Source organism: Lissotriton vulgaris, chromosome 5, assembly GCF_964263255.1.
Source record: "Lissotriton vulgaris chromosome 5, aLisVul1.2, whole genome shotgun sequence".
Lineage (NCBI taxonomy): Eukaryota > Metazoa > Chordata > Amphibia > Caudata > Salamandridae > Lissotriton > Lissotriton vulgaris.
In genome coordinates, this window is record NC_141693.1 from 1,514,805,226 (window position 1) to 1,514,949,404 (window position 144,179).

The window sequence follows — 144,179 nt, forward strand, 5'->3', positions numbered from 1 at the left end:
AGAAAATGGTACCTGGACTTTTGCTTGCTGGTTCTGGGGTTTGATTTCTACTTGGGTCTGGAAACTACTGACTAACTTGTGTATAATGACTGCTATATTCTTCACATGCTGCATGTGTATTCAGTGCGGTCCAAAGCTTTGTTCCACATGCATTACTGCCTGTATACCAACTAAGAAAGATGTGGCAGAAATGAAAGTACATTATATGTTAGACAAAAAAGTAGCTGAAATGATGAACATTAACATGTAGGATGAATATTTGGACTATCACAGAAAACCGGATGTCTTCAGCTAATGCTGAAAGGGTCGTCTGTTGTCATTTAGCAGCGATCAGGTTAAGCATTAGCAGAAGACATGCTGTATTTAGCAACTATTGTAATATTGCACAGCTTCCATTTTGCATTTGCGGCAGCCATTTTGTCTGCCACATATTGCCATGTGCTCACCATGCTTTTTGTCCTACCTCCTTGTTAACTGCGTATGATATTTGCCCAGCAACAGGCTATATTTAGCATCCCCCACTTTCAGATATGCTCAGTAGGGTCTGCAGCTGTTACTGATTATTCTCAGATAGGAATGTGTTTACCACTTTCTGAAAACTGGTAACTCCACCCACTCATCGATTGTGCCTTCCAAAATGTCCTTATATGTCTCTAATGTGTGCCCTTGTGTTTTGTACCACCTTCTTTTGAGCCCCTGTGAGGGTATAAAAGAAGCATACTTCCTTTTTCCGGTGTGCTACTTCATACAATACTGAAGGGTGTTGTGTGGACTGTAGTACCACTCATGATGTGTAATAAATGTTGTTTGTCTATTTTCAGTTTCTGTGCCAACTTCTTCCTATGGTCTGAGGACTCTTTGCAGAGAAGGGGGAACCCCTTGCATTGCTAGGCCTTGCTGAGGCTCATCTCTACAGACCACTTTATATAGGTTGCACCTGGTTACCACCTGGCCAGAGTTGGTGGTAATTGAGAAGTGCAAATTTGAGAATTTCGTAAATTCGCTATTTGCGAATTTTACCTACATTGGAAATTGCGAATTCATTTTTTGCGTGACAGTATTTGCGATTTTCGCTAATACTGTTACGCAGATTGCGGATTCGCATATTTATTCGCAGAACCCATTACTCGCAAAATTGCTAATCGCAAATTTTGCGATTAGCAATTTTGCATGGAACATTTCTTACCTACATAGCATCACACACTGTTGCGTTCACAAACACCAGTAATTCTGTGAATTGCGGCGTTTGCGAATCGCAAAATCCTACCTACATATGCCCTTTAATCATTTCCCTAACAGGGGCTTATATGCTTGTCTTCCTGGAAGAGTGCACTGGGTTTTCAGTTTGCTCTAGTCACTCATGTCCTCAGTTCTGTGCGTTTTCATTTCCTAATCTCCTTTTGACCCTTTCAGTAAGAAAGCCCACTGTGGTCACAATGGCTGAGTGGTCTAAGGTGCTGCGTTAAGACTGCAATCTCTCCTGGAGGCGTGGGTTTGAACCCTCTTCCCACCCTGGATTTTGTTTTGAATGCTTGCATGTAGGTTCAGCTGCCATTAACTATCAGTCTCCGCATCACTGCTTTGAGGGGCAGTAGTCACCGATAGCTTGATAAAGAGTTCACTTGAGTTGCCAGCTGGCAGCAAAGACCAGAGCTCTGTGGAGAAACGTTAACCAAATATGGCTCGCCCACAGTGGACTCGCAGATTGTGAAATTCACTAAGTGCAAAACAATATATCAGGTAAAGAAAAAAAAAGCAAGATGGCACAGCTGTCCTCTCAGTAAATAGATTTTCCTATAAGAGCTGTATTGGGCAGAGAGGGTGTACAGTTTTTAGATGCGCTTGTCACTTTCAGAGACAAAATCCATGAAAGCAGGCTTCCTGTGGAATACCGCCTTTCCTGCAGCCTCCTACCTGTTTGGCTTCTGAAGTAGGGTGCCTTTCACCAGCTCTATATCCCGCTCCGACGGCTCTAGCCGAGGAGTGTCAGGCCACTGCTTCACAGCAGTGCCAACTTAAGGAACATAAAATGATAACTCAGTTATTATCATTTTATGGTTGGTGTCCATCTGCGTGGTGGGAGGGCGGGTGGATGGGGCTGCTCTCCTCTGGGAGCAGGGGAGGAGTGGCTTGCCAACTCTTAAGTGCGCAATGACTGTTTTGTCGGTCCTCTCGGGCCGCCCAAAACAGTTAAGCTCACTTCCCTGTTCTCCATACAGGTTGCAATACAGCCTGCATGGGGAACATGCCCAGCCCCTGGCGGAGGGCAATGTCACAGTGCTCAGACCAATTACAACGCTGCTTTGCAGTGTTGTGGTTGGCTTAGGGGAGGGAGCCTGGATGCCTGCTTCCTGTTCCTGTCGGAGGCAGGAGAGCGGGAGCAGAGAAGACGCTGGACCCGGCCTCAAGGTAAGTTTTTTTTTTTAATTCCCCCCTTCTCCTCCCCGCGTGACCCGCCACCCCCAACATGAGCCATGCCAGCCGCCCCTAATTACCACTGTCCTATCAGAGAGTGATCTATGGGCAACCGTGAGCCTAGGTGATACTAATAGGCTGAGTTGAATAGTAAGTGTTCTGCAGTGAAAGAGAAGTGCTTAGTTAATAATCCTGGCAGCATTCATGTCACCGAGTTGTAGGAAATTGCCACTGGCAGTCTTTGAGAGAGAAGGCATAGTCTTGATCTGAGCTCTGGCAGAACTTCATCACTGCCCAAAGTGGAATGTTCAGAGGTAAACATGTTTCAAAATGGCACCTGTTTTCAGCAGTGCCAGAGTGACACAACAATCTCCAGAGAAAAGAAAAGGTGTGTGACGGGTTTGTTTAAGAACACAGTTAAACAACCATCAATGTTTAGACAAAGTTAATAGGATAAACATTTAATAAGGAAGTATCATAAAAGAAAGAAACTCTATAACTTATTGAAGGTTATATTAAGTGCAGAAAATGAGCTTAATCCCGCTAGATCCGGATCTGGCAGCTATTATGGAGACGGATATGGGATCCAGGACCCCAGTCAAAATTTCCAGAATTTGTGCTGATATAATTTGCTGACGGAGCACCACCATCTTCTGCAGCGCAAGCGTAGTGTCTGCTTTCCATTTGGAGGAGCAACCTGTAGGCAGTGAGAGGGCTTTCTAACTTTCACTTCTAAGTGGGCCCAAAACAAAGGCCTGATTTATAGGGCCATCAGCACTCTTTTGCTCAAGTATCATCCTGGCAAGGAACATCTGGGGTCTAACACCTAGTTGCCAATTCAATAGATGGAAACAAAGGCATGTTATCACTTTACAAATACTTATGAGAAGTTATGATTTTGAGGCACGTTTTTAACTTTGTTCACCCTCTGTATGTAAGAGATATGCATTCCCTATATGTCAAATGTTGCTTGCTGCATGAGTAGTTACACCAATTGCTTAAATAGCATTTACTAATTTCGTTTTTTATTTGTTTATGTTGCTACTCATCCCAACATATGGTGTCAGAGTGCTTTACATCACACACACACACACATGCAGAGACAATAAATCATGTAAATGTGTAAATCAATGTACAGAAAATGTTATATAAGACAGTGTGACTTACAAGATGTAGGAGAAGCATATTGTCCATAATGGCAGGCATTACATCTTAAGAGTGCATGTTCTGAAGAAACACAAAGTCAGGATTTAAAAAGTTACCCAGAGGTTGGGGTTTATACACTAATATGATTATTACTACCCAAAGGAACCCTTTGCAGCAACCTTAGAATAACAACTTATTGAGAAAACACAATAAGGGCCTCATTTATGAGTTTTTTGCCGTAGGGCAGAACCGCAGGCCTTCCTGCTGCATTGCCCTACGGCAAAAGAAAAGGTCAGGAAAGTGCTGTTTCTATTAGATACGGCGCATTCCAGTCCTTTTCCCCTGCACTTGTGCACAACGGGCTGCCGTGTATCAACATAGGTACCTTTGCACCATGGTGCAAGGGTGCCTGCGTTGCAGGGATGATTATTTTTGTACAGGGAGGAAAGCCTTCCTGCACAAAAACAATCACAATAGGCTTTTGTCTCTTTCTATGTGTGCACACATAGAAAAAGGAAAAACATGGAGAAATAAAGATATTTTTCCTCGTTGTGCCTCCCTTACTGGGGAGACGTACGTTTTTGGCGCTGACTCAGAGTTAAGATTTCTAGTAAATCTGGGGCAGTGTCAAAAACCCATGGCTATTGCTGGAAACACCCCCAACAACAACCATTGCATGCCCCATTAATGCAGAAAACTGCGTTAAAGGAAACAATACTTACAAGGCATCATAACGCCCAAAAAAGTGACATAGTGTTGCGTGGTAAATATGGAGAAGGCTCCTGTGCCACCAGAGAGTCAAAAAAGGGATTCACCGGCGGCGTAAGGGCTTATAAATAAGGGGCAAATGTATGAAAATCCCTGTTTGCGATTCTCAAATAGAGATTTTTTGAGAATCGCAATTTGAGAATTGCAAAATGGTATTCCTTAATTGCGATTTAGGAATACTTTCCCATTCATTTCCAGGAGGCCAATAGCAATGAATGAGAAGTCATTCTCAATTTGTGATACGCAATTTGAAAATCGCAAATTGAGATTAATTTCAAGGGTGCAAGGGTGTCATAAGGACACCCTGATGTACCCCCTGAAATGAACATGTGTGCGCATATGGCGCACACACATGCCCTAAGGGCATGTATGTGCACCAAATGGCACCTTCACGAATGCCAAAAAGTGCATTTGTGAAAGAAATTGCAAATTACCACCAACTTGAAGTTGGTAGTAATTTGTGATTTCTTAAGGAGAAATCGCAAAACTTGAGTGCTTATTGCATAGCATTTAAGGAATCGCAATTTGCGATTCCTTAAATGCTTACGCAAAATTAGGGAATCGCAAATTTTGCGATTCCTTAATTTTGCGATGCGATTTTCCTAATACATCCCGTTTTCCGAATTTTTAGTCGCAAACGCTGTCTTTTTGCGATTCGCAGAGTTTGCGACTAAAAATGTTGTTCATACACATGCCCTCAAGTCCCTAAATGTATAAGTTCACTGTTAAACCAGCTGTTCTAGACCAATCGTTTTCCATTGCCAGCACTGGTTATAATTAAATCAAATGTAACATCACATGAGGTAAGTGGGGTTTAAAATATCCGTCAGACAGCATCAGTCCACAACAGGCCAGTAAAACAAAAAACCACCAGAGGGCAGCAGGGGACTTCGCTAGAGATGCTCCGAGACCGCAGCTATTCAGTCGCCGATAAGTGGCCAGAATGTTCATTCTTGTTTTCTGTGTGAAGAAGTTTATTTCCTACAAAAGCAGTTTCCCACGCTGGCAGCTCACTGGTACGAAGCCTCCAATTCTGCTATTTCTTTGAAACGAACCCGCTGGATGCTTTCAGCCATTTTAGGATCCGGTTCCGCGCCGGGGTAGCAATCCACTGTGTCAAGTCGCTGCTGAGTTTCATTTCAGCATGCGTGTGTGTGTGTGTGTGTGTGGGGGGGGGGGGGGGGGGGGGGACCGGGGGTCTGAAGCGCTTTCATGAATGGGCAGCATAGGCTACCCTGTACAGGGTATAAGGTTGAGTGCTTTGGCTTTGATGTAGATCCTATATGGAAAGTATACTACATACTACAAAGTGTTCCCCCATGTCGTGCGTGATGACCACCGAGGCGCGTTGTGTTATATACAACTGGCAGTGGTGTGTCCTGTAGTCAACTCTGAATCACTCCACAGGCCAGCAGCTCCCCTGATGTAAGATCTTCTCAGACCCCAGCCCTTCCTTCCAGTTTTTCACAATTTCAAGTCTCCCTCTCCCCCCTCAGAAGTTGGTGGGTGTCCTCTGGTTTAAAGGCTCTGAAGGTCCGGTCAGGTCTATCCGGTACCTGGTGTGTCCAGCCTACTCAGATGGTTGGCGCAGAGAGTCAACAGATGCATGAAATGTTTCCCCTCTGTCTCAGGAAGATAGAGGCGCCCTACTTCTCTGTGTACAAATCTCTAACTACTTTCAAAGTTCTCTGGCCAAGAGGGGTCACTGAAGCAAGCCGCCCCTTCGATCAGCTCTTTTTGCGTCCTACCCCGCCCTCTTAAAAACAGTCCTGACTCTTCAGCCCACTATAGTCAGCCCTTGATAGTGTGGCCTGGTCAAGGAGGCAGTATCCTTCCACGATAAAAGTAGTACCACTTTGAGTCGGACTAAATCACAAAACAAAGTCTAGTGCTCAGTTGCTGAACACTAGACTTGTTATTGGGTGGAAACATAAACCCTGTACCAGGTAGGATCAACATTGTCTTTAATATAGAAAACGTTTTCTGAGGTCTGCAATTTTCTAAATAGCCAACTACCTAAAACACTATTTTGCTAACTCATGTACAAACTAAACACCATTGGGAACCTCAATGTTTTCGTTATTATTTTCTATTTCTTCTGAAATAAGACCATGTCTTATTGTCATTGTTTTGTCCCATACTACCCTCCAAATGCAAGTCTTGCCTCTTTCATTTCATTACCCCGGAAGGAGTTTACCTGAGCACTGCTGTGAGCTCGCAGTAGTATCTGTTTCCTGTGTCTCCAAGGACATTGGTAATACTTATTACAAGGATTGCGTAGCTGCCTTTGAGTTACACAAAGTACTGGCCTTTGAATCATTAAGTGATTTTTCATAAAGATATGTTTGATGACAATTATTTAGTTCGATTGTGCACTTGTGAAATGAATTGATATTGATTTGTGTGTTGTCACCATTATCAGAGATCAAGCAATGCCACTTTCTGTGATTTTTTTGATGTATCGACTAATGTGCGCAAGGCCTGGGTTTTAACAGGGCAATAATTTGTCATGTACCCTATTTAGATTTCAGAGTATCTCTCTTGTAAAAGAGTCCACTCTGGGCACTGAGGATAAGCTAAATGCTGATGCTTCAGGTTTCGCTATGGCACTAAGGTGGCTCTTTTATGATTTTGGGATGATGCTCTGAGCTACATCGGGGGGGGGTGCTATAAGTTTTCTGGTGCTGCTGGGTCTCTCAACAGCCTTTGACATGGTGCTTTCCACTGTGACCCATGTGCAATTTGATGCTGCAAACAAAATAGTATCCCCTCAGGAACTGAGATGGTTCCTGCAGCAGAGAAAGGGACTATGGTTGGTACGCCGGATGGCAATACACCCACTATTGGGGGTGGGAAGGAAAAGGGATCCTTTTCTTTACATAACCCTCACTCACTCTAATAGTGACATGCTTCATCATCGGGTTCACCCCAACTCCTAAAGAGTGGGGTGCGCTCAACCATATTTCAGGGAGCACTTATAACGACTGGGTGTATGGGGGCGTAACCTTAAAGATAAATTCCTCTCCTATTCCAAAAGTATCCTTTATTTGTAGGGCGTGAGGGAAGATTCAAAAATATATATGTAGGGCTATAAGGATGTGATGGACCCATGACCCTAAAACACCAACATGTTTCAGCTCTTATGTAACGGCCTATCTAAGGTCCTGGGCTTTCGTCAGGGTGGGTAGCGAAGAGGTCACTTCCCCCAAAGACATGATTGAAGTGTGCATGCAATTTGCATGTGAAAAGTTATTTTTAAAGAAGGGCATATACTTACCGCAGCATTTTCAGGGAATTACCTGTAAAATAAAAGGTAAAAAAATACATGCTATAATTATTGCTGTAAAGCCGAAGATTGGCGCACCGTTGTGACATTTCACAGTACAGTCCCCTGATAGTGCCTGTCCAGGTATTCTCACTAGGAGAGCACAGCCTGTGGTGATTCCAGTGAAAAAAACAGATAAATGCACTAAAAATGCGTTATTTCCATTTTCTAGAACAACCTGCGGATTTCACATAGATGTTTTTAAATGTGATCTCATTCACACACACAGGCCCTTGGTGTAAAGCTCCTCAAATTCATGCCAATACCCACATACCTTTTCCCGTGCATGAAATGTATGTTAAATAAATTACAGTATATCGTATTTAAGAGTGATAATCTCTCACCAAATATTAAAAGGGGCATCTGCTCCTACGGAGGCCTCTACACTGGATAAAAAGATGACGTCTTCCCGTCCGCGCAGCGGGCGGGTGCAGCGGGCGCGCCGGCGGCGCGCCGAAGGCAAGCCCGTCTGCGCCCGTCCGCGGCCGACCGGGGTGCGGGGCCCGAACCCCTGCCCCTTCTATCCCCATTGCCAGTAATAAAAGAAGTCCAATCAGGTATACCACGAGTGACCTACTTGCCCTCCGCCCCAAGGTTGAAGATAGTTGTCGCCATACCCTGTCAGTGGACTTACCATCGCCTCACTGCGCGACCTGCCGCTTCACCACCCATGGGTGGAGGAACGACGAGATGATGCTGAAAAATATGAAACTGATATTATTAAATTGTAGATCTATGAAAAATCACAAACTGGAGATACATGACCTGGTGTTAGAGGGGGATATGAAGCCTCAACACCCGAAATTCTAGAAGCTGTCCCTGTAGACTACTGCCTGCTCAGAATTGACAGAGAAAGGCAGAAAGGTGGGGGACTGGCAATGATCTACAAAATCAACCTACAATGTAGCTTAGAGAAGGCCACACTATCCAATAGTGAAGGTGGTTTTTTCACTATAAAAGCCAATCCTAAAAATATTATCAATGGACTCCTCTTGTACCGACCTCCAGGCAAGACCTCACAGTTCAGCAATCAACTTACAGAACTGATAACTCAGCCAGCACTTGGGTATAAGAAATTTCTTATTTTAGGAGACCTTAACCTCCACTTTGAGGATCCCAACTGCAAGGAGGCACAGGTAGTAGTAGATGCACTTAAATCCCTGACGCTCAAACTTCAATCTACGTCCCCGTCGCATCAACTAGGTCACCTCCTAGACCCTGTTTTTGCTAACTGGGAGGGTATTAAAGTTGCCACACCGATTCAAATAACATGGTAAGATCACTTCATTATTCCATTTGAGGTAGAAGTTGCCCAACAGGATTGCAGAATGACCAAGCCCAGGCCTCAGAAACGTAGAGATTGGAAGAAGTTCACGCAGGAAAATTTTAGATCCGCCCTGCTTAAAAATCCTCCTCCTCCTAGCGACACTCTGCTTAAGGCATGGGCTGACTACGAAATATGGATGTCTAGGGCTCTAGACACAGTAGCACCATGGACACTCAAGCCACCCACCAGAAAAACCAAAACTGCTCCTTGGTTTTCCAAAGAACTTAAAGTAGCCAAAGCCAAATGTAAAAATATAGAACGTGGCTGGAGGAAAAATTACAATCCAGAAGACAAGCTGAACTATAAAAGAGAACTAAAAATATATCGCAAACTCATAAGAGCTGCCAAAGGCGCTCATTTTAAGGAACGCATTGAATTTGCAAAAAATCCCACCAAAGAACTTTTTTCCATTTATAAAGAACTTACTGTTCCAATTAGACTTGAGGCCCAAGACACCTACTCTAATGAGCTATGTGATGACATTGCAGACTTTTTTGTAAAGAAAGTGGATGTAATACATGCCACTTTTTTAGATAGCTTGCCGACTAAACACTCGGTAGTGAGAAGTGATTCTGCCACCAAACCCCATCTGACCTGTTTTAAAGTCCCTGAGAGGCAAGATCTGCTCACCATCGTAAACGGCATCCAGTATGATGTGATATCTCCAAATCTCTGTAAGGGAGTCTTAGAATGTATGATTGATCAGATTCAACACCTGATCACCTTATCTTTTCAGGAGTGCCATGTGCCGGATGTATGGAAAACGGCACACGTAATTCCCCTGAAAAAAAAAGCTACCATACATATCTCCCAGTTACAAAATCTCCGCCCTATTTCCCTCCTCCCTTTCTGCGGGAAAGTGGTGGAGAAGGTAGTGAATAACCAACTTATGCAATTTGTTGAGGAGAACTTCCTTCTCCATTCCACACAGTCAGGGTTCAGAGCAGGCCATTCAACAGAGTCGGCGGTTCTCATCTCCACAGAATGTCTGAGACAACTAGCAGATGATGGGCAGACGGCAGCGTTGGTTTTATTAGACCTTAGTGCAGCTTTTGACACCGTGCTGCACTCGACGCTGCTGTCTCGCCTCTCAGACATGGGAGCAGAGGGATCAGCATTGAAATGGATAAAATCCTTTCTAGAAAACAGGAGCTTTCAGGTGTACTGCCCCCCTCACAAATCTTCCCTTCGCAAGCTCAGACATGGGGTCCCACAGGGTTCAAGTTGGAGCCCCACGCTGTTTAATCTCTATATGGAGCCCCTAGCTCATATTGTGGAAGCTTTTGGAGTGGATATCGTCACATATGCTGACGATACCCAACTAATAATTAGACTCACCCACAATCAGGCAGAGGACGCCACTAACTTTTCCAACTGCATGCTTTCTGTGGCAGGGTGGATGAACAACAACTGCCTGCGCCTTAACAGCGACAAAACAGAACTGCTAGTGGTTGGTAAGTCCCCCTCTGCCTGGTCGCAGGCTTGGTGGCCAACAGAACTAGGGACGATCCCCCTCCCGGCGGAGTCCGTCAGAAATTTAGGAATCATGATGGACGCGGAGCTTTCCTTTAAGCATCAGATCAATAAAATCACGGGAAAATGCTTTGGAATACTTAAAACACTCCGAAAAGTTCTCGACCTGCTCCCCATTAGTGCTAGAAAAACACTTATTCATGCCCTAGTTACGCCAGATCTGGACTACGGCAACGCTCTTCTCCTAGGCCTAAGCAAAAAAGGCTTATACCAACTGCAGTGCGTCCAAAATGCTGCCGCTCGACTGGTGCTCAACCTTCCGCGCAGAGCATCAGGAAAAACAGCATTATTTAAACTTCACTGGCTCCCTATTGAGGAGCGAATCAAGTTTAAAGCACTCTGTTTCGCCCATCGCATTGCCCAGGGAAAAGGCCCAAGTTACCTGCGAAATCTTCTCACCATCCATCGTCCCACCCGAAACCTAAGATCTGCCGGAGCGATGTTGTTCCAACTTCCTTGTGTCCGCAAGACTAGGATGGGAGGTGGTTCCTTTCGGTTTCTAGTAAGTAAACATTGGAACAATCTTCCTCTTGATTTACGCATGGAGCCCTCCGAAATGAGATTTAGAATGAAATTAAAAACTCATCTTTTTCCATGCAAATAATAGCTTCTTTGTAGCCTTGGATCCAGGCCAGTCCCGGACCTCGGCCTTGTCGGGGAGCAGTAGCATTTCTAAGCGCGGGGACACACTGTCTTGAGTGTAACCATGCGCTCTAAAAGTGGTTTTATTAATATTATTATTATTATTATGAAAAGGAGGCCCTGTAGTCACACACTATGTTCAGGTAGTGGAGCAAAGAAAACATTTGATGCTGGCCACGAAGGGACACGGCTCAGATGATTTAACCAGGTTATTCCGGATCAAAGATTCTACCTTCTGACTTTGATCTTTTAAGTTCCAATCCACCACAGGTGTACACTTCAACACCCCCCGGACCTCAGGAGAGGCACGTAGAGACTCACAGGTGGCAGGCAGAGGCCCACACCAGGGTCCAGTCCAGATCCATTTGCCACTAGTCAGCTGGGCAGCTGCAGGAAAAGTTCTCTTGTAGTATGTTGTGCATCGGTAGCTTTAACAGGAAGTCAGGCTTATGACCCTGGGACTGTACTGCTGTCTCCTGGGTGCAAGAGGGCGGGCATGTCTATTCTTAACAGCTCTTCTCAGGTCTCAGACACCAGGTAACCCTCTTTTTAGCTTTCATATGACATGGAGTGTTCTCAAGTGGGTGTCTGGAGATGGAACAAACTAGTGGCTGTGGATGGGAATGCCATAACCAATGAGGCAAAGGTTCCCGGGGCTAACCTTACCATCTTTATACATTTTTAAATGGCTGAAGTCTTCAGCCACAATAAACCAGTGCTCTGAGGGCTGGGGGCGGGTGGGGGGTAAACTATGGTAATCCTAGTGTCTTCCCACATCTAACACTAAAATCCAGTTTTAGGCAGTCCTTGTGCAGTCAACAAACACAGAATTAGAATTCTGGTAGGGCAAAGGAGAGCTTTCAGCAACCAGACATTGGATACACACAACTGGTTTTGCATTCTTTTTCCCTCCTTGGAAGTGCCCCCAATGTCATATGAAAAACCCCATCAGACCTGTCAAGCAGGTCCTGACACTTGTGACTTGATAGGTGCTGCAGCCCTAAATGGGATGGGTATGCCCAGACGTGGGGGCCTTGCTCGATGTTTCACTGGATTCAAGCAAGCCTATCCGATGAGGGGTGTTACCCTTAAACCAGTCCCAGGAAGCTTGTTTCCGGTCCAGGGAGTAGTCCACATGGCAGTTTGGGCTGGACTGTTCCCATGAGGAGCTGGGTCAAGACTGATTTGCATATGGCTGGGTCCAACCTGGGGTGGTGCAGTGAGCAAAAGAACAATGGATTTAACTCAGATCGATTGATTGAGGATGAATGTTTGATTCATTCAGCATTCCGCCCATCAACGACATTCGCTCCTTCCTTGACCTTTTCGAAATCGCAGCTCACATCCTTCTGGACCTCTCGTCCACCTTCAACACTGTCTCGCACCACATTCTAATCACAAGACTCCCCGACGTCACCATCCACAACAAGGCCCTAGACTGGATCCACTCCTTTCCCACCGGTCGAACAAAGCGACTAAGATGGCCTCTGTACATCGCCGAACTCACAGAGATCAGCTGCATAGTCCCCCAGGGCTCCTCCCTGAGCCCTACCCTCATCAATATCTACAAGGCCAATCTCGTGGCCATCGTCAGGAACTACAGACTCAACATTGTCTCCTATGTTGACGACACCCAACTGATCCTCTCCCTCACCAAAGAACCCTCAATCAACAGAAACAACTTCCACAGCAGGAAGAAGGCTGTTGCTGCTTGGATGAAAATCAGTTGCCTCTAATTTAACTCAGACAAGACCGAAGCCCTCATCCTGGGACCCACCCCCTCAGCTTGGAACGACTTCTGGTGGCCCTCCTCATTGGGAACCCCGCCTACCCCCACAGACAACGCACAAAACCTCAGCATCATACTGGACTCCTCACTCACACTAAACCGTCAGATCAACGCTGTCTCATCATGCTTCCACACGCTTCACCTGCTTCGAAAGACATCCTGATGGATCCCACCAAATGCAGGAAAACGGTCACCCACGCACTCATCATACAGCAATGCACTCTATGCTGGCGTCATTCAGAAACTCCCTAGGAAAGTACAGAACGTCCAAAATGCTGCAGCCAGTCTGTTCTTTGAAATCCACCCCCCTGAAGCCATATCACCAAACAGCTCTGAAAACTCCACTGGCTTCCAGTCCACAAAATAATCACCTTCAAGCTCCTCACGCATATCTACAAAGCCTTTCACAATGCAGGACCAACATACCTGAACCACAGCCTCTCATTCCAGGTACCCACTAGACACCTCCGCTTCACCCTGTTGGCCCTTGCCACCGTCCCTCGGATCCGCAAGACCAGGACCGGAGGAAGATCTGTCTCCTACCACGCCACCAAGGCCTAGAACACCCTGCCCCTCCACCTCAGGCAATCCCTGTCACTGACCCAATTCGGGAAGGATCTCAAGACCTGGCTCTTCCACTAAACCCCAGCGCCCACACAGACCAACATCCCCCCTCCCCCCAAAGCCTTGACACCCTCAAGGGTGAGCAGCCGCGCTTTACAAACCCTGATTGATTGATTGATAATGCCCTATATCGAGGCCTCCTAGTTTCATTCATAGATCAGCTCTAGCCAGCAAAGAAATACAGCTATAAGATCTATATTTGACTTGTGTAAATAGGATTAGGTTTCTGCTACTTCCAGAGCCATGTACTTGCTGCCTGCGGCAATTCATATTGGATTCAAAATTGACTGCCTGCACAGTGAATGCCCCAATCATCTTGCACTTCTGCACTTTGCTATCAAACTAAAACCCTACACCCCCGTAGGAAACTTTGTAGTAGTCATCAGGCCTTACACACAGTACCTAAATTTCAGCTATCCACTAAAGGTGGTGCCTCCTTCTCGGCCCGGGCACTTTTTTGTTTGGAATTCCCAACTGCTTGACTTAAGACAGACAGTCTCTCTCCATCCAGCTGGAGGCAGAAGCTGACATTTAGTTTGTCTAGTTAGAAGCTTCTACAACACCAGCAACAAATAATCTTTATGATTAATATGTGCTTTACAAATACAGTTAGTCGATAACCTAAGTGTAAGTGATCCCTCCTTGTTGTATCTTTCTGAAATATGGAACTGGATGTAGGGAAGATACAAAAGCATGAAGGAATCCATAGTCAAAGAGGTTTCTCAAATAAATCAGGGGGAGGGCTTCTCTAAGGGTTTTGTTATTACATGAGCATTTATATTTATAAGACGTCATTTTTATAAGACATATTTAAGGAGACAAAGACAGAGTACCCCATCATAGTCTGCACCAATGCAAGTACACTCAGACATTGCAAAGGGAAGAACCTGCCACGAAGTAAATCACTTTAGTAAGTGTAGACATCATGGAGGTGGCATCAAGGAGAGATGAGAATAAAGCACACCAGGTTTTTCACAGCATCAATATTTTTGGTTTAGTTACTGTAGCATGGCCAACATACATTTTAAGAACCCCTGTGCTTTCTGTACATCTGGCTCAAATGGAGAATAATCAGTTTATCACCTTCACAGTTGATGCTGACCATCCCGTGAGAATTAACTGTGAGAAAATATATTAAAACACACAAATGGGAGAGTGCTTAGCCCTGGGGATCCCACCGTGATTTATCACACACACTGAAAGAAACTCCTGAAGAGTGACATAATAGTGACGATGAGATGCATTTTAGCATTTGAACTGGTATTGCAGCTTTGCTGAAAAGCAAAAGTATGATGTCAGTATGAGCACAGTGGGCTGTAATTGGCAATTAAATGTGTCTCAAACACTAGCCTATCCAAAATTGTCAATACTGCAATCCCCGTACTATTCTGACCGACCATTACTTTGATCTAATGTTTCTTCAGATTGATCATTACTTTCAATAGATGGAACTGCCATCCCAAGTCCATTTAGGAACAATTTAGGCACAAGAGCCATGTCAAAGTAATGGGCAGTCCAAGGTCCTCATTATGGGCAGCCTGTTTTTGATGCAATAATTATTGCTCTAAGATATCCAAAAAAGAGATGGATGAAATGCTTGAACTAATCTCAGTCACAGGTAATGCCACGTCCGAGTGAGTTCCCAACCACCCATGTGACCCTCTCCCAGATACCCATAGTAACTGATATCGATAACCAACCACAGAGACCCAGAAGAACTAAAGTGGCTATGTCTGCAAAAGTAGCATCGGAGCTATCATTAGTGTACAACTCCCCCCCCCCACAGCCTCCCCTAAATCCAAGATCCAAGTGATCACTGGTTTTGGAAGGGAGCACCGCCCACTGAATCCCCCAAGACCCCCGGCCCTCCTTACCACCTTATCCAGGGCCCCCCTCATAAAGAAACATAACAAAGAGGGGTTCTCTACCAACTGCATGCTCATAAACTGCAGATCAACCTCCAGACATGCAACAGAATTAGCAGAAATCGTACATCACCAAGACTTGGCTAAATGAGTTCTCCGCACCAAACCAAGATACAATGGTGCCCCCAGGCTTCACTATCATCAACAAAGACAGAAAAGAGCGAAGGGGTGGAGGTATAGCAATCATACATAAGAACATCATTGCCATTGTGGGAATGGACAACTTCAATTACAGCACCATTGAATGTCTTACTGCCAACATCAAGACAAATGACAATAGAGCAATACTCTGCCATCTTCTATACCATCCCCCAGGCAACACCTCCGCATTCGGGGAACACTTTTCCGACCTAATTGCTCACTGCTCACTCGGTGACCAAAACAACCAAATCTAGGAGACCTCAACCTACGGTGGAATGATGTAAACAACTCACTAATTCAAACCCTTAACAATCTCCTTCAGGACAATAATCTTACCCAATTCTGCTCAGCAGAAACGCACAATAAAGGAGCAACCTTAGATGCCATTATCGCTCAACGTGACGCAGTCACGATCGATCACATCCTCCCCGTGGACTGGTCCGATCACCATAACATCCTATTCCACATCAGCCAAAAGGTTCTTTTCCAGCCCCCCTAGCAAGACCCCTAAATGGTCTAGAAAATTACTTAGATTCCCATAGCTGACCTAGAGGAAAGGATATTCTTGATCCTCCCCATTACCTCTGTTCTCACCACAACTGAACTCACCTCGCACTACTACAGGAATATTCCATTGAGGTCATTGTTTAACACTGACATCAACTCTGAAAGGACAACTAAGAGCCACAGAGAGACTCTGGAGAAGCAACCCTTCTGCTATCCTCCAGGAGCAACTCAAAGCAGCTCGCAGGAAGTATGAAAAACACATCCAGAATGAAAAAACCTTATTTTTCCGCACCGCGCTGACAACGCAAAAAACAGGCCCAGGGAGCTCCTTAACATACCTCCAAGCCCGCTACCGCCTCAGTGCAGGCTTCCAAAGAGCTCTGCGACAACTTCCTCAACTTCTTTGAGGACAAGACCAACAAGATTGAGCTCTCATTGGACATCACATCACCTCCTCCCGCAGGAGCATCTCGCCTGGGACCAATGACAACGCATCCAAGCCCCCTATAAAACCATGAAAATCTTTCAACCCAATACAGGAAGCAGAGATAGTCAAACTGATTGCCACATCCAATCCCTCCTCCCACACTCTAGATTCTCTACCTCCACAACTGACCAAAAACTGAAACTCTCCCTTGCTCCGCTCTGGTGCAAGATCATTAACAGCTGCCTGAGAACCGGATTCATTCCAGACTGCCTCAAAGTCGGTCAAGTCACGCCAATGCTGAAAAACCCTTGCCTAGAAACAAAAGATATGAACAATTTCAGACCAGTTTCTAACTTACCTCTTCTATCCAAAACCCTGGAAAAATGCATGCTCCTTCAACTAACTCTTCAGAAAAGGGGGTGGTTATGAACAGAGTGTCTGAATTAAACAGACCACTCTTACCCAGTCCAAAGATCAGGGCTTGATCCATCACCGTTATTTATCTCACTGCACCATCCCAGCTCAGAACCTGGCTATATGCAAATCAGTCTGTCCCTGGCCCAGTGCATCATGGGAACAGGGCAGACTAAACTACCAAGCCAATTCTTCACCAGAAAGGAGACAAGCTACCGGGGACCGGTTTCTGGCATTTCAGCCGTCTTCGGCCCGGCTTGCTTGAATCCTGATGGTGCAGTGAGAAAGGGACTCATGTCTGAGTATACCCTGCCACACCTATAGTGGCCAAAAACGATTCAGAAAAGGGGGTGGTGATGAACAGAGTGTCTGAATTAAACAGACCACTCTTACCCAGTCCAAAGATCAGGGCTTGATCCATCACCGTTATTTATCTCACTGCACCATCCCAGCTCAGAACCTGGCTATATGCAAATCAGTCTGTCCCTGGCCCAGTGCATCATGGGAACAGGGCAGACTAAACTACCAAGCCAATTCTTCACCAGAAAGGAGACAAGCTACCGGGGACCGGTTTCTGGCATTTCAGCCGTCTTCGGCCCGGCTTGCTTGAATCCTGATGGTGCAGTGAGAAAGGGACTCATGTCTGAGTATACCCTGCCACACCTATAGTGGCCAAAAACGATTCAGAAAAGGGGGTGGTGATGAACAGAGTGTCTGAATTAAACAGACCACTCTTACCCAGTCCAAAGATCAGGGCTTGATCCATCACCGTTATTTATCTCACTGCACCATCCCAGCTCAGAACCTGGCTATATGCAAATCAGTCTGTCCCTGGCCCAGTGCATCATGGGAACAGGGCAGACTAAACTACCAAGCCAATTCTTCACCAGAAAGGAGACAAGCTACCGGGGACCGGTTTCTGGCATTTCAGCCGTCTTCGGCCCGGCTTGCTTGAATCCTGATGGTGCAGTGAGAAAGGGACTCATGTCTGAGTATACCCTGCCACACCTATAGTGGCCAAAAACGATTCAGAAAAGGGGGTGGTGATGAACAGAGTGTCTGAATTAAACAGACCACTCTTACCCAGTCCAAAGATCAGGGCTTGATCCATCACCGTTATTTATCTCACTGCACCATCCCAGCTCAGAACCTGGCTATATGCAAATCAGTCTGTCCCTGGCCCAGTGCATCATGGGAACAGGGCAGACTAAACTACCAAGCCAATTCTTCACCAGAAAGGAGACAAGCTACCGGGGACCGGTTTCTGGCATTTCAGCCGTCTTCGGCCCGGCTTGCTTGAATCCTGATGGTGCAGTGAGAAAGGGACTCATGTCTGAGTATACCCTGCCACACCTATAGTGGCCAAAAACGATTCAGAAAAGGGGGTGGTGATGAACAGAGTGTCTGAATTAAACAGACCACTCTTACCCAGTCCAAAGATCAGGGCTTGATCCATCACCGTTATTTATCTCACTGCACCATCCCAGCTCAGAACCTGGCTATATGCAAATCAGTCTGTCCCTGGCCCAGTGCATCATGGGAACAGGGCAGACTAAACTACCAAGCCAATTCTTCACCAGAAAGGAGACAAGCTACCGGGGACCGGTTTCTGGCATTTCAGCCGTCTTCGGCCCGGCTTGCTTGAATCCTGATGGTGCAGTGAGAAAGGGACTCATGTCTGAGTATACCCTGCCACACCTATAGTGGCCAAAAACGATTCAGAAAAGGGGGTGGTGATGAACAGAGTGTCTGAATTAAACAGACCACTCTTACCCAGTCCAAAGATCAGGGCTTGATCCATCACCGTTATTTATCTCACTGCACCATCCCAGCTCAGAACCTGGCTATATGCAAATCAGTCTGTCCCTGGCCCAGTGCATCATGGGAACAGGGCAGACTAAACTACCAAGCCAATTCTTCACCAGAAAGGAGACAAGCTACCGGGGACCGGTTTCTGGCATTTCAGCCGTCTTCGGCCCGGCTTGCTTGAATCCTGATGGTGCAGTGAGAAAGGGACTCATGTCTGAGTATACCCTGCCACACCTATAGTGGCCAAAAACGATTCAGAAAAGGGGGTGGTGATGAACAGAGTGTCTGAATTAAACAGACCACTCTTACCCAGTCCAAAGATCAGGGCTTGATCCATCACCGTTATTTATCTCACTGCACCATCCCAGCTCAGAACCTGGCTATATGCAAATCAGTCTGTCCCTGGCCCAGTGCATCATGGGAACAGGGCAGACTAAACTACCAAGCCAATTCTTCACCAGAAAGGAGACAAGCTACCGGGGACCGGTTTCTGGCATTTCAGCCGTCTTCGGCCCGGCTTGCTTGAATCCTGATGGTGCAGTGAGAAAGGGACTCATGTCTGAGTATACCCTGCCACACCTATAGTGGCCAAAAACGATTCAGAAAAGGGGGTGGTGATGAACAGAGTGTCTGAATTAAACAGACCACTCTTACCCAGTCCAAAGATCAGGGCTTGATCCATCACCGTTATTTATCTCACTGCACCATCCCAGCTCAGAACCTGGCTATATGCAAATCAGTCTGTCCCTGGCCCAGTGCATCATGGGAACAGGGCAGACTAAACTACCAAGCCAAGTATTCTGAGAGTATTCTGTTTAATTCAGAGACTCTGTCCCTCACCACCCCTTGTTGTAAATATTTTTGTCCACCCTAAGCGTGGAAGGGTATACTCAGATGTGAGTCCCTTGCTCATTGCACCATCAGGATTCAAGCAAGCCGGGCCGAAGAGGCTGAAATGCCAGAAACCGGTCCCCGGTAGCTTGTTTCCTTCCCAGTGGAAGAATTGGCTTTTGTAGTTTGGTTTGCCCTGTTCCCATCATGCACTGGGACAGGAACAGACTAATTTGCATACAGCCAGGTTCTGAAACTGGGATGGTGCAGTGAGCTAAAAAACGGTGTTGGATCTAGCCCTGATCTCTTGACTGGGTGAGAGTATTCTGTTTAATTCAGAGACTCTGTCCCTCACCACCCCTTGTTGTAAATACCTTCAACTAACTCAGCACTTGGATAGCATCAACCTTCTCGATTCCCACCAATCGTGCTTCAGAAATTGGTTCAGAAGCTCCGTCCATCACCACCTCCTTTTGTACCGCTTTGTTCGCCATAAGTTGGCAGGGTATGCTCAGACGTGAATCCCTTGCTCACTTTGCCACTGGATTCAAGCAAGCCTGGCTGAAGACTGCTGGAATTCCAAGCACCGGTCCTAGGAAGCTTGTTTTCGGTCCAGGGAAGGCATGGCTTGGCAGTTCGGGCTGGACTGTTCACATGAGGCACAGGGTCAGACTGATTTGCATATGGCCATGTCTGAACTGGGGTGGCAGAGTGGGCTAAAGAACGGTGATGGATTAAACCCAGATCTGTTGACTGGGTGTGAGTGTTTGATTGGTTCAGATGCTCCGTCCATCACCACCTCCTTTTGTACCACTCAGAAAAGGTTGCAGCACTGAAACCGCGATCCTTAATGTCATCGATGATATCCACAAATCACTTGATGCGAACCAATGTTGGTTCTCCTCCTTCCTTCTTAATCTCACCCAAAGAATAAAAATCAAAAACTTTTAGTCCGACCCACACCCTGTCAGCAGGGGAGTCCCCCAAGGTTCAGTGCTCTCCCCGCAACTTTTCAACATTTACATGGAACCCCTCACTTAAATGGAACCCCTCACAACCCTTCTCAAAAAAGCCAAAATTTCCTTCCATCTGTATGCAGATGACACACAGATCTATCTGGAAACCACCTCCATTGAGGACATTCAGAGTCTCAATGACTCGCTCAGAGAAGTCCAACACTGGCTTTTAACTAACCACCTAAAACTCAATCAGGATAAAACTGAAATACTCCTCATCTCTAACAAAGAATAGAACCGCCAAATTATGGAATGGCTAAAAGCGATTGATGCGTTTAACAGCAACCTCACCCTGGTGGACTCTGTAAAATCACTAGGTATCACTCTAGACCCGTACCTGGACATGACCAAACACATTAAGAACTCTGCCAAGAGCGCTTCCTTAACCTGAACCTACTGAACAAAATAAAACCTTTCATCCCATCCAAGGATCTCAAACACCCACCCATGCATTGGTGTTGTCGAGATTAGACTATGAAATAGCTACCCTCACAGGTACATCAAAATCACACCTTGCTCCCCTCAAAACAACTCTCCACGCAGCAGCCAGAATGATTAGAGGAGTGAAGAAATTTGACCACATCTCACTCAGAGAACTAAAATGGCTCTGAGTTGAAATGCTTGCTAGTTTCAGAACTGCCTTCCTCACGCACAAAGCCCTTCACACAGGCAAACCTGAATACCTGGCTTCCAAACTCAAAAAAACCTGGCCAGACCAGGCCCCTTCAGGAGCTCAAACACACTTCTACTCATCCCACTGAAAGCTTGCAAACAAAAACACACGGCCCGTTCCTTCACGGGTACCGCGCCCAAAATCTGGAACTCTATTCCCCCACACATCAGAATTATCACATCCTTTTCAAACTTTAAAAGTCAGCTCAAAAACTTTTTCCTAGATTGCTCCCTACTTAAGGGACAGGAGCTGCAGAAGCGCTGAAAACATTACTCCCTGGAAGAGGAGTTCTGCCTCATGACTATGACACTCGTTGAAGGCATTCCAAGTTTTCAATGCCCCTTGGTTACACAACCCACTGAAACTCTCCGTCCATGTTATTTACTATTATTGTATTTTGTGATCTTTTGCAGTACAACTGTTGTAAAGCGCTCTGATACCCTCGGGTCTGGCCGGCTATATAAAACTTCAGAATAAAGTAAATAGTAATCACTCGGGCCAAATCCCAGTCAGTCTTGACCCTGCTCCCATGGGAACAGTTAAGCCCGAACTGCCACGCCTGGTCCTCCCTGAACCAGAATTCAAGCCACCCGGGACTGGTTTCACCCTAGTTAGGGCTCAACAGCCACATAAAGCTTGGTTCCAGTGTAACAGTGTGCAAGGAAAACACGTCTGGATATACCCCACTTACTTAAGGTGAAACACTAACATGAACGAAAAAGTGATGTATGGAATGCTTGAATTAATCTGAGCCACTGGGAATAACTCAGGCAGCACCCCAGTCCATCAATATTTTGCACACTATGCCACCTTAGTTTGTACCACGCCATATGTAAATCAGTCTTGACCCTGCCCCAATGGGAACAGTCCAGCCTAAACTGCCAGGCCAGGTCCTCCAGGAACTGGAACGCAAACAACCCACAATTGGTTTTTGCCCTAGTTAGGGATCATCAGCCAGTTATAGCCCAGGGCCGGTCGCTCCTCGCGGCTCCCTCTGAGTGCGCCTGGTCTCCCCCGCTGCCACTGCGAGTTCGCCGCTGCCCCTGAGGTGTTTCCTTTCTGCTTCTTGTCTTTTTTTCACACCTGATTTCTCTCACTGTATTACTGTGCGTTTGTTTTGACTCTATACTTGTGCCCTGCTGCCGCCCCTGGCATCAGCTGTTATTTCTCATTTTTCGCCGCCCTTAGGACCGTTTTTCCCGCTTGTTTCACGCCCCCACTCCCCGCTCCCTGCCGCTCCTCCCCTGATGCCCCGCCCCTTTTCCCCTTCTGTACCCCTCCCATTCGCCACCCCGCTCCCGCCTCCCAGCTGCTCCTCCCTCCCACTTCGCCACTTATGGTGGAGTCCACGTGTACGCGCAGCGTTCACGCGCAGCAGTTGTGCCGATTGTGCGCCGAAGGCGGGCCAAAGGCAAGCCCGTCTGCGCCCGTCCGCACCTGGACCGCGCCAACGCCAGGAGCCCTGGCCCTCGACGATGCCAGCCCACCCGACGGACTTACAATGCCGCCACCCTCCACGCACTCAACGCAGGCCGGAACCCCTCCTGCTACCGAGCCATCCCGAAACGCACCCATGGACCCTTCACCTGCCAAGCCTGCAAATTCACCTGCCTCCGAATCTGCACCGCACCCGTCAAGCCGAGCACCAGCAACAACCACCTCAAGTGCATCCTGCTCAACACCCGCTCCGTCCACAGGCACGCCGTCGAACTCTGAAACCTCCTCGACACAACATCACCAGACGTCGCCTTCCTCACAGAAACCTGGATGAACGCCTCCTCAGCCCCCGACATCGCCATAGTCATCCCGGATGGCTACAAGATCACCCGGAGGGACGGCGTCAACCAAACCGGAGGAGGCATCGCCATCGTCCACAGAAACACCATCCGCATCACGACCAACTCCGACGACACCCTCACCGCTGCCGAGCACCTTCACTTCCAGATACACACCGACCCCAAGACCACTCTCAGAGGCACCCGCATCTACAGACCCCCGGGACCACGCACACAATTCAGCGAAGCCATCGCAGACTTCATCAGTCCACACGCCCTCACCTCCTCAGACTACATCCTCCTAACAAAAATGACAGCAACACCGCCCCCCTGCTGGACAACCTCGCCAACCTCGGACTCAAGCAACTGGTGAACACCCCCACATACTACGCCGGCCACACGCTTGACCCCATATTCTCCTCCAGCAAGCACATCTCCTTCAGCCACTCCACCGGACTACACTGGACAGATCACAGCTGCGTCCACTTCAACTTCAGGAGAACCACGACCAACCACCACCGCAACAGGCTCCCCGCAGAAGCTGGAGAAAGATCACCGCCGACCAGCTCACCACCGCCCTCAGCCAGAATCCACCACCCCAACGAAGCAGCCTGCAACCTCACACAGTGGCTCACCAACTGCACCGACGACCTTGCACTACTGAAGAACCCTCCCAGCAGACCCGGAAGCAGGGAAGCCTTGTGGTTCACCAACGACCTCAAAAACTCCAAGAAAACCTGCCGCACCCTCGAGAAAGACTGGCGCCACGACCAGACAACAGAAAACATGACAGCCCTCAAGAACGCCACCCGCAAACACCACCAGCTGATCCGCACCACCAAAAGGACAACATTCAAAGAACGACTGGACAACAACACCCACAACAGCAAGGAACTCTTCAGCATCGTGAAAGAGCTCTCCAACCCTAGCACCTGCAACAACGATATCACACCCTCGCAAGACCTCTGGGACTATCTCGCCTCGTTCTTCCACCGCAAGATCGCCGACATACACAACAGCTTTGGCGCACAGACCACGCACCCAACCACCGAACCAACGCCCCCCACAACCACCCTCCGCACCTGGACCCCTGTCAGCACCGAAGACACCACCCGCCTGATGAACACTATCCACTCCGGCTCCCCAACTGACCCCTGCCCACACCACATCTTCAACAAAGCCGACTGCATCATCGGACCCCAACTCCGGAACATCATCAACAGCTCCCTCGCATCCGCCACCATCCCGGAGAGTTGGAAACATGCCGAGCTGAACGCCCTCCTGAAGACACCCGCCGCGAACCCCACGGACCTCAAGAACTTCCTCCATATCTCGCTCCTCCCTTTTCCGGCCAAAGTCATCGAGAAGACCGTCAACAGACAACTCTCCGCCTACCTCGAGACCAACGGATCCCTCGACCACTCACAGTCCGGTTTCCGAGCAAACCACAGCACCGAGACCGCTCTCATCGCAGCTACCGACGACATCAGGTCCCTGCTCGACAACGAGGAAACTGCTGCCCTCCTCCTCCTAGACCTCTCAGCAGCCTTCGACACCGTATGCCACCACACCCTGATACAACGCCTCAGCAACACCGGAATCCAAGGAGCGGCCCTGAAGTGGATCATCTCGTTCCTCGCCGGAAGAACCCAGAGAATCCGCCTCCCCCCGTTCCGATCCGCGGCCACCGAAGTCATCTGCGGCGTTCTGCAAGGATCCTCACTCAGCCCCACCCTCTTGAGCCCTCTCGCAGCCATCGCACGCCAACAGAACCTTAACATCATCTCCTATGCCGACGACACCCAGCGGATCCTCTCCCTCACCAACGACCCCGCCACCGCCAGAGCCAACCTCCAGCAAGGAATGAAAGACGTCGCAGAATGGATGAAGCTCAGCCGTCTGAAACTGAACTCAGACAAAACGGAAGTCCTCATCCTGGGACCATCCCCTTCTGCCTGGGAAGACTCCTGGTGGCCCCCTGCCCTGGGCACCGCACCCAAGCCAACGGACCATGCACGCAACCTCGGCTTCATACTGGACTCCTCCCTCACGATGACCAAGCAAGTCAACGCCGTTTCGTCTTCCTGCTTCAACACCCTGCGCATGCTCCAAAAGATCTTCCGGTGGATCCCCACCGAAACCAGAAAGACGGTCACCCAGGCCCTAGTCACCAGCCGTTTGGACTACGCTGGAACCATAGCCAAACTCCAGAAAAGACTCCAGCGCATACAGAACGCTTCTGCACGACTCATCCTGGACATCCCCCGCCACAGTCACATCTCTGCCCATTTGAAAGACCTGCACTGGCTCCCTATCAGCAAGAGGATCACGTTCAGACTCCTCACCCACGCACACAAGGCTCTCCACGACATGGGCCCGAAATACCTCAACAGCTGCCTCACATTTTACACACCCACCCGCCAGCTCCGATCAGCCAGCCTCGCCCTCGCCTCCGTCCCACGAATTCGCAAGTCCACCGTCGGAGGAAGATCCTTCTCCTACCTGCCGGCCAAGACATGGAACTCCCTCCCCACCCACCTACTGCTGACCCTGGACCATCTCTCCTTCAGGAAACAACTCAATACCTGGCTGTTCGAGCAGTAGCGACTCCCCCCCTCCCAGCGCCTTGAGACCCTAGCGGGTGAGTAGCGCGCTTTACAAATTTGTTTGATTGATTGATAGCTTGGATCCAGAGATACAGTGTCCACAGGACCCACATCCGGGCATACCCGTCTCGCTAAGTTGGACAACCTAAGTCTTGGTTTGCTTGTGTCCCCGTTCAGAAAGGACCTGGACTGGCACTTCCAGATGTGGATCCCATGCACACAGTGTCTCTGGAACCAAGCTATACCTGGCTGATGAATCCAGTCCTGGAATGCTTGTGTTCAGGTTCAGGGAGAAACTGTTCTTTCATCAATCACCAAAAATCCACTGAAAGTACAAGGAGCTTTGCCCTGTCAAAAGGAGTATGTGATTTACATCCTCACATGGCAGCACGATTTTAAAGGCCCAGAAGCGAATTCTTAAAAGTGCAACCTATAAGAAATGTTGATAAGAGTTATTCTGTAGCTCGTCTCTTTCAGGAAATGAATGGCAGCAATGTTGGGGATTTTAAATATTTTATTATTGCTACAGTGCCTATAAACCTGTGAGGGGTCAATAGGGAGAAACAATTACATAGACTGGAACCCCGTTATATATCAGTGATGTCACTGAACATGTCATGAGTGATGTAACATGTGAGGTCATAAGCAATGCATTGCGGGCGTAAATTATACTTAGCTCAGGTAACTATAACTGCTGAATCTCTATGGTTTTGTATGAGTGAAATCTGAGTCTAACTATAACGTCCCTGTAATCTTTTTTCAGTGAATTTCTAAGGGGTTTCAAATTCTATTTCCTAACTATAACGTCTCTGTAACCTTTGTTTTTTTAAAGAGAATATCTCTTTTTTTATCTAGTAGTCACGTTTGCAGAGTAGTGGAAAAAGGGGTCAGGCCTCCGACTAGCTCTCAGGAATCCTGTTGTGTCTAACTTACATGAGGTAACAGGATGGCTTCTTGGCCCCCAAGGACCCTCAGCATCCAAGGGGGCTTCATCCCTTAACCAGTATTGCACCAGGAAGCACATTTGCAGAGTGGTGGAGTAAGGGGGCGGGCCTCTGATCAGTTCTCAGCATTCACGCTGTGTGGGACTTACTGGAGGTAACAGAATGGCTTGTTGGCCCTCAAGGACCCTTAGCAGCCAAGGGAAGTCATTACCCAACCAGCAGTGCACAAGGAGGCACGTTTGCAGAGTGGTGGAGAAAGGGGCTATGGTCTTTAACGACCTCTCAGCAATCCCCCTGTTAGGGACTTACTGAAAGTAACAGGAGGGCTTGTTGGCCCCAAAGACCCTCAGCATCCAAGGGGACTTCATCCCCCAACCAGTAGTGCACCAGGAGGCGCGTTAGCAGAGTGTGGAGAAAGGGGGTGGGACTCCGATGACCTCTCAGCAATCCAACTGTGTGGGACTTGCTGGAGGTAACAGGAGGGGTAGTTGGCACCCAAGTAACCTCAGGTGCCAAAGGGACTTCTTCCACCAACTAGTAGTGCACCAGGAAGTGTGTTGCAGAGAAGTGGAGAAAGGGGGCGGGCCTCAGGTGACTTCCCCCAGGCCAGCCATTTTTTCTTTTAATTAACTTGTATTGATGAAGGGGACCGTGTGTTCCGCCTCTACCCGGCTGATTTCAGCCCCGAGGACCCCATACCCAGGGCCACGCCTTTTTAGAATCGGGAGGGGGCAGCGCAATACCCCCTCCTAGGCAGATTTTGGCCACGGGGATCCCATCCCCTAGAGCCCGGCCAATATGTAATAAACAAGGGGGCTGCACAGCCCCCCTCCCAGGGTCAATTTCAACCCCCCCCCCCCGGGTCCCCATCCCCTGGCCTAAATTCTGGGTGCCCTGGATCCACCGAGGGCACCCAGTGTCTTTCGTTGGGGACTGCGGGGAGGCCTGAATGCCCTAGCGGTCCCTGCTGGCTCCCCGCCTCCTGCGGGAGCCAGCATTGCTTTTACACACAGGGAGCTGCTAGAGAGGCAGCTCCCTGTGTGTGCAAGAAATTCTGCTCCGCTTCCAGTAAGCAAGAGCATTTTCAATGCTCTCACTTGCTGGAAGCAGAGAGTTTGCTGTGGCTTGGCAGGAATGGTAAAGCTCCAGCCAAGCCACAGCAAAAAGCACCCCCGGCACATAACAGGAGCCAGCCCTGTGGGGTGGCGGTCCGCATGGCCATTATGGCTCCAGGAGGTGGGCCACGCAGCCCCCTCCATTGTACAACTTAGCCCCAGGAAGGTGGTGGTCCCCGGGGCACAGGTGGGCCACGAGGGCCCCCACCTAAATTGCACATTTGCCCTGGGGAGGTGGTGGTCTCCAGGACGCAGAGGCTGTCTAGTGGGCAACCCCTGTATACATTAAAAACAGTGACCCAGTGAGTTGATGGTCTGTAGGGCTTTAGAAATCATAGGAGGGGGCCCCCTGTTCCCCCCTCCTACATATATTGCGCAAGCCTCCGGGACCTGGCCTACCCAAGGGCTCACAACAATCGAATCGCTGGAGCCCGTGCTTCTGTTTTTTTCTTTTTCAGCTGGAGCCACGGATACAGCACGATTCCCGCTAAAATACATTTTAAAATGCTTTTTTTGCCCTGCGAGTCCATGTGAGACCACCTCATGAGGCGTAGAGGGTCAGGGTATTTCTACCCTGCCCCCTTTTCTTTTTTTAAATATTTTTTCTGGGCCTCGGCTCAAGCTGAGTCCCAAGATTTCTGCCAACACTTCCTGGTTTGAAGTGTTGGCAGCCAATCAGATCTCAGTATGAGATCGGTAGGGGTCACGAATCCTACACATCCCTTATATATACAATTTCTTTTAATACCTCTGCAACTACTGAACGGATTTACATCAAATCACAAAAATGCACTTCCTTGGACGAATATCTACCTTTCTGCCAAATTTGGTGTAATTCCGTTCAGCAGTTCAGGCTGTAGCCATGTCTAAAGTGCCTATGAAAATTAACATTGGGAAACATTGGAAAAAACGTGTTTGCCCCCCCCCCCCTTTTTTTCTCAGCCCCCACTAGACGGATAACCTCAAAACATTTAAGACAGCAGCTGAAGTGAGTGCAAACTACTTTTGAAAATTTTGTAAATTCATCAATTGACCCCAAAGTTATTGGCAAACGAAAAAACGCTTTTGATATGGAAACTACATCCTAACTATAAGTATATTCACTGAAAAAACAAAGGTTACAGGGACATTATACTTAGGCTGACATTTCACTCATACAAAACCAGAGAAATTCAGCAATTATAGTTACCTAAGCCCCGGCAATGCACTGCTTATGACTTCACATATTCTATCACTCATGACATGGTCAGTGACCGATGACATCACTGATGAAAAAAAATGTTAAAAGACAAGGGGGCAGGGTAGGAATACCCTGACCCCTAAGCTTAAGGGCCCACTTAGAATCCGACACGGCTTAAAATCATTTAGAAAAATTCAACAAATTCTGTGTATTCGCGATGTTCACAAATTTGTGGGAAAAATGTAAAAATCTTTAAAATATTATTTTGGGTGGGCCAGGCCCGACGGCATACCAGAAAAATAGGAGGGGCATATGGGGCACCCCTCCTAGGGCTTATGTAAGCCCCAGGAACATCTACCTCCCCGGCACATTGATTTGTATGTATGCAGGGGGTGCCCATGCTGCACCCCCATACGTCGGCGACCGCCACCTCCCCGGGGACTTAAATATGAATGCGGACAGGCCTGCCAGACCTGCCGTGCCCCAGGGACTGCTACCTCCCTGGGGTAAACATAAAATAAATACAGGCCTGTGGGGAACCTCCGCAGTCCCAGGGACCACCACCTCCCCGGGGCAACTCATTCAAATTAAGGGGACCACGACCTCCCTGTGTATAAGTAGTGCTCCTGGAGCCATGGATGGTGCTGTGGACCGCCACCCCCCCAGGGCTGGCTGCTGCTATGTTTGCTGTGATTCAGCGGGAGCTTTGACAGCTCCCACCAAGTCACAGCAAACACTCCGCTTTTAGCATGCAAGAGCTGTGAAAATGCTCTTGCTTGCTGGAAGTGGAGCTTTCATCTGTTTCCTTGCCTGCTGTCAAGCAAACACGGAAACAGAGGAGTTGCTTTCACACACAGGGAGCTGCATGTTTAGCAGTTCCCTGTGTGTGAAAGCAATGGCGGCTCCTGTAGCAGTCTGGAGCTGGCTGGGGTTGCGGGGCTTGAGGCTCCCCCATGGTCCCAGAGGAAGAGGTGAAAGAGGCAAAATAAAGGTCAGAAACGAGCAGAAAGAGGCAGAATAAATGTCAGCAATAAGCAGAAAGAGGCAAGATAAAGGTGTGAAATGAGCAGAAAAGAGGCAAAATAAAGGTCAGAAGCAGGCAGAAAGAGGCCAAATAAAGGTCACCAACGAGCATAAGGAGGCAGAATAAAGGTCAGCAATGAGTGTAAAGAGGCAATATGTAGAATCTTCATGTTGTGTTATTATGTTCTATGTTATCTTGTTCCTAGCTGCTCAACTAGTGTGAGTGTTCTGTGTGGAATGTTGGTGTGTGGGCCATGAGTGGAATGCTTGAGTGACTGGTATGAGTGGTGACAGTTGGTGGATGGGCAGAGCAGCTAGCAGGCTGCTCCTGGTGGGGCTGATTTAAAGAACTTAACTGTTTTCTGTACAGGATCTAAGCTACTTGAATAAACCTACTTAAACTACATCCTAACAGCGCGGATTACGTTACTACACAATACAAAGGTCAGCAACGAGCAGAAAGAGGCAAAATAAAGGTTAGCAAGGAGCATAAAGAGGCAAGATAAAGGGCAGACACGAGCAGAAATAGGTAGTATAAAAGTCAGAAACAAGCAGAAAGAGGAAACAAAGGTTAGCAAAGAACGGAAAGAGGGAAAATTAAGGTCAGCAATGAGAAGAAAGAGGCAAACTAGAGACCAGCAACAAGCAGGAAGATGGAAAATAGAGAACAGCAACTAGCAGAAAGAGGCAAAATGGAGGTCAGAACCGAGCATAAAGAGGCAAAATAGAGATCAGCAATGAGCAGGAAGAGGCAAAATAAAGGTCAGCAACGAGCCAAAAGAGGCAAAATAGCAGCCAGAACTGAGCAGAACGAGTCAAAATAGAGATCAGCAGTGAGCAGAAAGAGGCAAAATAAAGGTCAGAAACGAGCAGAAAGAGGCAAAATAAGGGCCAGCAATGAACAGAAGGAGGCAAAATAGAGATCAGAAACTTGCAGAAAGAGGCAAAATAAAGGCCAGCAACAAGCACAGAGAGGCAAAATAAAGGCCAGCAACAAGCACAGAGAGGCAAAATAAAGGCCAGCAACAAGCAGAAAGAGGCAAAAAAGAGATCTGAAAGAAGCAGAGAGGTAAAATAGAGGTCAGGGACCAGCAGAAAGAGGCAAAATAGTCATTAGCAATGAGCAGAAAGAGGCAAAATAAAGGCCAACAACGAGCAGAAAGAGGCAAAACTGAAATGAGAAAAAAGCAGAAAGAAACAAAACATGAGATCAGAAACTAGCAGAAAGAAGCAAAACACTGGTCGAAATGAGCAAAAAGAGGCAAAATGAAGACCAGCAATGAGCAGAGAGATGCAAAATAGAGATCAGTAACGATAAGAAAGAGGTAAAATCGAGGTCAGCAACAATCAGAAAGAGGCAAAATAGTGGTCAGCAACGAGAAGAAAGAGACAAAATAGAGGCCAACATAGAGCAGAAAGAGGCAAAATAAAGGTCAGAAACGAGCAGCAAGAGGCAGAATAAATGTCAGCAATAAGCAGAAAGAGGCAAGATAAAGGTGTGAAATGAGCAGAAAAGAGGCAAAATAAAGGTCAGAAGCAGGCAGAAAGAGGCCAAATAAAGGTCACCAACGAGCATAAGGAGGCAGAATAAAGGTCAGCAATGAGTGTAAAGAGGCAATATGTAGAATCTTCATGTTGTGTTATTATGTTCTATGTTATCTTGTTCCTAGCTGCTCAACTAGTGTGAGTGTTCTGTGTGGAATGTTGGTGTGTGGGCCATGAGTGGAATGCTTGAGTGACTGGTATGAGTGGTGACAGTTGGTGGATGGGCAGAGCAGCTAGCAGGCTGCTCCTGGTGGGGCTGATTTAAAGAACTTAACTGTTTTCTGTACAGGATCTAAGCTACTTGAATAAACCTACTTAAACTACATCTTAACAGCGCGGATTACGTTACTACACAATACAAAGGTCAGCAACGAGCAGAAAGAGGCAAAATAAAGGTTAGCAAGGAGCATAAAGAGGCAAGATAAAGGGCAGACACGAGCAGAAAGAGGTAGTATAAAAGTCAGAAGCAAGCAGAAAGAGGAAACAAAGGTTAGCAAAGAGGGAAAATTAAGGTCAGCAATGAGAAGAAAGAGGCAAACTAGAGACCAGCAACAAGCAGGAAGATGGAAAATAGAGAACAGCAACTAGCAGAAAGAGGCAAAATGGAGGTCAGAACCGAGCATAAAGAGGCAAAATAGAGATCAGCAATGAGCAGGAAGAGGCAAAATAAAGGTCAGCAACGAGCCGAAAAAGGCAAAATAGCAGCCAGAACTGAGCAGAACCAGTCAAAATAGAGATCAGCAGTGAGCAGAAAGAGGCAAAATAAAGGTCAGAAACGAGCAGAAAGAGGCAAAATAAGGGCCAGCAATGAACAGAAGGAGGCAAAATAGAGATCAGAAACTTGCAGAAAGTGGCAAAATAAAGGCCAGCAACAAGCACAGAGAGGCAAAATAAAGTCCAGCAACAAGCAGAAAGAGGCAAAAAAGACATCGGAAAGAAGCAGAGAGGTAAAATAGAGGTGAGGAACCAGCAGAAAGAGGCAAAATAGTCATTAGCAATGAGCAGAAAGAGGCAAAATAAAGGCCAACAACGAGCAGAAAGAGGCAAAACTGAGATGAGAAAAAAGCAGAAAGAAACAAAACATGAGATCAGAAACTAGCAGAAAGAAGCAAAACACTGGTCGAAATGAGCAGAAAGAGGCAAAATGAAGACCAGCAATGAGCAGAGAGATGCAAAATAGAGATCAGTAACGATAAGAAAGAGGTAAAATCGAGGTCAGCAACAATCAGAAAGAGGCAAAATAGTGGTCAGCAACGAGAAGAAAGAGACAAAATAGAGGCCAACATAGAGCAGAAAGAAGCAAAACAAAGATCAGAATAGAGCAGAAGGAGGCAAAATAGAGGTCAGAAATGAGCAGAAAGAGGCAAAAAAGGTCAGAAACAAAGAGAAAGGGACAAAATAAAGGTCAACAATAAGCAGAAAGAGGTAAAATACAAGTCAGAAAGGAACAGAAGAGGCAAAATAAAGGCCGTAAACAAGCAGAAAGAGGCAAAATAAAGGTCAGCAACCAGCAGAAAAAGGCACAATAAAGGTCAGAAGTGAGCAGAAAACAGGCAGAAAATGAGAACTAGAGTCACTCATGCACCCACTCACAGAACAACTCAGACACTCTCTCACCCACTCACAGACCCAGTCAGACACCCATGCACCCACTTACAGAGTCACTTATACTCTCTCTTACTCACTCAGATCTGCTCAAAGACTCACGCCTGATTCCCAGACCCACTCAGAGACTCACACACCCACTCATAGACCCACTCAGAGACTCATGCACCCACTCAGACCCACTCACAGACTGAATGACACACTCATGGAGGCACTCGCAAACTGTCTTGCTTTACACTCCCAAATAAAAGAAATTCAGCACTCCCCAGCAGAGGTCCTCAGTAAAGCAAGAAAACACCTGAAAAGGGGGGCTCCACACTCACCAAATAAGGCACATCAAAATACAGTTTCCGAATAAAGTGTGGGGTTTTATTAGTGCAAGACTCTCTAACAGAATGACTTTTCCAGATGTAAAATGAAAAGAAGCAAAGCAACATGCAAATGTATATAAATACAAACACATTTACATTTACATATACAAACAAACATGGTCACAATAATTTAAAGTTCAGTTATGATAAGGCAGTGGCTATTCAAATGATAAGGATATGCACATGCTGTAAATGGTTTGCTGCCACATTTGACAACTAGTAAAACTGATGTACTTGACACAGATAGTGGTGACCCAAGTTATCGGATGCATGCACTTTAGTTTACAATTTGATGTACTATGGTGTATGATCAAAAACATAATTGACTGCTTTATTTTAAACAATGATATAAATAGAATCATCTGTTGTTTTTATTGTTATTGTGGCCAAAATGGATTAATCCAGTGATATTCGTACATATCAGTCTGTTTTTCTATCTATTATTGCGTGTTTATGCACTTGTCACTTTAAATATTTGTATGCTTACCTCAGCCGCGTCATGCAATCAAGGCCTGTTAGGCCAAAATGCGTCATGGCGGAGTGTTGTTAATGAAATAAGCAGCAAAAGTAAATTGAACTCCGTGTTCATTCATCCACAGCAAGAAAATATATATATATATATATACACATATTTGTGCATGGAATAAAACACAAGCAGATAATTATGGTAACACACATACAAATAATAAACACTTACAAGTCAAATAATAATGAAACATTCACAAGTGAAATGCAAGGAAGAAAGCACAAGCAAAAAATAAATGTATTGGAGAATAACTGTATGTACATAAATATATATTGTGAGAACCTGGCCTGGTATATGATGCCCACTTATGTAAGTGGGCACCTTGCACCCATCCAGACAACTATTATAGTGATTTAAGAGGTTTTGGACAACCTTAGAAAGCTTTCTAAGTAGTAGCTGTGGAGAGCAGCCTTCAGGCTTAGTCCAGAAGGAGTGTAAAGCAGCTTGTTTTACCAGAATACAATCATATAGTATAGATTAAATGAAAAAGAACCACACAGGGTATTTATAAAAATACGTATTTATTATATAATACTCTGTTTAGATATACATAATAATACATGTTTAGATATCTCCTACCCAGAGATCAAAACAATGCACACAACCCTTTGCATAGAAATATAGTAAATATACTAAGAAAGTGATATAAGAACCACGATTCGGGTCAAGACAATTTCGAGAGGATGTAGAAGTGCTGGGGACCCAAGGAACTACCCAAGGTGAGTGACTAGGAATCCCACGGGCAGCGAGTGCAGTGTGGGAACACGACTGCGTGCTCCGTACAAGTCTACGTGTAAGTCGCGGTTGGATTTTTAAAGATTAAGGACCCTTCATAGCGGACCCTAAATAAACTCCGTGGAAGACAGAAGGTTGGAGAGTCACCCCACCCGTGGATACCCTAGTACCCACGTTACCTCCACCAAGGATGCCGGGTACATAGGTGTGAATTGGCGTCTGAGACCGCAGTCGAACCCAATGGAACACTTCAGGAAAGTACCGCTGCTGAAGAAAGAGAAAGTGTCCGGTGGAATCCGAAGGTGGATTCTAGATGAGAGGTACCTGCAAACAAAGGGGACAGAGCCTATGTCACTCAGGAGTGACAAGGAGATTTGGAAGACAAATGCCCTCTGATGTTGGGTGTTGTAGGAGAGATGACAGTGACCTTGACTCTGCAGCAGTGAGGACCAGGCGATACTGAGGAAGGCCAGGTGCCATGCATGAGCTGTCCCACGAAGGATGTCGAGGGCTGAGGGGTCGGTGTCCGGCGGGAGCACCAACAAGCCTTAAAAAATGCAACCAACACAGGAGTTGAAGAAGGACCAACGTCGGGACCAGCAATGTCCAGTGGACTCACCACAAGCAGGGGAGTCTGGGCAAGCCCGAGTAATCAGAGGAGCCCAAAAGAAACAAAGGTGACCCTCAGATGGACCCACAGGCTGGATGCACTGGAGTCGAGAGAGGACCTCAAGCAGCTTACCAAAAGTTGCAGGTCACAATGCAAGATGATGAGGTATGGCCAGAGATTCTAGTCACTAGAGGTGCTCGAAGTTGGGGCTACATGGAGACCGAAGATCTTCTTGGGGGGAAGCCAACAAACCTTTGCAACTGCAAGTTGATAAGGTGCACAGGGGTTTGGTTATTGCAATCCCCAGGAGGGATACTGGCCTCAAACTTGGTGAGAGGGCAGGGCAGGCCTCGGGAGTTGTGGAGAACCACCACCTGTGTTGCAGAACCTTACGGAGTCCGGAGGAGCTCATGATTAGCAGACCGTTCAACTTAGTTGCGGTGCCTGCAAATGCTAAGGAGTGACTCCACTCCAAGAAAGATTCCTTCAGGTGTCTTTGATGCCCACAGGCCTTGGAAGGATCCGTAAGGTGCACAGCCACAGACAAAGCAGCAGACTGGAAGGGAGACGAAGTAGAACCCAAACGGAGTCCAGCGAAGTCCAGAGTGCCCAGATGGTAGAAGAAGAAGTGGTGTCTGATCTGGTTTGAGAGGTATGATTCCAAAATATTTGAAACCAAACATGATAGGATTTGTTGCAGCCAGTTTCGAGATTGTCATCGCGAAATTACGCGGTGCCCCTCAATATAGTATATGGCTGCATCACTTACAACCTGGAAGAATGGACTCTTTAGGCTGTAGGGGTGTCCTGCTAAAGCAGGGGCACCCTCACACTTAGAAGCAAGCTCCTTGCCTTCAGGATTATTAAGGCTTGCTATAGAGGTGACTTATAGGTTTTAAATGCAGTGACCCTAGATATAGGAAACTTATATCTTTAGTAAGTGCCGCTAGCACCAGCTTACACATGCTGCATTGGCAGGCCTGTAGTTCTATTCAGAATGGTCTCCCATGGGTGACATAATACATGCTTCAGCCCATGGGGGACCTCTGGGGTACCTATGCCATGGGAACCTTAGTACCATATACTAGGGACGTATATGGGTACGTACCTAAGTACTTGTCACAATAATTTAAGGGAGAAAGCAGAGAGACTGGGGTCCTGATTCAGACTAGTTCAAAAACAGCTTAGCACCAGGCAAAAAGTGGGGGTAAACCATGCAGAAGGATCCTACCTTCCAAGATATAGTTAAGAACAGAAATATTTTACAGGTTAGTAACTCAGCACACAGACAAAAAACACATGTAGAAATAATTATATATCTGTACATATATCTCAATACCGATGATCAGAGAAAATACCTCACCGGCTGTAATAACTTCATCTTAGCCCACACACGACAGAGGGATCCCAAATTACAGTCCTGGGGTCAAGAGACTTCTCAAGACGGGAAATGCAGTACTGAGCTGATGCGTCCACCTCTCAGGAGAGAATCTGGTTTTTGAACCAAGAAACCCCAGCTTTTAAAATATTCTCAATGGCACACAAGAAGGTTGTAAAAGACACCCTCTATGGCAAGGAAACTTACTGGTGATGGCCAAGCTCCTGCTAGCATTCCAAGGCAAATGATTGCTCACGCTTTCTCCTTGCACTCCTACACTACATGTTCCAGCACCTTATCTCAGTGGAGCTTGAAAAAGTAGAAAACACCTCCAAAAGTACAAAAAACTCCCTCAAGAAAAGAGTTCTGCATGCAAATGACGTGAATAACCATGAGTTAGAGCAAGTTAAAGCTAACAGTTAAAACTTCATTTCCAAATTTACAACATAAGGCACATTTGTGCATCACTGCCTACAGCACTGCACTCCAAGACAGGGAAGTACATTCCACACATTTCTCTCGTTCATGCTTTCAAATGCACATCCCACTAGTTCTATTCCTTGCAAGGCTGTTTTGCTCTGTGCTGAGGAAAAGGGTAAAAACTCCTACTCTGAGGCTATAAAGAGACAAAAAATGAATTCACAAGTTAAAATGTACGTGCGCAAAGAATTATATGCTGTATGTTCAAGATAGAGTAAGTTAAAACACATAGAGTCAATTAAAACAATTGTAGTCAAAGAACATCACACTATCCTAATACATATGAGTGCCTATAGCACTACACAAACCCACTCAGATACTCTCACACCCACTCACACACCCACTGACACACTCAGACACCCACTCATAGACCCTCACAGAGACTCACACACCCACTCAAAACCCACTGAGACTCTCGTGTACCCACTCATACACCCAGTGAGACACTTACACTCCCACTCACAGTCCCATTTCAACACACATGCACTCATTGACCTACTGACACACACTCATGGAGGTACTTGCAAACCCACTCAGACACTATCACACCCACTCACAGACTCACTCAGACACTCATGCACACACTCAGACACTCACTCACAGACCCACCCAGACATTCATGCACCCACTCACACACCCAGTAAGGCACTTCCAGGCCTCTCCCAGGCCTACTCATACAACGACTTATACATATTGAGACACTCACTCAGACATCCACTGAGACAAGCATGCAATCAGTCATACACTCACTCTAAAAGGTTACAGGTTACAGTTAGGAAATACGAGTAAAAAACCTTAGAAATGCACTTAAAAACCAAAGGTTACAGCAGTGTTATAGTTAGGAAACAGAACTTTAAAAAACTTAGAAATTCACTTAAAAAACAAAGGTTACCGGGACATTATAGTTAGGAAATGGAATCTAAAAAACCTTAAAACTTCACTGAAAAAAACAATGGTTAAGGGGAAGTAATAGTTAGGAAATAGAATCGAAAAAACCTTAGAAATGTACTAAAAAAACAAAGGCTACAGGGACATTACAGTTAAGCTCAGATTTCACTCGTACAAAACCTGTGGAATTCAGTATTTATAGTCACCTGAGCTAACTATAACTTAGGTCCCCGCAATGCACTGCTTATGACTTCATATTTTACATCACTCATTACATGGTCCGTGACATCACTGATGACATTTCAAATGACATCACTGATGACATCATCCACAGACCCACTCAGGCACCCACTCACACACCTAAAGAACCTCACATACACCCATTCCCATTGCCACATAATCCCTCACATACCCATTTCCTTTCAAGGAAAGAGTCTAATTCAAGGCACTCTTCATTTGACATAACATCTTGAATCAGAAATGTCTGCGCTATCCCTTATCCTTGATTACATTTTATCATCCCAACAGATGTCCCAGGTCCTCAGGGATAGCATTGACTTTGGTCCCCAAAGTAAACAGAGCACATCTGGGTGACCGCCCTTTCAGCAACCTGATAGCTAAGCTTTGGAAGTCCCTCCCTCTTGATCTGAGACTGGAAAGCTCAGAAGTGACGTTTCAGAAAAAACTTTAAACCTGTTTTTTAGACCAATCTAACTGAGTACTGTAGTATGTTGAGGGACCCTTGCGGCCTGTTGGAATACTAGCACGGGGACACTCCGAATGGATTAACTATGTGCTTTATAATAATGTATAATAAAACTTAAAATTCACAGACCCATTCCAGTACTCACACAGCCAATCACTCATCCATAGAGCCACTCAAACACCCACTCACTCATACAGCCACTTACACATCTACTAGCTCACCGATACAGCTACTAATGCACCCACTCACTTACCAACACAGCCACTCACACATCCAGTCGCAAAGGCATACAGACACCCTCATACACCCTTACAGCCACTTCCACACCCACTCAATCACACATACATGAACTCACACTGCCACTCACTCACCCATACCTTCACTCATACAGCCACTCACACATTCATACACCTGCTCACACACCCACTCACTCACCCTTACAGTCACTCACACAGACATTCACTCTCCAATTTATTCTCTCACACCCACTCATTTACCTATGAACACACAAACAGCTACTCACTCATCCACACAGCCCCCCACACACCCACTCCTTCGCCCATAAAGCCACTCTTGCAGCCAGTCAGACATCCATACAGCCACTCACACACCTATGCAGCCACTCACATAGCCACTAACTCACTCATACAGCCACACCCAATCATTTTCCATTACAGCCACTCACCCACCCATACAGATACTCGCATATCCACTAATACATCCATACAGCCACTCCCACACCCTCTCACGCACACACACAGCCACTCAGACATCTACTCACACACTGATACAGGCACACAATTACTCAGATGAGATACGCTAGAAATAGTATGGCTAATTATTAGTACAGAAAGAATAGTAATGTAACTTATGCTGTAGCTTAGTATATATTCTTAAGTCTCAGAAATGTTTACAATTATACTCACGGGATGATGTCATCAGTGATGTCATTAGTGATGTCAGTGACCATGTCATGAGTGATGTAATATGTGAGGTCATAAGCAGTGCATTGCTGGGGCATATGTTGTAGTTCGCTCAGGTAACTATAACTGCTGAACTTCTATGGTTTTGTATGAGTGAAATCTGAGCCAAACTATAATGTCCCTATAACCTTTGTTTTTTTTACAGTAGAAATGTTTATATATATATATATATAAATATATATATATATATTTAAATCGAGCTGTGACGCCCTGCTCTCACACAGACACGCAAGCGGCGCTGACGAGGCAGGATGCCGAAATGCATACGCCGCAAGAACGTTGTGCCTGTTTACCTCTGCAAGAGCGGCTAAATAAAGTCTCCATATCTAATCCTCAAGTGGGTCTCGCTTCTTTCGTTTGGAGAAGGTTTTGGACATATATATATATATATATATATATATATATATATATATATATATATATATATATATATATATATATATATATAAGCTGGAATCAAGGTACATTATTAAATTAGACTGTAAACAACCAGGAGGTCTGAATGTGGAAGAGGATCTACATACTCACTTGTAAAATTTCTTGAAGAATGCCTCATATAAGAATGAATTGATTAGAGCTGTAATTTTGTGAAACAGATGTCATTACATAACGGATATATGCAATTATGTAGTGGTCTTAGAGTAATAGCCCACTTGGGTTTAGCACCGTTTTTTGTAAATCTTTAAACATAATGTCGTAAATTTTGCAGACTGGTTATTTTAAGAATCAAACCAACCGTTTTGTTGTTGTGCAATACATTGTTATGTTATGTTATTCTCACTTATATCGCGCACAGCTGCCCCAGCAAAGGGGCGTCCTGGAGCTTAACAAGGTACACAAAACACAACACAGTTAGAAGCAGAGAACAGCCGGATGCAAGAGCTAAAAGCTAGACAAATAACATAGTCTTAATGGCACGTCTAAACTGCAAAAGATCTTCCAGAGCCCGTAGGTGAGGAGGGAGAGAATTCCACCATTTTGCCGCTAACACCCGAAAGGAGCGGCCACCGACTCTACTCAACCTGAAGCGCGGAACAGCTGCCAGGTTTTGGCCACAGGGAGCCAGTGAAGAGAACGCAGCGTGTTAGAAACCGTGCAGTGTCTTGGCAGACCTATCACCACTCTGGCTGCAGCATTTTGAACTTGCTACAGCCGGGTGAGTTCCGACTGATTAATCCCCACCAAAAGCGAGCTAGCATAATCCAGTCGCGACAACACTGACGCTTGAACCACTAGTTGCCTGGTGGGTGCGTCGAAAAATTTAACCCTCTGATAGTGCCATAACAGGTGCCCGCCACCTTCTTGGTGTGGCAGATGAAATTAAGGTTCGGATCAAGCCAAACCCCTAGGTTCTTTATCTCTGCTGCCGGAGAAGGGGTCACACCCAGTTCAGGAGGCCACCACCAGTCACCCCATAACTCCGCCTGCTTGCCGACCACCATCACCTCAGTCTTTTTGGCGGTTAACTGGAGACAGTTGGAATTCATCCAGTTAGCCACTGCCCGTAGTCTGTCTCGGAACCTGGGGGCCTCCACATCAGAGTCCCCACTCAGCGTGACCGCCAGCTGCGTATCGTCTGCGTATGAAACCATAGTCAAGCCCCACTGCTTGACGACCACAGCCAGCGGCATCACATACAGGTTGAATAGAGTGGGACTTAACAAGGAGCCTTGTGGGACCCCCAGATCCAAAGGATGGGAGATAGACTGACCGGGAGGGATCGCCACCTTGAAAGACCGTTCGGCAAGGAAAGAACGGAACCAGCATAGGGCAGAGTCCGTGACACCCACTTCTTCTAGGCGTTGGAGCAAAATCCTGTGCGAGACAGTGTCAAAGGCACTAATAGCAGCAGTGCCGCCGTCCGACCCATATCAAGCACAGAACGCAGATGTTTGACCATAGAAAGAAGGGCCGTCTCCGTGCCGTGGCCCGGACGGAAACCATTCTGAGTGGGGTCAAGGATATTAGCCCTAGTAAGATGGTTGGAAAGGATTCCGTTAACATGGGCCTCGGCAACTTTCGCTGCCCAAGGAAGCAACGAGACGGGCGGTAGTTCTCAGGTTTGAGGGGATCAAGGGTAGCCTTCTTCAGGATAGGTGTAACTACAGCCTGTTTCCACCTAATAGGAACTACACCTGAAGATAGAGACAGGTTAATCAAGGAAAGCACAGGAGTACAACATAACGTGACATATTCCTGAGCTGAGCCGGTTTCATCGGGTCAGCAGGGGATCCAGATTTAATTTTGAGGCTCAAGGTGTCAAAGGCCTCTGTGGATAAGGGAGGCAGAGTAGTAAGAGGCTCACATCCTCCTAGTCTACCACTAACCTGCTCCGCGCTAGAGGAGCCCTTCGGAAATGAGCGATAAATGGCTTGGACCTTCCCAAGAAAGAAAGAGGCCAAATCCTCACAATGGGAGTTCGAGCAGATCTCCGCCATTGTTGCCCTCTTAGCCGTCAGGTCCTTTAGCACTTTAAAAATAAGTTTCTATGGGTTCGCGCTATTCTGAAATTCTTGGGCATACAATGCTGCCCATGTTCTGCAGACCGCCCTGTGGTAAATTTTAATTTTAGCGAGATAGGAGGCCTTCATTCTGGGATCAAACGATTTTCGCCACACCCTCTCAGCCTTTCTACAAGCCTTTATCAAAAGAGCTAAAGAGCTGTCATACCAAGGACTAGGCTCTTTCGTGCGACACTTAGATCGTACCAGGGGGATCAAAGAATCAAGGGCATGAGTGATCAACTCGCAGAAATGATCATATCCGCGTTCGACATCAGTGAAAGGGTCCAACGGAGCCTCTTCCAACAGATGATAGAATTCCTCGAGTCTCAGTTTGTTCCAGTGTCGCCTAGGTACCATTCTATCCTTAGGAGCAAAAGAAGGCTCGTATATGGGGCATAGCATTTTTACCAGCATATGGTCTGTCCAAGCAATCTGAATAGGGGATAGGGCTCTAGCTCCCTCCAAGTTGGTAAAAAAAAGGGTCAATAGTGTGCCCACCCCTATGTGTAGGAGATGTGATCAGCTGGGTGAGTTGCAAGGCCTCTAAATCAGCCAAAATACTGCTGATGGAAGGGGAAGTTAAACTGTCAAAATGGAGATTGAGGTCTCCAAGAATATTAAAATTAGCACATCCCAATGCTTCAGTGCTGATTACGTCCGGGAGGGCTGCCCTGAACTCAGAATCACAGCCTGGTGGGCGATATATCAGCATGCCAGAAAAGTTAAAATGATGGCTAATTGAGATTTTAAAAAGATGACACTTTTTTATGTTAAGGTATAATTTACACATACAAATATATTGAGATAGTGTGTGTTGAATTAATTGCCCACATGGGCGAAATACTGGAGTGCTAATATTGCGGTATGGTTTATCAACAACATCAATTTTGAAATTGAACCGTGTCTGCATGATGTGTATACTTGTTTAAAAAACATTTACAAAGATCACTACGTATATTGTAAATAATAGTAATAATAAAAATGGTAATGTAGTTTCTTATATAGCGCACGTATCACCACAAAGGGTATCTCGGCGCTTGCTTTGGGAACCCGTCCTGGTTTTTCCCTGTGGGATAGCCCAGCTGGGCACCCCCAAGGTGAAAGCCAGGCATCCCGCCGCGGGGGCCGTAGTGGAGATTGAGCAAGCTATTGCCCAGAGTTGCAGAGCGTGAAACCCTGATTCAAGTAGGCACCGAAGCGAGAATTATCAGGTCCGTGGACATTTGGGCTCCAAACCCTGCCGCGTCAGGAATTGAACCCTGGTCCCGGGCCGACCTCTGCTTCTGGGTCTGCCTCCTCTTACCGGTGAGCCACACTTCTTCACTTGTAATGTTTCACAATAGTATCGCTGTAGTGATGATGTGAACTACGAGTCTGTTTTTTATGTTTTTTAACATGTAGTTTTATAGTAACCGCAATGATTGTTTAAAATGGCCGCTTTCTGTTACTTCACTGTCCAGTGAGCAAGACTGCTTGTCAGTCGATACGCGTTTGGCAGCGGCAAGATAAAATAAAAAAGATTGTTTATACCGTACACAGCATCGTCATTTTGGAAAATAATTTTTTGAGACTCAGCTCGAGGAGTCTTTTCAGACGACACAACTCTCGTTCAGGAGTGGCTGTAGATGCTCAAGTAACAAGCCGTTATATATATATATATATATATATATATATATATATATATATATATATATATATATATAGATACACACACATACACACACACACACACACACATGTGTGTATAGAAGGGAGGGACAATAGATTCACCCCGTAGAAGGGAAGAGAATGCCATATGTGATGCTCAGGAATAAGTTAGCCTGTGGGTCATTTTTTAGAAACTTGAATAGCATTCAAGAGGATAGATACTACATCCTGGGTGCGCTATGTATTTTGAATTTTTTTTATAGGTGCATCCAGGTAAATTTTTCATCATAATCACATACGTACGATCTATATGTATGTTTCTCAGATACTGGCCTCATTATTTCTTTCCCACAGATATTAGCCCACCCCCTTCAAGCCTTGTCATTATATAAAATGCAATTCATGGCTGCTACATGAGCTGGGCAGCCCTTTACCTTTATAGTAGTATTCTTTTTCTCAGGCTGAGAAGCCTATTCTCTATATAATCTTTAGCTTTGGTTGAAAAATCTCATGACTATTTTTCTGGCATCTTATTTTTAATCTTCACTGCTTTCTCACATGGGGTTGTGTTGGACTTGGCCCTTCTGGCAGGTTCACCCCTAATCTTTTTGCTTTTAATGTGTGATCTGTGTTGATGATTTTTGGTCTGTGCGCACTTTTTCCCTGTGTCCCAGAGTAAAGTGCGTGCATGTAGTTAGGCTGGCCTGCTCTCCCATAGGGATGCATGGGGAATGTCTGTGTCCCTGGTAGTTCCTGATGCGTGGGGAGTGCAGACTCGTATTTGGTATGTGCGAGCTCGTGAGAATGAATGCTTCGCAATGATGTATGTGGCATGAGTGTGTCATGTGTAGAAATGCCACTTCTAGGACTTGGCATATTAATGTAAAATATGCCTGGCGTGTGATTGGCTGGAGCTGGCTGGTGAGCCTGGCTCCAGGAAGGCTGGATGGCTCTGCCCAGTGGTGAGTGTGAGACTAGCATGTTGATGGCATGGGAGGAGTGCACCTGGTCCCTGATGGGGCTGGACTTTCCCCCCCACACAATTCTGGCTCCACCCCCTGTAGTGCGACTGATGACCCTAGCCCTGCCAGTGAATGAAATGGGTGGGTGAGCTATCAAGGGTACTCCAAAATCAGCTGCGACTGGTTTTCCCCCACCCTGCACCTACAGACAAAGGAATTTACAGTATAAGAAGGGGCTGTGTCCCCATACAATTCGTTCTCTTCCAGGATCTTGCCAGAGGGGGCTGCTGCTGTTGCTGGGGCCAGGAGGACCGCCACTAGGATTGTCTCCCTGCCTGGAGCCCAGCCTTGCCCCCTGCCTGCCTCCAGACTCTGCTGGAGCTTTTCTTTTGCCCCTAGCGCTTGAGAGTGCTGTACTTTGGCTGCCAGCGCTGGGAGCACTTTATTTGTGCTTTTTAGCGCTGTGAGCGCTTTTCCCTGCCTGCCTAGCGCTGAGAGTGCTTTCCTTTACCTATAGCGCTTGGCAGCGCTTTTGTTTTCCTTTCGCGGCTGCCCACGCCGCTTTCTGACGATTTACGAGTCCCCTGGCAGGTGCCCACCCTACCAGGGACCTGGCGCTGTGCTTTTGGCCGTGATCGAGTGCCCACCTCGATTTGATTATTTATTTAAAGCCGGAGCCCACCCGGCATTGCCCCGTGTCTTCACCGCCGCAGCCCAGGACAGAGAGAGAAGCTCGCGGGGAGAGCTGCGCGGGATTGGCCCAGCCGGCCGAGCCTCCCACCGCGTCATCCAAGGAGCAGGAAGCAGCCTGCTGCGCCTTGCCGAGGCTTCCCCGGGGTGAGAGGAGCCCCGCCCGCAGCACTGGACGACTGCCGGAGTGCTGCAGGGAGTGAGGCTCCCATGTGAGGAGGAGAGCGCGGCCCAGGAGAAGCCGGTGAGTGGGGCCAGGAGAGCGAGGAAAGGGAGGAGGGCGTCGGGGCACATTGCCGGTGCCCGCCCCTCCCCTCCAGTGTGCGGGCCTGGCCTGAGCGACGCCCAGTGTTCTTCGAGCCCCGAGAGGCTCGCAGGGGCTAATCTTGTGTTCGGGCCCCCCGAGCGGGGCTCCTACGTTACTTTGGGCATTTTTGTTTGTATTCACGAGCCGGCGAGGCTCGAAGCGCCATCCTGTGTTCCAGAGTCCCCCGAGAGGGGCCCCCACGTGCCCGCAGTTGATTCAGAGCCCCGAGGCTCCTGCCCATATTGGTTTTGCGAGCCCAGAGAGGCTCGAGGGGCATTATTGATTTACGAGCCTGAGAGGCTCTAGGGGCATTTCATTGTTTTAGAGCGCTGAAGCTCTAAAGCGCCATCTTTGTTTTGCGAGCCCTGAGAGGCTCTTAGGGGACACGAGGGTTGGTCAGAGCCCCGAGGCTCCCACACAGTACTTGCCCTCACCTGTGTTCTTGAGACCACGTGGCTCCAACGTTGGCATCATCTGTGATTTACAACTGTCCAGCACTTAGTGGACAAGTTGCTACGTTTAGGCTTTGTGTTCTGTGCTGCCTGTGCAGCCTTCCCTGATTTGGACAGTTCTAGTGTTGTGCTACATGCACCCTGCGCATTGTGATTTACTGCTTATTTGATTCCTGCGCAAATGTTCTACCTGCACCTCTGAATGTGTTTTAATGCCTCATGTGCAATGTGTTTTATGTTCATTACCTTTGCTAAAAGTGACCTGCTTAGGTGATTGTTTATGTTTCTTCCCCTTTGCTAAGAGTGACCTGCTTAGAGGATTGTTGATGTCCCATTACCTTTGCTAAAAGTGACCTGCTTAGGTGATTGTTTATGTTTTATCCCTTTTGCTAAAAGTGACCTGCTTAGAGGATTGTTTATGTTATTACCATTGCTAAAAGTGACCTGCTTAGGTGATTGTTTATGTTTTATCCCCTTTGCTAAAAGTGACCTGCTTAGAGGATTGTTTATGTTATTACCTTTGCTAAAAGTGACCTGCTTAGGTGATTGTTTAGGTTTCCTTCCCTTTGCTAAAATTGACCTGCTTAGGCGATGGTTTTCCTTCTATAGGTCCTGATGATAAGGTCCTAGTTCCCTGCGTGATTTTTCTACAGTGTTTAGGGTTGCGTAGGAGGTATTTACTCTTTACCAGTGATTACTGGTTGTGTGCTGCATTTACTATTTTGGTGCTACAGTCATTATATGTTTATGTGCTAAGTGTTATACCTACAAGTATTATTTCTAACAAGTGCCTACCCCTGACAGTGGTCCATGTGGCCCTGTCCTGTACATAATCCCTTGTAAATTCTGACCGTGCCTGTTGGCACCTTGTAAAGTGTGTGTGTTATCTAATGTGTTTTTGCTATAATACAAAGGCTATTTTTATATATAACCTTGTGTGGAGTTTCCTTTGCGGTGGGCCTTGGGTGTTGTTGCTGGGTGCGCGCGCAAACGCTTTACACATCGCCTCTGAGATTAGCCTTGCTGCTCGCGCCACGTTACCTAGAGGGTGAGCAGGGGTTATCTTGGTGTGTAACTCCCTTGCCCTGACTTAGACGTGGTGGTCTCTGACTGACTTTGGCGTGAGCCTTGGCCAGCCCGGGGTCCCGGGTCTAACAGGTTGGATCTATTCATTACTATGAAGCAACTCTATTGCAAATTTGGGTCATAAGGCAAACTATATATAGTAGAAGTATTATCTGACCACTTTACTGATCATCTTTTCACAATGATGGGACAATTAGGTGGCACAATTGACCTGTGACGCACTCACTAAAGTGTATACACTAAATATTTTGGAGGGCTTACAAACCCTAATACAGATCTATTTTTATATATATATATATATATATATATATATACATATATATATATATATATATATATATATATATATATATATATATATATATATATATATATATATATATATATATATATATATATATATATATATATATATATATATATCTTTATAGGTCCCCAGTATACATGGCTTCCTGATGAAGGCTGTTAAGCCGAAACATGCGTAGTTCAACAAGCCATGATGAAAATGAAAACTTAGGGGCCGATTATGAATGCGGTTTTTCTGCATCCTCCGGGCCGGTGGAAGCCACCACCGCCCCGGAGGATGCGGAAAAACCGCTGCGGAGCCTCCAAAGACCCACCGCCATATTAGGATGGCTGGTGGGTCTGGAATTCCGTCCCCCGCTTTTCCGCCGCGGTCGCATTACGACCGCGGCGGAAATGCCCTAATATGGTGGCGGTGACTAACAGACACCGCCAGCCATATTAGGATGGTGGGAAAGACATGCTTTTCCGCGGCGGCTTTTCCGCCGTGGAAAAGCCTACGGACTTTCACTTCAGGGGCCCGTTGCGGGCCCCCTGGGTGAAGGGGGGGTGGGGGGTGCACATGGGGGGTACCTATGGTACCCCCCTGGATTTGCGTGCACAAAGCAGCAGGCACTGCGCGGTACCTGCCGCTTTGTGCATGCAAATGTGATGCAGGCATTTTTAGCCTTGTGGCGGGTGCAGCTTGAAGCTGCACCCGCCGCAGTGTTAAAGATAGAGGCTGTGACGGTCACTGGCGGTCACATCCTAATCTGCTCGGAGGGAACGCCGCAGCACCGGCGGAAGTTCCCTCCTCCTCAGGGGTCGCGGACGGACTCAAGTCCGTCCGCGATCATAATCAGGCCCTTAGTTCTCAACAATTTTGACAATTGACGAAACAACCGTGACTTTTCATTGCCAATATGTTTATAAGAATATTTTCAATCCTATAGGAAAACAATGTGATCATTAGTATATAAACATATAGATAGAAATATTTTTTTTATGAGATATAAATGGGAAAATTTAATAGATCTGTGACTTCATTGTTATGTTCATGCAATACTGAATCCTATGGACAATCAAACAATATCGAAGGATAAATGAATAACTATGACTGAGTGATAGGGTTGTTATGTCATATTCAACATAAAAGTCCTTTCGTGTTGAATTTATTTGATACAATAATTGAAATGCATATTTATGATGATTTTTATTCACTTTTTGATATAAATGTGATATAAATAAAAAAAGATTCTATAGTTACTCATGATCTGAATTTCTGGATTCATATCTTAATGCCCTCATTCTATGGTGTTGCCTAAGTATTTTTTCATAAAAACAACATCAAATCACTATTGTCGAGATCACACAATATGACCTATCCATCAACCACAAGTCAGAAATACATGATCAGGCAGGCCCTACAAATTAGGTCTGAGGCAATTGATTGACAGATCACAGTTGGGGTGGCATGTAACCAGCAGAATAAGACTGTGAACAGGAAAAACCCAGATTAATCCCACAGTTAGGCAGCAACACCACAATGGTCCAGAGGTATTAGCCCAGATAAAGCACACATTGCACCAGAGGGGCACACATACCCCAAAACACCATAAAGCTTGATTCCACATGAAGTTAAAAACACTCAGCCAATCAGGAAACAGCACACACAGCACACATAGTGCTATGGTGCTCACCATGCCTGACAACTGGACATGCAATCCACTGAGGCTCATTATGTCCACACAAGGCCGATACCCACCTGTATTTGTTATCAGGTGGGAGTCATTTATGACTCCATGACTAGGACCACATTTGATGCCTCTTCGTGAAAAGGACCTCTGAATTGTTTTATGATGCTCCAAGAAATTTATATAATGGAACTCAAATCGATTGTACTTTGAGTCAGTCTTCAGACACGTTTCTGTATGCTGTACTCCCGGCCGCAGTATTTAATTAAACCAACTGTTCCTGTTATGCCAAATGCCTCTTGTCTTTGTTTTTTCTACGTAAATTCGTATTCGAACAACAATTTAATGAGCCCGATAGGAGAGAATGGTCCTATGAATCTGACAGCAGCCAAAGGAAAGGACCCTGCACAGACAGATTCACATTTGCGCAGCAAGGAAGGTAAGCAGAAGCCACAATTGATTGAACATTCTGCTGAATCCGCAGAGCGGAGTGAGGAAATATAAATTTTTGGTCATGTTATGTTCCCTAGCGCGTACCCCACCGACTCCATGTACCAGCTTAAAGTGCATGTAACTTCCCTCCTGAACCAGCTATGAAGACGCAAATACATTTGCGTCCAACGTTAACCTGTCCTCTTTCAGACCCACCCTGAATGGGTCAAATAGTCCGTTCCTAAGTATGCTATGCCAACGTCTTTTTGTAGTGTACTTTACATGTTTTCCTGCTCTGGCAGAGTAGGCCCTGAATTTCTGCCATCGAGCCTCTTTTTCTGGCTTCTGACTATGACAGCCTCAGCCCAGGCTGCTTCTGTACCCGTGAACTCTGACTTACTTCCAGCGCGGCCCCTCGCGCTCAGCTCAGCCTGCTTTCTGCCAAGACTGACTATAACCTTCGAGTTATCTGTTCTGCTCCTCAAAAATACATTCCTGCCTACCAGCTTCAGTAAACATCCTCCTCAGCTGCAGAGCCAAAGGGCCGACCCGTCTCCGTGCAAGTAATTCATAGCCTCTGTTACCATGCCTCCATGAAAGGCCCCGTGCCCCCACGCTTCTCATGCAGACACTTAGGCGCTTATACACGCATCCACAGTTAGCATAGAATAGCTTCTGCCCTAGAGACCTTTCCGCCCAGATAATATGGTTCCTAAACATCAGATATCAGATATGATAGAAGTACAAGTTGATCTGACATGCCAGACTTCTGTCTCTTTCCGTCAGTGTAAATGTCAAGTCCCCTGCACCCCGTCAATCACACGTCATGCAGCTGCGCGCGCATCCAAGCTCCCGATTTCTGCTGACATTGCAACATTTCTGTTAGCACCACCCCTTGGTGCCACCCACTTGCGTCACCTATCAGTGACGTTTCTAGCACACACCTCCAGTTCACGCCTCTTGATTACGTACTAGTACCACGTGTATACTGTTATCTTGTCCTCTCTCAACTGTTACGCCTCCTGCACTGTTACTTATGATGTGAATTAAGTATATAAGCTATGTATTGTCAATAAAATGTAGCGCTCTATCCCTTCTGACACCCCTGTGGTGGTCAGAATCCGATATCCTGGTCATGACCATTCCTTTTTGAGGAATAAAACCTTTAGAAACTCTAACACCACGGACTCTGTTTTTTCCTTCCGATCTGAGTTATTATTGATTAAGTACTTACCTGCATAGAAATTAAGAGAGTAAATTAATTATTTACGTCATTTTGGCGCCCGAACAGGGACCCTCCCCCACCTCACGCGCCGGTTGGCGCATTGCAAGCTCTGTCCCCTGCCATCAGTTAGACGGAACCAACGCGTACCGGCAGGATTTCCTGCATCTCCCTCTGACCCACGGAGGTGACGAAGACTGCGACCAGTGCCCAGACGAGGCGGTGAGGAGTGCGGAGGATCCCGACCAGAGCCTAGCCGAAAGAAGCAAGGTCCGAGGTGTCAAGAGGCCCACCAGGTTTCCGAGGTTTTCCCGAAGTTTCCCGAAGTCGAGCCGAGTCGAGTCGAGTCCAGTCGAGTTTTCCGAGGCCTTCTGTTTCCGTGCTTCCCGGTGAGTACCATTGCTGGGACGTATCTAGACGGGTTTGGGTACACAAGTCCGGTCTGCACTGTTTTTAGGCAGTGTATCTGTACTGTTTAGCAGTATATCTAGTATTCTGAATTTCTGCACTGTTACACCAGTGTATCTGTACTGTTGAGCAGTACATCCAGTATAGGGGGTAGTATGTCTCAAATGTTTTTTTTTGTGTGATTAATGTCGTGGTATGAATGTGACCGTTTAATGTGCATTATTGTGTTTTTTGTATAAAGTAGCTGTAACCAGTATTAAGGAGTAGGATCGAGCATTCAGTAATAAGTAAACAAGATGCCGTTTTTCAGCAAGTTAAAACAGATAGGAACTAGGAACGGGATACTGGAGGAAGAAATTCCTATTCCCCCTAGTGACACTCCAGGTAACTTTATGTATCAGAAACATGGCATAGATGCCATATTGTATTTAGACTTATGGGCCGATTACACCAAGCACCTAGACGAAAGACACAGATGGCCTGTTACTGGAACATGGGATGCCGAGTGCATCATGAAGGTAGAAGAAGCACTATGGAAAAAGAAAGCTAGACAATCTCAGAAAGACGCCATAGAATTTTGGCGTAAGGAATCACATAAGCGTGCTGAGAAAGCACTCCGTAGAGAGGACAGACTTAAAGAATCAGAAAAGGCCCAAGAAAACGAGTTAGTTACTGAAGGGATTCGAGTAAAAACAGAACAAATAGACCGTGCCCGAAACAATCTCGTAAATGGTATGTATCTCGCGGCCGAGGGTACACCCGAGGCCCTATCAGAAATACCGAAAAACTTACCGCCGCCATTAGTTCCAACTAAAGTAATGCATAAGACTACTAAAGACATATTCCTAAATTCTTATCTAGAGGATGTAGCACCGGCTTACACCAATCTGCCTGTTCGTGCCTTGCCTAATGACAGGGACGGGGGTGGCACCCCGCCCCCGGATCATGCCCCGCCAGTACCGCGACAGACCTCCCCCGCTCCGCCAGCTCCGCCACTTCCCACACCCAAAATTGACCTACCGAAGCAAGACCTACCTGATCCTACTAAACGACAAATTCAAGTTCAGATCCAGACTCCACAGGGAGATAATGCCCAAGCATCCACTTCAGGAGGTGCGACCGCGGGTCTTCGGACCCCGCCATTAACACCCAGATTCAATCTCAGGGACATGCAGAGTCCTCTCATGTTCAGGTCACCTCGCCTTGACGCACTCAGAGAAAACATTTCCGTTTGTAGATATGATCCAGTACCCGGTAAAAGCGATTTAATGATATTGGCATCACTACGGTTAAGATCTGCTACTGATATCTGGCTATGCTATGTAGGGATGAAGGACCGTCTAGATAGAATATATGAATTTGTTCAGACAGGGAAAGACCCTGACAGTATCAAGGATGCCATGGAGAAACAGAAGGTTGACATTCAAGCACAGATACTACGATTTTTCATAAATTGTTTAATAAGAGAACGAGACAGGCCCGGAACAGATCAAAGTGAATTAGATGCACTGAACAAGTGGGGTCAAAATATAGCCGATGGAAAACATGACAGGGGGGCTTGCATAGCCAGTATGTACAAGAAAATTAGAAAAGCAGTGATAACGGTACACCAGAAGGGGAATGATAAAGCTTCCTCCGAGGAGGACGAAGAACTTGAAGAACCAGAAAGGACTCCAGATACTATAGCGTATGTAGGTAAGGGAACTTACCTTAGGAAAGGCATCCGTCCAGAAAACAAGAGAGTTTTTCTCTCTGCTTTAACAAACCCGAATTCCTCTGAACACCAGTTCCAGGAGACTGATAAAAGACTACGAGAAAGAATGGGGTACCATGTACTCAATTCGATGGATGAACAAGAACTAGCCCGGTCAGCCATATTATGGGCTGAAAATCCGGATATGTATAATGATGATACCTTAGCACAGACGTTTCTAAATCTTTCCCCAGAGGAACAGAAATTAGCAGGTGTATACATGATTCAGCACCTCCTCACGAAATACAGAAATAAACATTCCGATCCAGGACCCTTACACGAAACATTAGAAGCACTACTCATGGACAGATGGAGAGGTTTCAGTACCAAGTTAATACAAATAATTCTAGAACAACGACATAGATATAACACCTTCATAAGCTCTGAATATGTTCCGGCCCCACCTCCAGAAAGGAAAATGTACCACATGCAATGCGGAAGTGGCATTGAAAGTCAGAACCCCTTACGAGAAGTACACCCAGTCATGGGTGCGGATCACATCTTGAAACGTGTATATGTGCACACGCCACTGACTAAGTTAGAACTGTTGGAAATGAAGAAACTAGTCCCGTGTCATGATAAAGACCCTGCAGGTTTTCACAGAGAGCTTAAAGACATGTTATTAATGGGGGATTACACGTATGATGATATTATGAAAATGTTAAAGGTACTGTTGCCCACGGGCATTTACGAGAAATTAAAAGAAAAAGAATGGGAGGTGGGGGACACAAAGATTGCATGGGCAGAAATAGAAGACGAAGAAAGCAAACGGATCCCCGGAGTAGGCCTTGGGGACAAGACTAAAGCATTACCCGGATTAATAGTACAGGTTTTGCCAAGATTATTGACAACTAGAAAGGAAGATTGGGACGCCATCTCGTCCTGTAAACAGAAACATGATGAAGATACTAGTGACTTCTATTCAAGATTCGAGAAATGTTTCATTATAAATAGTGGCCTACAACCGAGCAGCGAATCATATCCACACCTTTTCGTATCCAAACTAGTCGAGAATTCCCTACCATTAGTTAAAAATAGAGTGTACAAAGTTGAAAGTACTTGGCAGGCAAATACGCCATCCCAGATGTTACAAATGTTACAATATCATCAGAACAGAATTAGAGAAGAACAAGATCAGGAACAGAAACGTATGAAAGACACCAAGATGAAAATGTTAGTAGCTCAGACGGTCCCAGCCGACGGTCAGAGAAAAGGTGGGACCCAGACAAGTCACACTACAGCTCCCGTTAAAGGGACATGTAATTATTGTAAACAGCCAGGTCATTACGTACATGAATGCCCAGTCCTGAAACATAACATTTCAACAGGTAAAACTAAAGAAAGACCGCATCCGCCTAGACACGATCAGGTCCAGCAACAGACCTCACAAAATGTACAGCCAATGCAGAATACACAGCCTATGCATGCTCCATCTCATACAGCACAGACAGTGGCAGGACCACAGCCCATTGCCGCGACTCAGCAAGTTTCGCAACAGATGTACCAGTATGCCCAATCTGCATATCCAGATTACCCCCGATATACATGAAACAGCCTAGAGAGGGAAGGTGGTTTGCCTCTTATTGAAATTCCTGTAGATCAAGAAGGTCCTTATGTACACAGTCACGTATTGGGAAAAGACAGAAAGTTTTTAATTGACACAGGGGCAAGTCGCACTACCATCAGTCATAATGAAGTCCCAGGGGCACCCCTCTCAGGCTCACAGAATGTTTCCCTTGGTTTTTCAGGACAGCCTATTGTAAATGAAGTATCGGAACCAGTACCTTTGGCTGTGGGTCCATTATCACGAGTTACAGATTTGCTACTTACAAACTCATGCCCAGAAAATCTGTTAGGAATTAAAACTCTGAAGGCTCTAGGAGCTATAATATGCTGTTCCCCGGAGGGAGTCAGACTCTTTCTACGGGATTTCAAGGGTCATTATGTTTTGCGAGAATTTGATGTCAGATTGAAAAATGTACCAGATCACCTATGGGCAAAAGGCCCAGCTGACGTAGGTTGTATGCATATCACTCCATACCGTGTTTCACTCAAGCCAGGAGTTGTTTTACCCCGAATCAGACAATACAAGTTACCACCCGATGCTGTAGTGGCTTTACTGAAAATCATTGAAGAGCTTATTGCCCAGGGAGTGGTCGTAGAGACCTACTCCAATATCTGTAATTCACCCATCATCCCAATTCTTAAACGTACTGACCCCAATGCACCGCCAGTATATCGGCTGGTGATTGATCTTCGAGAATTGAACAAATGCATTGTACCACAGTACCCTGTGGTCCCCGATATCGCTTCCCTATTGACTGCTATTGATTCAGAAGCAACGTTCTTTACTGTAATTGATCTCAAGAACGCTTTCTTCAGTGTACCTATTGATCCGGAGAGCCAATATCTCTTCGGATTCAGTTTAAATGGACGAAGTTTCAAATTTTCCCGCGCACCTCAAGGATTCACAGAAAGCCCCAGCATCTATAGTCAAGCACTGAAAAGACAACTAGATTGTATCCAAATGCCAGTTAACACCGCTTTACTGCAATACGTCGATGATCTACTGATCACCGCACGAAGTGAGCCCGAATGTGAACAAGCATCACTGACAGTTTTACATTTTCTGGCAGACAAGGGACACAAGGTGTCTCCTTCGAAGCTACAATTCTGTGTTCAGCAAGTTGTATACTTGGGTCACTTGCTGTCCAAAGTGGGGAGACAGCTCACTCCCGATCGCATTCAGTTAATTGTAAACATGCCACGACCCCAGACACAAAAGGAAGTGCGGGCATTCATAGGCCTCACCTCGTACTGCAGACAATGGATTCCTCAATATGCATTTCTAGCTAAACCACTCATCCAGTTAACGACGCAGGAGGCAGCAACTTCGACTGCCCTCCCTTGGACTCAGGAACATACACAAGCCTTTGAGGAATTAAAGAAAGCATTATGCCAAGCACCAGTTTTAGCGACACCATGTTACAGCAAACCGTTTACACTTTTTGTTACAGAACGTGATGGTACAGCATTGTCTGTCCTCACTCAAGATCAAGCAGGTTCACATAAGCCTTGCGCTTATTTTTCAAGTACATTGGATTCAGTAGCCCAGGCACTCCCTGCGTGCTTAAAGTCAGTAGCAGCAACAGCATTAGCAATAAGACAGAGCGATTCAATTGTTTTAGGCCATCAGTTAACAGTACAAGTTCCACACTCTGTAGAGGTTCTTTTAAACAGAACTCAGACTCAACACTTGACTATAGCACGACTGACAGGTTACGAATTGACACTATTCCAGCCACACATAGAAATCAGACGCTGCAGTATCCTGAACCCAGCAACACTGTTACCTACCATTATGACAGATCCAGCTCCGCATGATTGCATAGAGATCATTAATGCAGTAACAAAGCCCCGACGAGACTTAACAGATGTTCCATTGACAAATCCAGACCTGACACTTTATGTGGATGGTTCATGTATGAGAACAAGTACAGGAGAGTTAGTGGCCGCGTATGCAGTGACCACTGAAACCGAAGTTAAAGAAACACATCGTATTGATACACTGTCTGCTCAAGCGGCAGAGCTCATCGCTCTGACCCGAGCCTGTATTCTAGCCAAAAACAGAAATGTCAACATATACACTGATTCCCGTTATGCGTTCGGAGTTGTACACGACTTCGGCATGCTATGGCAAGAACGAGGTTTTCTGACTTCTCACGGTACCAAGATCCAACATGGTCCCCTCATTCAAGCATTGTTAGAAGCAATACATCTGCCTTCAGGCATATCCGTCATGAAGTGTAAAGCACATACTAAAGTCACAGATTCTGTTTCCCAGGGTAACGACCTGGCAGACCAGACAGCAAAACATACAGCACTGACTAACACTCAGACAATTGACACGACAAAGACAATAGGACCGACACATTGTATGACAGTCAGGGATCCCGCACTAGATGTTATTGATATTCAGACACATGCTACTCCAGAAGAAATAAAGAAATGGATTGAACTAGGAGGGATCCAGACAGATCAAGGTTGGATGACGAAGGGAAAATGTACATGGTTTCTCCCTGACTCTATGGTTCAAGACATGATAAATACAGCACATAGCCCAGCACACCTAGGAGAGAAAGCAATGTTAGACAGTTTACAAAATCTTTGGAACAATAAACACTTACGAGCAGCAGCGAAACAGAAAGTGCGTACTTGCATGATCTGTTGTCAGTTCAATCCAGGTAAAAGCGTCCCTGTAGAGCAAGGTGGATTTCATTCTCCCGATCACCCTTTTGAAGTCCTTCAGATGGATTATATCCAGATGGACCGTTGTCGAGGATTTAAATATGTTCTCGTAGTTGTCTGTGCTCTGTCCCGCTGGACCGAAGCATACCCAGTTCCAGATTACACTGCTCCGACCACTGCCAAGCAGTTGGTTCGTGAATTCTTCCCACGATACGGCTTGCCTCGTGTCGTGTATTCAGATAACGGTCAGCCATTCTCATCTGCATTAATGAAAGAAGTTTCTTTATTACTGGGATACCAGTGGAAATTCCATTGTGTCCGACATCCCGAAGCAGCAGGCCTTGTAGAAAGACATAACCAGACGCTAAAGATACGCCTTGCAAAAATATGTCAGGAAAAAGGGGTCGACTGGATAGTCGCCCTGCCAGTGGCACTATTCTACATGAGAATGGTTGCCCATTCGAGATCAGGGCTATCCCCGTACGAGGTGGTCTTTGGCAGACCACCGAATATGTGGGGGACGCCCATTCCGAAAAAGATTACTGATGTTGATTGTAACATGTTGACAGATTACCTTGCCTCCTTGATGTCTGCACTCCAATCATGTCGTTCACAGGTTGCCGCAGCCTTCCCTGATAACACTGATGTAAAGCCGCATGACGTCCGTCCTGGGGACCTCGTCCTAGTGCGCAATTTTGATAGAAAGAGTCCGTTGGAGCCCCGCTGGAAATCACCGAAGACCGTCCTTCTCACCACGAGGACCGCCGTGAAGATCGAAGGGAGAAAGGGGTGGGTTCACACGAGTCATGTGAAAAAAATTTTTGGACTGAAACCTGATCGAGACTCGTCCACCCCCACCAAAGACTGTGTTGAGCCTAAAGACTTTACAGAATCTGAACGAGAAAAAACTCCCCAAGAAGAGTATCGCATGAAACTCCGATCTAGCAAGTCAGACAGTTTAATTGTTTAAGTCCTCCCCTAGGTGAATCGGTTAAATAGTTTCTGACATGTATTCCCTAGATCGAGATAGAGAGAGAGAGAGGCGAATTAAGAAACATGTATACTGTAAATCACTCCGCAGTCACTGTATAGTGACACTATTAATCATGTTTATTCTGAGTATTTTAATTATTGTTGCTAGCATCCTTTTACCTATCTACTACCCTATTTTCAAGCGTGAACAATCTGTTTACAATGTCTCTGCTGAACACACTTTTAGCAAGTTACCTCCACATGAACTCTCCTACAGACTTGCGCTGCGCAACAACACATTCATCAGTATGCTACATCATTCCCATCAAACTAACAATGCTACAGACTGCTGGATATGTGGCCGACTCCCTCCCTTCCAGAATTACAAGGGAGCTCTGCCCCTCTTTCCGTACCCGTTCACTCACAATGGCTCCTGTGGTGCATGGTTTAAAATAATTAATTCCTTAGATCCTGATATTGCTGTTTTCGATGGGGGCTGGGTTTGGGGAAACTTGAACTTGGTCCTGCTCGACGTCTGTTACCCAGATAAGGAGGGACTCCCCACTAGAATAGGAACTGATCTAGAAAATGAAGTGTATGGATTAGGTAACTATACAATTAGCCTCATGATTCTTACTGTTGAATCTGAAGACGTACCTGTTATACCCACTATGCCAGTACTGCCAGTTACTGGCGAATTATGTATCAGGAAGAAAGGTTCAGTACACTTAGGTCATAGTAAATGTACTACTGTGATCGAATTCAGCGATCATGGAAAATCGTCCTTTAAAGCTATCAGTCATTCTTACTTTGTTTGTGGTCATACCGCATACATACGTTTACCTCCAGATTGGGATGGTACCTGTTACATTGCATTCCTTCTGCCACCTGTTTTCCTAGCTCCCCCTGATTACCATAGAAATACCAATCTAGTAAAGAATAGACCCAGAAGAGATATCCCACTTGTCGACTACACAGAAACGGCATGGGAACAGTACACCGATTTCAATAAAGGATTCTTTTTCTTTTTAGGACCTGTTCAGAATAGTAAATTAATACGTAGATTAACTAGAACACTTGAAGCGGTAGTGAATGAAACTGCCTCCGCCTTAGGTAACTTAACAGAAGAACAGTCCGCCATGCGGGTTGTTGTCCTCCAGAACCGTCTTGTTATTGACGTCATCTTGGCAGATAGAGGCGGAGCTTGTAAGGTCATCGGGTCAAGTTGCTGTGTTTTCATACCACAAAACGCACCATCTGTATATCAAGCTATTACACGTCTCCATAAAATTGCAAATCAGATACATCAGAATCCAGGCACCTGGACTTGGTCCGGTTGGTTCTGGACAACGTTAACAGCTTGGGGATGGAAGATCCTATCCTTCCTAGGCATTGGCCTAGTCCTAGTATTCAGTTGCTGCCTGTGCCTGCAGTGTGGGCCAGCGATTTGTGGACTGTGTGCCACCTCTTGTATTGAACATTCCAGTTTTTTATCAAAACGTAAAAGAAAGAAAGAAGAACAAATGATGTTACAAGAACAAACTGATCAATTCATGAGGATCGATATATCATGAAGGGTCCGTAGGGAACAAGGAGGGAATGAGGAAATATAAATTTTTGGTCATGTTATGTTCCCTAGCGCGTACCCCACCGACTCCATGTACCAGCTTAAAGTGCATGTAACTTCCCTCCTGAACCAGCTATGAAGACGCAAATACATTTGCGTCCAACGTTAACCTGTCCTCTTTCAGACCCACCCTGAATGGGTCAAATAGTCCGTTCCTAAGTATGCTATGCCAACGTCTTTTTGTAGTGTACTTTACATGTTTTCCTGCTCTGGCAGAGTAGGCCCTGAATTTCTGCCATCGAGCCTCTTTTTCGGGCTTCTGACTATGACAGCCTCAGCCCAGGCTGCTTCTGTACCCGTGAACTCTGACTTACTTCCAGCGCGGCCCCTCGCGCTCAGCTCAGCCTGCTTTCTGCCAAGACTGACTATAACCTTCGAGTTATCTGTTCTGCTCCTCAAAAATACATTCCTGCCTACCAGCTTCAGTAAACATCCTCCTCAGCTGCAGAGCCAAAGGGCCGACCCGTCTCCGTGCAAGTAATTCATAGCCTCTGTTACCATGCCTCCATGAAAGGCCCCGTGCCCCCACGCTTCTCATGCAGACACTTAGGCGCTTATACACGCATCCACAGTTAGCATAGAATAGCTTCTGCCCTAGAGACCTTTCCGCCCAGATAATATGGTTCCTAAACATCAGATATCAGATATGATAGAAGTACAAGTTGATCTGACATGCCAGACTTCTGTCTCTTTCCGTCAGTGTAAATGTCAAGTCCCCTGCACCCCGTCAATCACACGTCATGCAGCTGCGCGCGCATCCAAGCTCCCGATTTCTGCTGACATTGCAACATTTCTGTTAGCACCACCCCTTGGTGCCACCCACTTGCGTCACCTATCAGTGACGTTTCTAGCACACACCTCCAGTTCACGCCTCTTGATTACGTACTAGTACCACGTGTATACTGTTATCTTGTCCTCTCTCAACTGTTACGCCTCCTGCACTGTTACTTATGATGTGAATTAAGTATATAAGCTATGTATTGTCAATAAAATGTAGCGCTCTATCCCTTCTGACACCCTTGTGGTGGTCAGAATCCGATATCCTGGTCATGACCATTCCTTTTTGAGGAATAAAACCTTTAGAAACTCTAACACCACGGACTCTGTTTTTTCCTTCCGATCTGAGTTATTATTGATTAAGTACTTACCTGCATAGAAATTAAGAGAGTAAATTAATTATTTACGTCAGGAGGTCTGTCCTGAAGCCACTACATCTGATCCTTAGTCCCAGCATTTGGCACACTAGGAAGGAGCACAAAAATGTATTCTGAGAACTTACAGAAATCTGACATATTGCCTATTTTATGTGTCTGACCTGAGTAGTCTCAAGGTGGCCTCGGTGTGTGATACCACAGAGGCCACCTTTTATCGAAAGTCAGCATTCTAGGAAAGGTGAAGGCTGTTAGTCGCTTGGACCGCTCGGTGTGATACAGACGGTACGGATAGGCCTTGAGTGTGCTATAGGGCCAGCACTGTGATCTTATTTTTTTGTCTAAAATGGTTTTCTCAGTGCTGCCGGTTTCTTAACACTGTTGATATCTGAAAGAAGTGAGAGGTGTTGTTTGATTGGACTACTGGGCACGATACAGATGGTACGCATGACCATGCGTTTGATATAGGGTGTAATTCGAACATTAGGGGAAATTTGGACCTTGGAGATTAGGTGTATGTTATGTTATGTTATCAGATTTATGGAGCGCGCAGCTTCCTCCAGCTGCAGAGTCCTGGTGCTAGGATTATTCTCATGACAGAAACAGAGGGGGATCCAGAGGTGATCAGGATTAAAAGCAAGAAAGAAGACAAACAGGAATATGGAAAAAGAAATGTGCAAACAGATAGGATCTAATGAGACTAGGAAGGGTAGCTTTGCCTGTATAGACAGGTTTAAAGATTTCTCCTAAACGCAGTGTATGTAGACAGTTCTGACCCCCACACATAGGAAAGACGTTTATTGCAGAGTAGCGAGAATCCCCCCTTTACTGGGCAGTAGACCTCGAATGGCCATATGATACCCTGCCCTAAAAAGATCAGATATATGGTAATCATAATTAGATAATACTGTCAATGGTCGCTGCCATGAGTTGTTGTTGTTTTTTGTCTCCCTTTCTTTTGCTCCTCTCTTTTATGATGCTATGTAACTCCTACATTCCGATTGTAATGAACATTGCTGTACATAATTTCGCCAGGGTGTGCAAACCTTGGTGCACCACTTATGCTAAGATGTAAACCTTGCAAATGGCCTTATGGCCAGATTATGAGAATAGTAAGATGTGCATGTTTTGTGATAATAATGTAGCACTGTAATAAAAATAAGTAAAAAACATTATTGAAGATTGCTCTAATCTTAAATGCACAGGGAGGGTGTTCCATACTCTGGCTGTGCAGACACCAAAAGAGAGACCACCCATTAAGGCTTTCCTAGCCCTCAGAATGATTGCAAGTGCGGTGTCCACAAATCTCAAGCATCGGCCAGCCAGGCAGGGCATTACCAGGTAGCGTAAATAGCGAGGTCCTTTGTTATTAAATATTTTATGACTTAGGCACATGGCCTTAAAACTGATACATTTCTCCAGAGGGAGCCAGTATAGCTTGGCCAGAGCTGGCAGCTCATGAGCTTGTCTGGGAAGGTTAAGGAGAAGGCGGGTGCCTGCATTTTGCACTCTTTGCAGCTTCTGGACATTGTGCTGGACACTCTAATATACAAACTGTTGTAGTAGTCCAATCTCGAGGCTACGAGTGCCTGCGTCACAGCGTTCCTTTCATGCATGGGGAGGTCAGAGATTATTGCGATCATTTAAAGTATGGCAAAACATATCCTTGCTAAGTATGCAATTTGGTCGTCAAAGCAAAGAAGTGAGTTAAAACATTTTGCAAAGTTTCTGACTTTGGGGCTTGAGGGTTGGGAAGGGGCCTTCTGTCTGTGACCACCAGGTGAGGACATTGATTCCCCACTAGAAGGACGTTGGTCTTGTTTGTGTTAAGTTTAAGACAACTTGAACCCATCAATTAGGCCAGTTCTACCATATAGAATTTGAAGCTAGCTGCTGATTCGCCCTCATCCAGGACAAGAGTGATAAACAGTTGCATGTCGTCGACATACGTCACCATGGAGACATTGTGTTTGCTGATGATATCTACCAGGAAAAGCATATAGACGTTGAATAACATAGGGCTTAGCGTAGAACCCTGTGGCATCCCCTGGGGCAGGGGAAACTCTTCTGAGGCATAAAGGGTGTTTACAATACAAAACACAAAAGGGTCCCTGGATCCTAGTATATAAGGAGAGGAAAGCAGGGTGCACAATAGAACAACAACATGAAACCTCTCCTTAGCTTAATTCATAAACGTGCGGTACCTAGACCATCAAAAAATACATTGTCCAACAAGATTCATATTATTCTTACTTTTTTTTATTTATAAAAAAATATTTTTATATATACATTTTTAGCTCTCGCCATAGCCAATGCGCTTGCGCATTGCTCCGGCGAGATTACAGTAAGCGGAAAAGAAAAGTCTACCAAAACGGCTGCGGATCGCATACAGTTCATGTGATCTATGCGCGTGCACACCATCGCTAGCCACATAACACACCACCATTTGTCTGTGCCTCGGCATCAGACTTCAAAGGCTGCCGCCCCCGCGTGCACATCGCGCACCACCATTTGTCTGTACCTCGGCATCAGACTTCCCCCGCCCCAACACCCCTGCCACAGCAATGCCGAGACCTTGTTTCTGGACGAAAGTGAAAGCCTACCATGTTTGTTTACCGTAGCCTTGCTCCTCAAATGCTGTTGCTGTGTTGCCATCTTTTCAGGGACACTCAGCTTGACAACACTAGACTTGCTAGCTGATATGCTACATCTGCTATGCTTTGCCTCTAGACACGGTGATCCTTTGCAGACTGTGCTGACTCTGCCCTCCTGATTCTGAAACTGACCAACGCAGTCACCACGCAGTCTCTTCTCGCTGACTTATGATGTCTGCCCTGCCACCATTTACTTCGGACCCTCATCCTCACACACCCTCACACCCTCTCACCCTTACACACCCTCACTCACCCTTACACCCTCACCCACCATCACCCGCCCTCACCCACCCTCACACACCCTCACTCACCGTCACTCTCCCTCACCCACCCTCACTCACCCTCTCTCACCCTCACCCTCACAACCCTCTCACCCTCACTCACCTTCACCCCCACACCCTCCCTCACCCTCACCCTCACACACCATCACCCTCACACACCCTCACCCTCACCCCATCACCCTCACCCCGTCACCCTCCCTCACCCTCACACCCCCTAACCCTCACACACCCTCACTCACCCTCACAACCTCACACACCCTCACTCACCCTCACAACCTCACACACTCACACCCTCACCTTCACAACCCTCTCCCCCTCACTCACCCTCACCCTCACACACCACAACACTCAGGAACACCACCACATCACTCAGGGGCTCCACTCAGGGGCACCACCACATCACTCAGGGACACCACCACATCACTCAGGGACACCCCCACATCACTCAGGAACGCCACCACATCGCTCAGGGACACCACCACATCATTCAGGGACACCACCACATCATTCAGGAACGCCACCACATCAGTGAGGAACACCACCACATCACTCAGGGACACCACCACATCACTCGGGGACACCACATCACTCGGGGACACCACCACATCACTCGGGGACGACACCACCACATCACTCGGGGACACCACCACATCACTCTGGGACACCACCACATCACTCTGGGACACGACCACATCACTCTAATACACCACCACATCACTCTAATACACCACCACATCACTCAGCCCAACCACATCATCACTCAGCACCACAACAGCACTGCCCTTGCTTGCTACCAACAAGCATTGCCATAGTCAATAGGATTAGCATTAGGAAAGTGTAAGCTATTGGCTTTGTGAATAACAATGCTATTAATTTATATATTTTCAAAGCCAACACTAATTTAAAAAATTTGTAATTTACAATACCAATAGCTCACACTTTCCTAATGCGAGACCTATTGCATTGCAAATGCTTGTTTCATATGTGGTACATCTACTTGGTTAAACATAAGAGCCCCAGGAGTAAATACACAAATGAATTTCAAAACATGCACTCAACCATCACCAAACACACAACTCCTATCATACCATACAACATCATACTCTCAAACATAACTAAACACTTCGATACATGTCAAAATTATACGGCTTGAATACAAAAGCTAAAAACAGGTATCTTATATGAGTTCATACCCGTGGATGGACTAAAACATCAAATGTTAGTATAGAAACTTCCCCAGTAGTCCGTACATCTGGAAATAATGGATAGGGTACAGTATGTCGGTGCAATATTTGATAATCTAAGCGACACCAGAAACGTCAATAAGATCAGAAAAAATGGTAAAATCACAATTTAGCTTGAAGTTTAATGAAATCAATGAAATCTTGAACGTTCTTTTTAATGGTAACTAGAGTCCAATACCATATGTGTACACAGATAGAAAACGGGAACCGTACCGTATTACTGGAGAACACCTTTAGAATTCTGGACAGAATTACTCCTCCATAGTGCAAGAGTTGCGGGCATGCTACTGGAAAAGTCCGCCGTAGGAGAAAGGAGGCTAGCCATTTGAGGGCCAAGGAGCTCACCCCACAGCAGCATAGCCGTTGAAGTAATAAACTATGAGAGATGGTGTCAAAAGTTGCCCTTCATTCCTCCCTGGACAAATTGCGGTCCACTTGGGAAAGAGATGTAGGAGAATTAGATGAGGAGAGCTGGAGAGAGGCCCTGGCAGCCCTAAGGGAGACGGCTATTGCAGTACGATTACGCTTCATTCAATTTAAATACCTGCACAGGGCCTATTACGCGAGAGAGCAATTGCACAAGGCTGGTCTGATTGCCTCCCCTGACTGCCTGAGGTGTGGCCCGTGAAGTGGGCACGTTTATGCATACGGTGTGGTCTTGTGGGGCATTGGAGGGGTACTGGAAGAGGGTCTGGGATTGTCTGGATGAGGTGCTGGTTTGGACACTCCCCCGTACATCACAGCTGGGCCTCTTACATGTTCTGGAGCAGGTAGGAGGCAACATTTATAAAAGACACTTGTTAATATTAGGCCTGGTGGTGGCTAAAAGGGATGTGGCCCGTGCCTGGAAAAACTCTCGAGCTCCCCCGATAGAGGCCTGGAAGCAGGGATTGGACTACTGTATGAGTTTAGAACGTCCAGTGTTCGAAGCACGAGGCTGCCCTAAAAAGCATTTCAAAATTTGGAAGAGATGGGCGGAATATAGGGGGCTGAGGCTGGAGCCGCCGACACAACAGGACGGTGTCGGTGAACAGCTGCTTGATGACCCTCGGCGAGGGTAGGAGTGTACTGCCAATTTCATATAGACTGCATTACCGAAAATGGACTGATATCATGTTGGGGTTAGGGGGGGGGACCCGGGTGGAGGGTAGTTTCTGTGGGGTGGGGGGGTTGGGGGGTTCTTCGACAAAATTTATTAATGTTGACTTCTACATTGATTGCTAGTCTTTGTACCTTGATTTTATGCTCATGGCTCCTCCGGGGTTCGGAGTACCGTGGAATGTCTTTGCAATCCTTCATGATATGATAATAAAGCTTGTTCTGAAAAAAAAAAGTTGCACTTCATGGCAGAAGTATGACCTTTGTCTGCCACGGCTCTGAGCAATTGAGGCCAGGAGCAGCGTCGAATCAGTGTTGTATTTAGCACAGAAACCAGATTGAGACTTGTGCAGCAGATTGATGTCTTCAATGAAACAAGTTAATCGGATAATGGAATGCTTTTCTGAAGATGTAGCTTGTGATAAACCAAGAAGAGCCTGTGCTTATCAAGTTGTTCCTGGTTTCTGCGTAAATTGTTATCTTTGTCCGGAGCTAATATTGACAGAATATAGGGCTCACTTAGTCCTGTGTACCGAACAGAGCCTCCCCTTGTCATCGGGTACCATGCGCTAAGGAGCGAGCTAAGGGTTTTTAAGGCATCATTTTTTCTCTGTCAAGTTTCTTCTCTCTTTTTCTTCATTGTGGTTATTAATTGATGGATTCTTGATGTTGGTATGCTGGTACATTTTTGCAACTGCATTTTTGTCTTGAGTGGTGTGTTTGTTAATGACTCAATGTGCTAATGAAGGAGTTGCCAATTCTTACAATCTTAAGGCCCTGGAAGAACTATTCCCTGCCTGCCCAGATGTAGGTGGATTGATGGCAGAAAGCATGAAGCCTGAGGAAACCATGAATGACTTTCTAGACAGAATGAGGGAACGGTGGGGACAAGAGATAGGACAGCCATGGACCGAGACAGGTCCCAATGTCACATTCTTCTATGACGTACTGCAAAAAGGGCGGCCCGACAAAATACAGAGTGTATTGGACAGTATAGTAGGGTTAGACATGTAAATGTAAATTGATACTTGTATAGCGCACTACTCACCCGCAAGGGTCTCAAGGCGCTTGTACGAATACCGCTGTGGAACCCATCCTGGCTTTCCCTGTGGGGCGTCCACTCCTGGGCACCCCCAAGGTGGAGGCCAGACGTCCTTAGCGTTGTGGGGGCCGTTGTGGAGATTAAGCAAGCTATTGCCCAGAGTTGCAGAGTGGGACTCTATGATTGGAATAGGCACTGAGGCGAGAATTATCAGGTCCGTGGAACTTTGAGCCCAAGACCCGCCAAGGCGGGGAATTGAACCCTGGTCCCAGGCTAGACCTCTGCATCAGGGTCTGCCGCTCTAATCATTGAGCCACACTTCTCCATCCCTCCCTGGCGGGAGATGCAGGTCGACAGATCACGTTATTACAAAAAGAAACAGGAAAATGACTAGGGAAAAACAGGAGCAAGCCTAGAGACACACCGCCAAGTTGGTCCAACACAAATTGAAAAAGAATGCCCTCATGTTGGCCGCAATCATCCAAGTGGCACCTGTCTTGAAGGTGGCTCCACCACAAAACCCTAGAGGGTTTCAACCCAGTTATAATGGCAGATGCCAGTCTGCAGGATGAGCCCTAGATAGCGGTCGTGCAGTATGGGAAACCTGTATTTCGTGTTCGGTCACCAATGCCCTGCAGAGGACCACCAACCAAACTTGGATGGAGGTGCCCCCCAGTGATTTCTAGGCAATTGCTAGTGTGCGTTTAGCCAAGACCAGCGCTAAGCCTAGGAACTTGTTTTGGTTCTTGCGGCGTGCATTACATTTCGTAATGCAGAGCAGGAAATGTGCAAAATGGGCTGCAATTGGAGTTCTCGTTGCTGCTGTTAATATTTCCAAGACCTCTCTCCAGAATGACACAAGTTGAGAACATGACCGGACCATTCGTTAAAAGGTGGCGTCCGAGTTCTGGCATCTAGGACAAATATCTTTAGATGATGGGTACTTACGTGCCAATTTATGCGGGATTAAATATGTATGATGCAAATAATTGAATTGGGTAAATTTTAATCTGGCATTTGTGGATATAATCTTAGGAATTCCCGTACATCGCGCCCACTGTTTGTCAGTGATTTCGATGGATAGTGCTGTGTTCCAGAATTCACATAATGGAGTGTGAGGGATCTGTCACCGCGACCCAACCCAAGATGGCCGCCGGACTGGACCAAACCGGAAATAGGGTTGGCGTTGCAGACTTCCGAGAAACGCCAGTCACAACTTCCTCCGGCCCACAGATACAAATGGCGGGGTATGCAGGGAAGGAGGCTTGTAAGCAGGAGCCGGACACCAGTGCATGCGAGGAGAACGATCGAGGAGAAGAGGACGTTGCAACCCCTGCAGGCTTCCCAGGAGAAGAAGACACCGTAAAGATACCCGACAACGTAAGCGAGACCGGCCCCCTGAGGTAACCAGAGGAGGCAGGATCTCACCATACCACGGTCACGGAGAACCGTGGCAACAGGCGAGTGACGGGGGCGACTGGGTTCTCTTTTAAGAGGTGGTGGGCGCGCCACCTGAACACCTCACTGTGCCAATAGCACTGTATTTCCCTCACTTAGGCACCTCACTGCTAGGGACTGGTGTGGGATGTGCACACTTCCCCTACCCTACTGTACGTATCGAGCACAGATACCCTGACGCTTGTCTTGTGTGTTTTCTTTCTCCTTTTCCCCCTCTGGAGGCCGGTTCAAGTCTTCACCAACGTGAAGCTGCGTCTAGAAGGAAGAAGGGAACCGGAGCCACGACCGTTACAACTTACTTTAAACAACCCTTAAAGAAACCCGACTCTCCATTCACCCTAAAGACTGTTTGTTTACTCTTTTTTTTGTGGTATCATAACCAGTGACTATATAACTGGACAGTTCCTGTCTTTACCTGGGGATGTTACGCTGTTCATGCAAAAAACCTGAGCATTTAAAACAGAAACGAGCTAATAAAGCCTTTAAACCCTACCCAGCGACTCGCTCTTATCTCCATCAGGATAGTGACCGGGACGAACCTCACCACAGTGGTGTCAGAAGTGGGATTTCGACTGCGATCTTGCAGCCGGACCCCGCCAAAATGGAAAACATTGTCACCCAATTGGCGGAGGGACAACGCCACCTACAATTGATGGTAGAGAAGCAAGGTGAACAGGCCCAAAAAGACAGAGAGGAGTTACAAACGGCTCTCAGGGATCAGGCTGCTCTTCTAGTCCAACAAGTGCAAGATACGGCCATACTGCACTTATCTGATGTCGTAGCTAATACTAGGGTCCATCCCAACGTACCCAGTGCCGTGCTACAAAAATATCAAGCAGGCGAAGACCCGGATTTTTTTTCCGTATATTTTAAAAGGGTGGCCACCACTGCCTCCTAGCCTCCCGAGCGATGGGGTCAGTATGCCGTCCTTATTGTCGGGGGAACTGGAGGCGACCTACCAGGCCGCTAAACCCGATGGAAGCATGCCCTATTCGTACATCAAAAGAACCATCCTAGAAAGACTAGGATACAACACCGAATACTACAGAACACGCTTCCAGAAAGAAAGGTGGTCGGCGGGCGACAACCATAGGACTTTGTACTATCGCGTTCGCGATCTTGGGTGTCGTTGGCTTCAGCTCACCACCACATCAGTAGAGGACATGACAGAGAAAATAGTCCTGGAACAATACCTTGAGGCGCTGCCAGGCAACACCCGGGCTTGGATACGACAACATCCTAATGTGTCAGCAACTTTAGTGGTTGATCTAGCCTGTGTCTTCCATTGTTCCCCAGATTTCCGCCCCTTGCACCAACCCTACCCTGATCCACCCTCCTTTACGTCCAACACCCCCTCCACCGGATCCCAGAAGCACCCCTTCCTCGGTCAAACCACCCCAAAGGTTTCAACCTACCATATCACCACATCAGGGTCCCCAGTGCTTTCACTGCGCAGAGTGGGGCCACATTGCACGCAATTGCCCAGCTAGATCCCCTGCCCCCGAACCTATGGATGTGGGGTATACCAAGGGGAAGGTTTATAGTATGGGAAACGTCACTAATCCATATAACCTGAAAATACATGGAAATGGAAAACCTGTAGTAGCAGTCCTCGACACAGGCTGTCAACAAACTGTGGTGGCTGCTGACTTAGTGCCCAAGTCCCTTTTGATTCCAGACACCCAGGTGCAGGTTATGTGTGTCCATGGAGAACAAAAACTCTACCCTCTTGCTGAGGTAGCACTAGAAATCCTAAAAGAGGTCCAGCTGCGTAAAGTAGGGGTGATTCTAGGACTGCCCGAATGAGTCCTCTTAGGGACAGACCTGCCACACTTCCCCGAAAACTTACAGTCTTTAACAGGGTCCGCCTCCTCAACCGAGTGGTTGACTGGCGCCCCCTTTGCAAGCACCTCCATAGAACAACCAGCAGAGCGAAAGATAAAAAGCAGAAGGGAAAAAAGAGAGGAAAAGGTTCTTTATTCCCAACAGAGGTATTCCCCCGCAGTGACTGTTCTTTCCTCCCCAGAGCAGACTCCAGGCACCTGTCGCAGCTTCAGGGCAGACCAACGGGAAGATAGCTCACAATAGAACGCATGGACACAGGTGGAGGAAGAACAAGAGGGGAAGGTAGGTCCCTATTTTGTCGTAAAACGGGGTTTGTTGTATCGCCTTACTCATACAGGCAGAGGGAAAAGGGAACAACTCCTCGTGCCCGGCCCGTTCCGCCCCAGGTCTTGCTGTTGGCCCATAGTCAAGCCGGGGGTGGTCATTGTGGAAAGGAAAAACCTCTTGATTATTTGTTGGAACGGTTCTATTGGCCGGGGTTTATCACGAGGTTGCCAGGTTTTGTGCTGCTTGTGTACGTTGTCAACTCATCAACAACCCCACCCTACCTTGAGCCCCCCTTCAGCCCTTGCCCATTATTGATGTCCCCTTTAGTTGGGTGGGTATGGACCTGGTGGGACCCCTGATCCCCTCTGCCCGTGGACACCGCTTTATCCTAGTCATCGTGAATTATTCCACTCGCTATCCCGAAGCCTTTCCCCTAACCACCGCAACCTCTAAGGCAGTAGCTCAGGCCATGGTGACTCTGTTTTCGAGGGTGGGCTTCCCCAAGGAAATCCTCAGCGACCAGGGGACTCCCTTCATGTCACACCTCATGAAGCAGGTCCGTGACATTCTCCAGATCAAACAGATAAGGACGTAGGTGTATCATCCCCAGACCAATGGTCTGGTGGAATGATACAGTGAGACCATAATAACCCTGTTGAGGAAACACATCGATAACACCGGCAGAGATTGGGACCGCCAACTGCCCCTGGTCCTTTACACAATTCGCACCCATGAACAGAGGTCTAGGGGGTTCTCTCCCTTCGAACTTGTGTTTGGGCGGAGACCCCGTACTCTTCTGGACATGGCGGCAGAACAGTGGGTGGAAACCGAAGGGGAACGAAAACCACTACTCCAGTACAGTAAAAACCTCAGAGACACCATAGCATCTGTTTGGGAAGAAGCACACACACATTTAGAACACGCACAAACACAGCAAAAACGTTTATATGATCGACAAACCCGGCTAAGAGAGTTGGCTGTAGGGGACAAGGTCCTAATCCTGTTGCCTTCCTCTGAAAAAAAACTATTGGCTACTTGGCAAGGACCGTTTTTTGCATTGGCCAAAGTTACGCCTGTCACTTATCGGGTAGCAGTACCCCTCCACAATAAGGCGTCCCAGATATACCGTATCAATCTCCTAAAGGCCTGGGAAGAACCTATACCAGTCCCTTTCTGTTTCCGAAAAAACACAATGTTGGTTGTTACAACCAAACCCCTAGAGGTACCCCATTACACCCAAGAGGATACAGAAAACCCCTCCTGGGGCTCCCAAACTACTGAGGAACAAAAAAATCAGTTAGAAGCCCTCTGTGCTTCTTTCCCCACGGTGGTATCAGGAAAACCTGGAAAAACGACGCTAGTAGAACACTCTATCGTCACACACAATTCCCAGCAGCCAGGCGAACAGCAATAGAAGAGGAAGTCAAAACAAGGGATAATTGAACCCTCAAAAAGCCCATGGTCCTCTCCCATAGTTTTGGTGCCGAAGCCGGATGGAAGCATCCGCTTCTGCAAATTGAACGCAGTTTCCCATTTTGACGCCTACCCGATGCCTAGGGTAGATGAACTAGTCGAAACACTAGGTCAAGCAAAAGTCATGTCCTGTATTGATTTAACTAAAGGATATTGGCAGATCCCGTTATACCCCAGGAGTAGAGACAAGACAGCCTTCACGACACCCTTGGGTCTCTTCCAGTTCAAAGTGATGCCCTTCGGTCTCCATGGAGCCCCAGCAACGTTTCAGCGTCTCATGGACGTAGTCCTGGGCCCCCATAGAGAGTATGCAAGGGCATATCGGGACGACATAGTAGTGTATAGCCCAGATTGGGGAACCCACATGCTACATCTACGTCAGGTCTTTAGAGCCCTTCAAGAAGCAGGATTAACCATCAATCCCCGGAAAACCACCTTAGGTGCTGACCACATAGAGTACTTGGGGTATGATATCCGAGATGGACAAATCCGTACCCAGGTGAACAAGGTAGAAGCCATCTCCCACATTCCGCGCCCCACAACCCGAAAGGAGGTACAGTCCTTTTTAGGTCTCGCCTATTCCATTCCGCAGGAATGAATATGCGAGTCTAATGCCGCTAAACCACCGCTAAACCAAGACTTAATCCCAAGGCTCTCAAAAGGCTCTCAAAAAGCGGATTTCCAACAGTTCACGAGAATCACGTGACCACAAGCACGCGCATTTCACCACATCAAAGCCCCAGCCTTCCTCCCAAAGGCTTCCTCAGCGCGCTTGCCATTTGCTCCCCAATCTGCCTGCCTCGCTTAATTGTATCAGACCCGACACTTATTTGCGGCCGGCCGGCCATGCTTCAGCGTGGTGCCTCCTCCAGCAGCTCTTCAAAGCCATTTCTCCTCCCCTAATTATTCACGGCCGGCCAGCCGTGCTTTCACTTTGTCTCTGTGTCTCGTTTTGTTTTTTTACCCTTTTTTTTTTATTGGTCCGCCTCTTCTGCCCGACGCTTCAGATCGGGCACTTTCAGCTTGTTATTTCCATCACACTGTGCCCAAACAGTTTTATCGTTTAAAAAAAACTCAGCTGCAGAAAACATGACATTCTCTTAAACTTGCGCAGTGCTGCACACCACCACTTTAAGTTTCGCAATAACGTTCTGATTAAACGTACCCCAAACAAGTAAGGTACATGGGCCATTTTGTCACTAGAGAACACCACCCCGCCCTCCCACCTTTCTCTCCCCGGAGCCCTCGTTGAATTCCGGCCAACACTTCAAAGGAATGCGCCTCCCGCAATGCCGAGAGCATTTCCCAGCCGGCCGCTTCTACTTTCATTTCGCTCCAGTATCCTGCTACACTTCACGGGTGCAGAGAACATGACATTAAGCATGGGCGAATTTTGCGAATCTCGCGTTCGCGAATTTTGCGGATTTGCGAACTCGCAATCCGCAAAATCCACGAATTCTCGCGAATTAGCGGATTTTTTTTTTTTGTGTTCGCGCGGGTTTCTGCCAGTTCGCGAGGGTTTTGTACAATTTCGCAAAACGCGAACTTACCTGTCGGGTCGCAAGTTTCGCGAACTTGTTGTTTCTATGTGTCCAGCCTGTTTGGGACACTCTTCTTCATCACTGCCACTCTCTGTCACCACTGCCACTCTCTGACTACTCATGCCACCCTCTGGCCCACCCATGCCACCCTCTGTTTCATCACAGCACCCTCTGGTTGTCCAGTCAGTGTACATTATTGTGGCAACGCAAGCACACCTTCCCTGCCTCAAGTGACCTGAATTAATTTGGGGCTGATTAATGTGTCACAGAATATTTTTTTAGCTGGCACCTGCTTCCTTAGTGCTTCCTGATTAGTGATCTTTTGCACTTGCTAAGTGCTTTCATTGTTGCAAAATTAGTTACAACACCTGCCCTGCCCCAACTGACAATAATGAATTAGGGGCTGATTAATGGATTTGAACTTCCAGCCTGGCTCCTGCTTGTCTCCCTTAGCTGTAATTCAGGACCTTTGTGGCATATGTGTAACTATTCTGAGGTTCAGAGTAGGGTCACATAATAGTTGCAACTGGCAACTGAACTCTGGAGGGGCCCCTCAGGAAGCACTACAGGAAATGGCTACTAATGATGAGCCTGAACTTTTGAACCTGGTAAGTAGTTTCAGTTTTGCTAAGATCGTATTTCTGCAATTTTGCGCTTATTCGCGGGGCGCGAAGTTGTACTGGGAAGCCGCGAACTCACGCGAACAGTGCGAGCAAAATCCGCTGCTCGCGGATTTGCGGATTTTGCGGGAGATTCGCGAATCTCGCGGATTGCGAATTTACCGAAAATCCGCAAAATCCGCGAGCCAAACGGATTTTCCGCCCATGCTTACATGACATTCTCTTAAACTTGCGCACCTAGTCACCCGGTGACTTCCCCGTGTGTTCTTGTGGCCGTGTTTGGTAACGAGCCACTGTAATGAACTGTTCACAATAACACATAGACCACTACACAGATCTTTCTGTGTCATGCAAACAATTGTAATCCGGTGTGAGCCAACTCAGCATTTCATCCTTACTTGGTGGTTGCTTTTTTGACCGGTTATTTTGTACGGCAAGCAGAATTATGCTACATAGTCAGCCTGTGTTAAATATTCCGTCCGTATGCTGGTGATACACACGTCTGGCTTCATAACCTCTGCTGAGAAGTTAAACTTCTTAATAAACCTGCAAAAATTGCAAGACTGTCCGACCGGCCACCCCTTGAAACACAATCCTTTAAAATTAGAGTTTCTCCTCATCGAGCCGTCTCAAACGACATTGCCTGTACAATATTAGCTTTATTAATGTGTCGAACTGGATTGCAAACAGGCAGTCTTTGGCAGGGTTTCCTCCCGGGCAAAAGACCCCATGTGCAGTTTCAAGTGAATGATTTCTAAAAATCTGCACTTTTAGCTAATATTTCTCTGGAGGCTTCATAGATGTATTCCTTAGCAGGCCCTCAAAATCCTCGTCCAATCTCTTGTGTTACAAGATGCTTCCGATGGGAATTCTACTCTGACTGGTCTTCCCTAAATATATCTAGCCCCTTAAGGCAGTTTTACATGCAGTGGTTTGCTTCCGCAAACGGACCAAAAAAATGTGGCTTCACGTCCGCTTCTCCCTCCCACAGGCAGCCATCTGTTTGTCCCCCCGCACCCACCCCCAATTTCCTCGTTCTCTTTCTTCCTTTCCCCCACCCAGGCCCTTGCGTAATAGATATCATCACCCCCTCATGCTCTCCGGTGACTTCCCTGTGTGTTCTTGTGGCCGTGTTTGCTTTAGATACTTGCCCAAGTGTCAAACATTGCCTACATAACTTTTGCTCTTCCGTCACCCACCCTCTCACCCTCCCCCACACCCTCACCCACACACCCCCTCACCCACTCACACCCTCACACACCCCCTCACCCTCACACACCCCCTCACCCTTACCCTCACTCACCCTCACTCTCACACACCCTCATTCTCACACACCCTCACCCTCACACCCCCCCACACACCCTCACCCTCACACCCCCTCACACACCCTCACCCTCTCACACACCCTCACCCTCTCACACACCCTCACCACTCTACCACTCTACCTCCCTCACTCTAACGCCCTCACTCTACCGCCCTCACACTACCACTCTACCGCCCTCACTCTACCACCATCACTCTACCGCCCCCACTCTACCACCCTCACTCTATCACTCTACCGCCCTCACTCTACCGCCCTCACTCTACCACTCTACCGCCCTCACTCACTCTACCGCCCTCACTCACTCTACCGCCCTCACTCACTCACTCTACGGCCCTCACTCACTCTACCGCCCTCACTCACTCTATCTATCTATCGCCCTCCCTTACTCTATCTATCGCCCTCCCGCTATCTATCTATCTATCAATCGCCCTCCCTCTATCTATCTATCTATCACCCTCCCTCTATCTATCTATCTTTCGCCCTCCCTCTAGCTATCTATCGCCCTCACTGTAACTATGGCACCACCCCAGCATCACTCAGGGGCGCAACAGCATCACTCAGGAGCACCACAGCAGCACTCAGGGGCACCACAACATCACTCAGGGGCACCACAACATCACTATGCGCTACCACAGCATCACTGAACACCACAGCATCACTCAGCACCACCACAGCATCACTCAGGGGCACCAAAACATCACTATGCGCTACCACAGCATCACTGAACGCCACAGCATCATTCGTCGCTACCACAACATCACTCAGCGCCACCACAGCATCAATATGTGCAACCATTCAACAACAACTGGTTCAAATATGTTCTCTCAATGTTTTAAGCTTTATTACAAATGTCACAAAAAAATGTTAATATTTCACTTCTGTTCTTGGCTTTTTGTCACAATAAAATACACTGAACATAATCTTCACAAAAGTCATTTTTGTGCCTTTCTGCCCTCTGCATCACCACGTCATCACTCAGCGCTACCCCAGCATCACTCAGCACCAACACAGCACCACTCAGCACCACCACAGCATCACTCAGCACCACCACAGCATCACTCAGCACCACCACAGCACCACTCGGCGGCACCACCCCAGCATCACTCAGCGCCACTCCAGCATCACTCAGCGCCACCCCAGCATCACTCAGCGCTACCCCAGCATCACTCAGCACCACCCCTGCATCACTCAGCACCACCCCAGCATCACTCAGCACCACCACAGCACCACCACAGCATCACTCAGCGCCACTCCAGCATCACTCACCGCCACCCCAGAATCACTCAGAGCCACCCCAGCATCACTCAGCGCCACCCCAGCATCACTCAGCGCCACCCCAGCGCCACTCAGCGCTACCCCAGTATCACTCAGCACCACCACATTATCACTCGGCACCACCACATTATCACTCAGCAAGACCACATTATCACTCAGCACCACCACTCATCACTACCACAGCACCACTCAGCACCACTACAGCACCACCACGGCACCACTCAGCACCACCACAACATCACTCAGCACCGCCACAGCACCACTCGGCAGCATCACTCAGCACCACCCCAGCATCCCTCAGCGCCACCCCAGCATCACTCAGCGTCACCCCAGCATCACTCAGCGCCACCCCAGCATCACTCAGCGCCACCCCAGCATCACTCAGCGCCACCCCACCATCACTCAGCACCACCACAGCATCACTCAGCGCCACCCCAGCATCACTCAGCGCCACCCCAGCATCAATCAGAGCCACCCCAGCATCACTCAGAGCCACCCCAGCATCACTCAGCGCCACCTCAGATTCACTCAGCGCCACCCCAGCCCCACTCAGCGCTACCCCAGCATCACTCAGCGCCACCCCAGCCCCACTCAGCGCTACCCCAGCATCACTCAGCACCACCACATTATCACTCGGCACCACCACATTATCACTCAGCACCACACAGCACCACTCAGCACCACCACAGCCCCATTCAGCACAACCACAGCACCACTCAGCACCACCACAGCACCACTCAACGCCACCCCAGCACCACTCAGCGCCACCCCAGCACCACTCAGCGTCACCCCAGTACCACTCAGCGCCACCCCAGCATCACTCAGCGCCACCCCAGCATCACTCAGCGCCACCCCAGCATCACTCAGCGCCACACCAGCAACACTCAGCACCACCACAGCATCACTCAGCACCACCACAGCACCACTCGGCGGCACCACCCCAGCATCACTCAGCGCCACCCCAGCATCACTCAGCGCCACCCCAGCATCACTCAGCGCTACCCCAGCATCACTCAGCACCACCCCTGCATCACTCAGCACCACCCCAGCATCACTCAGCGCCACCACAGCATCACTCAGCGCCACTCCAGCATCACTCACCGCCACCCCAGAATCACTCAGAGCCACCCCAGCATCACTCAGCGCCACCCCAGCATCACTCAGCGCCACCCCAGCGCCACTCAGCGCAACCCCAGTATCACTCAGCACCACCACATTATCACTCGGCACCATCACATTATCACTCAGCAAGACCACATTATCACTCAGCACCACCACAGCACCACTAATCACTACCACAGCACCACTCAGCACCACTACAGCACCACCACGGCACCACTCAGCACCAACACAGCACCACTCAGCACCACCACAACATCACTCCGCACCGCCATAGCACCACTCGGCAGCATCACTCAGCACCACCCCAGCATCCCTCAGCGCCACACCAGCATCACTCAGCGTCACCCCAGCATCACTCAGCGCCACCCCAGCATCACTCAGCGCCACCCCAGCATCACTCAGCGCCACCCCAGCATCACTCAGCGCCACCCCAGCATCACTCAGCGCCACCCCAGCATCACTCAGCACCACCACAGCACCACCACAGCATCACTCAGCGCCACCCCAGCATCACTCAGCGCCACCCCACCATCACTCAGCACCACCACAGCCTCACTCAGCGCCACCCCAGCATCACTCAGCGCCACCCCAGCATCAATCAGAGCCACCCCAGCATCACTCAGAGCCACCCCAGCATCACTCAGCGCCACCTCAGCATCACTCAGCGCCACCCCAGCCCCACTCAGTGCTACCCCAGCATCACTCAGCACCACCACATTATCACTCGGCACCACCACATTATCACTCAGCACCACACAGCACCACTCAGCACCACCACAGCCCCATTCAGCACAACCACAGCACCACTCAGCACCACCACAGCACCACTCAACGCCACCCCAGCACCACTCAGCGCCACCCAGCACCACTCAGCGTCACCCCAGTACCACTCAGCGCCACCCCAGCATCACTCAGCGCCACCCCAGCATCACTCAGCGCCACACCAGCAACACTCAGCACCACCACATAATCACTCAGCACCACCACATTATCACTCAGCACCACCACATTATCACTCAGCACCACTCAGCACCACCACATAATTAAAAACCACATAATTGCACTCTACTGAATGCAACACACACTCCACACAATAACACTCAGTGCCACATAATTAAACAACACATAATTACACTGCACTCTATGCAACATACACTCAAAATCCAACTCAGTGCCACATACTTACGCAGCACTCAATGCTACATACACTCAAAATTCAACTCAGTGCCACATATTTACATGCAAAATAATTACACTGCACTCAATGCCACATACACTCCAAATAACAATCAGTGCCACAAAATTAAAATGCAATCAATGCAACATACATTAGAAATACCGCTCAGTGCCACATAATTAAACACCACAGACTTACACTGCACTCAATGCAACATACACTCCAAATACCACTCAATGCCACATATTTACACAGCACTCAATGCAACATACACTCCAAATACCACTCAGTGCCACATAATTACACGCCACATAATTACAATGCACTCAATGCAACATACACTCCAAATAAAACTGTGTGCCACATACTTATATGCAACATACAGTCCAAATACAACTCAGTGCCACATAATTACACACCACATAATTAAACTCTACTTGATGCAACACACACTCCACGCAATGCCACTCAGTGCCACATATTTATCTGCTACATAATTACACTGCACTCCATGCAACATACACTCCAAACAATACCACTCAATACCACATAATTACACACCACACAATTACACTCTAAAGAATACAACATAAACTCCCCATATTACCACTCAATGCCACATAATTATATGCAACATAATTCCACTGCACTCAATGCAACAGACACTCCAAATACCACTCAGTGCCAGATAATTACACACCACATAATTATACTATAGTGAATGCAACACACACTCTCCATATTACCACTCAGTACAACATCACAAATGTCACAAAAAGATGTTAATATTTCGTCACAATAAAATACAGTGTACATAATCTTCACAAAAGTTATTTACAAAAGTTTAAGCTATTGCCATTATAAATTAAGATCACTTTTATTTAAGTATTAATTATTTTACAAAATTAAAAGCCATTGTAATTTGTAATATCAATACAGCTAAGTCACGTAAATACAAAACATGTTGCATTACAAATGCTATAGGTGTCACATTTGCGAAAGTTATAACTATTGGCATTATAAATGACAAAATTTAGCTATTTTCAAAACCAACACATAAATAAAAAAAATTGTCATTTACAAGACCAATAGCTCAAACTTTCCTAATGCGAGACCTATTGCATTGCAAATGCTTGTTAGGCTCAGTGGGATATTATCGACGGTTTGTTCCCCATTCTTCTTCTTTGGCCAGTCCTTTAACTGACCTACTCACCAAGCCGCTTGCAGGAACAAAGCTTTACTGCCCTGAAAACAGCCCTTTGTACAGACCCCGTCCTGACCTGCCCCGATTTCCACAAAACTTTGTACTGCAGACTAACGCCTCAGACAGGAGATTGGGAGCCATACAGTCACAGCCAGATAGGAAAGGGATGCTCCACCCGGTCTTGTACATAAGCATTAAACTCTTCCCCAGAGAGGCAACCTATGTAACAATAGAAAACAAGCATTTACAATGCAATGGTCTCGGCATTCTTTTTTTTTTTTTTTTTTGAAAACCTTTATTTATCAGAAACATAGTACACAGCGTCTGCCTACAACCACTGCGGGCCGGCCGCTATGACAATAACTAGCCTCCCAAGGTACCTTGCACTGCAAATAAAGGACAGAAAATCACAAATATCAACACTACGGTAGACTGGCAAGGAGCCACAGGAGGAGGATAGGGAGGGTTTCATTTTGTAATTTAGACGAATCGTCCTAAAGTCAGATCGGGTGGCCGAAAGGGCGGACCAAATAAAGGGATATACACAAGCTAAACATCATTATCGAGAAACTGGCGTGAATCAGCACAATAAGGATAAACAAGCACCGAAATACATATCACCCCAGTTAGCGCCCGCCCAGTCAATTTGTCACATAAGGAGTTGCATTCAAGCTGGTATACGGTATAGTAGGATATAAGAGGGATCATTATATGACAACGATGAAAGGATCCTACGACATGCAGAAAGGCACTTATTACAAGGGAAAATTAGCAGCAGAAAATGCGCCCTCAAACAGTAGTATAAGAGGGAAGGAAGAGCAGGATGTGTAATCATTCAGTAACTATGCATTAAAGTCGATATCATGGTCGTGAATCAATAAACCTTGCGACAGTAACACAGACGCAAAGCACGAAAATCCGTCCCAGAAAGAACTAAACCCAACCCCCATCTGACCCGAGATACGAAAGAAGAAGAAGGAAACAAGAGAAAGAACAAGAAGAAAGGCCATAGAAACAAAAAGAAAACGAAAGTCAAGCCCCAACCCCCCCACCCTGCACGTCGAAGAGGCTACGCCCCCCCCCCCCCTACTAACGTGCCTGTCGCCCCAAGAGTACCCACATAAGGGAAAAGACGGGGGAAAGTCAACACAAGCAGACTCCCGCCCCACCCCATTCGCACATAGCAGCTCAGGCGCGATCACAAAACAGACCAGCAGGTCGACAAACAATGGCGGCGTCGTAGTACAGTTCAGCAAAGCGTCCACATCATAATGAGTGACCGGGGATCAGTCCTGCGATGCAAAAAGGAAGAGTTCACCCCTGTCCCAACTTTACCCTTCCGTCAATACGTAGCCACTGAAAGTTCGCAATGGGGCACCGCCCCGAATGAACAAGACGGCCAGGCGGGTAGAACAAAGGCAATTCAGCGAGAGATCTCAGAGGCAGGGGACTGACAAGTAGTCTCCTGAGGACATGTAGGCACAGGAACAAAGCTCCGAGCAAATCCCTCAGATTGCGACCCGATAGTGGCAACACAAGATAGCCGGGTGGTGAAACAGGCCCATGAGGGGAATCCGCACTTTTTGTAGCACTAGGCCTCGATGGCACATTCAAGTGGCTAGGCAGGTGGGATCTGTGACCAACATCGTCCAGGGCCCTCCATGGCACCATCGGTAGGCACGTAGCAGGCACATCTAATGGCGGCAAAGATCCGCCCACAGCACTACTTCTAACGGGATCGCCGGAGCCTTCTTCCCACGGCTGGGTGATAATAGCGTCCAGGCGCCGTGCAAGGTCCCCGGCCCCATCCAAACAGGTAAAGCGCAGGGAGCTCAAAGCAGCAATAAGGTCGCGAGCCGTAGGTTCCATGGTGCTTAGCCGGCATAAAATCACTCGCTCTCAGGGTATCTTCTACCTCGGCCAATGTCAGTGACCCCCACCGAACCGCCCAGCCGAAAAGGTAGTGTGAAAGTCACCAGAGCAGGGGCCGGCGCCACCTCCAGCTGTTACGATCGATCCGCCATTACACCTTGCCAATAAACAGTACACTCAGTTACAGGATGCCCCATAAGAAGCGCGGGCAGCATCGACGTTATATGGCACAGAGTCTCAATAGCAGGGGCAGACCCACCAACTGTGCGCAGGAGCGCCGACCTCCATACCTTCGAGGTCTGAAAAGATGCACCGGTCTGCCCCAGGTCAGCCAGCGCCAGCAACGTTGCTCCCGTTTCAAAATGGCGGTCTCAACTCGTCCAGTAGATCTACAAACAGCGCAGATAACAAAGGAACGGTCGTATCAGGCAAAGGATCAGATCTCCGGCGTGTGCGCCCGTGTCTGTGGTGGCGCCAAGTCCCCACGTCCGTCCGGGTTGGCGCAGTGTCTCTTCCGCAGCTAGGAGATATGGGCTTCGTGGCCCGCAAAGCCGCGACCTCCAGTGGCATCCGCGGCCGGCACCAACATCCGGTCTCTCGGCTAGCAGTCGGACGCCGCCACGGCGTCTAGCGAGAAAGGGTGGATGGATGGGTCACCAGTCACCTCCGAACGCCGGAGTTGCCGCCCGCCGATCCACACATCTTCCGACGTCCCGTGAGCACTGCCCGAGCCTGTGCGACCCGGGGAAGAGCAGGATATTAACAGGATAAGTGCCGCGGCGAGCGGAGCTCGCGGACTAGGCGGCCATCTCGCTCCGCGCTCGGCCACGCCCCGGTCTCGGCATTATTAAAGGTAGAGCTAATGGCATTGCTCATGACTTTTTTTTTTTTAAATCGTAAATAAATGGCATTGTCATTTACATTGCCAATAGCTTAATCGTTAAATAAATGGCATTGTCATTTACAATGCCAATAGCTTAATCGCTCGCAAATGCATGACCTATTGCATTTACACCCACACAGAGCCACACACACACACAGGAGAGCAAGCACAGCGAGGGGGCAGGGAAGCAAGCACAGCGAGGGGGCAGGGGAGCAAGCACAGCCAGGGGGCAGGGGAGCAAGCACAGCCAGGGGGCAGGGGAGCAAGCACAGCGAGGGGGCAGGGGAGCAAGCACAGCGAGGGTGCAGGGGAGCAAGCACAGCGAGGGTGCAGGGGAACCAGGGGGCAGGGGAGCAAGCACAGCCAGGGGGCAGGGGAGCAAACACAGCCAGGGGGCAGGGGAGCAAGCACAGCCAGGGGGCAGGGGAGCAAGCACAGCCAGGGGGCAGGGGAGCAAGCACAGCCAGGGGGCAGGGGAGCAAGCACAGCCAGGGGGCAGGAGAGCAAGCACAGCCAGGGGGATAGCCTCCCAGATATTGAGGCATACTACTGAGCATGCTAGAACGAGAGCACAGACTTACTTTTCCATGCAACTTATACACAACAGGAAGATGCATGCACAAGCCAAACTTGATCACAATACGCAGGAGAATAGAGTGCACACTGCACGCATGCAAGATCAGGACAACTTAGCTTAAAAAGAAATAATTATACTCAGACCCAGGAAGTGCGTGTGTTCGTGCTCCATTCTAGGCGCATAGTGTTCGAGGTCAGCCTCAGTGGTGTTACGCTAACTGAAAGGGTCATCTATAGAATGTAAAGCGGGGCTCTGTAGTCTCCCACATCTCACAGATATGTATTTTCCCTAGGCTGAATGCGCCCCCCCCGTAAAAGTTGGGAGCCCCTGAAACGTTGGGGGCCACTGCTCCGCAGGAGGTGTGGGACTTACATTATGCCCCTGCCGGCCTTCAGCGGGATGCCAGGCACCTAGGCACACGTCAAATTCGCAGAACCCATCAGACGAGAAGCGTGCTCGTGCGGAAGAACCTCTCGAAATTATCCAACGGGTTTGTCTTAGGGACTTGTAGAGGGCATTAAATATAGTGAAAACGATGGCTTAGAAAAATGCATGTTCATACAATCACACTGCGGGCTATCGTCCACTTTGTGTTTCTGCCGCAGTGTGGTGCTGTTGCAAAACAAACGTGTTCCTGGCACCCTTGAAAGCAGTCTTGGTCGAAGAACCCCGACAACCTTCCCAATATTCAATGATATGCCTGTCTTTGCTGGAGTTGAATGAAGTCCGATTTCCGAACACCAGCGAGGTGGATCCGGCAGAAGATGCTGGCGGATGCCTGCGCTTAGAAGCCCCTCACCATGCCGCACTGTTGCGCCGGCACAGCCCCACGCTACCGTCTCTGTGCCCCCGGCACTCGCCCCTGCGGACCTTCAATGGTTCCTGAAGGGGAATCGCAGCGAAACATTCTCACAATCCGTGCCTAATGCATTAAACCTGCCTCTCCATTGTTCCCTCGACTTGCTCTGACCTTGCAGGGTATCACTTTCCAGCTTGTTCTTGAAAAGGCTTAAGTGAAAACAGGCAGGGTGTTCACGTTAAGTATCCATGCTATAAAGCCATCAAATCAAAGAATGGTGAGAAATAGGTCATATTTTGTAAGGCGTGTGTGAGAATGTGTTGGGCGCTGTTTGAGTTGAACCTGGTGTGAATGGCTTATAAAGTGAAAGTAGTCTTGGCTCCTGCACTGCTTGCTAGAAGCCTTGGGAGGTGAGTAGGACGCGGGCAATCACTCAATAAAAAACCTGTTGGACTCTATGAGAGACTTGGGTTTCGAGCCATCGAGAGCCTGCACAGGCAAACAATAGGAAACAGGCGTCACTGAATACATTAGTGCATTTTCATTCATTCTGAGAAAAAAAGTATGCTACCCCCGAAAATAATTTTTATTATGCGCATACTTGGCACGATTAAGCTTTCGAGGTCTCGAATTACAAGGCGTGTTGTCCTCATGCTAATGTGCACTTGGGCATAAACTAAATCAGGGGTCTTCAAAGTGTGGGGCGCGACCCCCAGGGGGGCCACGGAGTGATTGAAAGGGGGTCGCGCATTCCCTATTCCTGATCACACTTCTGCCCGGGGCCATCTGACTACAGGGATTCAGCCCCCCTCCTCCCCCGTAGTGTGTCTCAGCTCGACCTGCTGTCAGCTGCGCTGGGCTGTGTCTGCAGTCTTATCTCCAGCACAGCCCGGCACCACTGAGTTTCACAGGTCGTTAACGGCCATTTGCATATTTACATACCTTTTGAAAACTGGTCACTGAGGCTTATTTTTTTTTATAGTTCCAGTACCCCCTTGGGCCCCAACTCAGCCTTTTCCTTACATTTGTATTTTACATTTACTGAAACAGTGTGAGAATGCATTCCATGAAAAGAAATAAAAAGCAGAGTTGCCAGGAGAAAAAAATACCAGCCATTTTTCAACACACTGTTTGCTACCTCTCACATTTTGTATGCTTTAGATACTTGCACAAGTGCCACCATTGCCTACGTAACGTTTGTTCTTGTGTTTGAGTGTGCCATTTCTTGCAGTATTATACCTCTACTTTTACTTTGTACGCTTTTGTAACCTGCACACATCACTTTTTCCTCCTGTAATGTACCGTTTGCTACCGCTTGTATTTTGGTTGCTCGCTATTGTCTCTTTTGCCTCATGTAACGTAACGTTTACTTTTGTAATTGGTTCACTTGTAATGTTCTCATGTATCAGTTCCGTTCCTAGTGTGAAGCGCTCTGACATCTTCGGGTAACGTCAGCGCTATATAAAAACGCATAAATAAATACATTCGTAATGTGACTTTTCGGTCTTTGTTCCCTTTATCAGTCATGGATCATTGAGGCAGCCCTAGAACACAATTAAAAGTGCTTTCTATTTATATTTGCTGTTCCAAGTATGCACAGATGAGTGCTGAAATACACAGCTTTACGTGACTGCCTATTTTTGTACCGTCTGGGACATCAAAATATTGAGCAGGCAACCCTAACCATAGGACTGGAAATATGTTGCAAGATCAGAATATTTATTTCCTCCACCCTCGATCCCTGATTAATGTCATAATAGCAATAGTTTAACCTATATCTTAAACCCTACGCCGCAGTCCATAATATGTTGAGTTACTTCAAGTGTCTGGAAATGCACCCTGCATTCAGAGAACTCACTTCTCATTCTAGCACTTCACTTTCATGCTCACCCTGCATTCACAGCGATCAAATGCACTCACACTGATCACCATGCACTCACATCATTCACCCTCTCACCCTGCACTCGCAGTGATCACTCTGCAATCACAATGCACTTGCGTTGTTCTCCCTGTACCTCAACCTGCAGTCACGCTACTCATCTGCACTCATCCTGCACTCATGTGACACCTCATTCACCTGCCCCCTCACTGCTCAATTTGCAACTCGCTCAAACAAGCCCATCATTAACCATGCATTCCTTCATCCCACTCTGCACTTATATCCACACTCAAATTCATATGGCCACCTCACTCACCCTGCAGTCACTCCTCTTTCCCTACTCTCATACTGTTGCATCGCTCACCGTGCACTCACATGGGCACTCTTCTCATCCACAGAGGGCAGGGTTTTAGGGACCCCTGCTGCTCCCGGACAGGGCCAGGTGAGCTTCTAATGTGGCAGCACGTATTCCTGCGGACTAGACATCTTTCTGATGTTAATTGCTGTATTTTGGTTGTAAACTGGTACGGTTTTATTGTGAGCAAAAAAATGTCAAAATAATGAAGCAATTCTATCCCAAAATAACGTGGCATCACATAACATTTACATTTTCCTCTCACACAATTTAGTCAAGCCTTCCGTGTAATTTGGTCCTCACCTGCCTTGTAATTCCAGAAGCCCTGCCTACAGGTTTAGAAATGTTTGTCAGGAGGGGGTCCTTATGACTGAAAATGTTGACAGGGGGGTCTCGGCACCCAAAAGTTTGAAGACCTCTGAACTAAATCCTCTCAATTCAACGGAAAATGCGGCAGAGAGCGCAGCTCTGCGCTCTGCGCAGTCGGGTCGCTGTTGAAGTTCTAGTTGAAGGTATCAGGGCGCACCTTATCTTCTGACACGGGACAGTGACGTTTTAGAGTCACACTGTGTCCCTCCGTGCTCGCCTCTCGTCTGATGCAGCTGAGGCTGACACCCACCGCTGCACAGAACATCCCCCGATCAGCGTCCTGCAACTCCCCCGTCCCCAGAATGGTATATTCCGTTGGGAGATGCAGCCGAGCCCCCCTTTGCTCGATTCCGTGTGATGTGATTTATTTGCCCTCGATTTGACCACAGAGTCCACCAGAGCAAGAATAGGCAGAGTGGTGGATCCCTTCTCGGTTAATGAAGCAAACTTTGAAAAACTTTTGTAAACGGAGGTGTGTTCCTGAGCGCCAGGTCTAGGAAAAATGCTGCTGTGGAGGTTGTGTGTGGGTTAGTACTCCTAAATCCGAGCCTGCTTGTTGAACCGTGCAAGGAATCTCAGCGTCTCCTGCAGCGCGCAATCATCATCTTTTAGTCCATGGAGGCTTAATTGCACATTTGTGCTAGTGTCTCCAGGAAAGTATTTCGGCAAGTATGCTTTCAGAATCGCCCTGAAGTCTGCTGTCAGCTTCGGACTTGCGAACGTACTACAGTGCCATACACATGGCAGAATGTACATAGTAAGAATATTATTTGAATCACAATTGCGTAATGGCAAGCCATGATTATGTAACTTTTTTTAGCTAATTAAGCCCGGGCTCCTCTATGCCCTAGAGAGCGTGATCTCCCCTGCCTATTAGGAGGCATAACCCCTGCTGCTCTTTTCATAGCCCTGTCAGAAAGATTGCTTGTCCTTGGAAAATAGATGCATGCATTTGACAGAGCACAGTCTTCCCCCGGGCAGAGGGGAGGCTGTGTGGTCTCAATTTTGCTATAATCATGACCTCACCGCCATCGGAAGGCGCAGCAGGAAAAGCACCTTCCCAGTGTCCGCAGGGGCTGTTGCTAGGATTCCCAGGGGGCACAGGTCTGTCTGGTATCTAATGACAAGCGTTGCTTCCTCAGACTTTACCACACGGACGCCTCCTCCCCACAGGAACCGGAGGACTAGGGCAGTCAAGAAGTGTAACGCAAAACAATGGGGTCCTCCAAGCAGAATGTGGCGAGGGACCCCCGAGGCGTCCACACCTCACAGATATTATTATTACGAAATAGGCTGAACTGGGCCCCCGAAGGGTGGGGCCCCTTTGCGCTGCAGGGCTTGAGTTTGCTCCCTGGACCAGGGGGCTTCTTTTAGAGGGCGATGGGTGGAATGATTGTCAGGTATCCAGCCTGGAAACAGACCGGAAGAAACACAAACTCGAGTTTCTTATGGACGTGCATACAACCACTCCTGAATCCTCCTAGAGTACGAGCTTCACTCACGTCAAACGCATGACACGTTATGAGCACATTGCTTTAACTCCCACTCCCCTCCTTTCTGGAGCCACGCGCACTCATGGACTCTTCCCAGGCCCGCAGATGTCTGGGTGGCGCACCCGTTGCCCTGGCTGTGCCTATCTGAGGCCTCCTGGACCCTCACACAGAGAGGGGAAGAGACACACCGGCGGCCTGTGGGGGCACCGTCCCTGTCAGCCGGCTTCTGCTGATGAAATCAGTGGTTCAAAGAAAAGTGCAACTGAAACAGACTCCAGCCTACCTCCAAGACCCAGAAAAGCGGCTAGAGTTTGGGGCTGTGGGTTATTTTAGTGGTGCGTTAATGTCTTTTTTTAATTAAGAAAGTTTCCGTGAGTAAAGGCGGCACGTCTCGTAGGTTGTACCGAGGCAAGTGCGGAACTCCTGCCCGATCCTTGACACCATGATACGGCTGTCATACCCAAAGCAAGAGCATACTACCGGAGAGCTGCGGGCGGAGGGAGGGAGGGAGGGGGGAGCGGGACTAAGGAAAGCTGCGGGCGGGCGGAGGGAGGGGGGGGGGGAGAAATATACATGGCTTTGTGAGAGCGCACGCTTTATTTGGCATGGATGCAAACCGTTCGGCTAGATGTCAGGTGAACGTTACTGTCAATTCTGCCCGCACGGTGCTTCACCAGATCACGCAGCTTGTGCAACGCGCAGCGGGGACCCAGACCTGCAAAAGATAAGAGCGGCAGGGCGGCTTTGCAGAGTGCGCTCTGCGGCTCCCTGTGGTGACCCCAATGCCTGTCTGCCCACAGAAAACGAGACGGCCCGATGTGTACACACAAAGACTGCCAGGTGGAGGAGGCTGCGACTTCTTGGGGCGGCTGTTGTTGTTAAATGGCTTAAAGAAAAGCGCCGCCATTTTCAGATTCGGGGGCGTGTTTTTTGCGCCCTGAGTGACAGACGACGTCACAGGGCTAAAGAATGCAAAAAATCACGCCCCCGAATCCGAAAAAGACGGAGCTTATTTGGAGGGACGGCTCTCTCCTCCAATGGCTGGCCTCCTTTTAGGAAGCCAGCCAATGGAGGACAGACGGGCGAGGGAGGCGGGTTCCAGACCCTACTAAGTAACATACGACTCCTCCCGGAAGCTGGCAAGCCAGCATTTCCGGTCCTCGACCGAAAGAATGCTTGGCATTTAAGTGGGCAGTAGAAGCCCTGCAATACTACTTCTTGGGCCGTCATTTCGTACTGTTAACTGACCATGCACCATTGACCTGTCTGGCCCTGCAAAAGGATACTAATCCCAAAGTTCTACGTGGTTTCTTGCTCTGCAGCCTTTTTCATACAGCACGTTCCACGTGCCAGGGAGCTTACAGAACAACGTGGATTTCCTATCAAGATGTCCTTCGTCCAAATGGCCCAACCGTCCATTCATGGGGGAAAGGCAGTGTGAGGGATCCGTCACCGCGACCCAACCCTAGATGGCCGCCGGACTGGATCAAACCAGAAATAGGGTTGGCGTTGCAGACTTCCGAGAAACGCCAGTCACAACTTCATCCGGCCCACGGATACAAATGGCGGGGTATGCAGGGAAGGAGGCGTGTAAGCATGAGCCGGACACCAGTTCATGCGAGGAGAACGATCGAGGAGAAGAGGACGTTGCAACCCCGGCGAGCTTCCCAGGAGAAGAAGACGCCGTAAGGATACCCGACAACGCGAGCGAGACCGGCCCCCTGAGGGAACCAGAGGAGGCAGGATCTCACCATACCACGGTCACGGAGGACCGTGGCAATAGGCGAGTGACGGGGGCGACTGGGTTCTCGTTTAAGAGGTGGTGGGCCGGCAACCTGAACACTTCACTGCGCCAATAGCAATGTATTTCCCTCACTTAGGCACCTCACTGCTAGGGACCGGTGTGGGATGTGCCCACTTCCCCAACCCTACTGTACATATCGAGCACAGAGACCCTGACGCTTGTCTTGTGTGTTTTCTTTTTCCTTTTCCCCCTCTGGAGGCCAGTTCAAGTCTTCACCAACGCAAAGCTGCGTCTAGAAGGAAGAAGAGAACCGGAGCCACGACCGTCACAACTTACTTTAAACAACCCTTAAAGAAACCCGACTCTCCATTCACCCTAAAGACTGTTTGTTTACTCTTTTTTTGTGGTATAATAACCAGTGACTATATAACTGGACAGTTCCTGTCTTTACCTGGGGATGTTGCGCTGTTTGTGCACAAACCCGAGCATCTAAAACAGAAACAAGCTAATAAAGCCGTTAAACCCTGCCCAGCGACTCGCTCTTATCTCCATCAGGCTAGTGACCGGGACGAACCTCCCCACATGGAGTTAGCGAGGGGGCCGTGTCTGCTCTAAGCTAATTGTAAATGGCTGTGATAGCTTTCCTGCCCGCCCCATGTGTCAGTAATGTCTGTAGGGATTCGGAGGTTGTGGGCACAGTTTTTATTTCCCGCCAAATTTGTGATGCCTGTTGCATTAGTGTTGCATATAGGAGGAAAGATCCTGGTGACACACCGTAATTGTCCATCAGGTGTCAAAGTCACATAGGGTTAAATCTGTGAACAAATCTCCCCACGTTGCAAGACTGGCCACCCTCCATTCAGCCAGTTCAAGGCGCTTTAGGCGAGTATATGCACCCGGTATCATCTCGAGGGGGAGATCCGGAGCATATGGTGCCGGTCGTCGATTGGGCAATACATATCTCATCTAAGCACTACGGGCTGCTAACATCAGGATACATCCATGTTTCCTTTGTAGTGCCGCTATGGACCCCGACAGCCATTCAAGCAAGGTTGGCTGCTTTAGTGTTATTGCCCAAGCGTCCAATTCGGATAAATTATTTTTTGTCAAGCCAACGCATAGGCCATTGGAGCTGTGTAATATAGTTCGTAGTAGGGCGCTCCTAGTCCACCCTCCGATATCGGAAGATGTAGCTTCAAATGTGCTACGCTTGCCGTAGAACAACCCCATATCAGGGACAGAAGCAGCGTTCGCAGGTCCTGGAATATTCTCTGGGGCAACCTATAAGGGAGAACTGTAAAAAGGTAAAGAGGCCTAGGGAGTAAAAGCATCTTGTATATGGCTATCCAGCCCATGGGGGATAATGGAAGATTAGTCCAGAGCAGGAATGTAGCCCTAGCATTGGCGATCGTCCTACCCAAGTTGCCATCTTTAAGGTCAGTCGAGGAGTGATAAATCTAGACCCCATAATATTTGAAAGAGCCAGATGCTCTGATAAGTGGGGCCTGAGGTTGCTGTTGTCTCCGTAGTATGGCTATGGGCGACATTGGAAACATAACGGACTTAGCCCAGTTTATTTTCAGGCCAGATAACCGTGCAAGAGCGTCTAACAATTCAATTAGACCAAGAAGGGCCTCGTTCTGATTACAGAGGTAAATCAAAGCGTCATCCGTGTAGAGAGAACCTATGAGCCACTGTGTGTGTACTTGTATGCCCCAGTCCAGGACATGACTGTGAAGTGCACTTGCCAAAGGCTCCACTGCCAGTGGAAAAATAATTGGCGAGAGCGGGCAACCCTGTCTGGTGCACCGCTCTATTTCGGAATATGGCGAGACAGTGAGACCCGTACTCACCTGAGCCGGAGGGCTGGTATATAGTATCTTCACCCATCTTAAAAACTTGGGGTGTATACCAAACCTTGCCAACACTGCCAGCAGATAGTCCCACCTCAAGGTATCGAATGCTTTCTCGACATCAAAGGCAGCGATCCAGTATTGTTCAATTATTGTTTGGGCCCATTCTAACAATTTGAATAGTCGGTGGAAGTTCAATCCTCTGTTTCTGCCAGGGATAAACCCGTTCTGGTCCGTATGTACCAATAATGGGACAATGTCTAATAGCCTGTTGGCCAAAAATGTACCTAAAATTTTTTTAGCCTGAGTTTAATAAAGACAGCAGGTGGTAAGAACTCATGAGGAGAGGATCTCTACCAGGTTTCAGGAGAACCACCAAAACTGCTTCACGGAGAGACGGTGGTAATATACCCCTATCAAATGATTCCCTATAGAAGTGAGTAAGCAGGGAACCAACTGAATCGAGTATGTGGTGTAAAATTCTAAGGGCCATCCGTCCATCCCAGGGGTTCTACCACTGGCTAACTATTTAATAGTTTCAGAAACTTAAGCTTCTGTGATGGGGGCCTCCAGCGCTGTATAGTGAGCCTGTGTTACCTGCGTAAGAGTGTCTTGTTCTAGGAAAGTTTGCATTACATGAGGGCCATCTTGTTCAGGGGCTTCGTAGGGTGCTGTGTAATATTCATTAAAAGGAGTCGTTTATCTGTTCTTGTGTATTTACTAATTGGCCTTGTGAGGCATAAATAGCAGTGATGGGGGCCGCATGAGATTGCTTTTCAACAGCCATGCTAGTGTTTATCAGCTTTGACGCCCTCTGCATGTCGCCTAGCCAAATATTGTTTGTAGTCTAAAGCACATAATTTGTCCTGTGTTTCCTTAAGGGCTGATCTGGCTTTGGTAAGCAAGGGTATTATGTGTGGGTCAGAGGGGGCTATATGTTCATAGTGCTTTATTTCGTCTTCTAGCTTCTAGATGATGTAATTCCCTGGAGAGGGACATGTGAGAACCATAGACTGTTTCAATGACCTGTCCGCGCAGAACAACCTTGAGTGCATCCCAAGCAATGCCTGCATGTGTTGCTGTTCCCTCATTAGTCTGAAAATATGACGTTATAGATTGCGATATAGAGTCACTTAGAGTGGGATCGTGGAGTGCGTCAAGGGGGAGGCACCAGGTTGGTATACAGGGTCTGCATGTACCCCAGGATAGCTGAAGTTGTAGGGGGCTGTGGTCCGAGAGTATACGAGCTGAGTACTCACCATGAGATACCTGGGCCAAATCCGATTCTGAGCAGTAAATGACATTGATTCTTGTGCACAGGTTGTGGAGGTTAGAATAGTGTGAATATGTCCGTTTTCTGGGATGTTTAGTGCACCAACCATTGGTCAATTGCATCTGGGTAGCCCAGGTCCGTCCGCGACCCCAGAGCAGGAGGGATCCTCCGCATGGCATGCGGAGCTCCCTCCTGTGCAATTAGGATGTGACCGCAAGGGTTGCGGTCACATCCTCTACTTTTAACATTGCGGTGGGTGGAGCTTCAAGCTGCACCCGCTGCAATGTTAAAAATGCACGCATTGCATTTGCATGCAGTAAGAGGCAGGCACCGCACGGTGCCTGCCGCTTTCTGCATGCAAATGCAGGGGGGTACCATAGGTACCCCCCATGTGCACCCCGCACCCCCCCCTTCACCTAGGGGGCCCGCAACAGGCCCCCGCAGTGAAGTTCCGTATGCTTTTCCACGGCGGAAAACCCGCTGTGGAAAAGCATAATTTACAGGCCATCCTAATATGGTGGACGGTGTCTGGAAGACACCTTCACCATATTAGAGCTTTTCCGCCGTGGTTGTAAGCCGACCGCGGCGGAAAAGCTGCGGACGGAAACCAGGACCCACCAGCCATCCTAATGTGGCGGTGGGTCTTTGGTCAGTCCGCTGCGGTTTTTTCCGCATCCTCTGGGCCTGCGGTGCCTTCCGCCGGCCCCGAGGATGCGGAAAAACCGCAATCATAATGACCCCCTTAGTGTGCGAGTCCAATAGCCTGTGCCCTCGGGAGTGGAGGACAAGAACGATCCAAGACAAGATCAGGGATGCCATTATAATCACCCCCCAATAAGTTGGTCTAGACAGATCTCTTAGAAATGCTGGGGTTAATGTCTGTAGGAATGTGGATGGTCCTGAATTAGGCGCATATAGTGAGACCAACGTCATTGGTCGGCCGTCTACAGAACCCTCCAAGTTCGCATATCGGCCCTGGGGATCAACTTGTGTATGTAGTGTCTGTAGTGGGATCCCTGGAGCCACCCAGATCAAGGCACCTCTGGCATACCCAGAGTATGTTATCCCAATTACAGTGCCCCTCCAGTGCTTGCTCAGTGATTTGTTTGTTGAGTAAGATGGGTCTGTGCAAATATTGATAAATCTTGTGTCGTTTGACACAGCCGGCCAATACACGCACATTCCAGGTCAGCAATAAATAACTAGTCCCCTGCATTTATAAAGTCAATAGTGAGTTACATGGAAAGGAAATTACACAATTGTGGGTAACATTATAAATTCGGACTCCCAATACATCATAAGTTTAGTTGGCATATGAGTAGCAGTGCAAGTAACATGTACAATATGTGATCGTATTGTATGGCAGGCACTAAAAAGCTCACAATAAGCCAAACCCTCAACCCCAGTCCTAATTGCCAACCGTAAAAAGGCCATCAGCACTTACATGCAAACATATTAAACTTAAAAGAAAGAAATGTAAACCACCAAAATCAAGATAAGTCTATGACAGTCACTTATCGTGTGTGGGGTGTGTTATAGCTTCTTCTTTAACACCATGTATTCCTAAGACGCCATAGTTAGACATGCATGAATGAGCTGGAAAAGACTTTGGGTAGTAGCCACCAGTACGTTTTCTCATCTGCATGGGTTTCTTTGTTAGGCCCTGAAATATACCACATATGGCTCACATAGCTGCGGTTTGTTAGCCCAGTTCCTCTGAGGTTTGGGATGTCAGGGTGGGACCATCACCCATAATCATCAGTGGCTGTGATTCTGAGAGGGTATACTCCTGTTCTGGTGTGGCAACCGCCTCCGAGTGTAAAGGGGGAGTAGAAGCACCATGTTTCTCTGCTTGCTTGAGGAGAAACATCCTAAACAACGAAGTTTAAACAACAAATTACCTGAACCACGAATCCGGAACAACGACCATTAAGTTAACCACAACATCCTTTGCAACGACAACCTAAACAACGACTTACATAAACCACGAAAAGTACATACCATTCAGGTATGTATTGGGGGGCTGCAGCCTGCTTTCATCCTTCCAGGATAGCGTTGCAGGGAATACTTTTGCTTTCGTGCTGACGGTTTGGTTACTGGGTACAGGGCACCTGTGTGTCTTTCAACTCTTCACTCCCTGACCTGACATGCTTCTTGCCCCCTTCTATGATTTGACATGGAAAATTGCAGGAGACTTTCACCTCAAACCTCACCACCCTCAAAAACCTAGACATCCAAAGTAGCTGTAAAGTAGACATTACACAAAATGCATTCCTTCATTGGAAGTACAAAATACAGGGCGCCCGTGTGTCATTCATATAGCTTGGCAGCAAGTCGAAATGTTAATGTTAATGTTATGGGGTATTTATACAAGCGCACGGCTACTCCAAGGAGTGTCCCGGCGCTAAGAAAGTTTAAGCCAAAAACCCTAGAGGGAGAGCCCAACGTTCCCATCTACTCATGCTCTATCTAAATTATTGATGGAATAACCAGGTTTTCAGCTGGCGGCGGAAGCTCAAAAGGTCACCTTCTTGTCTTAACACCTTGGCTGCTTGAGATATTCATCAACAAGGAGAGAGGTAGGGAGAGTCAGGGACACTCTCTTATTCCCCGGTTAAATGTCAAACAACAAAAGAAGAGAGGTCTAGTCTGGTTATGCACAAGGGTACCAGAAATTAGGAGCGAGAAGATAGGTGGATAGTATAGATCACAGTCACTCTAATTCAGTGGGATCACAGTCACTCTATTTGAGTAGGAAAGCCCTCACACACCGACCTGGTCAGTGTCATGCTTCATCATCGGGCCCCACCGAAGAGACCGAGTGTCTCTTCGGTGTGCTGCGACGCCAGAAAGACTGCGGAGCTGGTCGTGTGGGGAGGACGTGTTGTGAAAATTATAAATTAAAAGTGACTTACAGGGTATCAAAAAAACTTTAATGAGTGATCCCTAAGGCACGTGTAGGTGGTATATGTGTCTGAATTTAAGAGCCAAGGTTATTAGGATTTTGTTTAAATTCAGCTAGATACCACGAGTTTAAAATAATCAGTCAACATGTTTCTGCCTTTAATGTGGTATATATTCACCATGGCATTCTTCAGGACTAAAACCCCGGCGGTATGGACACTCTAATAGTCCACCCTAACCTGGGGACGTGAAAGTGAAAAAGAAAAAGGTGAAAAAGTGCTTAAAAATAAGGAGAGCAAATCGCTCAATCCAAAAAAACCCCAAATTCAGGGATGTATCAGCACTTTAAAAATGGGCGCTACTTGCACCATGGGTCTCGGGAGGGGGGTTGGAGCGCGCTTGGCACATCGCCCTCAGCGCTCAAAACCCGCTTGTCAACCTGCAAGAACCCTCTGGACCGGACGGTCCAGAGGGTTCTTGCAGGTTGACAAGCGGGTTTTGAGCGCTGAGGGCGATGTGCCAAGCGCGCTCCAACCCCCCTCCCGAGACCCATGGTGCAAGTAGCGCCCATTTTTAAAGTGCTGATACATCCCTGAATTTGGGGTTTTTTTGGATTGAGCGATTTGCTCTCCTTATTTTTAAGCACTTTTTCACCTTTTTCTTTTTCACTTTCACGTCCCCAGGTTAGGGTGGACTATTAGAGTGTCCATACCGCCGGGGTTTTAGTCCTGAAGAATGCCATGGTGAATATATACCACATTAAAGGCAGAAACATGTTGACTGATTATTTTAAACTCGTGGTATCTAGCTGAATTTAAACAAAATCCTAATAACCTTGGCTCTTAAATTCAGACACATATACCACCTACACGTGCCTTAGGGATCACTCATTAAAGTTTTTTTGATACCCTGTAAGTCACTTTTAATTTATAATTTTCACAACACGTCCTCCCCACACGACCAGCTCCGCAGTCTTTCTGGCGTCGCAGCACACCGAAGAGACACTCGGTCTCTTCGGTGGGGCCCGATGATGAAGCATGACACTGACCAGGTCGGTGTGTGAGGGCTTTCCTACTCAAATAGAGTGACTGTGATCCCACTGAATTAGAGTGACTGTGATCTATACTATCCACCTATCTTCTCGCTCCTAATTTCTGGTACCCTTGTGCATAACCAGACTAGACCTCTCTTCTTTTGTTGTTTGGTGCTTGAGATATTCCTCTCCTGGGCTGGGCCCTAATAGAAATGGGTGTGGTCATGACGAGCTCAGCTCGTATTGAGCACACGAGCACTGTGCCTCATGACGAGCTCAGCTCGTCATGAGCACCGAAGGGGTTAAAGACAGTGGGAGCCTGTTCCATATTCTGCTCACTACCACCTGGAAGGAGCGGCCGCCCCTCCTGATCCGGCTGAATTTAGGTACCTGCAACAGATGTTTGGTAGAAGATCTCAGTGTCCTGGCGGAGTAGTAGGGCACAATTCTTTTCCTGATGTACTGGGCCCCACTGTTATTCAGCGCCTTAAAGACCAACACAAGTGCCTTAAAGACCACTCTGTTTCTTATTGGTAACCAGTGGTGTAATTTCAAATCATTCGTCACGTGGGTTCTAGGACCCACCATGGCAACTGCTCTAATAGCAGAATTCTGGACAATCTGAAGACGATTCATTAAGTACTCAGGGATGCCTAAATAAAGTACATTAGCATAATCCAGCCTAGACATTATCAGGGCCTGGACCACTGTCTTTCGATGGGCCACTAGTAATAATGCAAAAAAATTCCTCATAATTTTTAACATCCCAAAACACGTTCCAGCCGCTGACTGCACCTGTGTCTTCATGGAGAGATCTGAATCCATCATCACTCCCAAGGTCTTAACTGTCGTGACCGGGCTAACAGGAGCCGGTTGGTCCAATGGCCACCATTTTTGCCATTCATCTGCTGGGCTATAACCAAAAAAGATGATTTCCGTTTTAGAAGAGTTGCAAGGTAACTGATTTTCCCGGAACCAATTAAACACAGCCTTTAGGCATAGATGTATTTTGTTTTCATCAAAGGGCTCCCCTTTTTCATACGTGAACAGCAGTTGTGAATCATCGGCATAAGTGAGAACCTTGGCCCCTAAGCTCTCTGCCAGCGGCGCCAAGGGCGACATATAAATATTAAAAAAGAGTAGGGCTCATCACTGAGCCCTGGGGGACTCCCACACTCAGTGTAGGGATATCCACTGTAAAAGGAGGTGTCCAAAGCACCTGCTGACGGTCCTTTAAAAAAGAGGAGAACCAACTTAAAGCTGTGCCCCTGATCCTGCAGTACTCCAATCTCTGAAGGAGTCACCCATGGGGCACGGTATCAAAAGCTGCCGAGAGGTCCAGCAGTATCAATACTGCTTTACCCACTTGATCCAGCGTACCTTTGATGTTTTCTGAGACTTCCAGCAGAGCGGTCTCCGTGCTATAATTAGCCCTGAAACCGGATTGGCTGGGGTGCAGGACATTGATGTCCTCAAGAAACTTAGTGAGAACCTTGTTTACGTGCCTCTCCAAGGTTTTTGCAAAAAAAGGGAGCAACGTAATAGGCCTATAGTTCGTGGCCACCAGAGGATCTGCAGACGGCTTCTTCAGAAGAGGAATAATTTTACCCAGTTTCCATCTGGCCGGGACCTGACTGCTAGTCAGAGAAAGATTCAGGGCTTTGTTCACCGCTGGGTTTAACACTTCCATGCGGGCTATGTTTTACGGGGCTGTAGTCTGCTTTCATACATGCAGGGTATGACTATTGCGGGCTGTAGCCTGCCTTCAACCTTCCAGCATAGCGTCAAAAGGAATACTTTTGATTTTGCGCTAGCGGATTGGTTACAGGATACAGGGCGCCCTATGTGTCATTGCTATAGCTTGGCTGCATGTAGAAAACCATTCGGGCTATGTATTGCGGGGCAGCAGCCTACTTTTATCCTTGCAGCATAGCGTCACAGGTAATGCTTTGGTGCTTGTGGTTTGGTGATTTGGTACAGGGCGCCCGTGTGTCTTTTGACTCTTCACCCCCTGACTTGACATGCTTCTTGCCCCTTTCTATGATTTACACGGAAATGCAGCCACAAGGTTGGGGAGCTTTGACGAGCGCTGGGCTGCAGCCTGGCTTCATCCTTTCAGCTTGACAGCACGTCTGGAGTATAGTGTCACAAGGAATGCTTTTGCTTTGGTGGTGGAGGTTTGGTGTCTGATGGTGTCCCATCCACCCCCCCCAAGAACTGTCATGCTCTTCAGCCCCTTCTATGACACACTCGGCAGGCAACCAGGACCGGTGCTATGTGAGGATGTTGTGTGGTGAGTGGGTATAGGGCGCTCCTGAGCTGACATGCTTCTCGCCCCCGGCATGATTTTAAAAAAATATATATATATTTCTTTTTATTGAAACAAGGCATTAAAGTGAGTGTATAGTACTGAGGTTAATAATTCCCAAATGACATTACATCATAGCAATAGCAATGGGGGAGTGGGGGAGAGGGGGAAGCATAGTACTTTTCCATGTAAGGGTCACGGGGATACAGGAATGTCCAAAACAGAGTCCACTGGTGGTACACAAATCTCCCCCCTGTATCGATTCCACAATCCCCAAACAGTTGCCCATTTACGAGGTTTGCCTCTTGCCAGGTAAACAGTCTTTTCCCGAAACATACACCAATTAGGTATGGGCGGAAAATCCGTTTCGCTCGCGGATTTTGCGGATTTTCGGGAAATTCGCAATCCGCGAGATTCGCGAATCTCCCGCAAAATCCGCAAATCCGCGAGCAGCGGATTTTGCTCGCACTGCTCGCACTGTTCGCGTGAGTTCGCGGCTTCCCAGTACAACTTCGCGCCCCGCGAATAAGTGCTAAATTGCAGAAATACGATCTTAGCAAAACTGAAACTACTTGCCAGGTTCAAAAGTTCAGGCTCATCATTAGTAGCCATTTCCTGTAGTGCTTCCTGAGGGGCCCCTCCAGAGTTCAGTTGCCAGTTGCAACTATTATGTGACCCTGCTCTGAACCTCAGAATAGTTACACATTTGCCACAAAGGTCCTGAATTACAGCTAAGGGAGACAAGCAGGAGCCAGGCTGGAAGTTAAAATCCATTAATCAGCCCCTAATTCATTATTGTCAGTTGGGGCAGGGCAGGTGTTGTAACTAATTTTGCAACAATGAAAGCACTTAGCAAGTGCAAAAGATCACTAATCAGGGCGCACTAAGGAAGCAGGTGCCAGCTAAAAAAATATTCTGTGACACATTAATCAGCCCCAAATTAATTCAGGTCACTTGAGGCAGGGAAGGTGTGCTTTGCTTTGCCGAAAATAATGTACACTGGACAACCAGAGGGTGTGGTGATGAAACAGAGGGTGGCATGGGTGGGCCAGAGGGTGGCATGAGTAGTCAGAGAGTGGCAGTGGTGACAGAGAGTGGCAGTGATGAAGAAGAGTGTCCCAAACAGGCTGGACACGTAGAAACAACAAGTTCGCAAAACTTGCGACCCGACAGGTAAGTTCGCAAATTGCGAAATTGTAAAAACCCTCGCGAACTGGCAGAAACACGGGCGAACACAAAAAAAAAAAAATCCGCAAATTCGCGGGAATTCGCGGATTTTGCGGATTGTGAGTTCGCAAATCCGCAAAATTCGCGAACGCGAGATCCGCAAAATTCGCCCATGCTTAACACCAATCCATGCATTCTTTCCACTCCTCTAGCGTCGGCGGTCTCTCGGATCCCCACAGTTGCGCTATGTTTCGCTTAGCTATCATTGCCCCTAGAGTGGCCCATCTGGTTTGCGCTGTGTTTAAATCTGTGGGTTCCCAAATATTAAGGAGACACCTCCTCGCCTCAGGTAGCATTGTTACCCCCAATACCTCTTGCATGACTTTGTGTATCGCACTCCAATACTTTACCATATAGTGACATTCCCAGAGGATATGAAGGAACGTGCCCACCTGACCACATCCCCGCCTGCACAAACCATCTTCAGATAGTCCCATCCGAACCAAACGAGGACCTGTGACAGACACCCTATGTAAAATTTTCAACTGAACTAGCCTCAGTCGCGCTGGAATCGCAACCTCCTTCGGGGACGACACGGCCAATTGCCAGTCCTCATCATCTATTTCAATACCATCCCTCGTCCACTTGTCACTCAAGTCTACAAGGAGATCTGCTCTGTGGTTGATCAATTTCTTATAAATCAGAGAGATAGTTCTATCCGGCAAGTGCCCATTCAATATTCTATCCTCCAACGGCGAGGCCTCGGTTATTTCTTCTTCCGCCGGTAAGGCCGACTTTAGCGCATGACTCACTTGTGCATATCAGAAATACTCCGCTCCATTCAACTCATACTCGGTTTGCAGTTCAGCGAACGACTTTATCCTCCCCTTGACCCAAATATCGCCAATAGTAGCAATCCCTATCATGTCCCACTTATCGAAACCCTTCGTGTTCCAAAGCTTGCCTAATTTGGCCGAATCGAATAGTGGGGTGGCCCACATAAGTCGGTCCTTCCATCCCAAAGAGCTAGTAGCGTCTTATCTGCACTGCCACCCTAGTTGGTCCCGTTAAACTTTTCCCTGCTGACTTGGTGTACAACGCTCTGTTGTAATTACCCCCAGGGAGCAGCCACCTATCCACCGCATATTTTGGGTCCGTATCGGACACGTAAGTACCCTGGTTTATGGCTGCCAACTGAGATGCCCAATAGTATCTCCTGATGTCAGGGAGAGCTATACCACCGCCATACCAAGGTAGCGTCAATTTGGCCAAGGCAATACGCGGTCTGCCCTCCCATAACAGACTACGCTGTATCCCCTCCACCTCCCGAAAATAACTGGCTGGCACTATATCTGTTGTGTTTTGGAGGGCATAAAGAAAACGAGGCAAGGACATCATCTTAAACGCCCCAACAGGGAGAGAGGAAGCTTCCTCCAACTGGTGACATCGCCTCGGAGTCTAATCAGAGGGGGAAGGAGGTTTCTCTTGTATCTGACTGAGGGATCCACTGAGCTAAAGATCCCTAGATACTTAAACCCATCCGTAACGATTTTAATCGGGCAGTTTCGCGGGGGAATGGGGGTATCGCCACTCAGAACCAACAGATAGGATTTTCCCCAATTTATACTGAGTCCAGAGTTTCTACCGTGGAAGGCAAGAACATCACAGACAACATTTAATGATTTTCTGGGTGATGTCAAATAGAGTAGAATGTCATCCGCATACAGTGAGATCCAATCTTCTAAATGAGGGGACCATCGAATACCCGAATCGAGGGTTCCCAACGAATCCAGGCCGCCAATGGCTCAAGTGCCAGCGAGAATAAAAGAGGAGAGAGTAGACACCCCTGCCGGGTGCCCCGCCCGAGACAAAATGGTGCCGAAACCCGGTAGTTTACAACCACCTGAGCGAGAGGTTCAGTATACAACAAACGCACCCAACTAATAAACTCAGGTCCAAAACTAAACTTAGCTAACACTGCCCACAGGTAGGGCCATTCCACTGTGTCAAAGGCCATTGTTGCATCAAGTGACGCTATTCCAGCCTGTTCTTTCAGGGTATGAGCTCTGGCCAGTACTCCGTGCAACCTGCGAATGTTTAAAGCGTGTTCCTCTGGGGAATAAAGCCAGATTGATCAGCATGTATCAATCCGCTAATTACCTCAATAAGCCTACTAGACAACAGTTTGGCCAGAATCTTTGGTTCCTCATTCAATAACGAGATGGGCCTATACGAAGCACAGTGGGATTTTGGTCTCCCTTCCTTATGAATGACTACAATAGATGCCACCCTCTGATCATATGGTAACACCTTCTGTTCCCGAGCCGCCACGAACATACTCTTAAGGTAGGGGGCAATCTTGTCAGGTCTGAGTTTATACATCTCGATCGGGAGCCCATTAGGGCCCAATGCCTTACCAGAGTTCAGTGAACGCACTGCCAGAGCAACTTCATCTACTGTGAGGGCACTATCCAAAAAATCCCGGTTTGTCTCAGTCAGGCACGGGAGTTGGATATCTCGCAATAGCAAGTGCGAATCCTCCTCCGGCAACTCCCAAACCGAGGTGTACACCATCCGAAAATACTCCGCAAAACTCCCCACTATACCCTGAGGGTCCGTTATGTGCGCCTCCTCAGCCGTCTCAATCTCCGGGACTACACAATTCGCTCTGTCTTTCTTATCTAACCAGGCGATAAGTGTCCCAGCCTTATCACCGACATCATATAACCGACCCTGCTGCTCCCTACTTAGGGCTCTGGCGCTATCTGTAACCAATGCTCTATATTCCAGCTGCTTGAGACTCAGAACATGAAGCTTAGCTCGAGTTACCTCCTGCTCCAAATCCGCCTCAATGCAAGTTACGTCAGATTCTACTTTTGCGTTTTCTTCATTATGATCTTTCTTTGCTCCTGCAATCAATGACAAAGCCTGACCCCTTATGACTGTCTTGAAGGCCTCCCAAAGCGAAATCGGAGACGACACCGATCCCTCGTTCTCTTGAAAATAGAGTTCTATCGACTTCAACAGGTCCGCACGAATTTTAGGATTTTGCATGTACCAGGGATTAATGTGGGCTACCCTACCCACCGATCCCGAAGCAATATCGAATCTGAACCAAAGTGGCGAGTGATCCGAAATACCCCTAGCCAGGTGCGCTGCTTCCATGATGTAGTGTGCTTGGGCCGCAGGCAATAAACAGTGATCAATACGTGAAAGACTACCTTGGGCACCAAAGTGGAAGGTGTACTGTCGTTGGCCCGGATGAAACAATCTCCAACCATCTATCAAACCCAATGCATACATAAAATCTGGAAGCCATCTTTGCGCATGCCCTGTATCTCTAGGTGGGTGCCTGTCCATAGCGCCTAAGACCACAGCATTAAATGTCACCTCCCAATATCAATAGACCCCTCGGGAGGTCCAGAAGAACTTTCCCCAAATCTGCGAAAGTAGTTGTTTGCATACCTGGGGGGACGAAGATCAACAACAAGAAGAGGGTGTGCCCCTCCCAACGACCTGACACCCCTATATATCAGCCTCTATCATCCTCAATAATGGAGTCAATTACCATCGGGAGTGTCTTCCTGAGCAGGACCCCAACTCCCCTAGACCACGAAGTGAATCCCGCCTGTGCAACCAGTCCGTAACCCATCCTATGCATCGCCTAGCATGAATTCCCCACTAAGTGTGTCTCCTGAAGCAGGACTACGTCCGGGGCGTGACGCTTCAGAAACTGAAGAACCACACTACGTTTAATCTTGTCCTCCAACCCATTGACATTCCAACTCGGTACCCTCAGCCCCTTACCCCCCATTGTCAAACATGAAATGGGTCTGCTTCCCCTCCAACTCCTGCACTATAAACATGCTGTTTTTCAGAACGAAGCCTTGAAATGCAATGCCTATTACAAATAATACAAAAAGATTAACAAAACAAAAAATCCCCCTGTCAAACAAACCCCACTGATCACCCCCCTCCCTGCACCCCTGCTCCCGGTGTACAGCCGCCCCCAACTCGCAGTGTGCCTGTCGCCACATTATCTAACTGCCTATCTATCGAAAAGGAAACCCGAGGAGGAGCACAGCCCTTCGATTCCCCGCCCAACCCCTGAATATATCGTTGGACATTTTAAAACCGTTACCACACTTAAGAGTTCCACGAACACTCTATAGCCAGCCAGGGCCCACCCTCCAATTCGGCCAAGCCCCACCTGCAACAATGTCAATGATTATTATTACTCCTGTACAGTCTCATCTTCGGCACCACTCTGTCGTCGCTGATCATCCCAGGAGGAGAGACCCTCCTTCCAGTCCAAGAAGATTTTGGGGTTATCAAAAAAGAGCGCTTCACCCTCATGTTCAGCACGTAACTTAGCAGGGTACATCATGGCGTATTTTAGTCCTTTATCACAGAGTTTTTTTAACACCAATAAAAGTCTGCCGTTGTTTCTGTATCGCCTGAGTAAAATCCGGGTAGAAACTGAGGGTGGAGTTGTCATACTTCAGGGGGCCTCCAGTTCTGGAGGCTTGCAGGATAGCGTCTCTATCCCTGAAATTAAGCACCCTCGCTATCATAGGCCGGGGCGGTGTTCCTGGTCGCTGCCTACCTCCCGGAATCCTGTGTGCTCTTTCCACTGTAAAAAAGTTACTCAGTCAAGTGGTTGAGTATAATGTCTTCAACAAAGAGGTCCGCAGCCTGACCCTCGGCTTTCTCTGGTACACCAATAATGTGCACGTTGTTTCTATGGGCCCGCCCTTCATACTCATCCAGCTTACGACTTGCGGCTGCGTTGGAGGCTTTGAGATCACGTACGTCTTGCTGCAGGAGCACCACATCTTCGGTGAGACTGAACGTCTTGATGTCTAGAGATTTTACCTTCTCACTAGTTTTGGTGAGGTCCGCCCTGATCAAGTTAACCTCTATAGTGACTGTTTCCAGTTTATGATCCAAAGACTCCATCTTTTGTCCGAGAGAGGTTTTCACCCTGTCGATCGCGACCATAACATCTAGCAACGTAAGTTCTGCTGCGGCAGCCGATGCGTCGACCCCCCCGCCCCCCCCGTCTTGCGGCTTCCCAGTTCCAGAAGGCGACCCTCTAGGTTGTGTATAGCGATCCAATTTAATAGTTTGAGTAAACTTAGCTCCTCTAGTCATCTTTGACTGTTGTTTCTCCGGCTCAGGTCTGGTCGCCATGCTGACAATTAGGGAAGAGCATATCCAGCAGTAGCCATAACCCCGTAACCACAGTAATAGTTAACTAGTAGAGCTGCATGGCCAGTACTGCAGTCACTTCCGTCCGGGCAGCACAGCCCCAAAGAGTTAAGCCGACCAGCAGGGTGGACGTTCAGTCTCCAGATCTCACCATACGCTCAAAGACGATATTATCTGACCCTCTCCAGTATAATAGCAATGCCCTAGGCTGCCCCTTCATCTGTAACACTGCAGAGTTAACACCGCGGTCCGCGGCACAGGAGTCCAACGCCGAACATATGCCCCTTCATTCCTGCTCATGCCAGTCTTCCTCAGCACCACTTCCACTTCTCCGGCCGGTGCGCCACACCTCAGGGCAATATTACCTGCCCCAGGCTCTATCACATGAACCGGGGGCCTCCCGTTGCAGCACAGCACACCCCAGGGACCACCGCAGTGCTGCACAGGTCAGCAAATGCAGCGCACAACACCGCGTAGGCCCTCTGTCTTCACCGCCGGGTACCTCCAACCCTCAGGGCAATCAATTTCACTGCGGTGCACCTCAAATGGCGTGCAACTCCCATCCGCTATGCAGCGCTATTCATAGAGCCGGGTAGAGCGTTTCCATTACCGCAAAGACCCTCATCCCCAGACACCTCTTATCATGGGCTGGCAAAACAGGATACATTTAAAGGCTCCAGCTGGAGCCTGCAGGCCTCCGATATTCTCTGCAGCAAGTCACCAGCGCCTCGTCCCCGTACCTGCACACAACACACCACTGGGGGCAGTGAAGGGGGGGGCCTTCCCCTACGGCTGAAATGTCAGAGGCTGGGGCTTTCGCAGGGCCGAGCCGGCAACTTCCGGTTTCGGCCCCGATGTTGTTAGACTCCGGCCGGGATCGGCTGAACCAGGCCCCGGCTTCAACTTCAGTAGGCCGCAAACTGTCCGGTGCTCTCAGCAAGTCAAAAAGCGGTCGCCCTGGACGCAAATTACATCGTCCGGCGCCGCTTCTGATCCGCTACCAGGATTGATGGTCCAATTACAGGATCATGGATAGGATAGTGCCGAGGGGTGGCGAGGGTCTCGGGAGCCCTCGGCTTACGCGGCCATTTTGGACGCATCCTTTATGTTATGTTATGTTAAATGTGATTTATATAGCGCACTGACACCGAAGCTTCCTGGCGCTGATAAACAGAACAGATGAGGGGGAGCATAGATGACAGATTCTAAGTAAGGATGGGGAAGAGATGGGTTTTTAGCATTTTTCTGAAATTCAGGAGGGAGGAACAGGATTTGATTGGGAGAGGGAGGAGGTTCCAAAGCACAGGAGCTAGGTAGGAGAAACGACGGCCGCCGAATCTCTTGGTTGTACTCCTGGGGGTGGTCAGTAAATTGCGGTGGGCAGATCGAAGATTGCGTGTGGGACAGTGAGGGCGGATGAGGGATTTTAAGAAGGCAGGGCTAGGGCAATGAAGTGCTTTGAAGGTGAGGCATGCCACCTTAAAGGCGGCCCTTCGATCGATTGGGAGCCAGTGGAGGCTCGTAAGCAGAGGTTTGGCTGATTGCCATCTGGGAGTTCCATGAATCAGGCGGGCCGCCTGATTCTGGACAACTTGGAGGCGTTGAATCAGAAATTGTGGCAGACCGTGGTAGATGGCGTTGGAAAAATCCAGACGGGAGAGTACCAGCGAAATGATAGTTTGAATAAATGCCGCCGAGGGCAGAAAGTGACGGACTTTACGGATTCTTCGGAGTTGATACATGCAAGAGGAGACCACCGCTCCAACTTGAGCCCTGAGCGAGAGCTCTGTGTCAATAATGACGCCCAGACTCTTTACTGTTTTTGCTGGGGTAGGGGGGGAGCCGAACTCTGGAGGCCAGAACGGTGGACCCCAGTAGATGTGACTGAGTCCGGGGAGAAGGAGCTCCGTTTTACCGAGGTTCAGCTTCAGTTGGTTCTGGTTCATCCAGAGTTGGATGTGAGTCATGGCTCCGTGAAAGGTTTTGATGGCGTGCAGTGAGTTGAGAGAGAAGATAATTTGTAGATCGTCAGCATAGTTATAGGTGACGATATCCCATTTCAGAAGTGACTGGATAAGTGGCCGAAGATAAAGATTAAAGAGGAGCGAAAGAGAGAGAAGAGCCCTGGGGGACACCACAAGAAGTGAGGGTCTTTTTTGCAGTGTAAGGACCTAGGCGAACCGCCTGTGTTCTTCCCGTGAGGAAGGATTTGACCCACTCAAGAGCAACGCCGTGGATGCCCGCCTGCTCGACACAGTGGAGAAGGATGTTATGATCCACCGTGTCGAACGCGGCAGACAAATGCAGTAGGACGAGGGCTTGGGGGGTACCCGCGTCCGCGTTACTCCTGAGTGTGTCAAGAACTGCCAAGATAGCGGCTTCTGTGGAGTGGGCAGGTCTGAAGCCGGCCTGAGTCGGCTCAAGATAGCAGGAAGATTCTATAAAGCTTGACAGGCAGCGGGTGACATGGGCCTCCATGAGTTTAGAGAAATAGGGAAGGAGGGAAATGGGGCGATAGTTCGACGGCTCCGCCACATCAGCACCAGGTTTTTTTAAGAGGGGTACCAGGATGGCCTCCTTAAAGGAGGTGGGGCAGATGCCGCTGCTGAGAGAGCTATTGAGTAAGTATAAGATGCTATCGGGTAATTTGAGACATATGCTTCGCAGGATGGACGGCGGACAGCAGTCTTTCGGGGAGCCAGATTTTACGCGAGTGGCTAGTTCTGCCAAGGAAATGGGATCTAGAATAGGAAAGGAGGTGAAGGTCGAGGGGTTGTTAAGGGAATTGTCCGGTAGTGGCAATTGGGGGAGTGAAGGAATGGATTTTTTGATTGTAGAGATTTTTTCTAAGAAGAAGGTGTTCAGGGTATCGCAGGCTTCCTGGGTGGGGGTCTGGGCTGGGAGGGTTCTGTCGTCAGTAGTTAGTTCGTTCAGGACTCTGAACACCTCCTTAGGTTTATCGACTGCCGAGGAGATACTGTTGGAAAAGTGTTTAATTTTGGCTGAACGGATGGCTGTTTTAAAGTCTTTGCGAGCGGCCAAATAGGATTGTTTGGCTGATTCGGAGTAGTCATGTCTCCAGGTGCGTTCTAACTGGCGTGTTTTTAGTTTCTGGGCTTTAAGATCATCGGAGAACCACCTATGAGAGTTCCGGTGTCTGGTACAGGGGAATTTAACTAGAGGGGCAAACCGGTCGCTAGCCGACTCAAGCCAAGAGGTCATATCTTGTTCTAACCCGTCGATGTCGGTGGGGTCGAAGATGACTGGGCAGGAGTCGGCCAGGGTAGTGAGGAAGCCCTGGGAATCGTAAGAGCTCCATTTACGGGAAAGGCCACCGGCCATCAGGGGAAGAGGGGTCTGACCGGCGACCGTGATGGTGGTGTCCACCAGGTGGTGATCAGACCAGTCACACAGGAGTATGTCTGGTGGGGACAACTTCAGGTTGCAGGTCCAGATCTGGTCCAAAACATGTCCCTTAATGTGAGTGGGTTGAGAGACATGTTGGACGAGATTCCGATTTTTAAGAGTCTCGAAGAACTCAGTAGCATGGGGGCCGGCGTTAGTATCGCCGAACCAGTAATTTAGGTCACCAAAAATAGCGAGGTGGGAGTGCAGTGTAAGAAGGGAGGACAGTTGTTCACTCATGATGGTAGAGAAAGACGGCATGGAGTGTGGAGGACGATATAACAGGAAGAGAGTGAGGGGACCGGTGTCCGTTTCCACATTAATGAGTAGATTCTCCACCTCAGGAAGGGGGAGAGAGTAGGAAGAGATGGAGTTCAGGCGTTTGGAGATGATGGCCGCTACCCCGCCCCCAGGCCGGTCGCCAGGGCGGTCTGCGTGGAGAATGTAGTAATTGGGGGGGGGGGAGTGCCGCCAGAATATCTTGCAGGGATTCTGAACTGAGCCACGTCTCTGTGAGTAAAAGCATGTCGGGATTAGAAGTGGATAGCAAGATGAAAATGTCCTCAGAATGTTTTACTAGCGAGCGGGTATTCAAATATGATACCCGGATGGACGTGGTGTTCCTAGTCGGCATGACTGGGGGTAGACGACCGTCGATGGGGGGTAGGTCGGGGCGCATGAGGCCAGCAGAGGAGATGCAATGCAGAGCCGTAGGAGATGGTACAATGGCAGTGTTCTCAAGATCTCTGAGTGCTTGAGGTGAGTAGCTGATGGAGTGGGCAGCGTGGCATGCCCTCAGGCCCGTCCTGGCCCGGACGGGCGCAGACGGGCTTGCCTTCGGCGCCCCGCCGGCATGCCCGCTGCGCCCGTCCGCTGCGCGGACGTGGGAGGCACATGGTTTAAGTAGGAGAAAAACAGGAAGGGGCGTGGCCTGTTGTAAAGGGGGCGTGGCCTGGCCAGGCTTCTCCAGAATGACGTCGCAAAGTGTGGCAGCCCGCGACAGCGTTTAGATCGGCTGTGCGGGGGTAGTGGTAGCGAGGGTGTTGCCAAATGGGTAATTTAAAAGACACAAAGAAACAATTTTAAAAAGTGCTCGTTGCTCCCGGCTTTCCACCTCAGGAGTTCTCTCTATCTGCCAGCGCTTTGGATTTGGCGCGTTTTAAGGAGGAGGGGGCGTGGCCTGTTGTAAAGGGGGCGTGGCCTGACCAGGCTTCCCCAGAATGACGTCGCAAAGTGTGGCAGCCCGCGACAGCGTTTAGATCGGCTGTGCGGGGGTAGTGGTAGCGAGGGTGTTGCCAGATGGCTAAGTTAAAAGACACAAAGAAACAGTTTTAAAAAGTGCTCGTTGCTCCCGGCTTTCCGCCTCAGGAGTTCTCTCTATCTGCCAGCGCTTTGGATTTGGCGCGTTTTAAGGCGGATGGGCGTGGCCTGTTGTAAAGGGGGCGTGGCCTGACCAGGCTTCCCCAGAATGACGTTGCAAAGTGTGGCGGCCCGCAACAGCGTTTAGATCGGCTGTGCGGGGGTAGTGGTAGCGAGGGTGTTGCCAGATGGGTAAGTTAAAAGACACAAAGAAACAATTTTGAAAAGTGCTCGTTGCTTCCGGCTTTCCGCCTCAGGAGTTCTCTCTATCCGTGGCTCCTCCGCCCCTGGCATGATTGACTCTGCATTGTAGCCACCATGTTGGCGGGCTCTGACGAGCGCTTGGCTGCAGTCTGCTTTCACCCTTCCAGCTTGACAGTACATCAGGGCATAGCGTCATCTATTATTATATATATATTTTTTTTAAATGACATGACAAAAATATGCAAATTAAAAAGAACATAGTGGTGAAAATGGGTATTGAACAATTTAAATATATTTCATGGTTTAGGAACTCATGGTTAAAAAATGTAGTTGTTTGGCATTGGTCGTTGTTTAGCCTTCGTGGTTAAGGAATTAGTGGTTTAGGCAGTAGTTGTTCAATCATACATCCTGCTTGAGAGCTTGCTCTAGTTCCTTTGCCATTTGAGCTTTTGTGGGGCGCTGTCCTTGGCCCTGGTGCGCAATTTTTTTCCGTTGCTGGCGGGGGCCCGTTGTTGTCTTTGGAGCTGGTGCCAAGCCATTTTGCTCTATCGAGTTCCGGGCATCCTCAGGGGTGTGGCAAAAGACAGCATTACCCTTGTGTTGTATACGCAGAGAGGCAGGGTATTGCAGTGCATACGTTATCTCGTGCTCACAAAGGCATTGTTTTACTTCCATGAAGGAGGACCTGAGACACTGCACCTTTATTGTGTAATCCAGGTAAATGTGTACTTCTGCATTCTCTATTGCTCATGGGCCACGGGCTCTCGTCACTTGTAGAATCAATCAATCAATCAATCAAAGACATTTATAGAGCGCACTACTTACCCGTAGGGTCTCAAGGCGCTGGGGGGAGGGGGGTGCCGTTACTGCTCGAACAGCCAGGTCTTCAGCTTCTTCCTGAAGGAGAGGTGGTCTTGGGTCAGGCGCAGGTCGGTCGGGAGGGAGCTCCAGGTCTTGGCGGCCAGGTAGGAGAAGGACCTTCCTCCTGTTGTCGCTCTTCGGATGCGGGGGACGGCGGCGAGGGCGTGGTTGGCTGATCGGAGGTGGCGTTTGGGAGCGTAGAAGTTGATTCGGTTGTTGAGGTAGCTCGGGCCTTGGTCGTGTAGGGCTTTGTGTGCGTGGGTGAGGAGGCGGAAGGTGATTCTTTTGTTGACGGGGAGCCAATGCAGGTCTCTCAGATGTCCGGAGATGTGGCTGGTTCGTGGGATGTCGAGGATGAGTCTGGCTGAGGCGTTCTGGATCTGCTGGAGTCTCTTCTGGAGCTTGGCGGTAGTCCCGGCGTAGAGGGCGTTGCCGTAGTCCAGTCGGCTGGTGACGAATGTGGTCCCTGTTGTGGTAGTTGAAGAGGCGTGCAACCACTGATCTGGGGGGATTGCCCAGTCGAGGGGGGCCCCCGGTACTCTATGAGCGCGTTCTTCAGAAAAGAACTTGGAGTGCTTGCCTTTAAGGATAACTTCCGAGAACCAGGTTTCAAGGTACAATTTAATACTTTGTCTTTCAATGCTTTCCAACAGTCCCACCACGCGCACATTATTTCTTCGTGATCTGCCTTACTGGTCGTCGACACAGCTCTTGAGATATTCCACCTCTTCCTGCAGTGTTTTGGACTGCTGATGAAGCCACGGAAGGCTTAACAGAAGCTATTGTCGATTCTACGTCCTCCACTCTATCCTTTAATTTTTTATGGTCCTCATGTAGGAATACCAGCTCAGCACACAGTGTATCTATTTTGGGGACTAGAGTGGATTTAATGTCCATTACAGCTGCCATAAGTTTATCAAAGCAGTGCAAGAGGTCCGCCTGGGGTATGGGCTGTACCACTGGTGACTGCACGGAGCCCTGAGCTCCAGGAGGTGGGTCCTGTGTATCATTAGTATGTGGCTGTTGCTTGTCCGTTCTAGGTTTGCCCATTGTGGTGGTGACAATGCTCCGTGGGTTCCAGGAGAGGAAATCAACTTAGGCTAGACTTATACGTGGCACTATGCTGCGTGCAACTAGACAGCGGTGTCGTTTTGCAATTTGTCTAATCTGCGCCCGGTTTCTGAGCTGGGTTATGTGGAGGGCTCGGATCTCACTCCACCACTGACTTAGACTACAGTGCTGTGTAGCTGCTGTTTGTATACAGCAGAGAAAAGGAGTGGCTGTTGATTTCAGTGCAAGTGGTGATCACAAGCTGTGAAACAGTGGGACAGAGCAGAGGTGCCAATACCTACAGGCGCAGTTTATCTGAAGTGTTGCCTGGTGCAGCCGATGAGGGAGGCCGCTTTGTTGTGAGTTGCGGTGATAGGTCACATAATGGCCCAATGCTCTTTAGGCGCGGCAGGGTACCATAGGCCTCAGGGCCTCCCTGCGGCGTCGACAAACTATGCAAGCTTGTACCTCTGAGGCCGAGAGGGATCACTGCTGTATAGGGACCAAGTCACTAACGCTGGTGCCAGACAATAATTCCCGGAAATAGGAGGCCTCGGCTGTGTTGAAGCACAAAGGGGCTTACCAGCTGTAGTCAGCAAACCCTCCTCCGGGAGCCTGATGGAATTCCACTGCAGTGCCGGAGTGGTATTGGGGTCTCCCGGTTGCGATGTGCCATGCAGCTTTGAGCCCAGGTTGCTGTCTTGCAGCTGTGGTCCTGTGTTGGCGGGCGGGGAACACGGCCCGCGCCGGCTCGACCACTCGGCTCTCGGCCACACCTCCACGCAAGTGCTTGGGAAAGGGCAGCGGATCTCAGGACCTAGGCCGCCATGTGCAAGCCACCTCATGTCAGTGGTGGAGTCCGAAGGGTGCAGAGCGATCGCGGCTCACCGGGGGTAGGCTATCGCCGATCCCTGAGGTTGCCCGCGGGTTTATGCCGGCTCAATGCAGGATTATTGGCGGTTCAGTGTGGATCGAGCTGTGAAAGTGTCAGCTCACGTCGCCATCTTCAACACGCCCTCGACTGATGCTGCGTAAAAGCATATCATGAACAGAGATCGATAAATTTGTGCCAGTCCTCGCAAAATCCCCATCCTCAAAGCCAAGTCCAAGGTAATACGAATACACCTTACGATCAGCTGCAGGGAGGTCAGACAGACACTGCTCCACCGCAGCAGGAATCATGTGGTTGGTCAAATACTTAGCAACAACAGCAACAGACAGGGACCCCAACTTAACAAGGACCACAGAAGGGAGAGCTAACTGTACGGGGAAGCAATGCTTTTACATAATTGCAAAATACACCTATGCAGTAAACTCAAACCCCCAATACAAAACATGCACTTCATGCACACTTCAAAACTCATTTTAAAAATAAAGACTAGAAAGCCAACATTAGGAATTCAAGCCTTTAGGAGCATTGAGGAAATTCAGGGCTGCTATATGTTTGATCAATCGTGAATCCATACTAGAGTCCGCCGTTCAGGTGCCAGCAGGGGCCTGGGTCCCACTCAGCTGCCGATCCCCCAGGGCGGGGATGGCTGGCCATGCCCTGGCTGGAGGTCAGTTTGATGAGGGGGCAGGATGGCTCCCATCCAGTGCATGAAAGCAAGCATGCAGGTCCCCACCCCCAAGTCCAATTGGGAACTAGATCAAACGGAACCCGCACTCAGCTCCAGCACAGGGCCAAAACCTCCTCATGGCGTGTGGTCTCAATTGCAGCCAGCAGTCTCCAGGCCAACAGAGGCTCCTTTTCAATTCCAAAAAGAAGCAATGTTCCAGTGTCGGGAGCCAGGTTTCCCGCACACTCAGGATGACGAAGACCCCATAAAATCTATAGCACATGCACAATTTCCAACCGTTTGCACAGCACTGCATGGCGCTGAGTCAGTAGGAAAGTTCACTAGAACAATCACTCGTCCCAGTCCATTACCCGTATTGGGAGAATTTCGACGAGCTCTGGCCTTGCACCGGGCTAGCCATTCAGCAACAGTCTGCCTCCTCCATTCCCTCAAAGTGCTTTAAACATCCAAAGCCTGCTCATCGAGTCATTTTCCTCTAAAACAAACAAAAGTAGCATGTCACGAGCTAGAAATCCTCGGCTACAGCCAGGGACAGCAGGCCCAAATCTCTTCGATAGGCAGTCGCTGGAGGGAATGGGGGTGAAGGGAATGAGAAAGTCCACAAAATTCCATCACATCTCCATGCGAGGTACTCAGAAATATGCTCACCGGGTCATGTCCCTCTATAACAAACGAAAGTAGCGTGTCACCAGCTAGAAGTCACTGGCCAGAGTCAGGGACAGCAGGCCGAAAAATCCTAGATAGGATGTCGCCAGTGGGAAAGGGGGTGTCGGGAGGGAGAAAGTCTGCAAAATTCCATCACAGCTCAATACAAGGTACTCAGAAATATGCTTGCCGCCATATCCAGCCTAGTGATCAGCTGACACACAAAGGCCTTACACACACCACCAAGAACAGTAAATACCCCGATTTCTGACACCACCACATCAGGAACACATGGGGGACGCAGGACAGCTCTCTGACCCCCTCCGGTACACAACAATAGAAATGAGCAACTCACATGGAAACCTAGGGAAACGCCCAAAAGATCAGTAAAAAGAAGCCCAAAGCGAGCCCAAAAAGAACCCTTTAGAAAATGGGTGTAGTGAAGACACCTGGTGCTATTAGGGAGTGTCCCACAGCAGACCACGTGCCGGGAGTAGAGGGGTATAATTTTGACCCCAAAGTACATTGCAATCAACTACAAAACAATTAATTGCGGCATGCCCCCTCTCTGTACATCACCCTGAGCACATGTAGATCAAAAGGCACCCCCTGCATACACACTAGGGAAGATAGGATGTTAAAAGAGCCACCACAGATGGAAGGTCCTTCTCCTACCTCGCCTCCAAGACTTGGAACTCCCTCACGACCCACCTCCGCCTGACCCAGGACCACCTCGCCTTCAGGAAGCAGCTCAAGACCTGGCTGTTCGAGCAGTAGCGGACCCCCCCTCCCCTAGCGCCTTGAGACCCTCCGGGTGAGTAGTGCGCTATACAAATGCTGTGATTGATTGATTGATTGAGAAGTCTATCGACACCCATAAAATATTAGTTAAAACAATCAAGATCATCCACATGCTTGTGAAGACCACCCCTTAATGAACATCCTTTTCTATCATGGTGAGGGGGTAGAACCGATGACCCATAAGACTTGAATTCAGGTGACCCATGTATAAACACCCCATGTTTAAATAAAAAAAGTAGACATCCTGATTAGGGCCACCTTTTGGTGCCCCACTAAAACAGCACATCAATTGTATACCCTCTGTTTACCGAGGGCATGGCCGCATCCATACGTTGCCAAAGATCTGCCTAGTCAAATTGAGTTCACCCCGACATTTGCACAGAGCTTGCATAGAGACCTCTCTCATGTCACTTATAATTACACTGAAGCCAACACTAGCATCCCACATGCACTACACAGGGTACTCCCACACAACACATCAGCACATGACCGCCGTGGGAATCAGGCATCTGTTCCCTGATAATGCATGCAGTAGGCGCAGACAGGTTTTACTTTGCCCAAGAGATACCTCCCGAAAAAATAAAATGCCTTCTCCACTTATACTTATGTAGAATTAGGGCCAAGATACAACCCAACAGAGTAAAACTCCAAAGAGTAATGGTAAATCTGAACCGTTAGGAGGTCAAATTCCCCAGCGCTGTACATCTTTACAGAGCCTAGCGATATTCAACAGAGCTAGATTGGATGCGCAGGAGCGTCACCATAGGGGAGGACACTGTTTGGTCCCGAGACTTTCCAGAAAAGAGATCCTTGGAGGTAGCAAAGCCACCACACCAGTGCACAAACAAGTCCACTCCTGCTTCAGTCTTTGGTCCCAGTGTAGCCCATAACGTGTCTGGGGCAGTCCTTTTTAATAACAGATGGATGCCAGACATGGAATTCCAGTGTAGGGCCATCCACCTCAATGATACAAAGGGGAATGAGTCTCATATGTGGGGGGGGTTAAACACCAGCATAGATAACCCATGCCAGGAAATATGGAACACTTAGATAGATAGGTACACTTGGTTGGAAGGGAAGGGGAAACCATTAATTGTAGGGAAAAATACAATGTATTCCTTGTGTTTCAGAGGTAAAGGAAAAGGCCAGACTGTCCGGAGCGGGCACCAGGAATTTCCCCGGTGGGCCGCCAAGGTAGGGGCCGAACGATTTCACTCGGCACAAATGAGAACTGTGGCGCAATACTACACATACCAGAGATGCAATAGGCACCTACACGCTGATGTATAGCTACTGGCAGTGCGGTGAATTTACCTATTCTCAGCTCGTCTTCAGATGGCAGAGTCTATGCTTCGTTTTCACCATATGCACCCGGACCCTAGTCATTCATGCAGAAGATCTGTCACAGATGTACCAACACCCACTACAGAAGAAGACAACTCTGATGCATTAGGCTCTAGAGAAAAGAACTGTTGGGTATTTTGGCTGGGCTCAGTTCAAGTTAATTCCAGAAGAATTCAAACTGTTTCTGATATGCAAGTAAATGCGGGAGGGTCCATACCCTTCTTCAGCGAGAAGATGAAAGCAAACACCCCGCTGGTTGCAAATAACCAGATGATAATATTGAAGATGATGAACAAGACTGAGCTCAGCCTTAATGCAATCAAATAAGATCTAAGAGCCATTTGCCTCATGGTGATGCAACATTGATATGTGTTGGACTTGATGACCGCAATGAAGGCAGGGGTGTGTGCCAAGATTGGTGTGCCCTGTCTATCCAAGGCAATGACACAGGCAACTGGACTTTGACTCTTGCCATCCAAGCACTTCACTGTTTACAAAGAGACATGCATGAGGAGGGACGTGCCCCTGAGCATGAATGGTATAACAATTGGTTTTCCTGGTGGTTTACTGGTTTGTGTGCATCATTGCTACCCATTCTCATATTTATATTCTTTTTGTGTGGTTTCCTACAATTGGGGGTTTCCTGCTGTAAAAATGCAGTCCTCGAATTGAGTACAATGCAAGTAACTAGGGAAGTAGTTATAGTTAAAACTGAAGAATGAAAAGCCACTAATAATGTGACTGACATGAAGACTGGGGTAGATGATGTAGATGAAAATTCAACAAGAGAGGGGGATGTTAATATTGATGTCGATGTACGCAATGTTACAAGTGTGCACAAAAATGAAATCGAATCACTGGTGTCAAAATCACACAATATGACCTCTCCATCAACCCCTAGTGCGGTATTATGCTTTATTGCTATGCATCTTCTTAGGCATAGCATCCTGTGTATTCATTTCAGCAGCACCATGGTGATGGAACTTGGTGATGCAAGCGTTAAGTGTAAAATGTTCAGTTGATCTTACTCTGGCTACTGGATGGATGAGACCCTTTTGATTTGGATTAAAACATACTTCTTTATCAAGTCTGGATTCCTCTTTATTTAAGAAATTAACTATTTTGCACTGGCGACGAGGATGGGAAAGTCAGAAGTCTGTGATAAATATTTCCGGTAATTTCATTAATACGTGGTCAGGCAGGCCCTGCGACTTAGGCCTGAGACACTTGATTGACAGATCTCAGGTGGGGTGACACGTAACCAGCAGAACAAAAGCATGAACCGGAACAAGCCAGATTAATCCCACAGAGAGGCAGTGACACCATAATGGTCCGGGAAGATTGGCCCCAATAAAGTGCACATAGTGGAAGGGGCACACGTTCCCAAAACACCATAAAGTTAGATGCTACATGAAGTTAGGAACACTCTGCCAATCAGGATACAGCACATGCAGCGATCATGCGCTTCCATTGCCGGACATCTGGACACTTTACCCACTGGCCTTCATTGTGTCCACGCAAGGTCGAGACCCACCTGCATGTTATCCGTTGGGAGTAATTATGACTCCGTGACTGGGCCCACATTCCTCTTTCTAAAAAGGATCTATGAATTGTTTTATGACGCTCCACAAAATTATATAATGGTGCTCAAATCTATTCACTTTGAGTCAGTCTTCAACCCTGCTTCTGTATGCTGTACTTGCGGTTGCAGTGTTTAATGAAACCAACTATTCCTGTTTTGCCAAACGCCTTTGGTCTTTGTTTTTGCAAGGTAAATTTATATTTGAGCAACAGGACCTATGTAAAGACTGCAGATAGTCACAATAGCTTTAATTTTTTTCATTTGTAATAGAGGCTAGGTCTTAAGACTGCTAATATGTGACATATTCATGTTTTAGTGTGTATAGGTGTATCTTGTAATTTCCTTTTGTGTGACATTTTAGTGACATTGTATTGCAGGTAAAACTAAGCAGTGATACATTTCCATAGTATACTCAGAAGATTTAAAAATAAAATAATTTGAAGATTTAAAATAGTGCCTCAGTCATTGCATTGCGTGGCAAAAGGATGCATCCAAACAGCCAACAGAATGAGGCGAAAAAGTAAAAATAGCAAAAGCACCACACTGTTCTGGTGCACAGCTGACACCCACTTTGTCTTTATGTGTACAATATCAGTAAAAGTAAGCTTGGATAAAGCTACCTCTGACTCTAGCAAGACCTAATTAAAAAAAGGCAATGCCTCTATATAATTTAAAAGAGCACATCTTTTCAAATGACAATATGACCATCGTTAATCAGTTTATAATTAAGGCTACCTGTTTTCTGTTTTTACTGATTTTTATAGATAAATACGGACAGAAAACCATTTATTTTCTTGTCTGAATTTATTTTTAAATGTGGATAAAAACAGAAATTGGGTGCTTTGTTAGTGATTCTAAATATACTTTCTTAAACAAAGAGAGGGACAAGGTGGACTGTTTAACCGGGTCCAGCGTACATGCCCAAAATAGTAAAGAACAAGAGAGGGTACGCAGTTACCCAGCGAGGGGGGTGAGTGGATGAGGCACAAAGGAAAGAATACTTCTTGTTGGAACTAGAGTCCTCACACACCCAGCAAGCTAGGTGTCATGCTTCATCATATGGACTCGCTCCTCGTCGGGTCGGCGGTGCAATACCCGACGGGCACCCATAAAGGGGCTCTTTAGCGGAGATCTTCTGTTCCTGCCGTATGGTGCCAAGGGTGTGAGGGCCCTGGGTGTGAATGTAGATGTGAATAAGTGGTGTATTAAAAAAGGTTGGCTTGTCCACAAGGAAAGTTTAATGAAGTGGTAATCCACCTTGTTAAAAAATAGAAAGAGAGGCTGCTCGCTGGCTCAATGGTCCAGAGGAGCAATGCTCTACTCTATGCTTGTGGCCAACATATTTCATGCTATATGTTCAGGATGATACAGTGCTTTTCATCGGGACCTAGTAACTATCTACACTGGTGGTAAGGTTCCTACCTCCCACTAGTATTCAGTGCGAGCATGTAGTCCCGCCAAACCTAGTAATACCTAGACAGGGATGACACAAAAAGACATAAGGGGCAAGATAAGTAGGGTCATCAAACCAGCCCCATAAAACGAGGATCATCAACCAAGCGCATATGCGCTAAAAGCTCTGTGCTCATGGTAACAAGTGATTAAGAAAGGAGAGGGGGGTTTTTGGTTGGGAATTTAAAAACACTATTGATGACTTGGAAACAACGCAATAAAGAATGTCATGGTGCAAAATTGAGAAAATGCCTCATCCCAATAGGTGGAAGCGCTGGCTTCAAAGTTCTTCTCAGCAGTGAGCCCCTCAATTGTAGGTGCCCTGTGTGGTGGATAAAAACAACATGGCTTGGTTAAAGGGCCAAGAGTGCCCTTTGCAACAAAGTGTGAGGCCGTGTGTGGCCCACCTCAGGAGTTGGAAAGATCATTGGTCACCCCCCACTATTGAGCAGTGAGTAGGGTGCCCTCCACCGGCTCAAGGCTAGCCAGCATGTTAAGTGCGGGGTAGAAGGGCTAGGGCGGGAGCGCAGGGCATGCAGACACACCAGGGCTCGGTAGCCCCGCCGAGTGCTCCGTGGGCCCCAACATCCCCACCAGTCCAAATCCCGACATCAAAAAGCTTGCTTAGTCCGTCAGGGCTGGTGGCGCCTGGTAGTGATAGCGATCAAGTAAAAGCACAGGTCCTCCCAAGGTGAGGACACACAGCGTGTGGGCAGCGCTGCAGTACCGGGAACAACTGCGGTCACTCCCGCAAAAGTCATACCTCAGAACAAGACACTCACCTTTCCGTAGTAGGACGTCCGCTGTTCACCTACCCCTGCGCAGTTTCCGAGAAGCCAGAGCGGGTAACGGATGGCTTGGCGGCGTATAAATAAGGCGTAGTATCCAGAGAATCCATGGTCTGGAGGTGTGGCTCGAGCGTGGCTCTACGTGGGTCACATGGAGCGCAGAGTGCATGCAGAGACAGTGAAGGGTGGCGGCCACAAAAGCGAGTCGGCCATCTTGTAGTGTACCAAGGAGGCCAGCTGATTGGCAGTAGATCGTATTAGCATGCCAGTGTGAAAGGGCGGGCACCATCCCCACTATGGAATATTGACCAAAGAAGGCTCACTGGAGTTATTACATTTAAAACCACAAAATTGTGCAAGTGGTCATGGCTCTTGCACATAGGCTTGAATATCACAAGAAAACCCTCTAGGGTTTTAGAAGTATAAAACATATTAAAAAGGCACTTCAGCCGACAATAGATGTAGAGGCATCGCGCTGCTGTCTAGGTGGTCACAATAAAGGTAAATCGCTATATTGTGAAAAGGGGACATTGAGAACGACTAGGAATGTTGTCAGCAAATTCTCATTGGTATCAAGTATACTCGTATGTAGAGTCAAAGACATGAGTGGATCCCAAGGCATCTCTTACTTATTGGCCAAGGTTGCCCAGGGTATGCTATCATTCAGGGTGCAAGTGTCGGTTGCCAGGCGGTGCACCCATCTTTGTTCAATTCTGAAGAGTGCTTGCTGTGTGATATTTGGATGTGACTCGAGAACCATCCATTTCAGGGTATCTGCCTTGTGGTTGAGGTCCTACAGTGAGTGTATAGCTTCGTGGTAGTCTTCATGCATCTCACGTTGTTTTTGTGTTCAGTAATACGTAGCTTGATCTGCCTCATCGTCATCCCTATTTACCTTTTGTCGCAGGGACATGTGAGGAGGTATATACATCTGGCTGTATTACAATTAGTGTGTCGCTTGAGTTGCCAAGTAAAGGTCTCGGACAGTTGGATCTCCTTGAAAACACTCATCTGATTACAGACAGAGCAGACCCCGCAGGGATAGTGTCCAGCAATGGGGGGTCGGTCCCATAGCGTCCTTTGAGTGCTCGCTTCCTTGCTTCTGGGTCTGGTTTGTACCAAGGTATCCTTCAGGTTGGATGTACGTTTAAATGCGAACCTGGGACGTGAGAGAGTTAAATCCCCTGAGTTCACTATACCCCAATGTTTGTTGATTGTTTTCTTAATTAAAGATGAATTTTGGGTGAATGATGTGACACAGGTGAGCACGTCAGTGGGTTCCCTTTCTGTGTGCATATGTTCATATAAGTACATTGATTTAAAATCATTGGGAGTTGATATCACTAAAACCTTGCAGGCATTCAAGCATGACTGCATATTTATTGGTTGAATAAATATGGAAATATACCAGTTTCAGTTTGATTTTTTTCACAAAACCCGTAATAAATATGGATAAATACAGATAAAGTTGACAAAAAATAAATATGGAACAATACAGACGGAAATGTCACCAAAAAACAAAAAAATACCATTAAACCGGGAGCCCTATTTATAATACATGCGATTCAGCAATCCCAGTATAAAAACATGTCTCCAATTTCTTTATGATAGATTACTTGTGATGCACCCAATCACCTATTATAAAGAAATGAAGTACCCGCACAACTTACAGCGGCAAACCAAAAAGGAGATATTTATGGAAACATGTTTACTTTTGTCATTCCTCGAGTAAATATAGAAAAGTTTGAATCTTTCTGCATGTTTGTACACATTCGGAGCTATTGGACATTTAAAAAAAAAACATTAAAGACTGATTTGTATTAAACGGATTATTATATATTTTTGCAACAAATATCTAGCATCTTTTTATGTGTTTGATTTTACACCAGGGATTCTACCTTTATTTTTAATGTTTGAAAACTTGCTTGTTTTTGCATTGTGAAAGAGCTACAACCCAAGGATGTAAGTGTTTTTGTGGGAAAGGTGATGTGACTGTGTATTCATAAAGAATAAAATACCGCCTTCTGTACGTGATAAGCAGTACGCCAACACAACCTCAACATCATCTCCTACGCCGACCACACCCAACTAATCCTATCACTCACCAGAGACCCTAACACCGCCAAAACCAACCTGCATGAAGGAATGAAAGAAGTAGCCGAATGGATGAAGCACAGCCGTCTGAAACTGAACTCAGACAAAACAGAAGTCCTCATCCTAGGCACCTCCCCCTCCGCCTGGGATGACTCTTGGTGGCCAGAGGCCCTTAGAAAAGCACCCATCCCGACGGACCACGCACGGAATCTGGGCGTCATTCTGGATTCCTCACTCTCGATGAACAGACAAGTCAACGCCGTTTCTTCATCTTGCTTCAACATTCTTCGCATGCTCAAAAAAACATTTCGCTGGATCCCCACCGAAACTAGAAAAACGGTCACCCACGCACTGGTCACGAGCCGCCTGGACTACGGAAACACACTTTACGCCGGTACCACCGCAAAACTCCAGAAAAAACTCCAACGCATCCAGAACGCTTCAGCCAGGCTCATATTAGACATCCCGCGTAAAGAACACATCTCTGGTCACCTGAAAAACCTCCACTGGCTCCCCGTCAATAAGAGAATTACTTTCCGCTTCCTAACCCACGCACACAAAGCACTCTACGAAATCGGACCCGAATGCCTTAACACACGACTGTCCTTCTACACCCCCTCCCGCCAGCTACGATCCTCCAACCAAGCCCTTGCCACTGTACCTCGCATCAACAAAACCACCATGGGAGGTAGATCCTTCTCCTACCTGGCAGCTAAAACCAGGAACTCACTTCCCACTCACCTTCGCCTTACTCAGAACCACCTTGCTTTCAGAAAGCAACTTAAAACGTGGATATTCGACAAGTAATTCCCCACCCTTCTTCAAGCGCCTTGAGACCCTCTGGGTATGTAGCGCGCTATATAAATTTAATGACTTGACTTGACTTGACTTGACTTTAAATGGGCCGGTACTCACCAATACTGAGTACCGGCACTTCTCATTTTCATCGCTCTGAGTACCGGCAATTCTCTGCTGCCAAGGAGAGTACCGGTACTCATCAAAGGTAGGCTTATTGTTTCTAGAGTTCACAAGCACGATTGAGGCTGTCTGACAGCCAAAGCACCTCTGTGACCCAAGCAGAGCCACCTCTAAACTAGTCGGCAGGGCTCATTCTCATACTGTCTGGTGTTCCCCACCATGCTGTGTTTGACAGAGCAGGGTCCATTCAGGCCCTGTGCTGTCAATCACAGTGTGTATGTGTGCACCCACTCGAATCCAGGCGTCCCACTGACAGCAGCAATAGTGGCAATTAAGAATGCCGAGGGAGATAAGAGGTGTAAAATGGCCTTTATCCCACCAAAGTCTTTTGAATGAGTGTCTGTCTGCTTGTGTCGGTGTATTTGCCTGCTTGTTTGCGCATGTTTGTGTGTGTGTGTGAGTGAGAAAAGAAAGCGAGTGAAAGAGGGAGAGAATCCAGACACTAGGGAGGTATTTTAAAGTACATTCTGGGAATGCTTGTGTGAGCATTGCTGCTTGTTTCTGTGATTGCGCACTTAAGAATATATAAGTATTCGTTACAAACAAGAAATGTCTGGGGGTCAAACAGGCGGATCATTTGTGTAAAGCGTTCAAGGCACAACTAAAATATGACCAAATGGTGAAAGAAAATGTGTCAATGTGTGATAGAAAGCACTACATCTCTAGGGTTAGTAAAAAAATACCCATCAGTTCCCGCTCGGTAGCGCCCTTTTGTCATCATATGGGTTCTCCTTATACCCAGGAGAAAATGCAGTCTGTCACTAGATGTTGTTGTGACAGACGCTTAACCATTGATAGATGTGCATGTAGATGGATGATACCAAGAATAATGTCTAAAGGGGTAACTGATTTGCAGTGCAAGAGTGAAAAAGTGAATGAGTGAGGTATATAAAATTGGATAGAAGTGAGTAGAATTAAAGATTTTTTAATAGTATCTCTCAATTCTTCCAATGTTTAAAAACAATGTGAAAAACCAACAGATTTAACAAAATATCTGTTTGCAGGAAGGGTCGACATGTTTCAGCATTTGTGGCTATAAGATTCCGCCATTGCTTTCTTCAGGACCAGTATGTTTGCCACTGCAATATTCAATAATAATAACAATTATATCACCTGTTACTTCCAGGTCATACTAAATATCCTCCAGAGCACTGAGGATTCGTAGTGTCAAGAAACAGGATACACGAAGATCCAAATAAAGAAAAAGACAAACATCATGAAGTTGTCACAGCACACAGTACATTTTGTTCAATGTGTCAAAGTAAGTATGGTCAATTAACCCATTACTCTAAAAGGATCCGCTTACCTATTAGGTAGGAGGATCATGCACCACCCCACCTGGCTGCAGCTCAGGTAAGTGGAGCACCGCTCTAGTTAAAAACAATAGGAACATTCAGTCAGAAGTTACTCTTCTAGTATCAATCTTAACAATGGTAGGTACTGGTACCCCACAATAGTAAATGGTACTATTAAAAAAACCATATATGAAGAAAATTTAGAAAATGTAGCATCTCAGGTCGCAAGCTATTCTCATTTGTCGTTCTCACTTCCTGATTAGCTCAATAGTTTATCACCACACCTGTGAAAAGTAAAAAAATGGTCAGGCGGTTGGGTCGATGTTTCTCAAGTATTTGCCCGGCGTTAAACGCCTCTAATACCATGCAAGGGTTATCAAACAAAGAGGCAGGCGCTGGAGACAGGAAGACAGGAAACAAAGTTTTATTCCGACGGAGCAGAACACATCAGATCGGACAACGAGGTATCGTTTTGAGGTGCTCTAACAGCCTCTCTGAGGCCTGGCCTCTTATACACTGGTTTATGGCATGTGACCATTCTTTATTACAATAAAGACACTGTGAAGTATGGAAAAGACATCCCCCGAATCCCCGCCTCAGACCCATTCCCACACATTTTCACAGTAGAGGTCCCCACCCCGTATACAATAAGAGATGGTTATTACACAGCCGGACGTTCCGCCGATTCTTAGAATGTGTGCGCCTGATCGGATCTCAGGGGAGGGTGGGGGGCCAGGACCAATCGTAGCTCCTTTGAAGAGGGGCGATTCCATACAGTAAGGGGTAATAAATTGTATCCTCAGGCTAGGTGATGACCGGGGATCCGTGCAAACAATCGGGCTCAAAGGAAGGGGTCATCAAAGGAGAGGTATTCATGCAAGGAATGGTTCCGTGTGGACAATTGATGTAGAGGAAGGGGTTTATCAATAGAGGGGTATTCATGAAAGGAAGGGAGGTGTTGGTCAGGCGCGGGGTGTGATTCCCAGGGGCAGAGTCACGCAGAAGAAGAGGTTTTATGACTTGTGCATGTGAGAGCGGGGGCAGCCAGGGTGCGCGGGGGATGCTTGCAGGGTCAGGGGAGTGTGCTGGCGATCGATCGTGAACAGGGAGACCATGGTACCTAAAATGGCTGCCGTGCATATTCGTACGTGAGTCTGAGGAATGGACAAGATGGCGCAGATGATGTTCAGTTCGCAAACTAAAATTCCACAGTCCTCCCTTTTAACATGTCTCGCCAACTTGTCAATTTGGGTCCATCCCCATAAGGCCACGTATCTCTACCTCATAGAGGGGGCTCATGTGCTCAGTTCTGGAGTCCAAAGTCTTAGGGCACATGCAGTTAGCAATGAGTGAACACAAAGGTGGCAAGCATTGAACGCCTAGGCAACACCCACACAGTACCACGACCGGTATCAGTAGAAATGTAATCAACCTCCATCCCCAGCCCTTCAAAGTATCCCAAAACCAGCTCCCAAGCGACCATCCTTCTTGCTCCTGGTGAACCTCTGAGGAAAGTCTGTGGAGGTGCTCGATTGCTTTGTAGACTGAGGGCGAGTTATCTGGCACGTAGGTGCAACAGCTGGATCCGATGATGCGGCATGCTCCTCCACGGTCAGCTAGAACCACATCTAGAACAAGGCGATTTTGGAGAGCCACCAGGCGGACTGCCTGAAGCTCGGCCGTGTTGTTAGCGAGGATGCCAGCTGTGATGTTTATGGTCGTTTCTACTGCCTGGGTCAGGTGTCGGATGGCGCGGCTGTTTGCCATTGGACCCCACAGAGGAACAAGTCCCTTCACTGCATCCAGGAACTGTGCTCCGGTGGAGTCGGCTTGTTCGATGTCTCTTGCGCGCTTCTGCCGGTGATGGTTTGCTGGGGCTACATACGTTGGGGGGAGAATGAAGGCGATGTAGCAGGTACCCCCCAACAAGGCCCGTGACATTGATAACAGACAGAGCTACAGTCAGAGTGGCAGCAGTTTGTTTCCGTAGGTAGGAGAAGGTGGGTCTAGCTGGATTATGGAGCCCCTGCATTTCAACTCGTTCTTTGGCAGGGATGTCCATATGGAAGGAGGAACCAGAGGTCAAGGGACAAAAGGGAACAGACGTCCTTCCGGTTTTGTTCAGCCAGAACCCATAGTAGAAGTGTGACACTGTTTGACCCGAAGTGGCGTTGTCCCTGTGGCTCTCTTGCAAGAGGATCACCCAGGCAAGGCAGGAGCCGTGAACTGAGAAAGGTGAAGGAATGAAAGGGATGGAGTGTCCGGTGGCATGCGGGAGCAACCCGCAGATCCAGCAGTTGGTGGCGTTGGCAGCAAGGTTGTGCTGGTGCAACAGTTGCACGAAGGAATTGTTCCAGAACTCCTTGCGCCTTTCTCAGAGCTGAGGCGAAAGGGAGATCAGGTGATCCTCTTTCATAGTGGTTGGCTGTGCAGTGGTCAGCAATATCTGATGAGCGGGTGCGCTTTCCTCCAAGATCCAGAAGGAAGTGATGAGGAGGAGGCAAAAGGAGGAAGACAATGAAGAGGGCGATTGTCTTTGATTTGTGCATACTGTCAGTCTTTGGGTTCCTGTAGTGGGTATTTCCGGTTGCTTCCATCATCTTCTTATCTGGCACTTCCATCATCTTCGAGGTGCCCGGTAGTGGGCAGAACCACAGACTTCGTTTAGCTTCTCTCCGAGTAACCCTTGGTTGTCTTTAGGCCACCGTTCTGAGATTTAACTTAGTCTGTGGTCTACTTAGCCGAAGCTCCCTCCTTTCGACGCAGGAAATACCCTTCCCTGGATGGCACAGTGGGATCAGAGAATTTTGCAAGTTCGAGTGCCTCGGTATCAGGATAACAGTTCAGTGATGGCCGATCTTTGTTCAGGAGCTCTTCTTGGGTGTCGTCGTTTTCTGTTGTGGCCAGGGTTGAGGAGACCTTCTTACAGTGGTGTGCGTGCAGCCAGTGCCGTTTCCCCTCCACTCGAAGGGCCGTCCGGGTGGTGATCAGTACTTGCCAGGGGCCCGTCCACCGGGGTTCCAGACTCTTCGCCCGTTGGAAATTCCGGACTAACACATAACTCCCCGGTTGGATGTCGTGACCCGGACCCTGGAAGCATCGGGGATGGCCTGCTGCACCTGCTGATAATTGACAGACAATGTTTTAGTTAATTTGCACAGGTAATCAGACAGTAGGACGTCCGGGACGTCGTGAATGGAGGTCGGTTTGGGGGCAGTCCAGAGGTTCATCGGTCGCCCGAATACAACCTCGTAGGGGGTCAAATGGTGCTAGTGGGAGTGGAGCGCATCGATAGCAACGCCAGTGGGAGGGCATCTGGCCACTTAAGTCCTGTGGTGGCCACTATCTTTGACAGTTTTAGCTTCAGTGTGGCATTGTGTCGCTCAACTAAGCCAGCGGATTGGGGGTGGAAGACTGCATGAAACCTCTGTTTTACACCCAACACCTTCAAGATTAGTTGGATAACTTCAGCGTGGGGGCCGTTGTCGCTCCATAAAATTCGACAAAGACCGTAACGAGGGAAAAACTCTTTCAGTAGTACCTTGGCAGTAGTCATGGTAGTGTTATCACGGGTTGGATAGGCTTCTACCCATTTGCTGAAGGCACACACAATGACTAATACATACTTCAAGCTTTGGCATCTTTCTAGTTGGATGTAGTCCATCTGGAGGACCTCAAAGGGATGGTCTGGGACCCCAAACCCTCCCCGAGGTACCACAGTTCCTTTCCCAGGGTTGTGTTGCAGGCAGATAATACATTGCTGGACCAGGCGTTTGGCTGAGTCGGGGATCTTGTCGTTGTGCCAGACCTTGGAGATGAGTTCGATCATGGGGGCAGATCCTATGTGTGCAGGGGAGTGTGCCATAGTCAGTATGGGAATCAGGTACGAGTCAGGCAGCAACCATTTGTTTGCATCTTTTGTCCGCCAGCAGCCTTCATCGTCCTTTAAACCCACTCGTGCCCACTCGGTCAGTTCGTGAGGGGTGCTGGCCGACTGGATGTCCCTAATCGTCTCCCTAGCGTCAGTCCATTTTTCTGCTTGTGACCTGGTCACATACATACGTGTCATCGTCCTATTCTCAGCTGTGGTTCGGGCAGTGATGTCGGCCAGCGCATTTCCCTGTCCGACTAAGTCCGTCACCTTCTTGTGTGCCTGACATTTGATCGCTGCTAATCGTTTGGGGAGGAGAACTGCTTCAATCAGGGCGGAGACTAGATCTCCGTGGAGGATGGGCGTGCCGTGGGACATCAGGAATCCCCTTTCCCTCCACAAGAGCCCAAAATGGTGTACCACTCCGAAGGCGTACTGGCTGTCCGTGTAAATGTTTGCCGTGGTCCCTGCCGCTATGATACATGCTCGTGTGAGGGCAATCAGTTCTGCCGCCTGTGCGGATCGTTGTGTGATGCGGGCTGTCTCAATTACTGTTCGGGCTGTCGTCACCGCATAGGCAGCTGAAGTGGTGGCGTCTGGGAGTTTGATGCAAGAGCCGTCTACCCATAGCTCTCCATCAGGGTCTGTAAAAGCAGTGTCTCGGAGGTCAACTCTACTCCTAGTCTGTTCGTCTTTGCGGGTCACACAGTCGTGTATAGGGGGCACATCGGGGTCATTTTCAGGCAAGGGCAACAATGTGGCAGGATTCAAAGTCGTGCATCTTTTCAGAGTGATGTGGGGTGCAAGTAGTGTCAATTCGTACCCAGCCAGTCGTGCACTAGTCAGGTGTTGAGTCTTGGTTTGGTTCAAAAGGGTGTCGAACGCATGGGGTACTAACACAGTGAGGGAGTTCGGAAGTACGATTCCCTCGCTCTGATGGATAGAGACAGCAGCGGCGGCTACTGCTCGAAGGCAGGCAGGCAAAGCTCTGGCTACGGGGTCAAGAGTGGCAGAGAAGTAGGCACAAGGGCGTTGCTTAGGGCCGATGGGCTGAGTTAGAACAGACAACGCGCATCCCTCCCTTTCGTGAGTGAAGAGGGAGAAGGGCTTGGTGTAATCTGGTGTTCCCAGGACAGGTGCTGAACAAAGGGCATCTCGCAACTCTTTAAAGGACGCTTGACATCCGGGGGTCCAAGGGAGCGGGAAGGGGACATCTTTGGCCAACAGGGAAAGTAGAGGTTTTACAATGAGACTGAAATTTGGTAACCATTGTCGGCAGAAAGAGGTTAGAGCCACCAAAGAACGGACTTGCTTCTGTGTTTTTGGGACGGGGGTGTCTAGGATGGTTTGGATTCGGTCGGGCGTAAGTTTCCTCCCTTCTTTGGACAGGAGATGGCCTAGGTATGTCACTTGAGGCTGGCAGAACTGCAATTTCTTTTTGGAGACTTTGTGACCATTTTCCGCAAGAAAGTGCAAGAGTTGGATAGTGGCCGTGATTGCAAGTGGAGTGGTGTCGGCCGCCAAAAGGATATCATCGACATATTGGATCAACACCACTCCATCTGGTAGCTGGACGGTGTCCAGCTGTCTTTTGAGGGCCTGGCTGTAAATGCTGGGACTTTCAGTGTAGCCTTGGGGTGCTCTACAAAATCGGTACGAGCGGGCTTTTAGGGTGAAGCCGAAGAGGTAACGGCTGTTTGGGTGGATGGGGATAGAGAAAAATGCATTCTTGAGGTCGATAACAGAGAAGGTGGTGGCAGTAGACGGGATGAGGGTCAGAATGGTGGTGATGTCTGAGACTACGGGGTACTGAGGCACAACCACTTTGTTAACCTCTCGCAGGTCGATGATGAAGCGGTACGCTTTCTCATCTCCCTCGCCTTGTTCCTTAACAATGGGTAGGATAGGGCTGTTACAGACATTGCTAACTACTTCCTCTACCACTCCGGCATCCACCAGGGACTGAATAATCGCTACCAGTGCCTTCTCGCCTTCGGGTGATATCCGGTACTGTGGGAGTTTCGGGAGCATTGCGTCTTGTCGAACAGTTATGTGCACAGGGTCAATCATCATCCGTCCTACGTCAGAGTCGTTTTTGGCCCAGAGGTACGGAGGCAGGGTGTCGAGCAGAGACAGGTCAGCAACTGTTATAGAGTACATATGTCGAGCGGAGCAGGATTTGGACATGTTCGGACTGTCATACAGGATGACTCGGACTCCATCTGGGGAACATCTAATGGTAGCTCAGAAATGTTTTAATAAGTCAATACCCATAATGGCGTCAGGGGAGTTGGAGGAGAGCAGAAATGTTGTGTCAGTTGGGTTGTTTCCTAGGTCGAAGGAGATAGGTACGGACAGGGGATTAGTGGAGGGCGTCCCATCAAAACCTATCGATGTAATGTGTGAGCCAGACAAGGGTGCCCTTGGAATCAGTCGTTTTGATAACACACTACGTGTCGCCCCAGTGTCTACCAAAAATGGAGACTTAGTACCCAGGACCTCAGCGGTGACGTAAGGACCTTGCTGGTCAGCACAGAGCTCGACTGGATCCCTCCCTTGCCCCTGGCAGTCCTATGCAAAGTCAGGGGCGTTCTCACAGTCAGATGATTGATATTGGTTCTGTCGGGGACGGTCAAACGTGTTCGATCTTCCTGGTCTGTCGTTGTTGGTGTCATTTGTGTACCCTCGTCCCTGCCCTCTAGTCTTGGGGCCTTTCGTCATGTCCCTTGTCTCTTTATTTTTAATTATTTCCAGAAGAACCGGACATTGAGACTTCCAATGCCCGAATCCTCTGCAAAATGCGCACTGATTATCCTCTATGTCCCTACGTCCAGAGTAGGGAGTAGGTGTGCGATCCTTTGGGGGTGGATTTCTAGGGGCGGCTGATTGGTAGCTCCCCCTGTGGGGTTCTCTCCCGACCGCCACCCCTTGTATCTGGGCTATCATCACCCTTTCTTTCAGATGTTTCTTCTTTCTCTCGGATGCCCTATCATTCTCATTCTTTTGGTGTTCGTAGTACTGAGCCATCTGAAGGATAGCTGCGGGTTTGGAGGCCACCCAACTACTCTCGCTCGTCTGTAACTTTTGGGAGACCTCTGGTGATAGACCCTTTACGTAATTTTGCACGAATAGGTGTTGTCCGGTTGCAGTGGTCATGTCTTGGCCACTGTAGTCGGAGAACACCGTCTCAAATCGGGAGAAGTATTCTTATACGTCTTCCTGGGGCTTCTGGCGGCAAGCCGTGACTATTGACCAGTCTACCTTCTTCTCTGGGATCAATGTCTTTAGCTTCTGAACTATTTTGTCTGGGAGTTCCAGTATGTCTTTTACAGGTTTCTTTCCGGGCTCTCGCCGTCCATCTAGTTCACTGAGTTGATTCCAGGTATGTCCGAACAGATCTGTGTGGTCGGCTTTCCGGATTTGCTTCCACACGTCAGCCGGCAGACATAACCTGAAAAACAAGTCAATGTCCGCTAGAGTCATAATCGTTGAACCCAAGGCTGTACCTAGTTCGGTATAAAATGCTGTCGGGTTCTTTCTTAAATCGGGCAGGGTTTGCCTAAAAGTTAAAATATCTTGCCGATCCCACGGTTGGTAAACCCAGTTGTACACAACCCTCCCTTTCGCATCTGCGTGGTTGATATCGTCGTTCGTTCCCTGACCTCGTGGGGGAACCCAGTAGGGGGCGGCTTCTCTGATAGGCATCATGGTGTTGGCTACTTCTGACGAGGACCCAGTCGTTTCAGGGATTGTAATCTTGACTTCTGGTTTTTGTTCCGTGAGGTGGCGGAAGACCTCAAGCGTTTGCATGAAGAGGTCCGCCACGTCGAGCTCAGTCCCATCTCCAACATCGACCTTTCTATATAAAGCTGTCAGTTTAGCAGGACCTTGATTCTGATACCTATCCTCATATGCGTTCAGGGTGTGGTAGCTGAATCGTAAAATGAAATGCCTTCTGTGGCTACCGGCATGTGAATTGTGCATATCCATTGCGTATTCTTCGCTCTCCTTCCGTTCTATCAGTGTCCTTACTATCTTGTCAATTCCATCCCGCTCATCTTTGCTCAACCTATTCGGTCTGGCTGGTGGCTGCTTTCTAGCCTCGAGTTCATCTGATGTTGTTGCTTTTGCGGCCGGTGCGGAGGCCGTGAGGGCTGGGGCACTAGCGCCAAGATCATTCTCGTTTGCACTCGGAGCTGGCAGGTGCTGTACTAGAGGTTGGGAGGGGGCATACGGAGGGGGCATGTAAATGATCGGAGGACCTAGCAGTATCTCATTGTTCGCCCGTTGTTTGGAGGGTAGCTCAAGGTAGAGCGTAGAGGGGGTCCTTACAGGGCATTGGCCTGCCGACTCAGATTCTTGCTTTTGTCTAGCTTCCTCTCTTTCTTTTATTTCTTCTTCTAGTTCCTTAGCGGCCAGGTGGGCTGCCTTTCGTAACTCTTTTCCTATTTTTGCTTCCTCTCTTTTCTTTCGTTGCTCTGCTTCTTTGCGCCACATGCCGACACTATCGAGCATGGTGGGCGTTGTCTTATTTTTCCGAAGAGCTGCATCTAACGTTTCTAATTTATGGTCGTCAAAGGAACCTATCAGTGGCCACTGACTTTCGGGGTCCTTTTTTGTATATTTATGCCATAACTTACTATAAGCTACAGCGACTAGTCCATGCTTAGTGAACATGTCCTTATTAGGGGTGCTCTCCAGTGGAGCTGGATGGTTCATCTCTAATAAGCGGTCCGGGCTGTACCAACTACCAATCAGTGGGGAGAAGACAGGCATGACAGATTACAACGGGGGACAAAGGTCCGCACTACCTATCCTTCACTACTTGCAAAGACTAGACAGAATATTTCTATTCTCCGTTATTTGTAAGCAGAGAATATCTCAAAAGAACTATACTGCAAACAATCTATGTTCTGACAATCGATCAGTGGGGAGAAAAATAGGTACGACAGATTACAACGGGGGACAAAAGTCCGCGTTACCTACCCTTCACTATCTGCAAAGGGGGACAGAATATTCCTATTCCTCCCCATTTGCAGGCAGCGAATGTCTCAAAAAGCGACAAAGTAAATACTAGTATTTCAATCAATTAAACAATCAATCAATTCGCAATTCGTCGTGTTTCACGACCTTACCCGGACCGCATGGACAGTTTCTTGTCTTCCGTTTCCAGCGCCCGATCGTCCTCTACTCTCTGTTGTTACTGCGGCACTCCTGATGGTTCCCAGTCAGGACCGTAGATCACTCGAGAGAGGTCTGTTCGGAACCAGTGAAGTTCGGATGACCGGCTGCCAGACGAGGGTCTATCGGGCAGGTGCACTTCCGATCGTTGCAGTCGTTCACTCTGTCGTCGGGACCTCTCCCACTGGATCCACGTGTCGCTGATGGGCCCCACGCTTGGGACGCCAACTGTGAAAAGTAAAAAAATGGTCAGGCGGTTGGGTCGATGTCTCTCAAGTATTTGCCCGGCGTTAAACGCCTCTAATACCATGCAAGGGTTATCAAACAAAGAGGCAGGCGCTGGAGACAGGAAGACAGGAAACAAAGTTTTATTCCGACGGAGCAGAACACATCAGATCGGACAACGAGGTATCGTTTCGAGGTGCTCTAACAGCCTCTCTGAGGCCTGGCCTCTTATACACTGGTTTATGGCATGTGACCATTCTTTATTACAATAAAGACACTGTGAAGTATGGAAAAGACATCCCCAGAATCCCCGCCTCAGACCCATTCCCACACATTTTCACAGTAGAGGTCCCCACCCCCTATACAATAAGAGATGGTTATTACACAGCCGGACGTTCCGCCGATTCTTAGAATGTGTGCGCCTGATCGGATCACAGGGGGTGTGTGGGGGGCCAGGACCAATCGTAGCTCCTTTGAAGAGGGGCGATTCCATAAAGTAAGGGGTAATAAACTGTATCCTCAGGCTAGGTGATGACCGGGGATCCGTGCAAACAATCGGGCTCAAAGGAAGGGGTCATCAAAGGAGAGGTATTCATGCAAGGAATGGTTCCGTGTGGACAATTGATGTAGAGGAAGGGGTTTATCAATAGAGGGGTATTCATGAAAGGAAGGGAGGTGTTGGTCAGGCGCGGGGTGTGATTCCCAGGGGCAGAGTCACGCAGAAGAAGAGGTTTTATGACTTGTGCATGTGAGAGCGGGGGCAGCCAGGGTGCGCGGGGATGCTTGCAGGGTCAGGGGAGTGCGCTGGCGATCGATCGTGAACAGGGAGACCATGGTACCTAAAATGGCTGCCGTGCATATTCGTACGTGAGTCTGAGGAATGGTCAAGATGGCGCAGATGATGTTCAGTTCGCAAACTAAAATTCCACACACCAAGGTCCACAGACATACACTCTCTGTAGTCTACTCAATTGCAATTATCATAGTTGGCAATATAATGGACGCATTCATGTCGATAACTCCCAATGATCACGCATTCATGTGGGTGACGACCCCTGGCAGCGCACTCATTAGGTACTAGCCTTACCCTGTTACCCGATTTTGCTAGGCATACAGGTATACATTCACAACCCATGTCCCGTTCGTTTCAGCGTGTAAATACAGCTTATTGAAAGGACATCTGCGTGGATGTGTCCTTCTGGTAGCACATTCATTAACTCCCTTGATAACTCGATATCGATAAACGTGCGATTAAAGATTAGCAGCCTGCACTCAACATCCAACCTGTTCTCATTGAAGGCGCATTATGGCAGCTTATGGAGCGCATTCATTTACACCCTTCGTGCAGATAGATCTTGACAACAAGCGCTCAACATTAAGACTTTAGTAAAATATCCAAGTTCAGGCGCCACTCTCATACTCTCGACAGGTCGAACACTAACCTGTCTGTCGGTACACCTATGCGTCCCTCTGCGCTGTCTGGGGGGGCACTGCTACGCGTCTAAATGCCATATTTGTTTCCACTGGTTGTCCGGTCACGTGTACAAAACGTCACATGATACTGGACTACTTTTTGCAAGGTATTGCTGGGAAACGTAGCCTTCTGTGTATCATGCAAGACTTTGCGTGTTCAATAAAGTTAACGAATAATTCTGGAGTTTGTTTTTAAAATGTTTTTTTTTAAATAACCACGTCCTTTATGATACCTCCCATTTACAAACGAGCATCAATACTTTTTAGCGTTGTTTACGCCTGGTGAGTAGGGAAGATCTGCTTTTGACATAAAAAGGGTTATAGGAGATGGGATGAGAACTCAATGTAAACTATTCTACAGAACAGGGACCATTACAAGGAGCTTTACTAAAGACCGAAGAAGCAAAACCTCAGTTACCCCTTTAGACATTATTCTTGGTATCATCCATCTACATGCACATCTACCAATGGTTAAGCGTCTGTCACAACAACATCTAGTGACAGACAGCATTTTCTCCTGGGTATAAGGAGAACCCATATGATGACAAAAGGGCGATACCGAGCGGGAACTGATGGGTATTTTTTCCTAACCCTAGAGATATAATGCTTTCTATCACACATTGACACATTTTCTTTCACCATTTGGTCATATTTTAGTTGTGCCTTGAACGCTTTACACAAATGATCCGCCTGTTTGACCCTCAGACATTTCTTGTTTGTAATATGTACGTACCGCTGGGGCATGTGTCTGCTAGGCTGCAGAACGGCAGAAATCACAGCGGAAGCAGGCAAGCAGGCAAGCAGGCAAGCGAACGAACGGCTGAACGAACGAACGCCGAAAACGCCATTCACCAAACCCTGCAGAACTCAGCAGAACTCAGCAGCCTGCATTAGGAGCTAAGCCAAGCCAAGCCGACTCCCCTGACACTCCTGATAGCACTGCAGCGCGGTAAATTGGTGTTTCGGGAACGCCCCGACCTGCCCTGACCCTGGACTGTGGCGAGGCAAGGTGAGGTTTGGGGAGGTGCAGCCAGGAGGGCGACGCAGGGAGAGGCGCCACGAAGCGCTATGAGCGCACCGAGTTGAAGCCCTGAATCGGTCTGAATTGAAGCCTGAATGGAATCGAAGCCCTGAATGCGTCCCGCCTCTTGATTCCTGCCCTGAGCACAGCAAACGGCTAACAGCTCCCCACCCACGAGTGAGGGAGGGTGTGGAAAAAGCCGAGCTGCGGAGGACCGTTGGCAGAATTATACGGTGAGCGGGTAGAACGGGGTGAGATACTCAAGGTATCGTCTTATATCAGCATCAGCGGACCCCTGCACATAACGGGCTGTAACTTGCTGAACCAGTAGCTGATACCGTACGTCTACTGTCCTACCCAACCCTTGGGTGATCTTCTTGAGCTTATTTGAATTCATGAACAGCCAGAGGCGCTTAGAGGACGCTGATAGATAGCGCAATTAACAATTATCCCACCTCCAAAAAGTGGTTTACAGGGGGATTAAAGGCAAAGGTGTAAAGCATTCGGAACTTCAGCCTTCTCTTTGTCTCCAAATACATTTTGTCACCCTCCTAAGCAGCCACTTGATCACCTTTTCCATCCATCCCTCTCTAAACTGTCCACTCGGGATGAGATCCGGCAGGCTAAGGACAAGTGCACCACAAAAGAAAAAGAAACGTAGAGGTGAAATTGCGCTGACAAGTACGGAATTTGATCAGATCGTAGATCTGTCGCTGAGTGACCCTGAAATCCTTATAGATAATACCTCACAAATTCCAGCGAAGGGTTCGGTTAGGCTGGCCTGTAAACCTCTTAGCAACCAACCAAAAATAACAGCAAAATTTGCCCTTCTGAAAGACGCCGGGTCAGTTGTCTATTCAAGCAATAAGGATATCGTGGGCTTGCCAATTCCATTGAGCCCCATAGTTAACATCAAAAAGGGCAGTCCTGGTGGAAACGTGGCTAGCAGTCATTCGTCAGGCATCAGCAAGTCCGAAGTGGGAGCTCCCTTAGAAGACAAGGCTCCGGGAAGTCCAGCAATTAAGTCCACTCTAACCCACCAAGAGCTGTTCGAAGCTGCCCATAGTATGAAGGACGTTCAAACCGAACCAAATGGATGGACAATGAGAAATTCAGTTGCAACCAACTTTGCCCTTTGTGAGGCCAGTTTCAGTATACCTTGCAGTCAAACTCGCGATCCCGTAACTTATCCTAAAAAAGCTAGTAAAATGGAAACGAAGAAGGAAGACATGGACATCTCTTCTCCACTTGAGGACGGCGAAATTGACCACGTCCAACGGGAACAACTTAAAGCCTGTGTTTCTGAGCCCATGACACTCATAGAGGAAACTGAACCAGCAGAAAAAGATCTTTCCTACCTTGAGTCAAAGGAATGGGAAAAAATGCTGCTCTCATACGGAAATACCATCCCTGGTAACCCTGGGCCATCGTCGTTACCAAAAGAAGTGAAAAACGAGGACTATACTCAAGAAAAGGCATGGGCCACTGCCTTGGATATCCTCCAAAGGTCAGCTGATGCAATGACCTATCAAGCTAACAAAATGGATATCCAAATAAAACTCCTGAACACACTGGCTGTGTACGTAGTCAAAATCGACGATAAGATCTCAAACCTCAATAGCTTGATCCGACGGGCCCAGGCAGCAGCTGACCTCCCGCAACAAGGATGTGACTGTTCACCTATAATAGAGAAACTTAGTACACTCCCAGGGATAATGGAAAACCTTTTGGCAGATCTAAAAGAAATTACATATCTTAAGCCCCCCCCCCCGGAAATTGCAGTGACGGTGTCCTAAGTGAGGACAACATAGTAAAAATGAAAGCTAACTCAAAGGAACGAGGAGTCACAGAAATCGATTTCCCTCAATCAAACGACACATCGGGAACTGTCTGTCAAAAGAGTGAATAGGAAAAAACTCCAACTGTTGATAGAGCAAATTCCTCCCCTCTATCTCCAATCGTACAAGCATGGGGAGATCCTGTGGGAAAGGGGAAAAGACAAAGGAAGCGGAAAGGCCGCAATAAACTGGGTAAACGTAAACAAGAGCTGAGCCTTTACCCGTTGTTTAACACCCTTAGACGCCCAACAGCTACAGAGTGTGTTAACCCAAAAGATACTGAGGAATCAAGAACCAAATTAGAAGAACCACCAACACTGCTTGAAAGGAAAAGCAGGACGAGCGGGGCTTCCCCCATGCCAATAGAAAAGGTTTCAACTCGGACAACTTTAAAAAAGGCGGCCAGTGGGTCAAGGGAGCAAATCACAACAACCGACGCGCCTCCTTCAAATACTCCTCTGCCGCAGGATGTAAAGGTCCAGGGCCAAAATCCCGGTCACCCTGTAAAACAAGTCGACCAAAGCATGACTTCAAATCAGGTGCATACCAACAGCTCTGTCAAAAACCATCAGGGCGTAAGCCCCGTGAGAGATAAGGGAGCTGCGGTAGGGTGTAAAAACCAAAAGAGCCCTAGCGATCAGAAGGAGTCCCTGATTCTTGATCCCTCGGCAAGCACAGATCATGGGATTTGCGCCCAAACATCAGAGGCAAATTCAAGGCTGAATAAGTTCCCTCCATGTGGCGACTCCAACTTTACACTCTTCTACCCGGAGTACAAGTCCAAAGGCAGCCACGATATTCTCAATTGTGGTAACATCTTAAAACTAATACAAGCCACTGGTCTGCTAAACGGTATAACCACACAAGATATTACATCGATTGAATTCATTGCACCAAGTCATTACAATCCCCAGAGGACTCTTAGATCCTCCAATAACAACCTACTAAAATCACCCAACTTCAACCTTAAAACCAAAGGGGGTAAAACCCTCACCCACTTATCTTCTAGAGCTTGGAATTCCATGCCCCAACACCTGAGGTCCTTAACCAAGGAAATCCAGTTTAGGAAACAACTTAAAACCTGGATCTTCAGCCTTTCTGACCAGTACGTGCTGGACGCCATCTAACCCCTCCTTCCTCCAACCTCATGCATACTTTCCAGTTAGCGCCAGGATGCTCCTTCCGGAGCGACAGACGCGCTTTATAAATACCAATACCAATACCAATACCAATGGCCAAACAAATGAAACCACAAAGGTCACTTGGAGATCGGCAGAGGTAACGAACACCATCCTAGGGCACACAGACACCTTCAAGCAGTGGGGCATACTGCTACAACCTGGCAGGGAAGCGGGATACCCACATGTCTTGCTGGCAAATCAAGAACTTAAGCACACACGGGCAGAAAGGGGAGAAGTGTACTCAGTCCTCAGGGGTGCATGCAATAAAACTCCCACCCGCGAAGACAAACAAAGAATTTTGAGAGATGACTGGCGCACACCAAATAGGGATCGGGACGAAGTCGGCACATGGTCATGGTTGGCAGGCACCCTAAATACAACTCGCCTGTTACGATGACAGAATAACAGTGTAAAGGACCTAAATATGTGCCCTCTAAAGATATGCTCTTGGAACATAAACGGACTAGCCAACAAACTGGAAGACAAAGCCATAATCTCTTACTTTCAGGAATTCGAGATACTACTACTTCAAGAGACATGGCTCCTCGAACCGCATCAAATTGAAGGCTTCAAAACCCATCATATTCCAGCACAAAAACTGAAATCTTCGGGAAGAGGTAGTGGTGGTCTAGCAATTTACATATCCATCAAAAATGCAATCGCTTCATGGGACTTAGGCGGCTCATCACATTCCCTCCAGTGGTTGGGAATTTTCTTTACCTCCGACAAAGCCCAGTGCAGGACCCTGCTCTTAATGAATGCCTATGTCCGTCCAAACACAGTATCAAGGCACTCTTTCTCAGAAGAAGCAATAGCAGCTGTACTAAGAGCGAAAATCGGACCCCTTGAACCAGAAATAATACTATCAGGTGATTTCAACATGTGGCTAATGTCAGATCTGGGCAAAAACTAGATAACCAAATCACATGATAGCATTTGGGTCATACCCCCGCAGGACCCCCCAGGTTGGCACAAGAACGACTCCAAAGGACGCTCCTTACAAGGCAACCTGGAAAATCTGGGCCTTAGAGCCTTAAATGGGCGCTTTCCTCCAGACAAGCCACCTTGCTTCTCCTATCTGAGTAAAAATGGCGCTTCGCTAATTGACAATACCTTTGTCAGTCTTCCACTTCTCCGCCAAATAACAGGGTTTAGCCTTGGAAGCAGAACTGAAAGTGACCACCGCCCACAAGAAATATCGCTTATGACAAGATTAACACAACATGAAGAAGATAGGTCACTGCCATCTGACTGCTACACGATAAATTTAAAACGCATCAAGTGCTCCTTCAGCAACTTTCAACAAATAGCAGCAGATGCCAAACTTATTATGGAGGGCACCAGGAGGCCCACAAACAATGAAATTGCTAATTGGTCAACATTCGCAATCAAACTGATCGACAAACATGCAAAACCCGTAAGGCAGGCGAACTTGTACGGGCAAAGCCAGACGCCCAGTCGCAACCCCGCAATACAATCTGCTACAAGAAACATGAATCGGTCATGGCGGGCTCTAAAAACAAATCCTACGGATCCTCAGTTATTAACAAATTTGAAAGAGGCTCGCAGCTACCTAAAGAAGGCTAAAAGAGAACAACGCAGAAGTCTCTGGAATTCCTTCTGGGCTAGGCTGCAAAATGACATCAAAACAAACAATTCCGCTAGGTTCTGGCGAACCATCAACAGCATTTCTGGGCGAGCCCCGAAGGTTGCGTCCTCATGCATACTGGAGACTGAGTGGGTCGCCTCTCTGTATCTTCATTTCAATGACCAAAGAGTAAAATCCCTTCATCAGAATCTTAACGTCGAAGACATTCTTGCTCATAAAGTGGCTGCTAATCCAACTGATTGTAACATCAAATCCCCTTCAACGAAGCAATCTTTTAACGTTGGCCAGAAAACTGCGCAACCAAATGAGTGCCCCATGTCGCAAAGCAACAACGAATCAACAACAATCGAGGTGGCCCAAATTGAAAAACTGATCAAAAAGGGTCAGAAGGACGGTGCCCCAGGCCCTGGCGGAATTCCTCAGGCTCTGTTTAAGGAGGACACAACCTACTGGGCCTTGAAGCTAACCACCCTCTTCAACTGTATCCTGCAAAATAACATCATACCACCCTCCTGGCAGGGATCCATTTTGGCACCAATCTTCAAAGGAGGGGATAAAAAATCTCCCGGGAACTATCGCCTCATAGCCCTCATTGACAATGAAGCAAAGTATTTTGCTGGTTTGCTTCTTAACTCACTTAGGACGTGGGCTGATGATCATTCTGTAATTCCTCCGAACCAAACTGGTTTCACAAGTAAAACCGGCACCTCGGTCAATCTCATGACCCTCTCTTGTCTGATCGACCAGGCTGAGGTAAGCACTTGCCCACTTTACATGGGATTTATTGATTATAAAGCTGCCTTCGACAAGGTGAATAGAGCTAAGCTCTGGCAGAAGCTGTACAGTTTAAACATACCAAATGATCTCCTAAGAGCCATACGGCTCTCCATCAGGACACATGGGTCAGGATAAAGATTGGGGAAGGGTCCAGACTATCACGTCCAATTCCGACGACAAAAGGGCTCAAACAAGGATGTGTCCTTGCCCCAACACTTTTTAACTTGTTCCTATCCGACCTTCCAGAAGCCTTAAATAAGGTAAAGTCTCATTCTCCCAAAGTAGCTGGTTTCTTGTTGTCAAATCTTTTATACGCTGATGATGTTGTACTTCTGAGCAAAACTAAGATCGGCTTGCAAAGACTCATGGACGCCATCTCGGACTATTCAAATAAGAATGCGCTCCAGATAAACAGCAAGAAGACTAAAATCCTGGCGGTTCATTCGGGAAAGGCCAAGAAGCTGGTTTGGGTCTTGAATCAAGAAAGGATTGCTGAATCCAAATGCCACAAGTACCTTGGAGTCTTTTTTAACAACAACGGTAGATACAAAACACATCTAGAAGAACAAAAAAAGAAGGGTTCTGCGCTCGCTTTCGCAATCAGTTCTATACATAAGAAACTACAAGGCTCAACGTTCGCTCCAACAATCCAGGTAGCGCAAGCAAAAATCATTCCCACATTAACCTACGGAAGCGAAGTTCTAAAAGGCTTGGATAGCGGCCAATTGGACAAAATTATTACAAAAATTTATAGAATAGTGTTCAAGCTACCTAGTCAAACATCACCGGCCCAAATTAGGTTAGAACTGGGAATCTGCCACCAATCACTTGCCAGAGCCTTGAGTTTTCTAATGTGCTGTCATAAATTGAGGTCATCGAAGGAAGGCAGCCTAGCGCAACATCTATGGTCTTGCCTTCAAATGAATCTATGGCAAGCAGGGCATGCATATTGGGAAAGAGGATTAAGCACACTAGGCCTGAAAGACCTTTGGGGCATGCAA